The sequence below is a fragment of the Heloderma suspectum genome, chromosome 3, assembly GCF_057233095.1.
Source record: "Heloderma suspectum isolate Gila_16-S chromosome 3, 16-S_ref, whole genome shotgun sequence".
In the NCBI taxonomy this organism is placed as follows: domain Eukaryota; kingdom Metazoa; phylum Chordata; class Lepidosauria; order Squamata; family Helodermatidae; genus Heloderma; species Heloderma suspectum.
The window spans coordinates 222,490,641-222,625,581 of record NC_139460.1 but is presented as its reverse complement, the minus strand read 5'-3'; the positions used below and the strand labels follow the sequence as shown (position 1 = coordinate 222,625,581).

The window sequence follows — 134,941 nt, the reverse complement described above, 5'->3', positions numbered from 1 at the left end:
TTGTACTGGGAGCGTTCCCTTCTCTCGCTCCTTTTGACAAAGTGCCCCATGATATCCTGATGAGCAAACTAGCTCAAAGTGGGCTAGATGAAACAACGATCCGGTGGATCCACCGTTGGCTACAGAATCGGACTCAAAGAGTGCTCATCAATGGGACTTTCTCAAGCTGGGGAGAGGTAACGAGTGGGGTACCGCAGGGCTCAGTCCTGGGCCCAGTGCTCTTCAACTTTTTTATGAATGACTTGGAGGAGGAGGTGCAGGGAATGCTGATCAAATTTGCAGATGACACAAAACTGGGCGGGATAGCTAATACCCTGGAAGACAGAAACAAAATTCAAAGAGATCTGGATAGACTGGAGCGCTGGGCAGAAAACAACAGAATGACATTTAATAGGAATAAATGCCAAGTTCTGCACCTAGGAAAAAGAAACCAGATGCACAGTTACAAGACTGGAGCGCTGGGCAGAAAACAACAGAATGACATTTAATAGGAATAAATGCCAAGTTCTGCACCTAGGAAAAAGAAACCAGATGCACAGTTACAAGATGGGGCGGGGAGGAAGCGCATGTAAAGAGAATCAATGGTGATCCTGCATTTAAAACGGAAGCAGAAAGCCCTGTTTTAAAGGAGGGATTTTAGGCTGGTGTAGAGATGCCCTAAGAGGAGAAGCAAAATGGACAGAAGGGCCTCACTACCAAAAGGAACCAAGAACTTGCTGAGCAGCTGGCATTCAGAGCCATGGGTTGACCCTGTTGCCAGACTGGAATCCACCAAGATCCACTACAGTTGCAAAGTGGTTGGAGTTCTGTGTAGGGATGGGAGAGAAATCCATTCAATTCAAATTAGAAACTCAGTTATCCTTTAAAATTCACACTTCTCCAAGTTTTGCAATGGAATTCTCTAGATAGAGAGATAGAGATAGATAGATAGATAGATAGATAGATAGATAGATAGATAGATAGATATATTAGGGAAAACAACTTTTTAAACTACATTGTAGAAATTGCTTGCAACAAATGTGTATATTAGGCAAAATGCATATAAAAATGGATTAAATGTGCATAAAATGCTTATCACTTTTCATGCAAACTTCTTAAAAATCAAAATTTGGGATGAACCAAATTTAAGATCGGAGAATTTCCCAAAACTGAAGACAAACTGAATTTGAATTTGGAAAAAAAATGAGAAACTGAGAAAAACCAAAATAGGCAGATTCTTCCATCCCTTGTTCTGTGTATATGTCTGTGAGACAGGGAACATTTATATCTTGAGATCTATGCTAAATGAGACAATATACTAATGTATTGCTGTGTGCAAATGAGAAAAGGCAATCTATTAATTTACTCACCCCCAGTGTGCGGAGAAGAAAATATGTATGGTTGTCTGTATGAATGCACACAAAACAAAAGGCTTCTAGGCATGCTGTTACTTGTGTTAGGGTGTTTGTAGTGTCAATATGTCCTACTTCAACTAAGCTCAGCTCTCTCTTATGCAAACACAAAGTTAATTGCAACAGAAGTCAAAGCAAGCCAATAGTCAAGCACAGTTTACTGGGCAAACATGGATTTTCCAGAGAGAAGTCAGAGACATAGCCAGGATTTAAGCACAGGATATCAATAAAGTATAATCAGAGTTCCAAAAAGCAGCATCAGGTAGAAGTCCAAAGGTCAAGAACACAGAGGTTGAAACATAAGTCTGGGCACAAGATACAGGAGCAGCAGTAACACTGAGCATGCAGGCTTGTGTTATCAGAGCCTCCTGAGCTCCACCCAAGGCTCAACTGCAGTACATTACAAACCTTGATCCTGAGAAGGTCCCTTCTCTTGAGGAGTGCTTTTTTGGAGTTGGGTGCTTCTTCTTACAGAAGCCCTACTGATTTGCCTCTTAAGGCAATGATGCTCTCAGGGACTAGGTGGTCATTCAGTCTCTGACTATGAAGCAGAATCCTCTCCTCCGCTGGAATGGACACATGGTCCTTTCCCTCGAGGCCCCAGGTCTCCTGACAGGAGTCATTCCATGGTGTCATCTGAGAGCTCTAACTCCTCAGAGGAGGAAGATTCCTCTAGGATGGCCTGACACAACAACTGTACAGTTCAAAAAGTATTTCAGATGTTGCTTTTTAATCTGTATCTACAGTTGGCTTCAACTACAAGATTACATCAAAGCTTTGGACTTCTATCCTGACAACTTGTAAATATCTTCTGTTCATTTTACCCTTGTGAGATTTGTGTTGCTGGTTGGGGGGATTAAGAAGGAGAACAAAAGACTCTACTGAGTTATATGAGAATCCCCTTTAGTCAGCTATGTGTGTGAGTGCATGGATCATGAACCCCTTGTTCCTTGTAACACTGGTTGTAAAATTTTTCCTACCAAGTAATTACTGAGCCCCTGGGTGTTATCCTGTACATTAAATTATGTAGCAACTTTGATGTAGCAACTGTAGCAACTTTGATAGGACTGCTTTCATGAAGCCACACTATTCTATGGAAATATTAATGAAAATTCACTAGGTGATAACTTTTCTACCTAAAACAAGTTCAGGTGAATGACAAGTGTAGTCTTCAAGTCGCCAGTCGGTGATGTTAGAATGTCTCAAAGTCAAGATTTTCTCTGAGACTGGTGGCTACCCATGATCCATGCCTGTGGCAAAACAAGCAGACAATTGTTTTAGTGTGTAAGTACTGAAATCACACTAAGGCTGCAATCCTATATCCACTTACTTGGGAGTAAGACCCATTTAACTCAGTGAGTATCACTTCTGAGTAGACATATATAGGATTGTGCTGTATTTTTACCTTTCTTAGAAATAATAATAATAATAATAATAAATAGTTGTTACTATTTCCTGTATTAAGAAAAGCAATAGTTATTACTATGGCCATAGTAACCTACAGCAACTCACCTGAATGGTTTTATAAATTACTCCCATATTGTGCAATGTTTGACTTAGTGCAGAACAGTGAACATTTGAGAAGTCTAACAAGTATTTCTTTGGGGAATATTTTAATATATTTTCAACCTTAACCTCTTATTTGCAGTGCTGGATAAAATTAAATGGATTTATACAAAAGTTTTCCGTCGAAAATTGCATATTAATATGAGAAAAGAAATTAGTGACCCATTATTGTGAGGCTTCTACCCATTTCAAAAAACCAGACATCAACATCATCATCTTAATTGTTTCAGAGCAGAATTGTAACACTGCAACAAAGTTACTAATTGCAGTGCTGTTTTTCAGATAATCAATACGTTGCTGTTTATTGTGATGCCCCTTTTGGTCCTGGGGCTGTCAGATTCAGAACGATCCTCAAGGAAAAAAAGAGAGGTGAATCCTGAAACATTCATGAATATTGTGAGTTCAATACCTATTTCAGTTATGGGGGGGTGTTATTTATTTATTTAAAAATTAATAAACAAAATAGCTTTGTAAAATATCTTCCTTTGATACAGAAAGTTCCAAACCAACTAAGGCTGCAATCTTGGACATAAGGGACAGAGAACCTCTGTTGCATGGGCCTAACGTATATGGTCCACTGAAGTTCCCCATCTAGCCCACGAAGCCTTGGATTCCTCAAAGGGGTGGGCCTTGGCCCTCCAGAGCAGCTACAGACTCCATTCTCTCTCCCCCTCCCCAAATTATCATTTGGATCAGCCTGAATTTGGCAGGTGGGGGCTGCATGTTGCCCGCCCCAGTAGAAACAATCAAATAAACAAAACTGAATTACATTAAGCACAAAATAACTTTTCATGGTGTAGTACTTCAAGGGGAGTTTGAAATACAAAAGAAACCTGTCATGCCTTACTAAATACGTAACTAGCTTAAAACACATATTCTTATTAAAGTGTCCAGAGCATGAATAAGAGACAATCTGGGAAAAGTTCTTACCAGTCTGTCAGAGGCTCCTTGGTGTACAACGTGTGTTCCAGATAATCAAAGAGCAGAAACATTAATAGCCACCATGCCTACAAGGACAGAAAGAGGCCTGACATTTATTTCACCATAAGATCTTCCCAGTCTCTTTCTCCAATCACTAGGACTGTTGGTTCACTATCTAGGTTCAGAAGCATAACTCTTGATATGAGTAAATAGTTATTACAGCCTCCACCATCTTCCTTTATTGTAACAAAGATATTAGCATACATATGGACGATGCTGATTTCCCGCATTCCACCCTTCCTCCGAGGAATTCACAGTGACCGACATGGTGTGTGCATGTCATTTTTCCTCATAACGAACTGTTACTGAGAGAGTCCGTGAATGTCTAAAGGCCACCAAGTGAGTTTCAGGCCTGAGCAAAGATCTGAACCCCAATTTCATCAATACAAACCTAGCAGTTTACTGATTAAGGGAGCAATCCTATGGCCACTAGACACTGTCTAGAGGGCCATAGGATATGCTCATTTGTGGGAACCAACCTCAGAGCACGGGCTTCGAGGTCGGTTCACAGAAATTTGACCTCTCCCCTTGTCGGCGCTGCCTCAGAGGCAGCGCGGAGAAGCCCCATCCTCCACACTCAGAAGACGACTGCGGAGTGACTGAAAAGGGGCATTCTGGGGGGTGTTCCAGAGCAGGGAGAGTGGAGTTGCATGTACAACACATCCAATGTATCGTACGGCCGCTTCCTCTCCCGGCCACCACCACCCCGCCCCCGCTGCTAGACAGCTGAAAATGGCTGTCTAGAGAAAAATAGCAAGGCAGGAGAGGCACGGAGGGAACGATCCCCCCCATGCCTCTCCTGCCTTGCTTTGGATAGGCGGTCGCCTCTGAGTTCGGAGGCGGCTGCCTATCTTGATAGGATTGCGCCCTAAATCATCGTGGCTTACTTTTCAAAGTAAAGACCATAGCACAAAATACAAAATACACAAAATACACAAAATACAAAGGTTGTTTAGTCCGATGGAACGGGAACTCACACAGTTATTCCCATTTCTGTACTGAGGGCCAAACTGCATCTTACATTAAGCACACACCTTTAAAAGTGTGCTTACAACTCTCACTTTTTCTCTACCCAATGCACCCATGGGGGCCTCTTATCTAGCTTAAGACCACAAAATGGGTTTAGATCAGGGTGGCCACAACTTAAATAGTTGTGTAGAAGAGGGGATTTCAGCAGATGTAGTTTCTTAGGCAACTCACCTCAGTATTCTTGCCATGAAAACTAAATGGATCAGTACAACCAGAGATATGTCGGTATACCGTCGGAAGATGGGACTCCCAGGTCGGAAGATGGTCAAAATGCTACTGGGGAGGAAAAGAGGATAAGTTCAACTAGCCCCAGATGTGATGACACAGCTAGCTCATAGCCGAAAGGACGTCTAGCAGTCGATGGTGCTGGTGGTGAACGACGAATCCGATGTTCTAAAGATCAATACACCATAGGAACCTGGAATGTAAGATCTATGAGCCAGGGCAAATTGGATGTGGTTATTGGGGAGATGTCAAGATTAAATATAGACATTTTGGGTGTCAGTGAACTGAAATGGACTGGAATGGGCCACTTCACATCAAATGACCACCAGATCTACTACTGTGGACAAGAGGACCACAGAAGAAATGGAGTAGCCTTCATAATTAATAATAAAGTGGCTAAAGCAGTGCTTGGATACAATCCAAAAAATGACAGAATGATCTCAATTCAAATTCAGGGTAAGCCATTTAACATCACAGTGATCCAAAATACGCCCCAACCACAGATGCTGAAGAAGCAGAAGTAGATCAGTTCTACGAGGTTCTGCAGCACCTACTGGATAGTACACCAAGATGTTATTTTCATTACAGGAGACTGGAATGCTAAGGTGGGTAGTCAAAGGCCTGGGAGAACAAAATGAAGCAGGACATAGGCTGATAGAATTTTGCCAAGACAACTCACTGTGCATAACAAACACTCTCTTCCAACAACCTAAGAGACGACTTTATACATGGACTTCACCAGATGGTCGACACCGAAATCAGATTGACTACATCTTTGTAGCCAAAGGTGGTGGACATCTATGCAGTTGGTAAAAACAAGACCTGGAGCTGATTGTAGTTCAGATCACGAACTTCTTATTGCACAATTTAGAATCAGACTAAAGAGAATAGGGAAGACCCACAGATCAGTTAGATATGACCTCACTAATATTCCTCATGAATATGCAGTGGAGGTGAAGAATAGATTTCAGGGACTAGATTTAGTAGATAGGGTCCTGGAAGAACTATGGACAGAAGTTCGCAACATTGTTCAGGAGGCGGCAACAAAAAACATCCCAAAGAAAAAGAAAACCAAGAAAGCAAGATGGCTGTCTGCTGAGTCACTGGAAGCAGCCCAAGAAAGAAGAAAAGCAAAAGGCAACAGTGATAGGGGGAGATGTGCCCAATTAAATGCAAAATTCCAGAGGTTAGCCAGGAGAGATAAGGAATTATTTTTAAACAAGCAATGCACAGAAGCAGAAGAAGATAACAGAATAGGAAGGACAAGAGACCTCTTCCAGAAAATTAGAAACATCGGAGGTAAATTCCAGGCAAAAATGGGTATGATCCAAAACAAAGATGGCAAGGACCTAACAGAAGCAGAAGAGATCAAGAAAAGGTGGCAAGAATATACGGAAGATCTGTATAGGAAGGATAATAATATCGGGGATAGATTTGATGGTGTGGTCAGTGAGCTAGAGCCAGACATCCTGAAGAGTGAGGTTGAATGGGCCTTAAGAAGCATTGCTAATAACAAGGCAGCAGGAGATGACGGTATCCCAGCTGAACTGTTTAAAATCTTGCAAGATGATGCTGTCAAGGTGATGCATGCCATATGCCAGCAAATTTGGAAAACACAACAATGGCCAACAGATTGGAGAAAATCAACCTATATCCCCATACCAAAAAAGGGAAACACCAAAGAATGTTCAAACTATCGAACAGTGGCACTTATTCCACATGCCAGTAAGGTAATGCTCAAGATCTTGCAAGGTAGACCCCAGCAATTCTTGGAACGAGAATTGCCAGATGTACAAGCTGGGTTTCGAAAAGGCAGAGGAACTAGAGACCAAATTGCCAATATCCACTGGATAATGGAGAAAGCCAGGAAGTTTCAGAAAAACATCGATTTCTGTTTTATTGAGTATTCTAAAGCCTTTGACTGTGTGGATCATCACAAATTGTGGCAAGTTCTTGGTGGGATGGGGATACCAAGTCATCTTGTCTGCCTCCTGAGGAATCTGTATAATGACCAAGTAGCAATGGTAAGAACAGACCACGGAACAACGGACTGGTTTACGATTGGGAAAGGAGTATGGCAGGGTTGTATACTCTCACCCTACCTATTCAACCTGTACACAGAACACATCATGCGACATGCTGGGCTTGATGAAGCCAAGGCTGGAGTTAAAATCGCTGGAAGAAACATTAACAATCTCCGATATGCAGATGATACCACTTTGATGGCTGAAAGTGAGAAGGAGCTGAGGAACGAAGGTGAAAGAAGAAAGTGCAAAAGCTGGGTTGCAGTTAAACCTCAAAAAAAAACCAAGATTATGGCAACCAGCTTGATGGATAACTGGCAAATAGAGGGAGAAAACGTGGAGGCAGTGACAGACTTTGTCTTTCTAGGCGCAAAGATTACTGCAGACACTGACTGCAGCCAGGAAATTAGAAGATGTTTACTTCTTGGGAGGACAGCAATGACAAATCTTGATAAAATAGTTAACAGCAGAGACATCACACTGACAACAAAGGTCCGCATAGTGAAAGCAATGGTATTCCCCGTAGTAACCTATAGCTGCGAGAGCTGGACCATAGGGAAGGCTGAGCGAAGGAAGATAGATGCTTTTGAACTGTGGTGCTGGAGGAAAATTCTGAGTGCCTTGGACTGCAAGAAGATCAAACCAGTCCATACTCCAGGAAATAAAGCCAGACTGCTCCTTGAGGGAAGGATATTAAAGGCAAAACTGAAGTACTTTGGCCACATCATGAGAAGACAGGATACCCTGGAGAAGATGCTGATGCTAGGGAAAGTGGAAGGCAAAAGGAAGAGGGGCCGACCAAGGGCAAGGTGGATGGATGATATTCTGGAGGTGACGGACTCGACCTTGGGGGATCTGGGGGTGGCGACGGCCGACAGGAAGCTCTGGCGTGGTTCATGAAGTCACGAAGAGTCGGAAGAGACTGACCGAATAAACAACAACAAGTTTCTTAGGAAATGGACTGAAAGATATGTGTTGCATTATTGGTGTTGTGGTGTAGGAGAATTATTGCTATTGTTTTTGTTTTGCTCTCTGTTTTGTCGGTTTTGTAGTGAGAGGTTCAAGGAGGAGATGGTGATGGGGGTGCTGGTGATAATGAAGAAGGTGATACAGCAATAAAAGGAAAAAGCTAGTTAATATATTCAAGTATATTAAGAAGAAGAGCTACAGTCAGAAGACACTGTCCTTCATGAGAATGTCTAATTGTCTCTAGGCCAAACACAATTCAAATATTCAGTTGCTGAGATTATGCAGTTTTCCACACGACTATATCATCTCAGTATTTACATGGACAGTAACCTGTTTGAAATTATCACAGGTGAGAAACAACCCCCATGACAAAATCTATTATTTTGTTTATTTAAAACGTTCGTATCCCATCCTATATTATTAAGATCTCATTACGTTCTGTATTACTGCAGAAAGAAGACTATTATCCTATTTCAGGGGGTTAGTTTTAATGTTTACTGAAATAGTATATTGCATGGGAAGACTATGCCATTTCAGTGACTGAGCAGAGAAATTGGTCTGGAGGATATAAAATATGCCAGCTAGAAAACAAAACAAATTCCAGTGTCTCTTTTATCTGCTCAAAATGAAAACCAGCAAGATCATGAGGGAAAAGAAAACTGATGTGACAGGGCAGTCTCTAACAGCAGTGACAACTTAAAGTAAGGAGGAAAGCCTTAAGAAAGCCTATATAGTTCCAGCCCAGCCTATCTTAAGGAGCGCCTCCAGCAACACCAGATAGGCCGCTTAACAAGATCAGCCTCGGACGGCCTTCTCTCTGTCCCATCAGCCAGGACAGCTAGACTGGTGGGGATAAGGGAGAGGGCCTTCTCTGTGGTGGCCCCCACTCTGTGGAACTCCCTCCCTCCCATGCCCCCTCTTTAATGAGCTTCCGCCGCACATTAAAAAAATGGTTGTTCAAGCAGGCATTTGGGATGGGTTAGGGTATTTTAGAAAATGTTTTTACTGTAGAATTTTATTGTTTTAAACTGTTTTATGATATACTTTGTACATTGCCCAGAGTGGCTTGGTAACCAGCCAGATGGGTGATTAATAAATTTAATACATAAATACATAAATAAATAAAATAGTTTCCTGTAATTTCTTGTTCAAAATCTGAACTCATCTTCAGAACCACTTTTTGTTCCATGTAATATTGGTTAAGTGTTTTCCATTGTATTTGATGCTGACCTTTCTCACTTTTAGTTTTGATTAGGCAAATTTGCCCAATGAATCTTCAGTAATTGCCAATAATTTCTCATTGCCAAAATTACCTTGTAAAAACTACTTTATGCTAACCTACAGACAATCACATTTTACATTTCACAGACCATTTCCACCAACCCAGTTGCACAAATCTGGATCCAACCAATAAAATCAAGAAAACAAGAAGTGTAGCCAACAAAATGAGAGATTCCACAATATAAAGGCAGCAAAATGTCCATAATTAGGGAACAAAACCATATTCTCAGCTCTCAGAAAAGGCATGATGGAAAAAAATTGTTTTCACAGTTGTCCAAGAGAAGGATGGAAGGAGGCAAGTCATGAGAGACAGACGTCCAGAGCCCAGATGTCACTGCTCATCTCACTTTTGAAATATGCAATGCACAAAATGCCAGATGATTAATTAAGGTGCTCAGCATACTGGAAGTTGGAGAGCTCAAAACTTTAACAAGGTGTTTCAAAGTGGACACAAAACAACACATTCTGATTAGCTCAGAGTACTAATCACTTTTACTGTGTACTTTTTGGTTTTAATTTTTGTGAACCGCCCAGAGAGCTTTGGCTGTTGGGTGATATAGAAATTAATTAATTAAACAACTATTTTAATTGCAAAGTCAATTTCAGGGTATACAGTCAGGGCCAGAAATACTGGAACAAGGATAACTGTTTTGGCAGTTGGCCTCTGTACGCCACCACATTGAAGTTGAAAGGAAACACATCCAGATGGGAGCAAAGTCAGGACTTTCAGCTGTAATTCAAGGGGTTTGACAAAAGTGGGGCACTAACCATTCAGGAAGGATAGCCAGTGGCATACACACACACCCATCATTGGTGGCTGATAAGTAATGGAACAAACCAACATCATTTCAAACTTAAGGGTCGCCTTTAATACCTGGATGAAAATCCTTTGCAGTCAATGACTGCCTGAAGTCTGGAACCCATGGACATGACCAAATGCTGAGTTTCCTCCCTTGAGATGCTTTGCCGGGCCTTTACTGCAGCTGCCTTCAGCTGCTGCTTGTTTGTGGGACTTTCTGCCTTCAGTCTTGTCTTCAGTAAGTGAAAAGCATGCTCTATTGGGTGGAGATCAGGTGACTGACTTGGCCATTGCAGAACATCCCGCTTCTTTGCCTGCAGAAACTCTTGGGTAGCTTTTGGTGTATGTTTTGGGTCATTATCCATCTGCAATATGAAGTGGCGTCCTATCAGTTTGGCAGCATTCGGCTGAATCTGAGCAGGAAGTATAGCCCTACACACTTCAGAATTCATCCTGCTGCTTTGATCAGCAGTCAGGTCATCAATAAACACCAGTGACCCGGTTCCATTGGCAGCCATACATGCCCATGCCAGAACACTGCCTCCACCATGTTTGACAGATGATGTGGTATGCTTTGGATCATGAGCTGTTCCTTTCCTTCTCCATACTTTTCTCTTCCCATCATTCTGGTACATACAAGTTAATCTTGGTTTCATCAGTCCAAAGAATCTTATTCCAAAACTGTGCAGGCTTTTTTAGGTGTTTGCTGGCAAAGGCTAATCTGGCCTTTCGGTTCTTGAGTGTTACCAGTGGTTTGCACCTTGTTGTGAAGCCTCTGTATTTACATTCATAAAGCCAGCTCTTGACTGTAGATGTTGACAATGACATGCCTACCTCCTCAAGAGTGCTCCTGACCTGGCCAGATGTTATGAAAGGGTTCCTCTTCACCATGAGCAGAATTCTGCGGTCATCCACTTTAGCTGTCTTCTGTGGTCTTCCAGGCCTTTTGCTGTTGCTGAGCTTGCCAGTTAATTCCTTCTTTTTCAGGATGTACCAAACTGTTGTATTGGCCACTCCCACTGTTTTTGCTATCTCTCTGATGGGTTTATTTTGTTTCCTCAGCCTAATGATGGCCTCCTTCACTTGCATGGACACCTCTTTTGACGTCATGTTGGGGGTTCCAGGGAACAGCTACCAAATGCAAATGTAACACTTAGAACCACCTCCAGGCCTTTCATCTGCTTGATTGGTCATGGGGTAGCCAGGAAACAGGCCACACCTGGCCATGCAGCTGCTTGTCAGCCATTCGTTCCATTACATATGAGCTCCCAATGATGGGTGTGTGTGTATGCCACTGGCTGTACTTCCTGAATGGTTAGTGCCCCACTTTTGTCAAACCCCTTGAATTACAGCTGAAAGTCCTGACTTCGCTCCCATCTGGGTGTGTTTCCTTTCAACTTCAGTGTGGTGGTGTACGGAGGCCAACTGCCAAAATAGTTATCCTTGTTCCAATATCTCTGGCCCTGACTGTATGTTTCATACAAGAATGAAAATATAGGTCAGGAATGGGAAACTTTGGTCCTCCAGATGTTGCTGGACTATGATTCCCATCATCCCAGAATCTTGGCCATGCTGTCTGGGCCTGATGGGAAATGGACTTCCAATGACAGCTGAAAGCAATACGTTTCCCACGCCTGATATAGGTCTTAGGTTGAAGCAATCCAAGGAAAACAGTAATGAAATTGTTTGAAGGAGTTTGGGGTTAAGGCTGCACATCAACTTTGTCACCACCACCACCCCACAAGAAAAAGGCCTAGGGTGGCGGCGGAGAAGATTATTAGATGATGTGTGAAGAGTGCTATGGAGGAAGAAACAGACTTGTGGAGGTGACAGATAGTTGGCTCCTCCCATTGGCTAATTCTTTGGACCCCAAAAGGGCTGTCTCATGAGTAAGGCAAGGGAGACAGGAAATAGTAATGGCTGGAAAGCCAAATGCAGTGGATGTGGCTGTTTAGCAGAAAGAGGCTTTGTAGTTCTCTCTGGTTTTATGGAGACAATACACAAATCCCACAAAGCAAGCCCCCAAGCTCCGAGACATGCCGGAAGTAATTCCTTCATCCCCAGCCTCCATGTGGTTCCTGCACTCGTGTAGAATGAAGACATACATGCAGCCCAGAGTAAATATTTCATTATGTATACTTCATATGATTTATTTATTTATTCATGTATTTCATTTCTATACAACCCAATAGCCGAAGCTCTCTGGGCAGTTCACAAAAAACTAATACCACAAAGCACGGCATAAAACAAGATGAAATATGAAGGCTTAAAACCATAAAAGCTATTTATGACAATTGACTTGGGTCCCCACATTTCTTTTACCTCTGGGAATTCTGTTCATGCTCAAGTAATAGCCATCCTCTGTAAGGACTTGGTGTTCTTCAGAAGGATATCCCCAGTACCGGATTATCTCTCTCTGCAAAGATACAAAGACAAACGTTAGACCAGGAATGTGGAACCTTGGAACCAGAGCGCAAATCCAGCCTTCCTGGGCTCCAATATGTCCTTCTGTGGTTCCCCATAGGGCCAAGCCTCCTTCCCCTGGCTCCACCCCTTCCCCCCAACCACTGATCACTGGTGGTTTCCCAGCTTTTGTGCAGATTTTTTCCCATTCTAAAAAGTTGAAATGCCTCTCCTAAGGCTTAGTTACTCACAGTAAGACAATATGCTGTTATTTTTTGAATTTTGAACCTACCCCCTTTGCCTTCAGCCCTGTCCACTACTGGAATGCAGCCCCCAAGAGCTTCTCTGAAATTTAATTTGGCTCTTGGGCTGAAAGAGAACATTAGAACCTAAGAAGAGCCCTGTTGGATCAGACCAAGGGTCCATCTCGTCCAGCATTCTGTCCACACAGTGGCCAGCCAGCTATCGTCCAGGAATCCACAAGCAGGACATGAATACAATAGCACCCTCCCACCCATGTTCCCCAGCAAGTGGTGTACATAGGCTCACTGCCTCTAGTACTGGAGGTACCACATAGCTATCAAGACTAGTAGCCATTGATAGCCCTTTCCTCCAGGAATTTGTCTAACCCCCTTTTAAAGCCATCCAAATTGGTGGCCATCACTGTGCCTTGTGGTAGTGAATTCCATAGTTTAACTATGTGCTGTGTGAAGAAGTATGTCCTTTCATCTGTCCTGAATCTCCCACCAATCAGCTTCATGGGATGACCCCGGGTTCCAGTATTATGAGAGAGGGAGAAAAATGTCTCCCTACTCCACACCATGCATAATTTTGTAGACCTCTGTCAGAGATTCCTGACTCCTGCATTTGACCCTTTTTTCCAGCAGACTTTAAAGTCACTTGCTAGAAGCTGAAAGGCTGCCCTCAAAGGCCAAGTTCTCAGCATTAAGATAGGAGGATAAATCCTGATATAACATGTTTAGTCCAATATAGCTTTGCATAAGATGTAATTTTTATATTGGCAATTGAAACTCTTTGTATTCAGGCATTTAAATATTTGGGGAAGCAGGCAGGAGGTGCCTTTAAAGTATATGAGCAGGACAAAGACAGCACAAAAAAGATCAAAGCAAAGGGAGAGTCATAACCAAAACGATGCATCCTTTTCCCCTCAGAGTGTTTTTTAATGATTCTAGATTTTAAATAGATTTTAAAGGCTATGGGGATGATCCTATCATTTCCTGGACCAATCCCTTCACATCCTGTAGAGCACCCAAGCCAGAGTTGTGCACCCCATGCTATAAGATCACTTTAAACTGTTTCATATGAAGAACAATGGACACTGAGTACAACCTATGGAAGCTATGCCAGCAATGTAGCATAATAACTGGGTTTATTTTGCTCTGTATTCACATAGACCTCAGTCTGGCGTCCATCTTGGAACTCAGCTTGACTTCTGGACCATGGTTGGTCACTCAATGGCGGTGACATCTTACACTGAAACACAGCAAGTTTCACCTCAAATGTTCATAATGTAATGTTTTGAGGATAAAATGGAGAGGAGGACCATGTAAGCTGCCTTGGCATTGTTTTAGGAGGCAACTTCATGCAACATAGTTTGCACACAAGGATATATAAAGAGCAGTTGGCTCCAAGGAAGAGTGATTATTCTCAATTACATTGGTTTCTTCCTACTGAGGCTTAGTCATAATACTTAGCTAATTAGAAACATTGAGGTCTTCCCCTTTCACACCTCATGTAATCTCTCACATGAGCTGCTGCATACACAAAAAAGCAATTAAATAAATGAGAGAAAATTTACTTGGAAAGTATTCCAGCCCAGACTAGTTTTTCTTGATGCTGCTGAACAGATTGAATGCTAATCCTCTTGAAGAAGTGTATGTTGTTGGTGGTGGTACATGAGTATCCCACCCTTTTTCCTCTTGCAAGGAACACAAGGCAGCTTACATGGCCCTCCTCGTCTCCATTTTATCCTCACAACATCCCTGTGAAGTAGATTAAGCTGAGAGTCAATGACTGGCCCAAAGTCACCCAGTGAGTTTCATGGCTGAGTGAGGATTAGAACCCAGAACTCCTGAGTCCCAGTCCAGCACTCTAAGCACTACATCACACTGGTTCTCTATTGCTGTTCAGTCGTTAAGTCATGTCTGACTCTTCGTGACCCCATGGACCATAGCACGCCAGGCCTTCCTGTCCTCCGCTCTCTCCCGGAGTGTGCTCAAGTTCATATTCATTGCATCAGATATGCTATCTAGAAGTTTTCAAAACTGTTGTGAAGGAGAATTGTCTGAAGCAATTCAAAATACTCTCTCTCTCTCTCTCTCTCTCTCTCTCTTTCAGCCTATTAAAAATCACTTTGAGAAATTAGGGTTGGACTTGATGGCCTTGTAGGCCCCTTCCAACCCTACTATTCTCTGAAGGCACATTTCTTAACATATCCTCACATGTACAGTCCCAGATCCTACAAATATGAAGGATCATCAAGGGCAGCATTACAAACAATTAAATACACATTATTGGCTGTACTTTTTAGCAATTTTTATGTCATGGTGCATTCAGAAAAAGAGGGAAAGCCTTGAAACAGAAAGGAAGAAAGCCATTGGAAGGATTCAGCAATTGCACTGAAACGTTATTATTTGTGAACCAATTGCCATAGTTCTACTCCGGAAAAACATTCAGTTATGGCAATAAATCCCCAAGCAATTATGAATTCTTAATAAGTATAACACAGAGCTGATTTCTACACTCACTCGAATAAGACATTGCAATAGCAGCATGAACTTCCCCTCCACTATGCGATGGGCCAGTTCACACTGAATTTCTGACAGTTTGTTATTTCTTTGCTCCTAAAAAGGGGAACTGGGCTATTGCTCAGTCTGGTGTAAAATCACATGGAAAGCTATCCCCATGGTAGAGGAGAAAGACTCACATTGCCACCCTTCAACAAATGTATGAACCAGGGCTAAGTCACCCAAACTTCTGTAGTGCACTGCTCCTGTGTGCACACATTATTTATCAGTATGGCCAACTGAACAGAGTGGATAAACATGGATATCATTTCTCTGTAAGAGCTCAACTTAACGATATTCATGAATTGTTCAGGATTTGTTCCCATGTTGTTTTTGATTTCTTCTGGCCTCACAGTTCCTTATACAACCACCATGATAAGCAAAAGCCACATCCTGGAGCTCCTGCAAAGCAACTGAATATTTTAGACATGGCAAATAGACCTACTACATTTCCGAAATATGTGCTTGGGCTTGGGTTCAAAACAGCAATGACACCTGTTCGTATTGAATGCAGTATCAAAGCAGCAAAGGAGGTTGGGGTTGGCTAACCATAAAAGAGCTAAAGAAGAATGAAAATAAGGTGTGTGATATATGTCTGGTCTCTCACAAACAGACTAGTACCGTCTTACCTGGGAGGATTTGTACAAGGAGATTGTATATACTGTATAGCCTAGAAATCTGCTGCTCTTTTCTGTGAAGTCAGAAATTCGACTGGACAGGCCCAAGCTTTGGAGAGGACCAAGAGTAGTTCTTTGGATCCAGGGCCAGATTAAGACATGCTGAGGCACTAAGCCGTGTCAAGGCCTCATACCACAAAAAATAAAGAGAAAAGTATGTATTATATTATAATAGAAAGGCAAGCCATTATATTTGCATATATACACAGGCAAAGATGCAATTCAAAAATTCACCATTTTTATTAATGACTTGGATGAGGAGGTGCAGGGAATGCTGATCAAATCTGCAGATGACACAAAACTGGGTGGGATAGCTAATACTTTGGAAGACAGAAACAAAATTCAAAGTGATCTGGATAGACTGGAGCGCTGGGCAGAAAATAAAAGAATGAAATTTAATAGGGATAAATGCCAAGTTCTGCACCTAGGAAAAAGAAACCAGATGCACACTTACAAGATGGGGGATATGTGGCTCAACAACACTACAAGCGAGAAAGATCTTGGAATTGTTGTAGATCAGAAGCTGAATATGAGCCAACAATGTGATGACAAATGCTATTTTGGGCTGCATTAATAGAAGCATAGCTTCCACATCCTGGGAAATGCTATTTTGGGTTGCATTAATAGAAGCATAGCTTCCAAATCCCAGGAAGTACTAGCTCCCCTCTACTCAGCACTGGTTAGGCCTCATCTGGAGTACTGTGTCCAGTTCTGGGCACCACACTTTAAGAAGGATGCAGACAAACTGGAGAGGGTTCAGAGGAGGGCAACAAAGATGATCAGGGGACTGAAAACAAAGCCCTATGAGGAGAGACTGAAAGAACTGGGCATGTTTAGCCTTGAGAAGAGAAGACTGAGGGGAGATATGATAGCACTCTTCAAGTACTTAAAAGGTTGCCACAGAGAGGAAGGCCAGGATCTCTTCTCAATCATCACAGAGTGCAGGATACAGAATAATGGGCTCAAGTTACAGGAAGCCAGATTCCGGCTGAACATCAGGAGAAACTTCCTGACAGAGCAATATGACAATGGAACGAATTACCTAGCGAAGTGGTGGGCTCTCCCACACTGGAGGCATTCAAGATGAGGCTGGACAGCAATCTGTCGGGGATGCTCTGACTTGGATTCCTGCATTGAGCAGGGGGTTGAACTCGATGGTCTTGTAGGCCCCTTCCAACCCTACTATTCTATGATTCTATGAGAAATAACTAAATAAAAGATACTTCTTGCAAAAAAAGTTTATTTGCATTATCAACTACCTTATGATTTCTTAATTACCATATATGAAACTGAAGACTGCATGTTTATAGAAAGACAAGAGCGATTGAAGAGATTAGAATTTAGTTAATGGAAGTAGCAATGTAGCTTGTAATTAAAAATTAATACTGGTATTCTAAATAAAATGAAAACAAACTTGTAGCAATCACAGCTCCCATTGTCTTCTCTGAGGTCTGAGGGGAGGTTGGGCAATCTGTGGATGATGCAAGTAATCCAACAATTTTAGAAGGGAAGTTGACGGGATTGGGTGTGGATTGGGATGGAGAGGTCAGCGTTCAGAATTTGGGTGGCGGCTTTTATATGAAATGTTGTTTAAGCCAAAGTAATTTCAATTATAATAAATCTTCGTTATCTCCAAAGTATTTAGAGGCCCCTCATAATATGAAGCCCTAAGCCATGGCTTACTTGGCTTGTTCCTAAATCTGGCACTGTTTGCATCACTTATTCACCACTTCTAACGAATAAAGCAGGTAGGCTTTAACATAAAAAATGTGGCGGGTTCAGCTTTTCCTAGATTCCTAGATGGGAGGCTCTTCAGTGACAGTAGGGGGCAGCAGCCTCCCATGAGCCGGAGCGTCCCTCGAGCCAGAACCCCACAGAACCAAGTCCCACTCTGCGCTCTTCAGGCAGGGGAAGGCTAGCAATGGCTACATGTCATGAGGGCTACATGCTTCCTCCAGTAACAGTATGCCTATGCATACCAGTTGCTGCAGAACACGAGCTTGAGGGTGCTGCCATTGCAACAATTACCTCAGGAGAGTATGAGGAGGCACAGCTTGGCAACTTTCCCTAGCTTCACTGGCATTGCTGGATACAGCTTCTGTGCTGTAAGGATTCCCCCTGCCAATGGTGTTTCAGTTGCTGCTCTTTAGGGCCTTGGCCACTCTTGGGAGAACTTGGCTCAGTAGCCAGTGAGCATGACTTCTTCTGTGAGTGCCTGTGAGTCTGTGGCAGCACAGCAGAGAAGGTTGTTCATGGTATTATTATCTTTTACTTTAAAAAAATATTTTTTATTATTATTATTACATTTGGGGGTTGTAATATCCCTTGCTCTTGGGGGGGGTTTTCCCCCAGTTTCTACATGTGTAAACAATGTTATAATTATTTTTATTTGTTTCTTTTACCTGGGACTCAGGCAGTCTCATGAAATAAGGATGGCAGCTGGAGCCCTGAGCTTGCCTTTGCAATCCTTCTCAACTGCCAGGTTAAAGAAAGTAAAGTGTCCTGAGTGCTGCTGCTGCATGGTAAGCTTAAGGGAATGACCATGGGGGGGGGGGGGATCATGACAATTGTGGCGTTGGGGAGCCTAAGAGTGATTGAAGAAAGTAGTGCATGAGTCTGTGTGTGTGTGTGCGTGTGTTTGGGGACCACTTTGGGCATGGGGTGTGTTTTCAGCCTGGGGTATATAGTTTAGGGAGGTTGTAACCTAGTTCATGAGACTTTTGGAGGTGGCAAGTTTGTGTGTTTGGAACATGGGGTGTGGTGGCAGGCCTGGCCTTAGGAGTGGGTGAGTTGGGCAGTCACCCAGGGTGTCGAGCTGGGGGGGGGGGTGCCAAGCTGAGCTGGGGGGGCTCCAAGCTGAGCTCAGTGGCTGTGTTTTTTTTAAGTACCATCTGCAGTACACTAGGGTGGCAAAAAGCAAGTGTCTGTAATCTTTCTTTCAAGGTTCTACAGGCTGTTTGGGTCCTGACTACAAAATGATCTTCCTTCAGTTAGATTTAAAGTATGTTTCTTTTTTCAATTTCCGCTTTGATGTCATTTGTGCTAGGTAAAAATCAGTGGAACACAGCTTTACCTTGAGGCAACATTACCGAGCACTTGGAACTTCAAATACTGTAAACACAGTAAGCACTATATAAATAATAATACAATAAAGCTGTAAGAGGTCAGCTACATACCTTTTTATTTATAACTTTTAAAGATAAAAAATAATGGATATTCTAAAATAAAGAATGCTTACCAAAAGATAGGAACTGCTACAAAACAGAAAATATTGTAAGTAAAACCTGTGATCGTTCTGCTGTGTTGCATAGTGCGCTGCCGCTGCTCAGAATGTGGCTTCTCGAACTTTGGCTTGTGCAGGTTGTAGCACAGTGGCTGAGAGATCACGGTTTTGAGCAATGTCAGTCTTGATGGACATCACACCTGCACCAGGCCCCATAAACCCTCAGGGTGGCCCTGCAAAACTGACTATGGGGCGGGGAGCACCAAAGTAGGGGTGCACAAAAGTCACTTACCTGGTCTCGCAGCTTGCTTCGCGGTGGGTGGGAGGCGCTTCGCTGCTCCCCCCGAAGTTCAGGCCGGGGGGGAGGCTTCCCTCCTCGCCCGGCTGAAATTCAGGCCGGGGGGTAGGCTTCCCGCCTCGCCCAGCCGAAATTCAGGCCGGGGAGGAGGCGCCTTGCCTCGCCCGGCCACAAAATAAAAAGTTTTTTTAAAAAAACGCCCCCGTGATAGGCTACATGATGATTTACGTAGCCTATCACGGCTAGATCTGCAAAGTCAGCCGTGATAGGCTACGTAAATCGTCACGTAGCCTATCACGGGTGACTTAAAAAAAAAAAAAGCGCGTACGCAAATGGCGGCCCCCATAGGGAGCCGCCATTCGCGTTCCTTATTTTCGCCGTAGTCTACGTAATCTTTACGTAGACTACAGCGACCAAATAAGGAACGCGATTGGCGGCTCCCTATGGGGGCCGCCATTTGCGTACGCGCTTTTTTTTTTTTTTAAGTCACCCGTGATAGGCTACGTTACGATTTACGTAGCCTATCACGGCTGACTTTGCAAATCTAGCTGTGATAGGCTACGTTAATCGTCACGTAGCCTATCACAGGGACGTTTTTTGTTTTTTTTTTACTTTTATTGGAATGGCGGCAGCCGGTCAAAAGACCGGCTGCCGCCTCTGCCCCTGTCGAAGACCTGCCGAACCGCCGCCGGGACCCGCCACTGGGAGGGACATTCGTGAAAGGTAAGTCCCATCCCGGGGGGGGCAGGGGCTGAGGGGCGGAGAATTTCTCCCCGAAACTACTTCAGGGGGCCGAATATGTTGGCACTCGGCCCCACGAAGTTTCAGGGAGAAATTCTCCCCCATCCCTACACCAAAGGCACTCCTTGCTGAGGGCACTATTTATCCTAGAGCTGGCCCTGTGTGGTGGTGTCTCATCAGTCTGGTGTCTGATCGCCAGACCTCAGACAGCTAATGCCACAGTCAGTCTTAGTAGACATTATTGCACTAGAAGGACCAATGATCTGACTCAGTCCAGGAAAGCTTCCTTATTTTCCAACATTGCTATCATTGGTTTAAAACAAGCTACAACAAATGTGGATCAAAATAACCTGGGTTCAGATGCAGCCTAATTCATAAACTGTACATTAGATTGGGGGGGGTGCAATTTAACCTTAGACAAGTCTGCTGTTCAGGGTCCCAGCAAGCCAGCTATGCCTTTTGCAGGATAATTCCCCCTTCCCCACCTCAGTTCTCCCAGTTACGTTTTAAATCCGATAACATTTCTTTCTATAAATCCCTGACAAAATATTATTTTTAACATATTAAATGTGTTGCTTCTTTATTAAAGTCATGCAGGAACTAAAACATTTATCCTGAATGGTATATATTTGAGAACTGAAGGAAGGGAAATATTTTTCAAAGAGTACATTTAAGATATAAATGTCCATATCCCCAAATTAATAGTTTGGGACAATACTAAATTTATCAATAAATTTAATCTTTATGTTCACCTTCGTCAGCATTCAGAAAACCTTGGGCTTTCAAAATTAATTGTATAGAAAATGTGACTTCTCTTTTATGAAAATAAGATACCAAAAGTTAAATGAGAAAAGCAGGTAAGGGGGAAAAAAAACTACATCACAATGGTTATAACAATACAGTTTTGTTTTGTTTTTTAAGCTAATAAAATCCTCCAACTAAATTTGCTTAGCGGCACCATGTCCAATAACTGCTTGAATATGGACACTCCAGTCATTCTGGATTTTTAAAGAAGGCTTGGAGTTGGATTTCATTAGGGTAACATTTTGATTAATACAACATAAGGCAAAACTCACGTAAATGATCCTTTAATTTCTTCCACTCTTCTCCTTTCAGACACCTCACACTATATTCTTCAACTGATACAAACAAGTTACCAGGTGACAGGTTTTGGCATGCCTAGTATTACCTATGAATACAAGCTGAGATCTGAAAACTTCCTTTGTAAATTCCAGATACCCTCCAGCAATATCCATTTACTAGGTGCAGTGCCAGATTTTTCATAAATGTACACCTTGCTGGTATATACTCAGCTGTACTTAATAGTGAGACTAGAGTGGCCTTGTGCCCTACTTTACAGAGGACAGTCCTCTGTTTGCAGGTTTCCTGTATTTGAAGGGCTGTACAGTATAAGTCCACTTTAAAGATAAGGAACTATAAGAAGGGAGAGCAAGAGGGGCCTTGACATTCTCCATCGATAGTCAGCAGACTGGACAGCAGCATCTGCTAAAGGAGTTGTACTGGTTACCAGTTCTTTTCCAGGCCAAATTCAAGGTGTTGGTTTTGACCTTTAAAACCCTATATGGTTTCTGCCCAGCCTATCTTACGGAGTGCCTCCAGCAGCACCAGACAGGCCGCTCAACAAGATCAGCCTCGGATGGCCTTCTCTCTGTTCCATCAGCCAGGACAGCTAGGCTGGTGAGGACGAGGGAGAGGGCCTTCTCTGTGGTGGCCCCCATTCTGTGGAACTCCCTCCCTAGGGAACTCCACCATGCCCCCTCTTTAATGAGCGTCCGCCATGCATTAAAAACGTGGTTGTTCAGGTAGGCATTTAGGGTGGGTTAGGGTATTTTTAGAAATACGATGTTTCAATGTGGAATTTTATTGTTTTAAACTGTTGTATTATTATACATCGCCCAGAGTGGCCTGGTGACTGGCCAGATGGGCGATTAAGAAATCTAATAAATAAATAAATAAATCTGTGATCTGGCACACCCATAACCTGATTACAGGCCCAATCTACACATAGCAGTTTTAGCGTTATCATGCTGCAAAGATGGTTCATTGTTGTTCAGTCGTTAAGTCGTGTCCGACTCTTTGTGAACCCATGTACCATAGCACGCCAGGCCTTCCTGTCCTCCACTCTCTCCTGGAGTGTGCTCAAGTTCATATTCATTGCATCGGTGATGCTATCTAGCCATCTCATCCTCTGCTGTCCCCTTCTCCTTTTGCCTTCAATCTTTCCCAGCATCAGGGTCTTTTCCAGAGTTTTCTCTTCGCATTAGGTGGCCAAAATATTTGAGCTTCAGCTTCAGTATCTGTCCTTCCAATGAGCACTCACGGTTGATTTCCGTTAGGATTTACTGATTTGTAGGGATGTACGAAAGTCACTTACCTTTTAACGAAATTGATTCGTGGTGGAGGGGAGGCACTCTGTCCCTCCCCCCAAAATTCTGGCCGGGGGAGAGGCGCTCTGTCCCTCCCCCCTGAAATCCTGGCCGGGGGGGAGGCGCTCTGTCCCTCCCCCCCCTGAATCCTGGCCGGCTGGGTCCGCAAATGGCAGCGGCCGTAGCCACCGCCGTTTGCGTCCCTGCAGTCAGCCGTGATAGGCTACGTAAATGTTTACGTAGCCTATCACGGCTGATTTAAAAGAAAAAAAAATGTGTATGCAAATGGTGGCGCCCATGGGCGCCGCCATTTGCATTCCTTATTTTGACACGTCTTAGTCTACGTAAACATTTACATAGACTAAGACGGCGAAAATAAGGGGAACGCAAATAGCGTAGATGCTACGCTATTTGCGTTCCCCTTATTTTCGCCGTAGTCTACATAAATGTTTACGTAGACTAAGACATGCCAAAATAAGGAATGCAAATGGTGGCGCCCATGGGTGCCGCCATTTGCATACGCACGTTTTTTTGTTGTTGTTTTTACTCAGCCGTGATAGGCTATGTAAACATTTATGTAGCCTATCACGGTGTTTTTTAAAATTTAGCCATGATAGGCTACGTAAATCTTTACGTAGCCTATCACGTGTTTTTGTTTGTTTGTTTTTTAAACTTGGAAATGGGGGCGGCGGCAGCTGGTCGGAAGACCAGCCACTGCAGCCGCAGCTGCCACCGCCAATCCGCCGCCGGAGCCGCCGCCGCCAGGAAGATTCGCTGAAGGTAAGTCCCGTCCCGGGGGGGCAGGGGGGGCAGACTGTTTTGCCACCGTTTTCGGGGGGCCAAATGTGCTGGTATTCGGCCTCCCTGAGATTTGTGGTGAAATTCTCTGACATCCAAGGCTGAAATTCTGAAAGAATTTAACCTGAATACTCTAAAAGGTACATTTGGCTTGGCTGGTGTGGATATACAGACATTTTTCAAGTCAGCAAAGAGAATGAGCTCTGGAGCACCGGGACCATCTCTACGCATCCAATAATTCTCAGGGGAAACTTGAAAACCATCTAGAAGCTTTTAATTGTGTCGATGTGGCCTACAGTTGCTTGAATAGCACAATTAACTTTGCTATATACATTGGCTTGCAGCCGAAGAATCACAAGCAATGTTACATAAGAACATAAGAAGAACCATGCTGGATCAGACCAAGGGTCCATCTAGCCCAGCATTCTGTTCACACAGTGGCCAACCAGCTGCCCATGGGAGACCCACAGGCAGGACACAACTGCATCAGCACCCTCCCACCCACGTTCCCCAGCAAATGATGAACATAGGCATACTGTCTCTGATACTGGAGATAGCATGTAGCCATCAGGACTAGCAGCCATTGATAATTTAATCCTCCAAGAATTTGTCTAACCCCTTTTAAAGCCATCCAAATTGGTGGCCATCACTACATCTTGTAGAAGTGAATCCCATAGTTGAACTATGTGCTGTATGAAGAAGTATTTCCTTTTCTCTGTCCTGAATCTCCCATCAGTCAGCTTCATGGGATGACCCCGGGTTCCAGTATTATGAGAGAGGGAGAAAAATGTCTCCCTGTCCACTTTCTCCACACTGCATAATTTTGTACACCTCTGTCATCTTTCCCCTCACTATGGATGTACAAAATTCACTTACCTTTTCGAAGGGTGACATTCGCGGTGGTGGGGAGGCGCTCCGTCCCTCCCCCTGAAATTCTGTCTGGCCGGCTCCACTCTAAGGCAATTCCGTGGAGCCACCGGCTGGGGCCGCCCACAGCCAGAAATCCAGCTGCTGGGCAGCCTGCAGGGACGCAAATGGTGGCAGCCGTAGCCACCGCCATTTGCATCCCTGTGTTTTGCCATGATAGGCTACGTAAATATTTACGTAGCCTATCACGGCAAAAAAAAAAAAAAAACAGCGAACGCAAATGGCGGCGGCTACGACGCGTTCCCTTTTTTTTGGCTGTGATAGGCTACGTAAATATTTACATAGCCTATTACGGCAAAAGAGATGGGCGCAAATGGTGGCTACTACGCCATTTGTGCCCCTCTCTTTTGCCATAATATCACAAAACCACAGCCAAAAAAAAAAGGGACTGCAAATGGCGGCCGCCATAGCCACCGCCATTTGCGCTCCCTTTTTTTTGCTGTGATAGGCTACGTAAATACTTACGCAGCCTATCACGGCTTCCGCAGGAATGCAAATGGCATCCCTGCATTAGCCGTGATAGGCTACGTAAGTATTTATGTAGCCTATCTCGGCTATAATGAAGAAGCGAATGGTGGCCGTGGACATGGCCACCATTCGCAAAGCAGCGTGAACGGCAGCAGGTAGGTGTCCCGTTTTGCGCACCTTTTGCGGGGTGGGGGGCTTCGTTCCACCATGGATTTCGGGGGGCCGAATGCACTGGCATTTGGCCTAACCGAGATCCATGGCGGAATTCTCTGACATCCCTATCCCTCACTCAGCTTTTTTCTAAGCTAAACAGTCCCAGATGTTGTAACTTTTCCTTATACAGGAGTTGCTCCAGCCCCTTGATTGTTTTAGTTGTTGTTTTCTGCAATTGTTCCAACTCCACAATATCATTTTTTAGGTGTGGTGACCAGAACTGTGCACAGTATTCCAAGTGTGATTTCACCATAGATTTGTATAAGGCCAGTACGATATTGACAATTTTATTTTTGATTCCTTTCTGAATTATGCCTTACATGAATTTGCCTTTTTTACACCGGCTTGACATTTTCATCGAGCTGTCCACCACAACCCCAAGATCTCTTTCTTGGTCTTTCACCACCAGCTCGCACAACATTGCTTCCCTGCCTCCTCCTCCCTACTGCAGCCACTAAGAATTGGGGACCCATCTAGAATATTGTAGGATATCGTGCAAGAGGACCTGCTGGAAATGCATAACCTCCCACTTTGCAACTGGAAATCCCTTTCCACTTGCTCTAGATGCCTTTGGATCTAAACCATTGTTACCAAGCTTGCTCAACAGATATCCAGTCTGACAAACTACCTCTGTTAAGTGTTTGAGGGTCAGATTAGAGTTCCTGTTAGCACACCACCTATCTTGCTCCCTAACAAACTCCCTAGCTGAGCTGAAGCCACCATGCTGGGGTAGCTCAGGCCTTTGTAACAACCCAATGTATTCAGTAGCTCATAATGCTAGATTTGTGGTGGTGGTTGTTCTGGAAGCATTGGAGATAATCTATGGGAGGCTTTAAGAATCCATAGGAATCTATGGGAGCCTTTAGTGTCATGAACATATTGACATGGTGAACTTTTTAAATAATATAATAAATAGATAAATTAATTGGGTAGTGGGGCGAGCGACAGCCAGAAGGTCTAAAATAACCAACAAATTCCAGAATGTGCCTCTTGTCTCAGTCAGTCCCTATTTATCGAACAAGTCCAAGGAACATGGAAGATTGCTTGCATCATAGAGTGTTACAGAAACTGCCAATTTCCAAGTTTCCCCATAGCTATTCAGAGCAGAAATAGAATTCATGTGTTCAGACTTTAAACTAAATTTTGAAAATCACAGATTAGGAAAGAAGCATGTTTATCTTTGAAGACATTACCTGACCAAAGTGTAAAGCATTTTTTACAGATGTGAAGTCTGGGAAATCCTGGTACACATCTATTTGGCTCTGAAAAGAACATTTGGAGGGGGGAAAAGACATTATTATGCCAGATATGATGAAGAAGGGCCAACAAGTTCAAAAACAAGACATGTGTTTTTGTGCATTTATCTAAGACATCCTTCATAGCTAGAGCTGTTGTCAGAAGAACCACTAAATAAGAGAACCATAAATGATAGACCAGCTGACAATAGACCCAAGTCCCAATAGTTCCAGGTAGAGCCACAGATGTGTATGTTCATAGGTGTGTGTCCATGAGGAACCATGTGCACAAAGAGGTGCTAGATGTACTTCTACTAGGTCTTGAAAGACTGCATCAAGGACAGGAAATGTCCCCCACCCCTGCTGCAGGGCGTGTGCTGACAGGAAGCATGGGCTGCTATAACTTTCACTATGCAGTGGGGCTTCTCCTCACACAGCCAAATAGAATGAGGCTCCCAGCCAGGGCCAGCCTAAGTTCTTTTGCTACCTATACTAGGGGAGGCACTGTAGCTCAGTGGCAAAGCACCGCTTTCCATGCTGAAGACCCCAGGTTCAATCCCAGACATCTCCAGGTAGGGCTAGGAAGGAATCCTACCTGAAACCCTGACCCAGAATCAGGAGAGCCGCTGCCAATCAGTGTCAACAATACTGGGCTAGATGGACCAAGGATCTGACTCAGTATAAGGCAACTCCTCTCTTCCTATGTACCTGAGGCAAAGGACCAGATGACGTCTTCCCCGTTGTACTTGTGCCAATTGAGCAGCGACTGAAAAGGACATTTATGCAAATCTCCCCAAATTTGCATGAATCTCCCCAAATGTGTGCAAATCTCCTCCACCGACTAAAGCGGGGCCGATTCAGTCTACCAAGAAGATTCATGCAAATTAGAACATTTCCACAAATCAAGCTGGGAACTGGAAATGAGACAAACTTGAACATATGTTTGACAATTTACAAATATTTTCAGCAGACAGGTGCTCGCGCTCATGTTCGGAGCTTCAGATGGAGTATGCTCTCATGTTTTGTGAGCAAAAACAAAATTCTCATACATCCCTATTGCACTATTATTTACTTATTTATTTTATTGTTTACATTTTCATTTGCAATATTTCTATACCACATCAAAAGATTTTGGAGCAGTGAACAACAAAGATGAATGAATAAAACAAACATATTGAAACAACTTACTAAACTGCAGCTGGTCACTCAAGCAAGCCTCTCGAAAAAACCATGTCTTCAGGAAACCAACACAACGCTGGTGGCTGCCTGACCTCCAAAGGCAGGGAGTTCCACAGGAAGGGGGCCACCACACTGTAGGCTCTTTTCCTGGTGGACTCCAGCCAGGCCATGGGTCCACATGAAACCACCAGGGACATGCCCTCTGATTACCTCAGTGACCAGGCAGGTTGGTAAAGAAGAGGGCGCTCTCTCAGGTATCCTGGTCCCAAGTTGTTTAGGGCTTTGTACACTAGTAGTAATACCTTAAACCTGGCTCAGTAGTGAATAGGCAGCCAGTGCAGTTTCATCAGCAGAGGAGTTACATGCTGAAAAGGGGCAGCTCCTGGCAACAGTTGAGCTGCTACTTGGAGTGCACGAAAGCCACTTACCTGGTCTCGCAGCTTTTCGCGGTGGGGGGGAGGCGCTTCGCTGCTCTCCCCCCGAACTTCAGGCCGGGGAGGGAGGCTTCCTGCCTCGCCCGGCCAAAATTCAGGCAGGGGAGGAGGCGCCTCGCCTCGCCCGGCTGCGAAATAAAAAGTTAAAAAAAAAAAAAAACGCCCCCGTGATAGGCTACATTAATCGTCACGTAGCCTATCATGGCTAGATCTGCAAAGTCAGCCGTGATAGGCTACGTAAATCATCACGTAGCCTATCACGGGTGACTTTAAAAAAAAAAGCGCGTACGCAAATGGCGGCCCCCATAGGGAGCCGCCATTCGCGTTCCTTATTTGGTCACTGTAGTCTACGTAAATCTTTACGTAGACTACAGCGAAAATAAGGGCAACTCAAATAGCGTTGCCCTTATTTTTGCCGTAGTCTACGTAATCTTTTTACGTAGATAAAAGCCCCGCCCCCGCCGAAACGCCGCCGAAACGCCGCCGGGACCCGCTGCCAAGAGGGACAATCGCCGAAGGTAAGTCCCATCCCGGGGGGGAGGCGGGGGGCCGGTGGAGAATTTCCCCAACACTTTCGGGGGGCCGAATGCGTCGGCACTTGGCCTCCTGAAGATTCGTGGAGAAATTCTCCGCCAACCCTAGCTCTCACGTGTATACTTAATAAGCACAGTTCTTTTGTGCCAAATATAATCTGTAAAAAAAATCAAAGAAAACACATACGTTTCTATCTTTGTTCTCTTATTATACTCCTATATCTCTAATCACTGTCACATACCAAAAACAGGCTGTGTAGGCCTCACTTCAAACAAGACACGCAATATTGTGGGATAGGAGTACGACGTCGACGAGCTCAGGTATTTCATGATAGAAATCAGCCTTCTCTGGATAAGTATTATTACTGAATAACATAATCTACATAGGTAAATCACCTTCAAGTCTGATCCCATAATTTCTGTGCCCTATCCAGCAACAAGAGGTTATGGCTGTGTAAGTAAAAAATGTTGAGTCATTGCATTTGTTTGTTTCACTATTAAAATGTCGTTTGTTCGATTGGAGATATCAAGGGAACGTTTTGTGCAAAGATGGGCATGATAAAGGACAAAGAAGGCAGGGACCTAACAGAAGCAGATGAGATTAAGAAAAGGTGGAAAGAATACACAGAAGAACTATACAGGGAAGATCTTAATGTTCCTGATAGCCATGATAGCGCAGTCACTGAACTTGAGCCGGACATCCTAGAGAGTGAAGTCAAGTGGGCCTTAGGAAGCATTACTAACAACAAAGCTAGCGGAGATGACAGTATTCCAGCTGAGCTATTTAAAATCCAAAAAGATGATGCTGTTAAAGTGCTGCACTCAATATGCCAACAAATTTGGAACACTCAGCAGTGGCCACAAGACTGGAAAAGGTCAGTTTACATTCCAATTCCAAAGAAGGACAATGCCAAAGAGTGTTCAAACTACCGCACAATTGCACTCATTTCACATGCCAGCAAGGTTATGCTCAAAATCCTACAAGCTAGGCTTCAGCAGTATGTGAACCGAGAACTACTGGAAGTACAAGCTGGGTTTCGAAGAGGCAGAGGAACTAGAGATCAAATCGCCAACGTTCGCTGGATCATGGAAGAAGCAAGAGAATACCAGAAAAATGTCTCTTTCTGCTTCATTGACTACGCTAAAGCCTTGGATTGTGTGGATCACAACAAACTGTGGCAAATTCTTAAAGAGCTGGGAATACCAGACCACCTTACCTGTCTCCTGAGAAACCTGTATGAGGGTCAAGAAGCAACGGTAAGAACCAGACATGGAACAACTGATTGGTTCAAAATTGGGAAAGGAGTACGACAAGGCTGTATATTGTTGCCCTGCTTATTTAATTCATATGCAGAGTACATCATGAGAAACGCCAGGTTGGATGAATCACAGGTCGGAATTAAGATTGCCAGGAGAATTATCAACAACCTCAGATACGCAGACGATACCACCCTAATGGCAGAAAGCGAAGAGGATCTAAACAGCCTCTTGTTGAGGGTGAAAGTGGAGAGTGCAAAAGCTGGTTTGAAGAAAACTCAACATTAAAAAAACCAAGATCATGGCATCTGGCCCCATCACTTCCTGGCATATAGAAGGGGAAGAAATGGAAGCAGTTACAGATTTTACTTTCTTGGGCTCCAAGATCACCGCAGACGGTGACTGTAGCCATGAAATTAAAAGACACTTGCTCCTTGGGAGGAAAGCTATAGCACACCTACACAGCACAGTAAGAAGCAGAGACATCACCTTGCCAACAACGGTTCATATAATTAAAGCTATGGTTTTCCCAGTAGCAACGTATGGCTGTGAGAGCTGGACTATAAGGAAGGCTGAACGCTGAAGAATTGATGCTTTCGAACTGTGGTGCTGGAGAAGACTCTTACGAGTCCCCTGGACTGCAAGGAGGTCAAATCAGTCCATCCTAAAGGAAATCAACCAAAATCAACCCAATGACTGCTCATTGGAAGGACAGATACTGAAGCTGAAGCTCAAATATTTTGGCCACCTAATACGAAGAGAAAACTCCCTGGAAAAGACTTTGATGCTGGGAAATATTGAAGGCAAAAGGAGAAGGGGACAGCAGAGGAAGAGATGGCTAGATAGCATCACCGATGCAATGAATATGGACTTGAGCACACTCCGGGAGAGAGCACAGGACAGGAAGGCCTGGCGTGCTATGGTTCATGGGGTCACGAAGAGTTGGACACGACTGAACGACTGAACAACAACAACAACATTCCATACATTCATTTTTGTTTTTTATTATTTGCCATTGCTGTCAATGGGAGACCTAGTTGCTGTTCTCCTGCTTTTTGTAACTTCTATGTTTTCCATCTAATTGATATTAATATTTTAGGCATTCTACTATCACCCATCCCTGAAGGATCACACCTGCCAAATTTCAGATAGGCAGAACAAAGTCTTCCCATTTTACACCTATCCATTTCACTGCTTTTTCCCTTTGTGCCTCCCTGTAACTTTCCTGTGACCTGTACAGGCTGTTTCAAGTGTTGTAATTTTTATCCCAAAAGAAAACAATGAAAAAGGAATCAAACATGAACGAATTTTCATATTAAATGAACGAGCAACAAACTGATGTTCCGTTCATTCAGATTTCAGTAAAATGAAGGGGCCCATTCATATAATTTCTCATCAGGTATGAAAATGAATGCACACCCCTAATATTTCTCTGTGTGCAAGACTGCCGCTCTCACCTAGAAATTCACTCGCTGCCATTACTGACTGTCAGAATAACAATCTTACTTGTAGCTGTATCACTACTACTAAGAAACCAGCTACAGAGAGATTGATCCTAGCATCACTGGGTGATCATCCCAGGGACTGTAGGATGACTCAGAAAACCCCTTGCGACCCCAACCCTTCGCAGCCCACGCAGAGAGACCTGCAGCAGCTGCCCTTCTGAGGTGGGAAAATTGACCTTGGAGAGGGGGAAAAGGGACTGTTTTGGTTGGGAGGGAGAGGAGAAGAGCGGAGAGGCCAGGATATGACTTATTCTGAGCCTTTTACAGCCTCCTTTCCTCCCCCTCCAAAGTGCCTTTGCTAGATGGGCTGAAAGGCCCATCTTGCAAAAATAAAGGAGGACAGAGAACAGGGAGGCCAAGATCACCTCTGCCGCTCCTCCCACCCTGCCGGCTTCAGTCCAGCAGGGCCCAGGAATCTCAGGGGCTTCCAAGCAGGGAGGGCACAGCCCACAGGACTGCGCCTGACATTACTTTCTCAGAGAACAATCCAGTTCCCCTGATGTAGATTGCAGGAGGGGGTTAGGAACTGGCGGAGATGCCTCTCCATCAGCTTCCTCTGGCAGGATGGAAGGCCACCAGTGGTGGGAGGCTGCACCTCAGTGGGGACCCCTGCTATGCCTGGAGATCTTTGTAGGCAGACAGCTACCACCCACAGTTCCCTGGAGGTCATTCCAGGGACAAGGCATTCCAGAGACAGGAGCAAGAGCAGGGGCAGAGCTGGCTTTGGATTCACTGGATCCCAAACGATTCCATTTCCCCTGGGAGGGGCCTAGTCCCAGTCCCTCAACTATGCTACCTTGTTGGTGCATAAGAAAATTCCCTCCCATTGTAATCAATGGGAGGGGGGAAATTTAAAACCCCACTTTGTGGGGGGGGGGTGTAACCCACATACACTTTCTGTTCAGGGGGGTTTCTCCATGACAATGGAAGAAGAAGCAAATGGAGTATTACCCGGATTTTTCAAGGGATCGGCTTTGGTGTGCTTTGGTCCATGCAGGGCTCTACAAGTGAGCACACTGCACCAGTATAAGTCGCTTCACAGAACATATTTCTGGATGGGGTGGGGATGGTGGTTGGAGTGAATGTCATCAGACTGGCAGGGGCTGCTCAACCAATATAAGAGGCGCCCCCCACATCCAGGCTCTCCCCCACTTTCCCCTTTGATAAAATCACTCTCTTTCCCTCACCCCATTACTTCCTTAAAGCAACAATCATTACAAGAACAGAGGGTTCTCACTGTCCTGAACCTGCCGAAGCACAAACAATGTCTTTCTCCTCCCCCCCCACCACCATTCCTTCCTTCCTTAAAGCAACAAAGAACACAGCATTCTCCCTGCTGTGTTGCAATCATTTGAATCTTCAAAGCTTCAAAGCTTTGACATTAAGGCCCCTAAATGCATTATTTCAATTAATGGGAACCTCAGTAACTTCAGGACTGCACATTTTGGAAACAAGCCTCATTGACCACAATGGCTGTTACTTCTGAGCAGACTCACTTATGTTTGTGCTGGGAAAGGCAGGGACAAAGGGAAACAAAGGGATGGGAAACCAGCACCTTTTCTAACCTGATGCTGTGCAGGATCGGATGATCGAAGGTGGAAGTAGTTACTTCCGAATGGCAGTAAACCAAACAATGGAGCATCACAGCTTCGAGAAAGCACTTTACAACCTTTAGGAACTTCGTGCTTTAAAATGTGCTATTTCAGTTGGGGGCGGGGGGGGCAGATCTCTGTAAATTCTGATGTGCACATTCAGGGGACAAGCCTCACTGACCACAATGGGAGTTACTTCTGAGTAGACACTACTTGATTTGTGCTGGGAAACACAGTGGTAGGAGACAAGAAACACCCCTTGACCAGGGTCACAATGAAAGGCCCACCCCCGGGCAGGGCTAGCATACCCAAGATAAGTGCAGGGCATACCACAACTATACCATGGAGAACCCAACTTAAGGAAAAGAATCGGACTTTAAGCGGTCTCAGGAAATCTGGTTTTTCCCTGATAAGCTCCAGGGTGGGTGCTGGATGGCCACGACGTCACGTATTCCTAACAACCTCCAAACGCAGCCAGCTCAGAGTAAATCACACAGGGAGACACCCCCCTGGTCAGCATGAACTGGCAGGGCTGTGTGAGTGAGGTGTCGGTTCCCCTATACCCACTTGGGATTGCTCTATTAGAGAGGACATCTTTCCCTACTAAGAACTTAAAGAAACCTTTATTAATATGAAATGACATTAAGCTAAGAGGATTTGCAAACTGGATCTCTGCACAGTGTTGTTGTTGTTTTTTACTCAAGTAACTATGCATTTACTACATAGTCATAGCACGGATATTTTCCATTGTTAACATAATAGATGTACATAAAATGCATCTCTTTTTTGTTATTTTCTTTATGCCCTCAAATATCAAGCAATTGAGGCCAACATTTATTTTAAATTAAAAAGAATATCATCACATTCAACTGTACTTCCAGTTGACGCTGTTGTACCCTGTTCCTAACTTCCCACCTATTGCGGGGAAACAATAATGGCCCTGCCAGCCCAACAGAGCTTCAAGAGCTCAAGTAATTTTCCTTGCAGACCCCCAGATTTAAACCCCTTCCCCAAAATAGCTGAATTTGCCTCTCACCTTCACATTCTCCATTGAAGTCCATGAAATTCAGACAGCCAGTTTGGTTCAGCCCTAATTTGTATTAGTAGATTGCTACATCCATTCCCTCAATATTAGATGTGCATCATTTAGGGCGCAATCCTATGGCCACTTGTCAGCGGCTAGACTTCAAGGTTGGTTCCCTGAGAACTGACCTCCAACCCTTCCCGCGCTGCCTCATAGGCATCGCAGATCGCCCCCGCACTCTGCACTCATAAGAAGAGTGTGGAGCAGCAAAAACGGGGCGTTCCTGGGGGCAGGGCAGGGCAGGCAGATGTGCCTTTCCAACGCTTCCTATGCGTCATCCAGCATCCGCCCCCTGCCCCACTTCGACTTCTCATGGCTAGATAGCCAAAATCAGCTGTCTAGCCACAAATGCAGGGCGGCTGAAGCACAGAGGGGAAGATCCCCCTCCGTGCTGCTCCTGCCCTGCAGTGAATAGGCGGTCACCTCCAAGTTCGGAGGCAGCTACCTATCCCAATAGGATTGCGCCCTTATTCACCCATGGCTGAAATATTTTATTCCCAAGGTATGTATGGTTCCTGCAGTCCTTTGTGATCTTATAAATTGTTGCCCCACTTTTTAAAAATCCCTGGTACACTTATAGATTTCTTGGTAGCAATTACACTTCCTTCTTCCATATTTAATTATACTTGTCACGTGATGTTTAGAACTGAGTAACTTTGCACAATATAATCAAGAAAACCCAGCAAATCCCTTATTCCAGAAGGAAGTGGACAGGATGAAAGCTGAAGCTGTGCTGACTGATCGGAGAAGCTTTTCTACTATTCAGGAAAACCAGAGATGAAGAACCAAAAACCATAATCCCACACGTGACAAAATAACCTAGATAAGAAAAACCACAAAACCACTCCAAAAACTATGGCCACAATCTAATAAAGAGTTAACTATAGTTAAGCATGCTTCATTATATGTTAGGCTGTGGCTAGTGTTGGCTTAGTTTTCCTTTTAATTTGAAATGTCATATTCTTATGTTTTTATATTATATACTGCATCGAGTATTTTATAGAGAAACTACCAGTATTCCATTTATTATATATGTATGTCTTTATTAAATTTATATCCCACTTTTCTGGCAAAAAAGGTACTCGAGGCAGATAATAATAAAATATGGATAAAAACAGAATTTTGATGAAAACATAATCTTTCACCCTTGCAAATTAATAAATACATTACAAAACACATGATACAGCCAGAGTTAAGCACTTCTAAGTTGCACTGATTTAAATGAAAGATATTAAGGCAATCCAATACAAACTTACCAGAGAGTAATTCCCATTGTATTCAGTGGCGCTTACTGCTGAGTAGACATACATAGGATTGTGCTGTTAAAGCACATGCTTCTCTCTCCCATTGGAATCAATAGGCTTTAAAAAGTTTAGCATTGGCTGAATCATGCCCAACAGGTGTGTGTATTAGGTCACAGCAGCTCTGAGGAAAGCCATTTTTTATCAGGGTTGCAATATGGAGGAAAAGGTTAACCCCCTGCCTCCCATTGTCCTGTTTTTCCAGGCGGGGGGCGGCATGACAGCTATTAAGGCACATTAATTGCTTTCATGCAGTTATCACATTTAGTTTGACCCTAGTCCAATAGAGTGGAATTCCCCAACCTGATGCCCTCCTTAGGTTTTGGACTACAACTCCCATCATCCCTGTAGTTAAACATAGTGGCCAGGGCTGATCGGAGTTGTAGTCCCAAACTCCAGGAGGACATCAGATTAAGGAAGGCTGACACAGAGTAATAAACAATGAAATGTTTACCTTTAACAGCATATCTGGAAGAAATTACAGCCGGATTAGCGGGCCCTTGCTGTTGTGAAATGTCATGTATATCCAGGAATAAAAACAAAGAATACCTTGGTTTTTGCTGCCACCTCTGGCAGCATAGAAAAAAGGCAATGAAACCTGAAAAAGTAGTATGTATTTATTTACAACAGTCATGACAAAAAAGATAAGAAGAAACAACTCACCATTCAGAAAGGCAAAAGTACAGAACTTTGATTTGTTCAGTTGTGTGTGCCATGGGAGCACAACCTTTCGGCCTCTGGGGGCCAGACCCTGGGATACGGACCTGCACATACATATGCATGCACGCACGCACACGTGCATACACACAAGTGATTTTTATTTTATTTTTTTACCAATTTGGACATTTGCCCATCAACCATGCAAAGCACAGGTCTACTCAAATGTAAACCCCAGTGCAACAGCTTTCAGGCATGTGAAGCATAGCTTAATTCTATACATGTCTACTCAGAAGTGACAAATGGTTTCTTTGCTGCATCACGAACTGGACACAAAGATCACGTGCAGATGTGCATCCAGGTTTGCATCACATTGAGATCTGCTTCTAGATATGATGCATCCAATGTGATGCTTCTAGATATGATGCATCCAATGCATCTATCTACACAGTGCTGATGAAGATGCACATCACCTCTGATGCACACAAATATAATTTTATTGGGACATTAAACTTATTTACTTATTCATCGTCCCAGTGAAGGCAAAAATAGCTAAATAAAGATGCCACTAACACTTCTATTTCCAAACTCAGATATGAAATAGAAAACACAAAGCTTATAACTGGTTCCATGAGTGCCAATCCTGTAAAGAAGTTATTGAGAACACTCAGGGTAGCACTGCCCATTAGATGCCAACGTGCATGCCAGCCACACCCCTGGCTGATGCATGATTAGTGTCAATCCATAGGGGGTTGCATGTACATCTGCACTGGTCCCTCCATGGCAATAGGAACACTCGATCAAGCATAGTTTCCATTCCCTAGAGGGAGCCCTTTGCACACACATCTATACTTGCATTTGCCCTTTTCATATGTTGCACAGGGGGCAAGGTCAGCACACACATGGGCATCTAGGGGGTGGGGCTAGCCCGTGGGCATTTGAATAAAGCTGCTCTCATACAAAGAGAGAATGCACAGATATGTGCACGTGCACAATTGCACAAGCACACATACGTCATTGTCGTTCAGTCGTTAAGTCGTGTCCAACTCTTCGTGACCCCATGGACCAGAGCACGCCAGGCCTTCCTGTCCTGCGCTCTCTCCCGGAGTGTGCTCAAGTCCATATTCATTGCATCGGTGATGCTATCTAGCCATCTCATCCTCTGCTGTCCCCTTCTCCTTTTGCCTTCAATCTTTCCCAGCATCAGGATCTTTTCCAGAGAGTTTTCTCTTCGCATTAGGTGGCCAAAATATTTGAGCTTCAGCTTCAGGATCTGTCCTTCCAATGAGCACTCAGGGTTGATTTCCTTTAGGATGGACTGATCTAGCACTAATCCAAGCTTCCAAGATCAGATGAGATCAGGCACATCTCATCTGATGTGATCAGATCAGAGACTTCAGATCAGAGACTGAAAGAACTGGGCATGTTTAGCCTTGAGAAGAGAAGACTGAGGGGAGATAGGATAGCGCTCTTCAAGTGCTTGAAAGGTTGTCACAGAGAGGAAGGCCAGGATCTCTTCTCGATCATCCCAGAGTTCAAGACACAGAATAATGTGCTCAAGTGATAGGAAGCCAGATTCCTGCTGAACATCAGGGAAAACTTCCTGACTGTTAGAGCAATACGACAATGGAACCAATTACCCAGGGAGGTGGTGGGCCCTCCCACACTGGAGGCATTCAAGACGAGGCTGGACAGCCATCTGTCAGGGATGCTCTGACTTGGATTCCTGCATTGGGCAGGGGGTTGGACTCGATGGCCTTGCAGGCTCCTTCCAACCCTACTTTTCTATGATTCTATGATTCTATCCTCTTAACCAAACAAGGGTGCCTGGGTATTGCCAGTCTCTCTTGGTCTACAAAGGATTCTCTATGAAGAGGCTTAGAATATCGATGAATACTAGGGATGGGCGGATTTACAGCCATTTACAGCTGCATTTAGGTTAAAGTAAGGACTTTACGGCCGCAAGTGGCATCCACTATGCCATTTGTGGCTGTATTCATTCCTCAGCGATATGGTAATGGCGGCTGCCAGTGTGCAGCTCCGCGGAATCACCAAGGAGAGGACTGGCTCCTGAGGATTCTGGAGGGAGGCAGAGGTAAGTTACCAGTTGTTTTCTGGGCCAAATTTAAGGTGTTGGTTTCGACCTTTAAAACCCTTTATGGTTCTGGCCCAGCCTATCTCAAGGAGCGCCTCCAGCAGCACCAGACAGGCCGCTTAACAAGATCAGCCTCGGATGGCTTTCTCTCTGTTCCATCAGCCAGGACAGCTAGACTGGTGAGGATGAGGAAGAGGGCCTTCTCTGTGGTGGCCCCCACTCTGTGGAACTCCCTCCCTAGGGAATTCCACCATGCCCCCTCTTTAATGAACTTGTGCCACGCATTAAACATGTGGTTGTTCAGGCAGGCTTTTGGGGTGGGTTAGGGTATTTTTAGAAATATGAAGTTTTGATGTAAAATTTTATTGTTTTAAAACTGTTTGTATTGATGTACATCTCCCAGAGTGGCTGGGTGACTGGCCAGATGGGTGATTGAGTGAGTGAGTGAGTGAGTGAATGAATGACTAAATAAATAAATAAATAAATAAATAAATAGTCATCCGTTCCACCACAGACTCCGGAGGCCGGATTCTTTTGAATCCAGCCTCATTTGGGTCCGCGGCGGAATTCTCCATTCATCCCTAATGAATACCAAACTCAAGCTACTAAAACAGGTGTGACTTTTCAAAAATGGAACACCACATGATACAAAAAAGCAGGGGTAATAAGAGGCACGCCCACCCAAAAAAGGATGCTGTGGGGCAGCCCACTGGGAAGAAAAAATAAAGAGGAAAACTCTAGGAGATTTGTTAGCTGATAGGAAGAAGATGGTGCTAGGTTGGTAGGACTGGACAGAGGATGGCCACGAAGAAGAACATTGCCAAAGTAATAAACACAGGTGATGATAATGATGGTGATGAGAGTATGAATTAGGTGAAGACTAAACTCTAAAGGCTTGTCAAGAATAAAGCCCAGGGCAGGCCTTGAACTGTCGACCTGAGGAACAGCAGTGTCAGGGTGGACACTGAGCCCATAGAATCCCAGAGTAGTTCTGATGCTGAGGAAGAGCAGTCGCTCCTTCGGGAGAGGAGCGCGCTCCTTTTTTCCCAGGACCAACAGCTGACGGAGATTCCTCCCACCCACATTCCTAGTTTAGAAAGCAGTCCAGTGAGTGACTCAGCACAGATAGCAGACTGGGGGGGATGCGTGGCGCAGACGCAGAGAGCGGCGCCAAATGGTTGGCGCTCAAAGAACGGTTGCGCCCAGAGGATCCAAGGGAAAAGGTGAGGGATTCTCCCTAGTCCTTATATTCAGGGGTCTGCCTGTAATTGCCCTTCAAACGGGGACCAACTGTTCTAACTTAGGGCATAGGGATGCTGCTGCTCAGATCTAGTTGCTACCTGTAGAGCTGTTAAGTTGTAAAAGAAGAATAACGCTTTGAAAAGAATCCCTTTGTCTGTGTCTGGACTTGGCTACTGGATTAGACTGAGAGTCCTCCAAGGAGCCCTTGACAAGCAGGTGGGGGTTATTCTGAGCACCACCACCTGGCTCTGATAAAAGGAGAGAACTAGAGGGATGCCATCCGTATAGTCAACGAAGCTTCCCTGCATACAATAGGCCAGAATAGGTCAGCAAACAGTCCCTATCACATATAAAAGTTTCAGAGGCAGGCCTGGTTTGAATAACAGAGATCTGTTGTAGCTGGCTGCAACTTGTCTTCTTCTGGCTTCCTCTCAGCCTCTGACTCATACAAGCTTGAGCCAGGTCTGAGAGCATTATGAAGAGAGCTTCATTTTCCAACAACTTAAATATCCTCGCAACTCAAACCCAACTTTGCAGTTTTTGTTCACTTTAACTGAGCACTAAAAAAATAACATTGTTTTTCAAACACACATAAATACCTCATTTAGATTTTTCTGATTGAATCTGCTGATAAGTAAAAGAACTTGTTTGCAGATCGCATCTACCAGTTGACAGCTGCATTTTTGAGCCAGAAAGGCTTTCAGATGTGGACCCAGGAGGCAGAATTCTTTTGTTCCAAATGTAAGGTGCAAAACCCAGGCATTCTTTACACTGTGACTTTTTCAAATGCTTAACTGAGCAGTAGGTACATTCTTGCAGCTGACTTTATTTAATGATTCTAGGTTTTAAAATATTATGGCTTGAGAGGAATTAATGTTTTTACTACAGATGGTTCTGAAATTCTTCTAGTGATTCATTCTAATTATCAAGAAATATGTATATGTCTTGGGAGATGGGATTGTTCAGTTCACAAAGCTACTCAGGTTCTCCATCCTGACAACATCAAGAAAACAACTTTCCTTCTCCCACAATGTTACCCATGTTTTCCAAGCTGTTTTAGCTAGACTGGGCTCTCAGTCCATAAAACCTGATGTCACTAGTTTATTAGTCATAATATTAAATAAACACTGGGGAAAATAATCTGATTGTGCACTTACCTTCACCAGTGCAACTGGCAAACGTCCCGGTAGCAGAATGGAACTTACACCATAATGCAATGTATATGCAGGTCCTAAGGCAAAAAATACCTTAATCTTTTCAGCCAGTTGAGGGATTATAGAAAATGCAATAAAAGCTAGGGAAAAACAGAGAAAATCCATTGGGGCTCAGTAATAAATGAGATATTTTCTGACTTTTTAGAGAAATGTCTTGATTAGTCACAGTGAATTACAAACCACATATAGGTAGTTATCAGTCACTAGTTATCTGGAAAAAAGAAGAGGAAAACCAAGGGCTTTTCTATATAAGGCTTTAAACCCACCACTTTACCAAGGCTTCTGCTTCTGGATTCTTTGTGGGATTAAGATCGGCTCCTTTACATGTGCTTTTTTTTCTGGGGGGTTTCTTTCTCTGCCTTTCTATATTACACAAGCACTAGGTGGTGCTGTGGTATAGGAGAATTGTGCAAATACACCAGGGTTTCATGCCGCCATGCACAGAAATACCAGACGTTCCTTGTCAGTAAAAAAAATACTATAATGGTTGCAAAAAGGCCCTGGAGGATGACAACATTGTGTAAAGCACCCACCAACTACCGTAAGTGAGGAATCACAAGTGCACAATAAATGCATCATGTAGAAAGGCTCCAAGTAAAAACAAATATGAAGCAGATAAACCAACAAAGTTTATGGCTAAAGAATTTCTCAGCAAATCATTTTGAGGTATAAGTAATTGCACATGGGGAAATCCATACCATCAGCTGTGCATTGTTCAACAACTGAATGCTATGCAGCCAGGAGTAATTTCATGCCACACCAATCCTGATCTGGGGGGACAACATACTTGGCTAACCTTTTTCTCTCTATTTCTACTTCCTTTGGCCTATGGCTATTGATTTTGCAGACATCTTCAAGATCAGACAAAAGCCTTCTGCATAGCGAATGCCAAGCTTTATTATGTATTTATTTAATTTATTATTAATGTTTGTATATTGCCTCATCCACTAAAAAGCCATTAAGGTGGTGTACAGCAATTTAAAACAATAAAACCTTTTTAAAAAGTTAAAACAAGAACATGTTTTAAAGTTTTAAAAAGCATTAAGGGGCAATCCTATGCCTGCTTAAATGGAAATAAGTCATACAACACCCAGCATCCCCCAGACAGCAGGAAGGTTCATAGCAAGTCAGACAGTCCTTCAGATATTCTTTATTCTCAACATACCTATAGTGGATCCCTGGGCATGGCCAACATAATAAATTTTATCCTGTCCAGTTTTCTGCAGAATAAAGTCTGCCATGGCAGAAAGGTCAAAGATGCCCATTTCATGAAAACTGGAAATCAAAACACACAGTGTGGGTTCTGAAATGAATTTATAATCTTGTTCATGTGCATTGGCTGTTTCCCTAGAGAGCATTAGTAAGTATGTTTAGCTAGCAGGAGAGAAATGTAGCAATCTTCAAATCCATAACATTTGCCCAAAGGAAGGTGGGGGGAGCTATTTCACAGGACAGCTAGTTTCAGGATACAAGAAAACAGATTTATGCTGCAATCATAAAGCACTAGGAAGAAGGAACAATCATAGAAACATCAGGTAGGAAAGGTTTTCCTGGGCTATAAAACCTAGACTGCACACAAGGGAGTAGAAGTGAGATGATTGCATGTTTCAGTGCTTCCCAGTTGAAAGAAATAAAGAAAATCCTTGCATACGCATAAGAGAATAGGAATGTTGAATGCTCCTTCCTGAGACATTACTGTTCTAGCTACAGCCATTTTTAATGGAAGCACATTCAAACATGAAACTCAACCATCCACCCACCTGCACACTACAGTGGAGAGAAAGTTTGCCACTTTGGTTCTGCTGCAAAAAGTGACCCCTTGAGTTTAGAGTATGTTTCTATGTAGCAGCCATATCGGGGGTCAGACTAAGGGGCTTCTGGCTCTTTGGAAATGATTCCAGCCTTAAGAATCTCTTTTTCCTTCACTCCGTGGTCTCTCTGACTCTGGGTTCTGCAACATCTATGTAAATATGCTTCATGGCTCCCTTCCTCTTCCTGCTAAAATCAATGGCAAAACATCCATTGAATAAAATGCAGCCAGATTTGAACCTTAGAATGGATGCTGGAAAAAGCTTCCAACAAAGAGCTTCCATACTGAAATAGACAAGGAAATTTTTTGCCTATGTAACAGCCTTCTCCAACCTCGCACCTTCCAAATATGTTGGACTACAGCTCCCAGCATGGCCAGTGGTTAAACACACAGTCCAAACACAGTTGGTTGGGGAAGATTGTTCTATAGAACTTGTCCAAACTCCTCCTATACAGATGTTCCAGAAGACACAGATCATCATCAGAAGAGATGATAGCAAAAGAGGGACCAAACGTAATATGGTAACCACAAAAGGGAAACAAAATCAAAACCATTGAATATTTACAATGTTTATACTTACTTGCCACTTGAATTATAGTAACTTTCTTTCCAGCTTCCAAGTATATTTCAATGAGAGTCAGGTCAGGCAAGGGAGAACATGCTTTGAACTAGGGCTATGCACGGCCCCCTCCCCCCGCTTCACTTCCGATGCTGATTTGGAGCTCCCAAATAAGCTCCGCTTTGCTTTGGGCCAATTAGGACACCATTCACTTCAACTCAGATCCAAATCCAAAGTGAGATTTGGATATCCGAATCACTTGTTTTTGGAATTTTCACATTGACTTGTATTGGAAAACACAAACAGCCATAACTTTTTCAGTTTCCATGATAAATATATGGCATTTGGGGACCTGGCAGCCCCCATTGAAGGGATCCCACCTGCTAAATTTCAGACAGTTTGGCCCAATAGCTTTTGTGTTAGGCACAGATGAAATTTGATTTTCTCAAGGAAAACTCTCAAAGCAAAGAGCTGCTGTAACTTTTCATTGGTTCCACAGAGGTGCATGAAGTTTGAGGACCTCTCTGCCCCCATGGAGGGGATCTCAACTGCCAAATTTCAGACAGCTTGGACCAGATGTCTTTGTGCCAGGTAGGGGTGCACGAAAGTCACTTACCTGGTCTCGCAGCTTTTCGCAGTGGGGGGGAAGCGCTTCGCTGCTCTCCCCGCGAAGTTCAGGCCAGGCGGGAGGCTTCCCACCTCACCCGGCTGAAATTCAGGCCGGGGGGGAGGCTTCCCGCCTCGCCCGGCCGAAATTCAGGCCGGGGAGGAGGCGCCTCGCCCGGCCGCGAAATAAAAAGTTTTAAAAAAACGCCCCCGTGATAGGCTACGTGATGAATAACGTAGCCTATCACGGCTAGATCTGCAAAGTCAGCCGTGATAGGCTACGTAAATCGTCACGTAGCCTATCACGGGTGACTTTAAAAAAAAAAATAAAAAAGCGCGTACGCAAATGGCAGCCCCCATAGGGAGCCGCCATTCGCGTTCCTTAGCGTTGCCCTTATTTTTGCTGTAGTCTACGTAATCTTTACGTAGACTACAGCGACCAAATAAGGAACGTGAATGGCGGCTCCCTATGGGGGCTGCCATTATCCGTACGTGCTTTTTTTTTTTTTTTTAAAGTCATCCGTGATAGGCTATGTGACGATTTACGTAGCCTATCACGGCTGACTTTGCAAATCTAGCCATGATAGGCTACGTTAATCGTCACGTAGCCTATCACGGGGGTGTTTTTTTTTTCTTTTATTGGAATGGCGGCAGCGGCAGCCAGTCGAAAGATCGGCCTCCGCTCCCGCCCCTAATGAAGACCCGACGAACCGCCGGCCGGACCCGCCACCGGGAGGGACATTCGGGAAAGGTAAGTCCCGTCCTGGGGGGGGTGCGGGGGGTGGGGGGGTGGAGAATTTCTCCCCGAAACTTCTTCGGGGGGCCGAACACGTTGGCGCTCGGCCCCCCGAAGTTTCGGGGAGAAATTCTCCGCCATCCCTAGTGCCAGGCACAGGTGAAACGTGCTGTTCTCAGAAACTCAAACCAAACGCAGAAGGGATAATAATCAGAGATGTTACGTAGGTGCTGAAAAGGAGGAGGTCACTATCCCTAATTTTTGATGTAGGTAGGGATGTCAGAGAATTCTGCCACGGATCTCGGTGAGGCCAAATGCCAGTGCATTCGGCCCCCCGAAATCCATGGCGGAACAAAGCCCCCCCCACCCCACGAAAGGCGCGCGAAATGGAACACCTACCTGCTACCATTCGCGCTGCGTTGTGAACGGTGGCTGCATCTGCAGCCGCCATTTGCTTCTTCACTATAGCTGTGATAGGCTACATACATACTTACGTAGCCTATCATGGCTAATGCAGGGATGCCATTTGCAAATATATCATGGCAAAAAAAAGGGACCGCAAATGGCGGTGGCTATGGTGACCGCCATTTGCCTTCCCCTTTTTTTTTTTGGCCATGATAGCCTATGTAAGTATTTACGTAGGCTATTATGGCAAAAGAGAGGGGTGCAAATGGCGTAGTGGCAAAAAAAAAAAAAGGAAATGCAAATGGCGCCGTTTGCCACATTTGCATTCGCTGGGGAGGGGATTGGGGTTTTTTTTTACGTGATAGGCTACGTAAATATTTACGTAGCCTATCATGGCAAAATACAGGGACACAAATGGCAGCTGCTATGGCCGCCACCATTTGCATCCCTGCAGGCTGCCCAGTGGCCAGATGTCTGGCTGCGGGTGGCCCCAGCTGGCGGCCCTGTGGAATCGCCTTGGAGTGGAGCCAGTCGGAGAGAATTTCGGGGGGAGGAACGGAGCGCCTTCCCCACACCACAAATGTCATCCTTTGAAAAGGTAAGTGACTTTCATACATCCCTAGATGTAGGTTTCTTTGACATACAAATACCCCTCTTCCCTAGTACTACTTTCCTATTCAGCTTCACAGTGGATGACCTCAGGCTCTCTTTGGCTGAATGGAATACACATTATCTGGTCATAATGTCCATCAGCGGGATCCCCTCTTAAAAACATAAGAAAAGCCATGCTGGATCAGAACAAAGGTCCATCTAGTCCAGCATTCTGTTCACACAGTGGCCAACCAGCTATCAACCATGACCCCAAAAGCAGGGCATGAACACAACAGCACCCTCTCACCCATGTTCCCCAGCAACTGGTGTACATAGGCTCACTACTTCTGGTACTGGAGGTACCACATAGCCATCAAGACTAGCAGCCATTGATATCCTTTTCCTCCAGAAATTTGTCTAACCCTCTTTTAAAGTCATCCAAATTGATGACCATCACTATACGCTGTGGTAGCAAATTCCATAGTTTAATTATGCGCTGTGTGAAGAAGTACTTCCTTTTATCTGTCCTGAATCTCCCACCGATCAGCTTCATGGGATGATCCCAGGTTCTAGTATTTTGAGAGAGGGAGAAAAATGTCTCCCTATCCACATTCTCCACAACCTGCATAATTTTGTAGACCTCTATCATGTCTTCCCTTACCCTCCTTTTTTCTAAGCTAAACAATCGCAGCTGTTGTAACCTCTCATAGAGGAGATGCTCCAGCCCTGTGAACATTTTCGTTGCCCTTTTCTGCACTAAGTTCAGACAAAGCCTTCTCCAGTAACACCACCAGAATGAGCAAATGCAGCCATTTTTCTCCAGGTTTATTCAGTATTCCCCCCCCACACACACACACACACACACACCTCCGCCACTGTCACTGTTTGGAGACTGCTGGGTTACATTCAGCCCTAATTTGGCAACTAGAGTTGCCATTCACCAAAGCTCCCATTCCTCCCTCCTCCTCCTCCTCTACCATTCCCCCCTCCCTCCTCCTCCTCTATCCTTCCCTAATCTTTCTCAAGTTGATACATTTTGGTTCCAGGCTGTCTGGGCTGCTCAAATCCATCAGAAGAGCTATGAATCGCTGAGGTGGAACAAGGCACCTCGTTGACAAGCCACTTTGCTTCAGGGCATCTCAGTGCTGTTCTGATCCACCTCGTATCATGCCAAGTCACCTCTGAAGCAGCTCACTTCACCTCATTATTCAGGCTTTGGTTTGAAGTGGTGCACAGCCCTACTTTGAATTGCAAAAGAATAAAACTACAATAGCTTCTTGAGTGCCAAAATTTAATCATTTCTGACGAAATGAACTTACCTGAAACCCCAGAATTCCTCTTGTTCAATTGAAAGCTGTTGGTGTCTTCTAGACCAGGAGTTTCATCTGTTGTTTCCAATCCACACATCATATCCAGTAGGGATGTACAAAACAACTTACCTGTTTCGTTTCGTACATCCACAGTGGGGGGGGGAGGCACTCCATCCCTCCCCCCAAAATCCTCGAAAGCCAGCTCCGCTCCACGGCAACTCCGCAGAGCCACCAGCCAGGGCAGCCCACAGTGACATCCGGCTGCTGCTGGGCTGCGCAGGGACACAAATGGCGGCCGCCATAGCTGCCTCCATTTGCGTTCCCTTTTTTTTTTTGCGTAAATATTTACATAACCTATCACCGCCTCCACAGGGACACAAATGGCGTCCCTGCATTAGCCGTGACTTACGTAGTACTTACGTAGCCTATCATGGCTAAAATGGTGAAGCGAATGGCGGCCGCAGATGCGGCCGCCATTCACAGAGCAGCGCGAATGACAGCAGGTGAGTGCTCCGTTTCACGTGCCTTTCATGGGGGGGGGCTTCGTTCCACCACGGGTTTGGGGGGGCTGAATGCACTGGCATTCAGCCTCACCGAGATCCACGGCGGAATTCTCTGCCATCCCTAATATCCAGGATCTGCTAGCATGAATCCCAGGCTCTGATGAGGTGGATTTGCTACCCAGACCATGCCCTCCATAACTAAAGTATGCATTAGCAACACAGCTGACTTTGAGCCAGAAAAATGAGAAACTTCTGAAGTTAAATCCTCTATAATGCAATACCTAAAATTAAAAATGCCAAGACATTGTGCAGTGACTAAGTTGTTTGGTGACTAGGATGTTTGGTTTTGATAGCTCCCTTCACTTGTTAGTTATGTGAAGCGTTTCCATGTGAGTAATGGGAAGCAGAGTTGCACCACGGGTCCCACTCCCAGCATCTCACCTGTCTTCTCAGCTTTACCCATGACCTCTGCACACTGAAGGCCCCTATGCTATTTCTGATTGGAGATAACATAGGGACTCCAGATCAGGGGGTGGGGCTTGGGGAGAGACAGGAACTTAGGGGAGAAGATTGGGTGAGGGATCCATGGAGGGTGTGCAACCCTCTGCAGGCCAGATTGGGCAGATCCAGCATGTGCAAATATGAAGCCCAGGCTCTGATGAGGTGGGTTTGCTATCCAAGCACTGTCTTCTGTGTCCAAACTGTGAATTAGCAATACTGCAGACTTTGAGCCTGAAAAATAAAGGGCTTCAAAAGTTAAAACCTTTATAATGTGATACATATAATTAAAACTACCAAAACGTTGTGTGGTGAGTGACAAGGATGTTGGGTTTTTATAGCTCCCTGCATGTATTAATTGCTTGGAGCGGTTCCACATGACTAAAGGGAACTCCCACCCATCGTTCCAGTCCTGCCTCTGTCCCAGGGGCAGCATCAAGGGTAGCATGGATGGGCACCTGCCAAGGGCACACACCCTAGCAGGAGCCCACTGGCAAGAGCCCCTGGAGTTGCGCCTCCTCTTCGCCGTTGTCCACCTGCCTCTCACTCTGGCCTAGACAATGGTGGTGGTGAGAAGGAGAAGCAGTAGATACCACTGCCTGCTTGCTCCCCGGCTCTCTGCCTGTCAGATAAGCAAGTGGTAGCAATGATGAATAAAGGATGAGGAGCAACAGCAGCTGGTGACAATGGCGGTGAGAAGGCAGACTCCATGAGGGAGGGGGCCCATTGAGGGTGTCTTGCTCAAGGACCCTCAAAAACCCAGAGCCAGCACTGCCCCAACCTCCACATATTGAGCAAAGGTGTGACGAGTGAACTTGTTGGGAATATTGCAACCTCATCTGCAAGTTGCAGGAAGGGGGGCAGTGATGCAGTTAGTTAATTCATGGGAATGTGGGCCACATCTAGCCTTAGGATCTCTGTAGCCTACAGTGTGGTTTCCTGTGGTTTCTTCCTTTATTCTCCTCCCGCCCTCCAACTTCCACCACTGCTGGGAGCACTTGTGTTTGCTGTCTTGCTCCTGCCGGTATAATGGAACACAAAATGGACTGAACAAATTCTTTTGAAAGTCTATGCTGGGACTTCCGGTTGGAACCGAGTCGCTCTGGTAGCATCCCACGGGCAGCTCTGTGGGAGCTTTCTTAAACAGCTTTTTAAAAGGTTGAAAAACCTTTTAATTCCCCCCTGGAATTAAAAGGGGGGGCAAGGTGGCATCTGGACAACATCTTGGAGAAAAGTACCCCCCTTGAGATAGTGGGGGGGGGGCTGGATTCCAGGATTATCTCTCCAGAGCTTTACCAACGCAAAAAGCTGTACTGAGAGTCCTATTCCATAGGACAAAACAGGGCTGATGTGTTCCATAATAATATATGCTTTAAGAAATATCAAAACTTCTGAGGGTTGATTTAAAAAATGTTAACAATATTTGAGAACATCTGAGGACCTGCAAGATCTGTTTGAGAGAAACATGAATGCGCCAAGGAGAAGAAAGGAGCCAGCATCAACTCCCCCCACACCCCCTGTGTCAAAAGCTTCGACAACAGAAGATATAGGGGAATTATTTACTTTGATAAAGACTTTATCTTCACAATTTATGGAGCAAGCCAAAAAGTTGGATTTAATCCAAAATTCCATCACCACCTTGCAAGGAGCTGTGGATTTAATTAATGCGTCATGGCAAAAAATGGAGACGAAAATTAACGAGCTAGAAGACCAAGTGGCAGGAAATGAAACTACAACACAACTTTGTTTTAAAAATGCCTCTGATAGAATTTCTGAACTGGAAGCCTTCACGAGGAGATTCAATGTACATATTATTGGGATTAAAAATCTGTCTAATTATGTAAAATTGCCTATTTTCATGGATAATCTTTTGCATGAGATACTCCCTATCCCATCTGATTATTTACTTGATATTCAGCAGGCATTTCGTGTGCCAATTTGCCAAATGCTAAAGGGACTGATTACACGATCATAGTCCAATTTGCAAAAGTCTCTACAAAGAATTATATCCTGCGTTTGGCAAGAGAGGGTGGAAGCCTTTCCTGGAAACAAGATAATGTTATGTTATTTCCAGACTACATCAAAGAGGTGGCAAATAAAAGAAGGCAATTTATCAAAGCAAAAAATATGGCAAAACAAATTAACTTTTAATATCCTGCTACACTTTGTATGGTGTCTGAAGATCAGATGAAGAAGTTTCTAAATCATGAAATGGCAGAGGCATGGCTGAACGTAAAAATGCGTGAAATTGCTGTTACAACCCCATGAACTGGAATCTTTAAACAAGCTTTGTTAACTGTTCGTGTTTAGTCTACATGATTCAGGTTAGCTCAGAAGATAAATGATTATACATATATTCGTTTATTCTCTTTCATCTTTTGTTTTTTCTTGCTTTTCTTTATATTTTCTATTTCAAAATAGATAATACATCTAGTATAAAATCTATTACTGATTGCTGAAGGTTTATATTAAGTTTTATTATTATATAACTATATATATATATATATAATAGGCTTCTGGAAATGAATTGTAGACCTGTTTCTTTGATATAAGATTGATGATATGATATTGAAATGTAAGGTTGCTTATTAAACTGTAAGACTGATAAGGTTATAGATATAGTTTTTAAAATAGAATGGCATCAGAGGCCGGGGGGTATTGGAGTTTAAATATAATTCTTTAAAGGGGAGGGAGAGGGGGAGGGAAGGGGAAATAATCTTTTTTCTAGGGATGTACGAATGTTCCGCCATGGATCTCGGGGAGGCCGAATGCCAGCGCATTCAGCCCCCCGACATCAGTGGCGGAACGGCCTGCCACCCCCCTTGACGAGACTTACCTTGGCTGGATCTTCCTGGCAGCAGCAGCTCCAGTGGTGGCTCCGGTGGCGGTTCAGCAGCGGCAGCGGCCAGTCTTCCAACCGGCTGCCGCCGCCACCATTTCCAGTTAAAAAAAAAAAAAAAACGTGATAGGCTACGTAAAGATTTACGTAGGCTTTCACAGCTAGGTTTTTTTTAAAAAAGTGATAGGCTACATAAATGTTTATGTAGCCTATCACGGCTGACAAAAAAAAAACGCGGGTATGCAAATGGCGGCAGCCATGGCCGCTGCCATTTGCGTTCCTTATTTTGGCACGTCTTAGTCTCCGTAAACATTTAAGTAGACTAAGACGGCGAAAATAAGGGGAACGCAAATAGCGTAGATGCTACGCTATTTGTGTTCCCCTTATTTTCGCTGTCTTAGTCTACGTAAATGTTTATGTAGACTAAGACGTGCCAAAATAAGGAACGCAAATGGCGGCGGCCATGGCCACCCCCATTTGCGTACACGCATTTTTGTTTTTGTTTTTAAGTCAGCCGCGATAGGCTATGTAAACATTTACATAGCCTATCACGGCTGACTGCAGGGACGCAAACGGCAGGGCTACAGATGCTGCCATTTGCGTCCCTGCTAGCCAGAGGCCGGATGTCCGGCTGGCTGGCGGAGCCAACCGGCGGCTCCCCAGAATCGCTGCGGAGCACAGCTGGCCGGCCAGGATTCCGGGGGGGGGGAATGGAGTGCCTCCCCCCCATCCAGGATTCAGGGGGGAGGGATGGAGCGCCTCCCACCCCACCATCAGCATAATCCGCGAAAGGTAAGTGATTTTCGTACATCCCTACTTTTTTCTTCACTTCCTTTCATCCTCCCTTTTCCTTTTTTTTTTCTTTTTCCTTCTCTTTTTGTTATTGTGGTGTCCTCATCAGAATATTGTACTGTTGGGAAATTGCAGTATTGATCAGGTTGTTGGTAATTTTGGTATTGTTTATTTCATTTATAAAGATAAAATAAATAAAAATATATTTAAAAAAAGAAAGTCTATGCTGTACCTGAATTGTATATGCAAGAATATTTGTGAGTGAAATTGTTTTCTTTCCTTCACTGAAGAAAAGTGTGGTCTCCTTTTATTGTCCTAAGATCGCCTTGTGTGCATGTGGGACTGGTCAATGCTCATTCTGTTTTGCCTTTTCTTTTTTCCCCTGCTACTTGCTTCCCTCTCGCTCTCACTCTCTCAACAGGACACATTATTAATAAATAATTCCATCAGAACTGGCCATCCTCGTGGCATCTCCTCCACATGATTGAGAAGCCTGTGCCATTTCACAAGGAAGAGCTTCCACAAGTACTGCCAGCTCCCCCTTCAGACCTTCGCTCAATCTGCGGAGGGCAGGGGGAGGAGTCTGGATAATGGGGGCAATGTCAGTACTGGGGCCAGCAGTGTGGCCTCACTTCCCTTTACTATGTGGATCCTCTTCTCGCAATTTCCACGTGAAGGCCGCTGATGTCTCCCTGGATGATTTGCTGCAAGTGGGCTGCATTGGGAGGTCATTTGGGGCATGCAACATCGTGGCCATCCCTCAGCCACCCCAGAGCTTTTTGTGGGGAAAAAACAGATTTCCTGACTGCTGAAAGTCCGATTCTTTTCCTTAAGCCAGGTTCTGTCCGGTATAGTTGCTGTGTGCCCCAACCTCCACATTTACTTTGGGTATGCTAGTCCTGTCCAGGGGTGTGCCTTTCGGCATGAACCTGGTCAAGGGGTGGCTCCTGTCCCTGTGTTTCCCAGCACGAACCTATGTGTGTCTACTCAGAAGTAACTCAAAATAGTGCATTTGGGAGCCTTAAAGCTATGTTGAAGCTGTGTGTCTTTGATGTTTGCTTCATTGTTTTTTGGAAGTAATCAACACACAGTTTTGATCCTTCACAGCATCTGGAGCTTCAGGGGGAAGGAGAACAGGGGTTAGAAGGGAGGCTGTTTAGAGTCACACTACTTCAAGTATTCATACGGTTAAAGGCAGCAACTCCCCTAAAGGCTATGAAGCACTATGTCAAAGCTGCATGTCTTCGATGTTTGCTTCATTGTTTGTTGGAAGTAATTAATGTGCAGCTTCGATCCTTCACAGCATCGAGTGTTTCAGGGGGAAGGAAAAAAGGAGGTCAAGTCTGGATGTGGGGGAGCCTCTCTGATTGGTTGAGCAGTCCCTGCCAGTCTGATGACATTCAGTTTCATTCCCCCTTCCCACCCAAAAGTATGTTCCTGTGAAGCAACTTATAATGGTATGGTGCACTCGTTTGTGGGGCCCTGTGTGGACCAAAGCCAATGCCCTGAAAAATCCGGGTCATCCACACTTATCCTTCCCTTCTCATGGAGATCTCCCCCCACAGGTTGGAGAAGGGTGCCCTAGGTATAAAATGGTCAGAACTCACCAGGGCTTATTTCAACAAACAGGAGCAAAGACCAAGAGACAGAAAGGAAGGACAGAGAAAAGGAAGTAATATTCAAGAGAGCAGAGAGCTCAGTTAAACAGGAACTGTGGATCTAGTGCCAAGGTGAACCCAAGGCGGAAACAGTCAAGTAGGTAAATCTGTTCTATCTACTGCTTTGTGCTCTGACCAATGTTTTTTTTTAAAGGCATAGAACTCCATTTCCTATCCTGCTTAATGCCCCACTTTTCTTCAAACATACCAGAATCAATGCTCATGCCTATTATTTCTATTTAAGTTATAGTGATTTTTCTACATTTTTGTCTATAAATATAAATGAACAAATGCAAATTCTATGCAAATCTGTGACCTCCTTTGTCCTCTTATTTTGGGCGATGTGTTTTCTCTCTTTTCACATTGTGAAGGTGACCACACTACAGTATGTCTGATTGGGCCCTGGGTTATGAAGCTAATTACACATGCGTCCCTAGTTCCACCAATGTATTTAATTATGAGGCTGGGGTCAAATGAGGTGTATAAAACACAATGGTGTTTATATCCATTGTATGACAATTGACTTGGGTCCCCACATTTCTATTACCTCCTGGAATTCTGTTCAGGCTCAGGTAATAGCCATCCTCCATAAGGACTTCATGTTCTTCAGAAGGATATCCCCAGTACCGGATTATCCCACTCTGCAAAAGATGCAAAGACAAACATCAGACTCAGGGCCATTTTTTTCCAGCAGATGTTTAAAGGCAGCTGCTGGAAGCTGAAGACTTGACCCTAAAGGCTCATTTCTCAGCATTTCAGCAAGATGAATACAACATGCATACGTTATGGAAAATATCATACAAAAAGGCATGTATTACAGAAAATTACATACGAATATGTCTAGACAGTTTTGAGCAGACTTTAAAAAAATATCTATCTTGGTGCCAGCACCAAGACCTTGGCTGTTCTGCATTCCAGTCGAACTGCTTTTAACAGTGGATACATGACTGAACAACAACAACAACACGAGGAGGACATCTGAGGAATGTCTTAGCATATGGGAAGGGTTGTATGGGTAGAGACAGTTCTTCAGATAACCTGGCCCCAAGCCAATTAAAGCTTTAAAAGTTAAGACCAGAACTTTAAATTGCTTTTGAAGTTACTGGCTGGGGCATGCTGAGAATTGTTGGCTTTTTTTCTGCCTAAACATGCATAGGATTGCTCTCAAAGGCAGCAATCTTGGTAGTAAGCTACTTACTTCTGAGTAGACATGTATAGGACTGTGCTGTAAAGCTGCTATGGTGCTTAAATTTCTTTGTCCAAGAGCTCAACTTACAATATTCATAAATTTTTCAGGATTCATTTACGTTTTACTTTTTGCTTCTTCTGGATTCACAATTCCTTGCAGAGCCATCATGATATCCAGTATCCACATCCTGGAGTACCTACAAAACAATTGAATAGTTTTGACAAGGAAAAGAAATGTCTCCTTTTTTTTGCCTTTTTCTTTTTTACTGAAATATGTGCATGAGTTCATGCCTGGACACTTTTCCAATCTGGCACCCTCAAAAGCACCACATAGAACAGGGGTGCAGAATCCGCAGTTCATGGAGCTAATTTGGCCTACGGAGCTCCTCAATCTGGCCCACAGAGCTTCTGGCTGGAGCATGGGAGTGGTAGGATTTGTTTCTGTCTAACCACCCATAGGATTGTCCCCTTATTTAATTTAATTTAATCATAAAGCCCATTCCAAAATCTTTATACACCAGTCATCAATTGTTGGAAAGTTAACTCTTCCACCTACAGCTAATTCTCTTATTGGTGTAGTCATTTCCACATCGTCAGTTGTAGAAAAGTGCTTGAACAGGAAGTTGCAGGACAACTCCAGACTCTCTTGAATGAAACTGATTATCTAGATCCATTCAAATTGGGCTTCAGGCCTGGTTTTGATTTTGAAATGGAAACTGCCTTGGTCACCCTGTGGGATGACCTTTGGCGAGACAGGGATGGGGAGAGTGTGACCTTGTTAATTCTCTTGGACCTCTCAGTGGCTTTCAATACCATTGGCCATGGTATCCTTCTGGATAGGCTGTCTGGGCTGGGAGTAGGAGGTACTGAGCTGCAGTGGTTCCGCTCCTACTTGGATGGCCGATTCCAGGAGGTGTTCCTGGTGTAGCAGCCATATCGGGGGTCAGACTAAGTAGCCTCATGCAGTCTCATGCTTCATGTTCTTGCTGAGCTCTTGCTCTCTGAAATATATGTTTGTAAGCTGACGAGACGTAGGAATCTCTTAACTTGTCACCAAGGCTAAGGTCATAGTGATATGTATATCATGTTCTCTGCTGTTCTCTGCTTATCATGGCTACCCTATAACCCATTTCTTGTATTATAAACAATGGTGCTAAGAGAGGAAATGCTGAATACTGCAAGCCCACACCGAAAGGGGCGGGGGAGATTTTGCATATGTGTCATAATGTCTATAAAAACAATTTGCTGATGTAAGTCGGGGCTTTTGGCTCTTTGGAAGTGATTCCAGCCATAAAGCCCGTGCGTTAAATAAAGAAAAACTCTTTTTCCTTCACTCCGTGGTCTCTCTGACTCTGGGTTCTTCAACACTGGGAGATTATTGCCCTTGACAGTTATGCAAGAGGATTCCACAGGACTCTATTCTATCACCCATGCTGTTCAATATCTACATGAAACCATAAGGGAAGGTTATTTGGAGGTGTGAGCTGAGGTGTCATCAATATGCGGATGACACCCAGCTCTATCTCTCCTTTTTATCAAACCCAGGTGAGGCTGTGGATGTTCTGAACCAGTGTCTGGGTGCAATGATGGACTACAGGATGGCCAATAAACTGAGACTCAGTCCAGACAAGATGGGGGTACTGTTAGTGGGAAGCTCGTCTGCCCAGCTAAATGATGTTCCATCTGTTCTGGGGAGGGCTGCATTCCTCTTAAAGGGTCAGGTTTGTAGTTTGGGGAGCTGACACCCAGCTCTACCTCTCCTTTTCATTTGATACAGGTGAGGCAAGTACTTGTGGGTGGTTTGTCTGTCCAGTTAAGTGGCATTCAACCTGTTCTAGAAGGGGTTGCACTTCCCCTAAAGGAGCAGGTTCATAGTTTGAGGTTGCTCTTAGATCCAACATGTAGAGGCACAGGTGGACTTGGTGGCATGGATGGAGCACCTTTTATCATCTTAGGCTGATATACCAAGTACTTGGCCGGACAGAGGTAGCCTTGCTACAGTTATCCATGCTCTGATAACCTCTCATCTGGATTATTGCAATGCATTATATGTGTCCAGAAAATGGTCCAGAAACTTCAGCTAGTCCAAAACATGGCAGAAAGACCATTAATGGGGACTGGTCAATGTGATCATATCATGCCAGTGCTTTTCCAGCTGTACTGGCTGCCGGTCCATTTCCAGGCCTGATTCAAAGTGCTGGTATTCAAAGCCCTAAATGGCTTGGGGCCAAGTTATCTGAAGGATCACCTCCTCCCATATGTGCCTGCCTGGACCCTAAGGTCATCTTCATCTATCATTCTCTGGGAGCCCCTGCCAAAGAAAGTGAGGCAGGTAGCTACTAAAGAAGAGGGCCTTTTCTGCTGTGGCACCTACGTTGTGCTCTTTCCAGCACCAGGTAAAGACCTTTTTATTTTCCCAGGCATTTTAGTCTTTTAGCTCTGTCATTTTAAATCTGTTATTGTACTTTAAATCTCTGCTGGGTTTTATTTTGGTTTGTGTTTTATATTGTAGTTTTAAGCTTTTACATTTTATATTTTATTTTAGGATGCATTTTGTGGTTTTAAATGTTGTGATCTGCTCAGAGAGTATAAAATATACTGCCCAATAAATATTTATTTATTATAAATAAATATTTATTAAATAAATAAATAAATAAAATCAGTTGGGTATATATCCTTAATATATCCAAATAAAAATACCAATGGGTCTAAGGAGAGCTTAACACCTATCATTTTTGTAATTTCATCCCTTACCATCCTCCCAAATTTTACTGTTTGGGGGCAGGACCAAAAAACATGAAATAAATTTGCTTCCATGGAAAGGGATCTTTAACCAACCTAAAGTATTTATTTATATATATTCCAACATACATGCCACTTTTCACAATAAAAATTCTTCCAAGGCAGCCATAATAACAGCACAAAAAATTAACATATTTAAAAAACAAACAAGTTCACACAATTCCCACTGAGGACAGGCACCACAAGTAATGTTCTTTTCTTTCCCCCTGTGAAGGTTTGAGACCTACAGAGGCAAGGGGGGGAAAGGTCAGACTTAGAGGCCTGGAGTTTTTGTTGGGAGGTGGTATCCCTCAGAGTAGTAATTTCATTTCCCCAGTGAAGTTCCACTTTCATTACTCCAGTTATGTTTCATTTCTTCAGGTTTGTTTGAAGCAGTACTTTCAGTTTTGAGGGAGGAGGGTATAAAAAAGAGAGTGAGATAGCCAGTAAGAGCAGAGTCAGGAGACTAGAGCCTGAAGAGGGAGCAGGAAGCAACAGCCTAGAGGAGTCTAAGTACAGCTGGGTAAAGGAACTTGCTTTTGCAACTTTTATTTTCTCTTAATGCCTTTTGTATCACTCAGCTCTGCTGTCAAAGTTCCCCTGTTGCCTCCTGAATACTCCAATAGCCAAAATCAACACTCAGACAAAAGGACTGCTTTCCAAGGCTTTAATTCCATTTATCCTAATGAGGCATACAGATGCTAATTGCTTGAGACTCAGAGAAACTACAAAGGAACCAGCCATCTAGGGGTTCAAAGGGTTAGTACGTCAGTTCATCTCCGTTTGGGAAAAGGGCGGCAATTCTCTGGACTTAAGGGTTGGGAGGGGAAGATCTCCCCCTTTCCCGTGAGGCTTCTGGGTGCAAGCTGTTGATGTCGAGCATCAAAGCTCGGCCCCTGAGATCTCTCGCTTGCGCCTGCATCTGCGCTTTGCATCTAAAAGTTCAGGTTATCCCTCCCTTTCCACGCCTGTTTTGCTGTCACTCCCAGGGATGTGAGAAGGGGGGGCTCCCCCTCCAGCTGTGCCTCTGAAGTGTGAGAGAGTTCTTCCCCCATGAGTTGCCTCTCTTCCTAAGAATCAGATCTGCTTTGGGACTCTATGGGCTCAGATACAACCCTGACATCTGTTGTGTAAATACCTTTAGTTGTGATTTGCTTGCCTTAATTTACCAGTAAACTGTTGTGGTTAAACCCTGTGTCTAGAGTGTCAGTCACCCCATGCCTACATCCTAAACCCCACTTTATTGGAAAAGGGAAAGTAAAAGAAGGCAGGTGGGACACTTAAGGAGACAAGAGATCCTTAAGGTGTTGCTCAGGGGGCCAAGTCATAAGGGGAACCCTGACACCCCCCAATCAGGCTAATATCAGCCTCAGGTGGATTATTTAGATCAAGAAAAATGCCATGGGAGAGAGGGTTAAATATTCCCTCTGCCAGCACAGCTTCTCCTGTCAAATCAGCAGCTGCTACTGCACCTCTAAAATAAAGTGAAAAATGTCAGGAGATCTGATCACAGATCTACCACATCATGTCTGTTTTGGACCAAAGAAACAGGAACATGCTTACGAATTTGTGCAGAACCATAACTTTACAAAGAGGTGAGGAGATATGCATTGTGGCAATACCAACCCTAAACTAATATTCTTACGAAAAACTAAAGTAAAAGTGTATGTTCTTCTTTTCCTTAGAAAGCAATTTTCTTGCAGGACCTTATTACTTACTTTTTATTTGATTTAGACTCCATCTTTCTACCAAAACATGTGTTTACATGTTTTTCTTGAGAAATAGGGATGTTGGAGAATTCCGCCACGGACTCCAGAGTCCATGGCGGAATGCACTACCCCACCCCATCCCCCGAAATCCCCCCCGGAATGGACCTACCTGGCAGCGGCAGCAGCTCCAGGTCATCTTCCCTGCCAAGCCGTGATAGGCTACATAAGTATCTACATAACCTATCACGGCAAAAGACAGGGATACAAATGGCGGCCGCTTCACCATTTGCATCCCCGTCGTTTTCCGTGATAGGCTACGTAGATACTTATGTAGCCTATCACAGCTTGACAGGGATGCAAATGGCGGCCAGTGTAGCAGCCGCCATTTGCAGCTGCAGCCCGGCAGCAGCCAGAAGTCCAGCTGCGGCTGGGGAGGATTCCGGGGGGGAGGGACGGATCGCCTCCCCCACACACACCACAGACTGCTGGCCGGAACAGGGTGTTTCACACACCCCTATTGAGAAAGTTCTCTGGTTGTTCCCATAATTCTTTTTTAAGCCTGAGGTAAAACTGAGAAAGGCTCTGACTTAAGTTTAAAATAAAATAACACTTTTTTTACACACTTTCTCTCTCTCTCTTTTTACAAATCCATGATCTGTTTAATTCTGTTTTGTAAAAAGGAGACATCACAAGCTAGCATGATAAGAGGTTTGCCTTTCTAAGAGATGTAAAATCTCCAGAAATTTTGAGGCGGGGGGGGGGGGTGTTTTTCCAGGACATAAGAGTTGGAAAAAAACTGAAATTTTAGGAAAAATTGAAAAATAAGCAATACTTATTTTTTTAGTGCTCCTTACAGATCTGAAGTCACTTTGTTGCTTTAAGACAGCCTTCCTCAACATGGTGTCCTCTAGATACTTTGGTCAGGAATGCTGGGCACTGTAGTCCAAAACATCCAGAGGGCACCAGATTGGGTAGGTCTGACTTAGGAACATAATGCAGCTTTTCTGTTCCTAAAGTTATTGTATGTATAGCTTAGTTTACTCATAACATTATGATTATATATTAAAACTTTTAAAAGTAAACTCACCAAATTTGTAATTATTGTCTGAATATCTTAGAACTACATTAAATGACTGCTACAGCATCTAACCAGAACAAGCCCAGAAACACAGGACTCTGTAGAACAACCCAAATTGTCAAGAATGCACATTTACTGTCAAGAATGCACAGTAATGACTCTAGTAGCTGGGAACCGAGCATAAATGTCTATCAGTAAAATATAGTTTAGATCAGTAATTTTATGAAACAAATAACTATGCTGGAAATCTTACAGAGAGTATTAAAAAAACATTTTTCCCCATGGCTGCATTATTTCCAGACAATTTAAGTCTCCGATATGTCTATAAAAGTATTCTTTTTGCATAGTTTTTAGAAATCATTTTCATGAGAGTAAAGGCTGGGTAACAATATATAGATAATTTGTATTAAATTCTAAAAGAAAATATTTCATAATCCAAAGCTGTTCAATTTTTCCAGCTTCCCCCGCAAAACCCCAAAATGATCCTAAAAAAAAAAAAAAAACCAGACAAAATGCATTTTTTTCCTACTTTGGGTTTTTTTTCCCCCTAGGCCTTCACATCTTTAGCCTTGCTTTTAGGCAAGTTAATAAAATCCCACCAACTAAATTCCTTTAGTAGTGCCATAACCAATAATGGTTTGAATATAGATAGTCTGATCATTCTGGATTTTAAAAGAAGCCTCGAAGTTGGGTTCCATTAGTATAACATTTGAATTCATACAATATAAGGCAGAACTCACATAAATGACCCTTTGATTTCTTCAGTTTTTCTCATTTCAGACACCTTGTGCAATGATATTCATCTACAGATTCAATCCAGTTAACAGAAGGCAAGTTTTGATGTGCCTTGTTCGGAAGGTGTTGGTAAAAAAATTGCATGACTGACAAATGAAAAATGAAATCCAAATATATCCTCCATAAATGCCACATGCCCTTTGGCTCCAGTTGCATGCTGGGTGTGGTTCCTGATTTTACTATTTGCCAGTGTCAACTCAGTGAAATTTAATAGAGGGACTTGCATGTCAGGTGTATCTGGTTTATCCAGCATACTATTTTTTGACATGCAACCCAATCCTATCCAAGTTTCCATAGAAATAATTCCCACAGAATTCAATAGGGTTTTCTCCCAAGTAAGTAAGCAAAGGATTGCACCCTTAGAGTGCACCCACAAACATCTGGTGCACGCCACACCACAACCCTACTGGGACTTCTGATTAGGGTCAGTTGCTGGTAAGTGAGTACTTCTTTAATAACTCACTACTTCTGTCATGCTTTTGCTGTGAATTGCCCAGACAGCTTCAGCTCTTGGACATATAGAAATGTAATAATTTTTTTAAAAAATGCTTCTTACAATATCTTGACAGATGTTGGGTGTCAGTGGAACAACTGACAACCTGTAAGATTATTACTAGAGATGATGGCCCAGTCTTACTTCTGACTATGCTGGAAAGTTTCCCAGCCTGCTGTTTCTCATGAATTTATTCATGTTTCCCATGAATGAACAATGGAGAATTCCAAGCTGCTAGATTAAGCACAGGGTCTGCAAATTACATCCATTCTTAGTAGTCAAAACGAATTACCAAATTTAATAAAATATTATGAAGCTTTTCAGATAGCTTAAGTTGTGAAACTTATGAAGTTGGATAAGCCTCCTGATTGGGTTCAGATAGAAGGATCTGGAGGCACTAACTTCTCTGCTTCTTATCTATATTTACCTAAACTCCCAAGAAATAAAGGGATAATACATAATCTTTTTTAGGGATGTACGAAAATCACTTACCTTTCGTGGATTATGCTGATGGGGGAGGAGGCGTTCCGTCCCTCCCCCCGGAATCCTGGCCGGGGGGGAGGTGCTCCATTTCTCCCCCCCCCCCGGAATCCCCAGATTTCCGGCCACGGAGGGCTCTGGGTAAAAAAAAAACCAAAAACACCATGTACGCAAACGGCGGCGGCTACGGCTGCCACCATTTGCGTTCCTTATTTTTGCCCTCTTAATCTACGTAAATATTTATGTAGACTATGACGGCGAAAATAAAGGGGAATGCAAATAGCGTAGCGGGCGCGATTTGCGTCCCTTTTTGATTCCCTGTTTTAGCCTACGTAAATATTTATGTAGGCTAAAACAGGGAATCAAAAAGGGACGCAAATAGCGCCCGCTACGCTATTTGCGTTCCCCTTTTTTTCGCCGTCATAGTCTACGTAAATATTTACGTAGACTAAGATGGACAAAAATAAGGAACGCAAATGGCTGCAGCCGTAGCCACCGCCATTTGCGTACGCGGTTTTGTGTTTTTTTTTACCCAGAGCCCTCCGTGGCCGGAAATCACGTCGTGTTTTTTTTTTTAACCTAGTCAGGATAGGCTACGTAAATCTTTACATAGCCTATCACATCTTTTTTTTTTTTTTACAAGAGTGGAAATGGCGGTGGCGGCAGCTGGTCAAAAGACCAGCCGCTGCAGCCGCCGCCGCCAGAGCCACCGCCAGAGCTGCCGCCGCCCGGAAGATCCACCCCAGGTGAGTCCCGTCCTGGGGTGGATCCAAGGGGGGGCAGGGGGGGCAGGGCATTCTGCCACGGATTTCAGGGGGCTGAATGCACTGGCATTCGGCCTCCCCGAGATCCATGGCGGAATTCTCTGCCATCCCTAATCTTTTTACTAGTGAATTGGTTCAAATAGGGCATAAATATATGAACTTCTTCCCATGTCCCCATTATGCCCCATTTTGGAACATCCCAATTTAAATTTTTGAGATAAATATGTGCAATATAAATCATGGAACGAAATTGGGATTTATAGACTAAGTGCACAATCTTATGCAGATAGGTGGCCGCCTCCGAACTCAGAGGCAATCACCTATCCAATGCAGGGCAGGAGAAGAACAGAGGGGATTGTTCCCTCCACGCTTCTCCTGCCCTGCATTGTTGGCTAGACAGCTGCTTTCAGCTGTCTAGCCACAGGATGGTGGAGTGGGGGAGGAGGCTGCCAGACGACACATTAGATGTGTCATACAGACATTTCCGCCCTCCCCACGCCGGAACACCCTCTGGGAACGCCCCATTTTGGCTGCTCCATGCCCCTCTTGCAAGCGTGGAGCACGGGGCTGTTCCGCACTGCCTCCAAGGCAGCATGGAAGTGGGGGGAGGTTGGTTCTTCGGGAACCAACCTTGGAACACGGGCTTCAAGGTCGGTTCCCAGAAAACCAGATATCCTATGGCTGTCTAGCCACTGACTAGCGGCCATAGGATTCCCTCCAAGACTTATTTATAAGAGGAAAACCATTTCAATATGACAATTAAAAGATAAAACCTCCCAAATAAAAACTAGCTGGTTTCAATTATTGCAGATTAATAAATTTGCAATTTATCTGTATATGTCAGGTTTTATAAGACCACCTACCACATTTGAAAACTATTGTACTAAAGAATTTAGTAGAAAAAGGGGATTCATCTCAGTCATCTATAAGGCTATTATTGAGGAGGAATATATGGTAAATATATGGGCACTAAGATGACTTGGGAAGCAAACTTAAATATTAGCATATCAGAAGAGCCATGGGCAAGAACAATATACTCACAACCCTATAAGTTTCAGCCATGTCTAAAGAAATGGTATTGAAAACAGTCCATAGATGGCACTTCTGCCCCAAAAAGTTGCATAAAATCAGTAGTGGGTTATCGGATATGTGTTGGAGAAACTGTGGCTTAAGGGGATCACTTGAACATACGCGGATTTTTTGTCCGAAGGTTAGACTGTTTTGGCATGAAGTAATAGACTGGTTGAGTAATGTAACAAAACAAATGATAATTCCAAATGAAACTTTATTACTGTTTTCATTCTTTACTGGGGAGAATGAGGGACTGCGATATAATTAATTGTTGGTATTGCTTGCAGGAGCTGTGAGAACCGAGACTGCTAAAACTTGGGGAAATGCTCAAGGTCTCTAATTCCAGAGCTACCTTGATAGAATATGGTCTGTTGCGCTGGCAGAGAAATTAACCAGCCATTTTCATGTAGCTAGGGGAGAAATTAAAAAAGACAATGTTGTACCTATTTGGCACCCATTCTTAATGCTTTTCTGGGATCTGAATGTTGAAGATGGAGCCCAAACTAATCTGTTGGACTTTTGGTGTAGTACATTCTAATTTCATATAGAAACAGACCAACTCATAAGAGATAAAATAATTTAATTATATTATCTACTGGTATACTGACAATTTATATGTGTGACTGCATTTGATATATTGTTATAAGTATTTTCAGTTTGGTGGGGGGGTTGCTATTGTCTGAAAATCTAAAGAAACCGAGAAACGTTAAAACATTTTTTAAAAGAATATAGTAAAAGTGTCTCTGTCTGAGCACATGCATAGTGCAGCTCCCAACAGGGAGCTTTTCTTTTCTTATGGAGCTAAAGCAGGGAAGTGGATGTGTAGGAAGGAGGAGGGTAGGGGGTTTGGAGGCAGGTTGCTGGTGGAGAGGGAGGAATTCTTTTCCAGATCAGATTAAAATCTGAGCCAGGGAACAACTCTCAGAGCTGGTCATGCACCATGGATTCAAGCAAGCATTACATCGATTGAGATTTGCATTCTTGAGCCAGGTATAATGAAACTTGGAAACATCGCTAGTAATTATCCAAACCAATCTGAGAATTTTTGCAGATACACATCAAAGAAATGCCAGAGCCAGCCCTCCAAAGACCAACTGAGCTATGCCTAAATTCTTGCTGCCTCTAACCATAATGAATGAAGACGAACAGGTTTTCCTCTGTCAAAGGTGCTGGAATATGGGGGCAGGGGTTAATAATTGCACAACCATTCATTATGCTCTAACCATAATGAAAACCCATTTGTCTTCATTAGATATGTGAGACCTGGTTTAAACATGATGCTGAACAGGCATAAAAACTTCCCTATGCACCATCCCACATGCCTTTACCTGTGCTTGCAGGATCAGCATGCATGGATCGGTGCCCTGTACTGGTGCTGCACTGGCAGCACCACAAATAGCCACGGAGGGCCCAGTTTAATGGAGACAGCAGTTACATGGAATGCCGCATAGTTAAATTCTTCTTGCCTGCCCTGTGTCATGTTTAGACTGACTCCACTCTGCAAGTAATGTTGCAGTTTAAAACCCCACATAGAATTTCCACTATATTTTAAAGGATATTTGAGGGGACGCAAATATGCATGTTTCAGACATTCCATCCAATACAGTCAGGGTTATTCTGGGACAACCAGCCATGCACACAAAGCCATGAGCCAGTGGCCGGGTTCAGATGATCATGGGGGGAGAAGAAGCCACCGTGGCTTCTTCCCTCATGGGCTGTGCGCATGACCACCATTTGCAAATTACCCGTAACGTTCTGTGGGTTGCTGCATTGTCTGAACACGATGTGGTGCTAGGGAAGGCGGGGGGAGCAGAGGGAGTCCGGGAGGCTGCCTCTTGGCCTCCTCTCGGGGAGCGAGCGAGAGAGGGAGTGAGAGAGGGAGCCTGAGGGAGCTCTGCAGCCCCCCCCCCCACTTCTCCTCCTCAGCTCCTGGCTTCTCCACCCGTCCCTGCCCACCCCTGCTCCGTGCCTGGCACTGCCTTCATCTCCTGCAACACTGGCCACCTGTTCAGGGCTGCTGCTGGCCACGGCAGCAGCGGGAGGGGGGCGTTGCTGCCACCATGATTTACTTATGGGCCAGGGCAGGTGGCTGGTTTGTGCAAGTTTTTAGGATTTATCACACAATCCTATGCATATTTACTCATATGTCAGTCCCACTATGTTCAGTTGCCAATTGGGCTTTCTCCCGGGAAAGTGTGAGGAGAACTGCAGCCTTTGCTGCCTTTCCAAGATCATGTAAATTTAATTTGAAATAAACACTCATTGGATTGCACTGTTAACTCTTGAACATTAATTTCTACAGTAAGCAGAACTGCCAAATGCATCCTGCTCTATCAGCTACACTTTTTGGCACAAGGTTGGCATGTATCTGGGCAAACAAACCCTGGTGGAGGGAAGGGAAACAGAAAAAAATCATTTGGGGAGAGGAGAAAGAAGGTGTGTGTGTGTGTGTGTGTGTGTGTTTCAGTCCAGCTGGGTGTGTGGACATTTCTGTTAGGGGAGGGGGGAGATATAATGAAGGAGCTTAGGGAAGGCTAGTGGGTAATGCTGGGCTGCTAAGGGAGTGTGCAAAGGGGTGTTTAAATGAGAAGGGATCTTGTCCATGAGGACTGAGTTGAGAGGGTGACGCTTCCATAGAGTATCTTATTTTGAAAACCTAAAATGTTTGTGGTTGAGGGAGGGAGAGAGAGAGGGAGTGAAAGAGATTTTAACACCCCTGCATTTTTTCTCTGACGTCCAATTGAAATGTCACTGCCTTACTCTCAGCTGCACTGTTTTTGGATCCCAGTTGAAGGCTATATATCTCACAAGGTTGTACAATCTTAGGAGGGGGCGTGGCTGTGGGGGACGTGGCTGTGACTCTCACGAAGGGATCCTGCACTTCTGGATTTGCCACTGCACTGAATTTGGCCAGCACAAAGCTCAGGCTTTCATTAGGACTGTTGGTGATCCACTTGAAGCTTCTCCAGATAGGCTTTGGATCTGAAAGGGAAAAATGCACTGATAAGGCCAAGTACCTGACTGGGATGGCTAAATTTGAGGCATTAAGTATCATAATCATATACTGTACTGTTCCAAGACGTGTGGTTATAGCAGGGCAACCTTTCCCTCTAAAACAGCATGGAAGCAGGACTGCGTTCTAGTTCCATTAATTTTGTGTTTCATTCATTTGCATTGCTTTTGTTTCATTATTCATTTGTTACTTCATTTATTTTTGTTATTCTCATTTCATTATTCTCATTCAATTTTGTTTCCCTTTGATTTCGTTGAGAAACCTAGCCAGTCTTCTGGTGCCTGTAATTTTGGTGTTTTCCATCCAAAAGGTTATGACATTTCCTGGCCTTCTAATCAAAGCATTGGACCTGGCAAATTCCAGAGAAAGGATTCACCTTGTAGGGGCAATTATAATCTTCCCATTGCTTTCAACTGCATTTCTACTGCTTGTAACTTCAGTATTTTACCTCTTATTAGTATGAAATTTTCTTATTGGTATGAAATTATAGTACCCTCCAAATGATACTATATGCCAAATTTCAGATGGTTAGAAAAAAGAGCGCCCATTTTATAAATCATATTGTATCTGTCATTCCCCCTTCATTGTCCACTGTGCCACTGTGACCTTTCTGTAAACTGTACAGGCTGTTCCAGCCTATGTCTTCAGTGCAAAGTAATAAATAAATGAAACAAATGAGAAAAACATGGAATATTCATTCATTTCTCAATCCCATTTGTTTTATTATAAAATGAATGAAACAAATGGGGCTCATTCATTTATAAAATGAACACACACCCTTACTGACATAACAATGATGCTATATTAAAGGTACATTTGTTTGCTGCTATAATAAAATGTAGTTTCTCTACTGCTGTAGTCAAGAAGCAAGTGTACAAGTGCACTTGGTATGCAGACAAGACCAGGCAGTATTATGATGCCCAGCATATGTAATCTACAGAAATATAACACATAAACTGAATCACTGAAAGGTATCGATCAGCCTTCTCCAACGTAGTGTCTTCCAGATGTGTTGGACTACGGCTCCCAGAATCCCCCCAGCCAGCATCCCCCAGCATAGCTGGCTAGAGGATGCTGGGAGTTGTAGTCCAGCACATCTGAAGGACACCAAGTTAGGGAAGGCCGGTATACATAAACTCTTAACTCCTTGCATTCTCTTCTTTCTCGTGTAGAATGTGGTAGATACTAACGATATATCCATGTTGCTTAATGGCACTATATTCTTCACAAGGATATCCATGATGGTTGAAGCTTGAAGCTTGCTCTGCAAAGGAAAAATATACCAGGTTTTAAATAAAAAGCTAAACAAATTTGGAAAGCTCATATTCATATCTTTTCATTAATATCTGACCCTACATGACTGGAAACATATGATTCAAAACAAATTCTTTAACATTATATAGCCACTGGTGCTTCTCCAAACTTTTTAGGAGCAGTGGAGCAGGCTCTATTGGGCTTAAAGCTGGGGTGGATACTCGGGCTGTGCACCACTTCGGCCTGAGGCCTGAGTTGATGTGGGCCGCTTCGGGCCCCTTCCGAGGCGAAGTGGAGGGGGCACAAAGCGACCTAAAGTGGGTCGGAGGCTCTCTGAAGTGCTTTTGTGCACTTTGGAGCTTTAGCACCCCGGCCCAGCTGCGCCCAGGCCCAGCCTTCATCTCCTTACCTGAGCAATCACTGCTGCCACCATCATTTTATTTATTTATTTTATTATTGCATTTATATCCCGCCTTTTTTCCTCTTGTTTCCTCTTGTTGCAGGGTGACTCCCTGCAGCAAGAGCCGGCGTATGTCCGGGGCTTAGGAGCTGGTGGCAGCGGTGGCAGAGGTGGTGGTGGAGGTGGAGGAGGTGACAGCGGCAGCAGAAGAGGAGGCAGCAGAGGAGGAGGAGGAGGCCCAGGTAAGGAGCTGGGGGGTTGCATGGGGGTGTCGGGGGGGCAAAGCAAGATTCGGCCATCCAAATCCCACTTTGGGTTAGGGGCTGAGGCAGGTCAGGCCCCCCCAAATCAGTCCAAGCTGAATCGGGCCCACCTCAGAAGCCACAGAGCAGCTTCTGAATGAGATCGGGGGGTCCATGCACAGCCCTAGTAGTACCACCAAATCCTCCAACTCAGCTGCCATCGCTTGTCCTGTTCCCTTTGAGAGCTTGGAGCATCTGTGGATAGTTCGAGTCACACTTGGTGGCCCTACTTAGGCTCTGTGTTTGTTTTGTAGCTTCATCCACCCCTAAGGGTTCCAACCTGCATCCATTCAGAGGTTTAGGAGGGGAAACAGAATGTTTAAAAGAAGGCACATTTAAAAGAAGCATCTTTGTCCCCTCATTAAATCTGATGGAGTCTGTCTTCACCCCTTGCCTTGGAGAGCCTTGGGTGGTTTCAGTAAAGCTACACTGCTGGGCAGTTCCATCAGTTACTAACAAACCTATACGCAATCTTCAAATCAGGAAAGACATGCATTAGAAAGAAGAAAAGGATGTGTTGGTTCCCATCTTCTAAGGGCCAAACTGGATGCGATGACACCAGAGAACCCACCTAATTTAAAGAGCAAAGGGGGCGCAGGGGTGAAGGGAGCTCTTCCCACAACTTACCACCCTACCAACGCCCTTCCCAAGCACTTTTCTCTCAGCCAGGTGCATTTCCAGGTGTTAAAGTGGAAAGGAGAAGTGCTGGGGAGTGGGGAGAGGCTTCAGGAAGCTAGGCTGCAGGGAGGGGGGAAAAGAGTCCCTTTAGAGCAAAAGAGTACTATTTTTCCCTATTCACGCATTCCTCCTCTTACTCAGTTAAGAACTCAGAGTTAAGGCTGATGAGGAGGAAAAATATTCTACCATGTAAAGTGTGATTTGGGGTGGGTGCACATTTTAAAAAGTGCATATATATATATATATATATATATATATATATATACACACACACACACACACATGTATATGCATTTTTTGAACATGGTTACAAGTATGCATATATTTGGCTTTTCAGGGTTTTTTTTAGCTGTTTTACATCATTTTAAACGTTTTAAATCCTTTTAAATGTTTGCATGTTTTAATCCCTCTTGTAAGATGCCTTGAGTCCCTCCCTTTTTTGGAGAAATGTGTCTAATAAATGTAATTATTATTGGATAGTAATCATAATAATACTTGTAGACATTAAATAATAGTTGTAGGCACTAAATGAGGGAGGAAAAAACTAAATAATATGCAGTACATAGAAGATAGATGCCCAAAGGTGGTACATTTTTGTGAAGCAACATGGTACAAGCACTTAAATTTATGTTACGTTATGGGGCGCTGTGGTGCTCCTGCCTATTTGCCAGTGAGAATATCTTTTCAATAAGGCCTTTCCCACAGCAGGCAACACCTTCTACCCTAGACAGTAAAGGTGCCACCAGGACCTTTACCTCAGGTCCAACAGTTGATTTTGTGAGACATGAGGACACACTGCCTTTCAGTCTGACCTATATTATTCCGTCTATTACTTTACCCTTTTGTAGCCACGAGCCATAGGCATAGAATCTTATAAAACATAGAAATATTTATTATTTACAGCATTAATATGTTAAATAGTAAATAATTAATTTTAAAAGCATATATGTATGTACATATATAGAAGTATATATGTGTGTGTGTGTATATATATGTATATGTGTATGTGTGTGTGTGTGTATATGTATATATATATATATATATACACACACACACACACACACACACACACATATCTCCTCTCCCACACATGCGCACTTAATTACCACTTTAATCCTATACACACAAATTCCAGTCACTATCTCCTCACTGTCTATCTCTTCACAAGCCCTATCCAAACTTTTCCCTTTCTGTTCCCTGTCTAAACTACGCAAGCACAGCTCCCTGTTTATATATCACCACCATTTCACATACACACCCACTCAGTCAGCCAATCATCTCACATATGCAAATATGTCATACCTCCTGTCACTCATACCACTCTCACTCTAGATCTACTTACCAGAAAATACAGAGTCATAACATTAATATACATATATAAACTCAGATTCATAACATATATACATGTGACATCACAGGTACCATTAGACCCAATTGCTATCTTATTAGGATATGTGAAAGACATAGCATTAAGTTAACATCAGGAGTTAGCTTGGAATTTATTTGCCCCAGCCAAACTATAATAGCCACCAAATGGAGAAAAGCTGGTTACTGAATGTATGGCAAAGAGCAGAAATAATAAAATTAGCAGAATATGTATGAATAAAAGATGGAAAGAAGAAATGCATTTTTCAGTATTTGGAAAGCCTTTTTTAGAGTCTATGAGTCAGAAATATAATTTGGAAATTGGTAAATATAAAATGAATTAAAGAATTGTGAGTTTTAGATCAGATGTAGGGTAAAAAATAGGACTAATTTTATCTATTGATAGTAATTATAGAGTATTTATAATATTATAGGCACTTCCATATAGGCACCCTGCACCACCACCCAGCCAAACCATTCAATCCTATATATGTCTACTCAGAAGTAAATCCATTGAGTTCAATGGGCTCACTCCAAGGTAAGTAGGTATAGGGTTGCTTCCTAAATGAAAAAGAGGTTCAGGGAAGATAGCAATTTTGAAAAGCAGTGATACCTGAAACAGAGGTGCAGACCATCCACAACTGGAGGTAAAGTGGAATGAGAAATCATAGAGGAAACATTTCAATTATTTTATTAATTAATAATTAATGTTATTGTTGTACATCCCAGTACTAAATATATATTTTTAAACATACCATTGATTTCAAGGGGCTTTCCTTTCATTTATAGTGCAGTCATATACAGTATGTGTCTATTCAGAATTAAGTCCCACTGAGTATACTGGAACATACTCCCAAGTAAATAGGTATAGGATTTCAGCCTTGGTATATTATGAGACCATTACTTCTGGGGCCCATTTATTAATTTGACAATGGGTTTGAACACATAACCCTGGCTTTGATTATATATCAGATGTTGACATGGTGTAAGGTCCAGGCTGCAAGTCGCTTGGTTGCCAACTGAATAATATCTGCAGTTCAGTTCTTCCGTTAAGCAAGCCCATGAAATTCAATCAACATTCAAATCCTATGGTTTACCAGAGAGAGAGAGAGAGAGAGAGAGAGAAAGTTAAGGCTACACAATTTTCAGCTAAGCATCAAAAAGCAGGGAATTTGTGAACTAAGGCTCATAAGGATTATCACCACATCCTCCTTAAGCAAGCAGAAAGTGCCAGTGAAATTTTCAACCTCCCAAAGCAGGCAGACCACATGGCCAGGATGGAGAAGAAGATATGCAGAAGTGACTGTGGGGTTGTGGAACACTGATGTCGAACAACCTAGCGCCCCTCACTTCTCTCATTTTTTTAGAGCAGCCTTCCCCAACCTGGTGCTGTGCAGATGTCTTGGACTGCAACTCCCATCATGGTCACACTGGCTGGCAATGATGGGAGCTGCAGTCTCACACCTTTGGAGGGCACAAGGTTGTGGAGGGCTGCACTTGTTGCTGCAATATCTATAGGTGACAGACACTCCACCACTCAATATGTGGAAGCACTGGCCACTTTACTCTTTGTATATATTGGAATATTTATCCATTTTGTAAAATGTTACCAGACTTACAAACATTACCAAAATTTTATTTTATAATATGTAATATTATACATATTATATTACACATATAATATAATATGTATAATATAAATCCCAGAGAGAGAGAGCATCAGTACTTTATTTTGACCTGAAAGTATTTTGCTAAAGTTTAAAACACATAACAAAAAGAAAACGGATGCCTAGCCACTATCAGAGAAGGTGGAATGAGGGACTGCTGACACGGAGGTCCTCAAACCTCAGAGTCCTTGCTAAATCTAGTCTACTTCTGGGCAAATTCTCATCAAGGCTGTCTGCAGCTTGTAGAGCACGGAGGCCTTCTCATTGTCCCAATCCATGTGCTGCACACACAATATAGGCATTGAGTACGAAGGAGGCCTGAGGGTGGCGCAAGCAGGGCCAGGCTGGATTAAGGCCTTGGATAGCTCCAAGCATACAACTTGCCACAACGTGGTCTAGAGCGTAAATGGAGCTCTTTAGCTCTCTTGGACCAGACTGTCCCTACCAGGCTCTACCACCTTATTAGAAAAGTGGAAACTTTTAAAGGGGTACGCCACTGGTCTGGTGCCTAGCACTCCATTGCCTCTCAGGGAGCTCCCACCTTGTGCATTGCCTGCAGTGGTCAGCAGTCACTGGTAGGGATGTCAGAGAATTTCTCCACGAATCTCGGGGAGGCCGAATGCCAGCGCATTCAGCCCCCCGAAATTGGTGGAGAAACGGTCTGCCACCGTCCCCCCCCCCCGACGGGACTTACCTTGCTCGAATGTCCCTGGCAGCGGCGGCTCCGGCAGCGGCTCGGCAGCGGTTCCGCGGCGGCAGCTCCGGTGGCCGGTCTTCTGACCGGCTGCCGCCGCCGCCATTTCCAAGTAAAACAAACAAACAAACGTGATAGGCTACGTAAAGATTTACGTAGCTTATCACGGCTAGATTTAAAAAAAACACCATGATAAGCTACGTAAATCTTTACGTAGCCTATCACGGCTGACTTTGGGGGGGGAAAAAAAGCACGTACGCAAATGGCGGCGCCCATGGGTGCCACCAATTTCGTTCCTTATTTTGGCACGTGTAGTCTATGTAAACATTTAACGTTCACCTTATTTTCGCCATAGTCTACGTAAATGTTTATGTAGACTACACATGCCAAAATAAGGAACGCAAATGGCGGCACCCATGGGTGCCGCCATTTGCGTACGCGCTTTTTTTTTTTTTCCAAAGTCAGCCGTGAAAAAAACATTTACGTAGCCTATCATGGCTGACTGCAGGCCAGGGATGCAAATGGCGGCGGCTACATCCGCCGCCATTTGCGTCCCGGCAGGAGAGGAGGTTTCGCAGCCGGAGGGATGGAGCGCCTCCCCCCCGGCCAGAATTTTGGGGGGGAGGGACGGGGTGCCTTCCCCCCACCCAGAATTTCAGGGGGAGGGACGGAGCACCTCCCCACCACCACGAAGCAAGCTGCGGGATCAGATAAGGGACTTTCGTCCATCCCTAGTCACTGGCACGAGTGAGGGCCCTGGTTAGGGATGTCAGAGAATTCCTCCACAGATCTCGGTGAGGCCGAATGCCAGTGCATTCGGCCCCCCAAACTCCATGGCGGAATGGCCTGCCACCCCCCTGCCACCCCCGGATCCCTCCCGGACAAGACTTACCTGGGGCAGATGTTTCGGGCGGCGGCGACTCCGGTTGTGGCGGCGGCTGCAGAGGCTGGTCTTCCGACCGGCTGCCGCCATCGCCATTTGCAGTCTTGTTGTGGGGGGGTTGTTGTTGTTTTTTTACAAGACATGATAGGCTACATAAAGATTTACATAGCCTATCATGGCCGCCATTTGCGTTCCTTATTTTTAGCCATCTTATTTACGTAAATATTTACGTAAGCTAAAACGGTGAATCAAAAAGGGATGCAAATAGCGCCCGCTATGCTATTTGCGTTCCTCTTTATTTTCGCCATCATAGTCTACATAAATATTTACGTAGACTAAGACAGCCAAAAATGAGGAATGCAAATGGCGGCGGCCGTAGCCGCTGCCATTTGCGTACGCATTTTTTTGTTTTTTACCCAGAGCCCTCCGCAGCTGGAAATCTGGCTGCGGATGGCTCTGGCCTGGGCCTGGCTGGCTGCTCCACGGAGCTGCTGCGGAACACAGCCAGGTATAAAAGTGGCCTGTTCCTCAGCAGAAATCTGGCTTGGGATGGCTGTTTGTGGGGGTCCCAATTTGGAGAACTCAGGCTGAAAGGGCTCTCCAGGCTCAGTATCAACAGCTGTATCAGGGTTCAGCACCTCCGCAGCTAGCAACACTGGTCTTCCTGATTCAGAAGGTTCCTCACCCACGCTGCATCAGAGTCCTGACTACCGCTCAGGGCCAGGGCCATGAGAAGAACTTATAAGCACGCTCACACCATTGTGACATTTTAACTGGTCATAATAAATGTAGTACTGTACTGTGGCGTTTGGATTTTTTCCCCTAATGGGTCAACATGTCTACCTGTGATTTGGGGGCTTTGGGGAGGATATGTTAAGTGGAACGATGTCTCTGTGGCTGCTGCCACACTGCTCCAGACACCATCGACATCTTGTATCCACTCAGTTAAAGGAGATGGCAAGTATCTGTACCATGCTGGTGCCATTAGGGTGAGCACTTCCAGCGTGATATGTAGTGATGTGATGATGCAGCCCAGTCAAGAGTTAAATATCAAGCAGTGCTGGAGAAACCATGGAGATGACAGCAACTTTGTCACTCTAGGTAAGGTGTGAATAAAGTAATGTATGCATCTAAGCCAACTGGAGTGATAAAGCCATTTGGGCGGCTTGGAGCCTGATTTTACTGAGTATTCATTCATACAATACTTTTAGCAATTAGAAACTTTATTTGTGAAGAAACCCACAAAGCAGGAAAAACAGTGGATGAGCTCCATATTCTAATTGACGCACCATTAAGGATTCTCCTTTAACATCGTAATGATGTTATAATACAGTTTATCAGGTGCATCAAGACCAAACATAAAATCCACATGATTCCACTCAGAAATAAACTCTGAGTAAATGAGATTCTTTAGCTTGGGGATTAAGGCGTCAACATCAGCAGGGCTAGAAAGCCAATCTTCTCCACCACTCCAGACTGCAATTGGTACATTCATGTCCATTATATTGTATTCAGGAGGCTGCACCTTTAAAACATGGAAAAAAGAAAATGAGTCCAAATGCAATAGAAAAAGACTACTAGTAAAATTGTCATTTTATACTCAAGGGTGGACAACTTGTGTCCTTCTAGAATCCAGATGTTGCTTGACTTCAACTCCCATCAGATCTAGCCAGCATAGCCAATGGTGAGAGATGATGGGAGTTGCAATCTGGAGGGACACAAGTTGCCCACCCGTGTTTTATATGTAGGGGAAGAAAAGAAAGTCAGTAGAATTTTTGATTAGTTAGACTTTTTGACTAGTTATTCCATAGGTGAGGCAGATGAGAACTTGGGTTATTGGGCAATTTAAAAGTGCAATCAATCAATCAATCAATCAATGTTAGTGATGTATTAACAGTCACTTAAAGCAAAATCCTATCACTCTACCATGATAAGTGAACCGTAGCATTTTAGTCCCGGGTGACTTCAGTGTCCATGCTGAGTCAGCCTTAACAGGACCAGCTCAGGACTTCATGGCTTCTATGACAGCCATGGAGCTGTGTCAGTTTATCACAGCTCCAACATATAGGACAGGGCACACTTTCAATCTGGCCTTTGTCTGAGGGCATGGTGGGGTTGAAAATGACCCCATTGTCATGGTCAAACACCTCACCAGTGAAGTTTGGTCTCATGGTATCAGTCTCTCTCTGCAGAGGTGGGGGACCCATTAAAATGATCCGCCCCAGGAGATTTATGAAATCTGAGGGATTTCTGAATGCTCTAGGGTATCGCAGGTCCTTCCTGTTTTGAAGTGGTTCAGCTCAAATTGAGGAAGCTTGTGAAAGGTACCTGTTGGTTAGTGCCTATGACATCACTAATGTACTTTCCACATCAAGTCATGGAACAATGTTGCAGCTATTTTTGAGCATTTTTAATTAAATAAACGGTGAACACAGACATATATCTGCTGCTTCACGTATCTTTTTTTTAAAAAAAGATGTACAACCCACGTTTAGCCTTTGGGGTAAGGGGAAGACTACAGCTGCCAAGATCTTAAGGCTTCGTTACTGGCAGTAACAGCTTTAAGCTAAGATATGCTGGTATTGGGGCCCACTTCTTTTACCTCACCCCTTTTGACCTTGGCCCCACCACCACTGTAATGCAGTCCCTGAGAGCTTCTCCAAAACAGAATTTGGCCCTTGGGCTGGAAGGGGTTACGCACCCCTGATCTATCATTGCATAAAAGAGGAACTACTGTTACATAAACTCATGTAATGGCCTCCTTTGGGCTGAAAGGGCTCCTGAAGTTTGAATGGAGGAAATTTATGAAAAGAAACATGCAAAGTTACCAGGAGATAAAGGCTGAACACTTGAAAAAGCAGGTGTGCGTATGTACAAAGCTGACTGTGGAACGAGAACAACAAGATATGGTTCATTAGCTGAGTTTGGGGAAAACACTGGGCAGAGAAACTTCCAAGCCCCAAACCTGAGGCAATTGTCATATAATTCAGGGATGTTACCAACAAGTGAAGTGACAGTCCAGGCTTCAGAGCGAAAGGTGATGTCCTTTAACATTAAAAAAAGGATTTTCTGGGAAAAATAGGATACATAGTCATATAATCATAGAATAGTAGGGTTGGAAGGGGCCTACAAGGCCATCGACTCCAACCCCCTGCTCAGTGCAGGAATCTAAGCCAAAACATCCCTGACAGATGGCTGTCCAGCTTCATCTTCAATGCCTACAGTGTGGGATGGCCCAACACCTCCCTAGGGAATTGGTTCCATTGTCGTATTGCTCTAACAGTCAGGACGTTTTTCCTGATGTTCAGCCGGAATCTGGCTTCCTGTTAACTTGAGCCCATTATTCCGTGTCCTGCACTCTGGGATGATCAAGAAGAGATCCTGGCCTTCCTCTCTGTGACAACCTTTCAAGTACTTGAACAGCGCTATCATATCTCCCCTCAGTCTTCTCTTCTCAAGGCTAAACATGCCCAGTTCTTTCAGTCTCTCTTCATACGGCTTTGTTTCCAGTCCTGTTTCCATCCTCATTGCCCTGCTCTGAACCCTCTCCAGTTTGTCTGTATCCTTCTTAATGTATGGCACCCAGAACTGGACACAGTACTCCAGATGGTGCCTAACCAGTGCTGAGTAAAGGGGAACTAGTACTTCTGGGATTTGGAAGCTATAGTTCTATTAATGCAGCCCAAAATAGCATTTGCCTTTTTTGCAGCCACATCACATTGCTGGCTCATATTCAGCTTGTGATCTTCAACAATTCCAAGATCCTTCTCGCTTGTAGTGTTGTTGAGCTATGTATTCCCCATCTTGTAACTGTGCATCTGGTTTCTTTTTCCTAACTGCAGAATTTGGCAATTATCCCTGTTAAATGTCATTCTGTTGTTTTCTGCCCAGCACTCCAGTCTATCAAGATCACTTTGAATTTTCTTTCTGTCTTCCAGCGTATTAGCTACCCCACCCAATTTTGTGTCATTTACAAATCAAAAACTTGTGGGAAAGAGTATCTAAGATGCATCAAAGTCAGCAGAACACTAGGAAAGACATGGACATCAAAGAATCAGCTAGCATGCTGACACACCTCCTCCTTCTGAGTATACGACCTGATTCCATTGCTCCAGCATTGGTAAATACTTGAGCAAATGTGACAAGTGTGAATGAATTGAATCTACCTGCATTTTATCTAAATAAAGATGTTCGAAAAATTGCATTCAGGTTTTGGGTCAGTCTGTATCTCACCCCAGGATCCCAACAATTTCTAACAGTGCTATACTGTGTTGAGATAAAATAAAAGAGCTCCTGGGAAATGCTTTACCTGATTGTAATGAGCTAGGTTTTCTACCAGTCCATAATCAAAAGCTTTCAGTTTACCACTGTTGACAGCCTGCAAATACAAAATAATCTCAAATGCATGTATGAATGTCTTGCTAGGAGTACAGATCCTAGGGGAAAAAAATATGGAGGTAGATCGCAAGTATTTCTCATTTCATACCAGACTATGTTCCCTCTGCTTTATACAGGTAAAGGGTGTAACCTGTGTAGGCCATAGATTTGTCTCTATAGAGGCGAATAATGCTGTTTGGGATTACTCAGCAGACAAAAAACCCCTTCATGTGTGAAGAGGGCTCCACTGCTGACATCCAGAGCTTGTCCACATCAATGGAAAATCTCTCTGCCTTACCGGGGCTTTCTACTTCTGGATTCTTTGCAGGATTACGATCGGCTCCATTACATGGGTGGACATGGGCAACCACATGGTTTGAACTGAAACCTGCCATTTCAGCACTTTTCCTATGTTTTCCTTTAGACAGCACCATCGAGTGGCTGACAGATAGTGCTATGGCAGCATTACACAGTACAAATTTTGCACTTTTTTAAACCTGAAAAAGCACGGGAAGAGGTCTGGCTGTTGACGCCATCATGTAATGGACCTACAAGCTTCCCTGAGTGGCCAACCACAGGTGTGCAATAAATTGTTGGTGTAGGGAAGCCCCCAGACACTATTGGCGTTCCTAATCCCATGCAGGTCTATGTGCAATATAGGGCCCCCTCTTGAAAAAGTTCACACTCAACACAGGGTAGGGATGTATGGATTCCCCACCATCCGTTCTGGTGGGGAATCCATCTGGGGGGTGGGAGGTGATCCATTCCTCCCCCTCCCCCCGGAATCCTCCAGAGGGGCTCCACTCCACTAAGATTCTGCAGAGCCACCCAGCTTGAGGGCCGTTTACCTGGACGGCCAGAGCCATTCTCCTCCGCGCTGATCGCATTAAAAAAAAAAACATGGTGATCGGCAGGATGTGCCCATAGACTTATATGCAAATAGAGCCGTGAATCTTGCATATAAGTCTAAGTGTCCATAGGCTTATAGGCAAGATTCACGGCTCTATTTTGCATATAAGTCTATGGGCACATCCTGCCGATCACCATTAAAAAAAAAAAAGCGATTGGTGCAGAGGATTCTGCGTCCCACCCAGAATCCTCATGGAGCGGAGGTAAGTGGGGCCGATCCACCATGGATTCCGGAGGCCAGATTCCAAAGAATCCGGCCTCATTTGAATCCGCGGCGGATTTCTCTAACATCCCTAACACAGGGACATCAGGGGCAAGGAAGCCATGTGGCCTTGGCAGAAGGGCCAGAGTTCGGTGCTTCTGCCCCCTTATACTCATAGAGCCCTTCTCATGTTGAATGTATGAAAGGGGCTAGATAGGGAATGCATGAAAGGGGAAGTGGTTTGAACACACACTTACAGCACTCCAAGACATTTGTTTTTAGGACAGAGAAGAGAGAAGGTGCACCCATACCAGTTTCCAATGTCTATCTGTCTATATCTTTTGTTGCATGGTTTCCATTTTAATTGCTGTGGAAAAGCTGGTTTTTCAACAGGTTGGAGGTTGAGAACACTCAGGGGACTGGCTCTAGCCAGTTCTTTTATGGAAAGAGTGTGTGTGTGCTTGTGTGTGTGTGTATGGGGGGGGGGGGCAAGTAACTAGCATAGCTGACATTCCATGAGACTGGCCTAGTAAATAAGTGGTTTTCATGGAGTTACGACAACCAGCTGCCTCTGGGTTTACTCTATATTGGTTGTCAGAGTTGTCAGAGTGTTTTTCTACAAACGACAAGTGATTCATTTCTAGTTGATCCAGCAGCTACTGAAAACATCAGAAGTGACTGAAGTTACCTTTGGGGGTATAGACTGTTGTTTTTTGTGGCCATTAATTAAAATGTTTAGGACCTGTTCAAATGTTAAGGTTTTCGCATTGGTACTGCCAAAGAGCACAGTACCGTGCTCTACACTGAAGCTGTAACCATTTAAACAACTTGCCAATGAGCATGATCAATCCCAAATCCATGTAGGTGGTTTAGAGATGTTAACCAGATGCACTGGGAGTCTTAGGCTGCAATCATAATCATACTAGTAGGAAGTAAGCCTCATTAATTCAGTAGGAGTTACTTATGAAAAAGGTGCAGGTAATAAGAACTTACTTCTGAGTAACCACGCTTACACTTGCACTGTTAATGTAGAACCAACTGTAGATGAAATATTTAGTTTAGATCATGCATCGAGTGGGGGTAGAAAATTGTAGAAAAAAGAGTATTAGTATATTGGTTAAAAATGGGGCAAAGGGTGTCAAGAGGAAGTGGTGGTTTAAAAACAAAAAAGGCCTTTCCTTTCAAAGGAATTAAATTGAAAGGTTCTGCTTTTGTTTTGTCTGTCTTGATATTCTCTTTAAATTGCAATAGACTGATTAGGGCTGGTTTCAAGTTTAAGGGTGGTGGGCTTAGCAAGTGTCCTTTGTGGACTTCCTCCTACATTGGTGGGGCCATGGCTTACCTGGTGGCAGTGGCAACAAGCTGCCATTTTAAATTTCCCACAGTGCCCCAGAACACCCAACATAGACTTGCTCCCAAGCATTGTGGGAAATTTAAAATGGCTCCTTGTAGTTGCCCACTGAACTGGCATGGGAAGCTCAGCTGCTGGGACCCTGACAACTGCCCAAGTGTGCCTGGTGCTGATGTCAAGCCTGAGGATAAACATATAACAGCCCAATCACCCACAGTAGGCTGATGCCAGAGCAAAATGCTCTGACCAACTTATATGCTCTCTGTTTGAACCCGGTCCTTCTTGTTTCTTTTGCTCTATGCAAATACAAGGGTAACAAATCTATGCAGGATCCAGCTGAGATATCATTATGAGAAGTGGGATTGTTGGTGGATGAAGGTTTTTAAGAACAGATCTCAAAAGTTATGCTGATAGGCTAATATCTATGACGGATAGATGATATCTCTACAGCAACGTAGAACAGATGTAACCTATCTTGACGGGTGTTTCGTGAAGTGTGAAAGAGCCTACAATCAACAAATGAACACCAACTCTTAGTTGTTAAGAAAAGTCTTCTACATCACCTATAGTTGTTTGAAACATAATGTGTTATGCCTTATAGTTTCATTTTGTTTCAGGGTGTTTACCTGCTTCCAATGGATCATATTCTGTACAGATGTTCCAGCTGGGGCATGAGAGGAATACACATCTACTCGGCTCTGAAATGATAAAATGGTTTCTTCCAGTTATTATAATTTATTAATTACATTTATATTCCACCTTTTTTGCTCCATTAAGGAACCCAAGGTGGCTTACACGGTCTTCCTCCTCTCCATTTAATCTTCACACCAACCCCGTGAGGTAGGTTAGGCTGAGAGTCAGTGACTGGCCCAAAGTCACCCAGTGAGCTTCATAACCGATTGGGGATTAGAACCCGGATCTCCCGAGTTCCAGGCCAACATTCTAACAACTACACCACGCTGGCTCTCTAGTTGCTTTCTTCCTCTACAACCAAAGGCCAAACTACATATTACAGTAATTAAGTAGCATGTCGCTGAACAGTCTTTATTTTTACTCTAGAGTAGGTGCACACAGCCCCAGTCTGGGTTGGGACCACCGCACACTGGGGGGAGAGGATTAAAACTCCATCCCCCCTAGCCATTTGCTTCACAAAATACACATCGGGTTAAAAAAACACGGGGGGGGGGTATCCATTCAATTCCAAGGAGGCTTTTCTTCTTTTTAATCCCTTTGCAAGGCGGGGGGGATGTCTGGAAGCAAATGGCTGGGGAGTGGGGGTTTAATTCTCTCTTGTGCAGTAGTCCTTATCCAAATCAGGGCCGCAAACACTCTCAAGTAAGAAAGGAAGAGAGAAGTCAGTGACATGCTATGTAATTAACCTAACATGTAGTTTGACCCCAAGCCAAGTATTATAAAGGTTAAAACATTTTATTCAGAATAACAGTATCTATAGAATTGGCTAGATGTCCTTTCAGTAGTCTATAGAACCATGGCCTGAAGGTGGCTTGATCCTTGCATATGATCTGAGGGTTGGGGGCGGGGGTGCCTCCATTGTTTGGACAAAACTTTGGTGAACATGTCCCTGTTTTTTGAGTTGTGCACTGTCTACTAAGGGCCAAAGAGAGACTTTTCATTTTTACTCTAGAGCAGGTGCAGTGGTCCCAGTCTGGATCAAGATCCTAGCATGGGGATTGGGGGGCTTTAACCCTTGTCCTCCCACCAATGGGCCAATCTGGATTGGGGGCCCTGCACCTGCAATTTCTATTGCAAAATCATGATCCATTTGCTACCAGCTATGTCTTAAAGTCCCCTTCATGGATCACTGCCTTGTTGTGGCGAAGGGGCATGCGTAACTCAGTGAAGCCATAAGCTATGCCGTGCAGGGCCACCCAAGACGGACAGGTCATGGCAGAGGGTTCTGACAAAATGTGGTCCACTGGAGAAGGAAATGGCAACCCACTCCAGTATTCTTGCCAAGAAAACCCCATGGAACGTATCACAAGGCTAAAAGAGATGACACCGGAAGATGAGCCCCTCAGGTCGGAAGGTGTCCAATATGCTACTGGGGAAGAGCAGAGGGTATTTCCAAGTAGCGCCAGAAAGAGTGAAGCGGCTGGGCCAAACCCGAAAGGACACTCAGCTGTGGATGTGTCTGGCGGTGAAAAGAAAATCCGATGCTGTAAAGAACAATATTGTTTAGGAACCTGGAATGTCAGATCAATGAATCAAGGTAAGCTGGAGGTGGTCAAACATGAGATGGCAAGATTGAACATCGACATCTTGGGAGTCAGCGAACTCAAATGGACAGGCATGGGCGAATTTAATTCAGGTGACCATCATATCTACTATTGTGGGCAAGAATCCCTTAGAAGAAATGGAGTAGCACTCATAGTCAACAAAAGGGTGGGAAAAGCAGTACTGGGGTACAATCTTAAAAATGATAGAATGATCTCAGTACGAATCCAAGGCAAACCATTCAACATCACAGTAATTCAAGTCTATGCCCCAACCACTGAGGCCGAAGAAGCTGAGGTTGATCGGTTCTATGAAGACCTACAACACCTTCTAGAACTAACACCAAAAAAAGATGTCCTCTTCATCATAGGGGATTGGAATGCTAAAGTAGGAAGTCAAGAAATCACCGGGATAACAGGCAGGCATGGCCTTGGTGTACAAAATGAAGCAGGACAAAAGCTAATAGAGTTTTGCCAAGAGAACATGCTGATCATAGCAAACACTCTTTTCCAACAGCACAAGAGGCGACTCTACACATGGACGTCACCAGATGGTCAATATCGAAATCAGATTGATTATGTCCTTTGCAGCCAAAGATGGAGAAGCTCCATACAGTCAGTAAAAACAAGACCTGGAGCTGACTGTGGCTCAGATCATGAGCTGCTTCTTGCAAAATTTCGGCTTAAATTGAAGAACGTCGGGAAAACCACTAAACCGTTCAGGTATGACCTCAGTCATATCCCTTCTGAATATACAGTGGAGGTGAGGAATAGATTTCAGGGATTAGACCTGATAGACAGAGTGCCTGAGGAACTATGGACGGAGGTCCGTAACATTGTTCAGGAGGCAGCAACGAAATCCGTCCCAAAGAAAAAGAAATGCAAGAAAGCCAAGTGGCTGTCTGATGAGGCTTTACAAGTAGCTGAGGAAAGAAGGGAAGCGAAAAGCAAGGGAGAAAGGGGAAGATATACCCAACTGAATGCAGAGTTCCAGAGAATAGCAAGGAGAGACAAGAAGGCCTTCTTAAATGAACAATGCAAAGAAATCGAAGAAAACAACAGAATGGGAAAGACTAGAGATCTCTTCAAGAAAATTGGAGATCTCAAGGGAACGTTTTGTGCAAAGACGGGCATGATAAAGGACAAAGAAGGAAGGGACCTAACAGAAGCAGATGAGATTAAGAAGAGGTGGCAAGAATACACAGAAGAACTATACAGGAAAGATCTGAATGTCCCTGATAGCCATGATAGTGCGGTCACTGAACTTGAGCCAGACATCCTAGAGAGTGAAGTCAAGTGGGCCTTAGGAAGCATTAGTAACAACAAAGCTAGCGGAGATGACAGTATTCCAGCCGAGCTATTTAAAATCCTAAAAGATGATGCTGTTAAAGTGCTGCATTCAATATGCCAACAAATCTGGAACACTCAACAGTGGCCACAAGACTGGAAAAGGTCAGTTTACATTCCAATTCCAAAGAAGGGCAACGCCAAAGAGTGTTCAAACTACCGCACCATTGCGCTCATTTCACATGCCAGCAAGGTGATGCTCAAAATCCTACAAGCTAGGCTTCAGCAGTATGAGAACCGAGAACTACCGGAAGTACAAGCTGGGTTTAGAAGAGGCAGAGGAACTAGAGATCAAATCGCCAACATTCGCTGCATCATGGAGAAAGCAAGAGAATTCCAGAAAAATGTCTCTTTCTGCTTCGTTGACTACGCTAAAGCCTTTGATTGTGTGGATCACAACAAACTGTGGCAAATTCTGAAAGTGATGGGAGTACCAGACCACCTTACCTGTCTCCTGAGAAACCTGTACGAGGGTCAAGAAGCAACAGTAAGAACCAGAGATGGAACAACCGATTGGTTCAAAATTGGGAAAGGAGTACGACAAGGCTGCATATTGTCACCCTGCTTATTTAACTTATATGCAGAGTACATCATGGGAAATGCCGGGTTGGATGAATCAGAGGTCGGAATTAAGATTGCCGGGAGAATTATCAACAACCTCCGATATGCAGACGATACCACCCTAATGGCAGAAAGCGAAGAGGATCTAAAGAGCCTCTTGTTGAGGGTGAAAGAGGAGAGTGCAAAAGCTGGTTTGAAACTCAACATTAAAAAAACTAAGATCATGTCATCTGGCCCTATCACTTCCTGGCATATAGAAGGGGAAGAAATGGAAGCAGTGACAGATTTTACTTTCTTGGGCTCCAAGATCACCGCAGACGGTGACTGTAGCCATGAAATTAAAAGACGCTTTCTCCTTGGGAGGAAAGCTATGGCAAACCTAGACAGCATAGTAAGAAGCAGAGACATCACCTTGCCGACAAAGGTCCGTCTAATCAAAGCTATGGTTTTCCCAGTAGTAATGTATGGCTGTGAGAGCTGGACTATAAGGAAGGCTGAGTGCCGAAGAATTGATGCTTTCGAACTGTGGTGCTGGAGAAGACTCTTACGAGTCCCCGGACTGCAAGGAGGTCAAATCAGTCCATCCTAAAGGAAATCAACCCTGACTGCTCATTGGAAGGACAGATAATGAAGCTGAAGCTCCAATATTTTGGCCACCTAATGCGAAGAGAAAGCTCCCTGGAAAAGACCCTGATGCTGGGAAAGACTGAAGGCAAAAGGAGAAGGGGACGGCAGAGGATGAGATGGCTAGATAGCATCACGGATGCAATGAATATGAACTTGAGCACGCTCCGGGAGAGAGCGCAGGACAGGACGGCCTGGCGTGCTATGGTCCATGGGGTCACGAAGAGTCGGACACGACTGAACAACAACAACAACAATGTCTTAAAGTAATGCTGTTTTGGCCCTCTGTCATATGTTCAGGAAGTTTTATTAGCACTAGTCTATGCTTGAGTGTTTGCTTTTTCTCATCTACTCCCTGTACATTTTTAGGCCATGCTGGCCATCTCAAAAAATTATACTGGAAAAATATAAGCTGGAAAAGATTCAGAAAAGGACAGTCAAAATGATCAGAGCTGGAAAAATAAGCTGGAAAAGATTCAGAAAAGGACAATCAAAATGATCAGAGCTGGAGCACTTTCTCTACAGGGAAAGGTGACAACACTTCGAGCTTTTTAGTTTAGAGAAAAGGTGACTAAAGAAGGGACATGACAGAGACCACCCATCTCTATCATGCATGGTGTGAGGAAGTGCAGAATGAGGGAAGCTTTCCTTCCTCTCCCGTAATACTGGAACTCAGGCTCATCCACTGAAATTCACTAGCAGGAGATCCAGGAAAGAAAGAAAAATAATTGCACAATGCATAATTAAATGTATGGAATTCATTGGCAATTGCTGGTGGTGACAGTCACTGGCTTTGATAGCTTTCAAGGGAGATTAGATGGAGGAGATGTCAATGGCTATCAGGAACCTCCAACTTCAGAGGCAGTATGCCACTGGATGCCAGTTGCAAGGGAGAAACAACAGGTGAGTTGTCCATGCCCTGGCTGTGGACTTCCCAGAGGTATCTGATTGGCCACTGTAGGAAACAGGATGCTGGATTGCTTTGGTGCAATGTTCTTCTGTGTGGCTTATATGGAAAAAAAACTGTATAAGGAAGGATTTCACTGAAGCTATTCAAGTAATTCAAGAAGAGCAAATAGATGGAGCAGATCATTTATTTATTATGGGTTGGATCCAGGATCTCTCTTTTGCCAGGAGAGGGGCCTTCCGTAAGAGGAAGGGTTCTTCTTGTAGAAGGTCCCCCTGCCTTAATTTTGGAGATCTCCCTCCCCACCACACACCACAGCTCACACCATTCAGCAGGAACTCCTGATTCTCTTTGTAGCTTTTTCAGGGAAGTGGAGGAACTGGAGTGTGAAGGATGGGGTGGAGAAGTCCATTTCCATCAGCACAGCTGACCGAACTAAAATCTGGATCCAATCCTGTAGTTACATCTTATTTCTTTAAAAAGTAGAATAGCATGTGGAAAGATTGTACCCACCATATTTAAGTTGTTCTCATTAAATCCACACAATATGAACAGGAGGTTGCTACAAATAGGTGCCAATGCATTTCGGCTGCAAAACTGAGCAGCAACCAAAGAACCAAAATGTGTTTTTGGCAAAAACTCTTTAACTCCAAAGATGATCTGAAAAATTTCAGAGAGTTATGTATTATCTATACAAAATCACCATTATTCCAAATTTTGCAGATGGGTTTTTTTCTTTAAAATTTACAAATTACAAGCAATTACGTAAGTTATGCAGTGCATAGTGCCCAGCAAAGGTCTCCAGTTTAAGTACCATTACAATGAAATAGAATTTGGGACCATGGGAGAACTTAGTTAGTTAGACTGTACAACATTTACCTCTTCATGCATTTTATCTGATCAACAATCCAGTCCTACCCAGAGCTTTAGTTAAACTGGCAATTTGCCCAGGAAAGTAGGGCTGCCTTTACACTAAAGAAACACCCTCCAGTCCTCCCATTCTGGATCCTTTCTGGATTTACAGCAGGCTCCCAGACAGTGACCACATGATTGCTGAGAGGGGAAGCTTTTAATTTTCAAAGTTCCCTAGAACTCAATGAAACAGCACCATCTAGTGGCTGTTTCAATTGTATAACATTTCAAGTTAAAAAGATGGTTCATTAATTCCAGATCTTTTTGAGAAGAAATAACCAGGAAATGCCTCTGGATGTGCCCCGGAGGTTAACGACGTCATGGAAAGGACCCGCAAACTTCCATGAGTCTGCAATCTCAATAGCAGGATAAAAACTCCGAGTGAAGGAGCCCTAGACAAAATTGTCCACTAGGAGTGGAGGCTGGTGGCTCCAATTTCGGTGGGGCTATGATTCCATTCCATGTTTCAATCAGAACCAGGCAGAACGCTAAAGGAGCTCTCCACGGTGCTGAACCTATTTTGGTAATAGGGTTCAGCAGCACCTTGGATAGCTCCTTTGGAGTTCTGGGACTGAAACCCAGAATGGATTCATAGCCCCATGGAAATCGGAGCCACCAGCCCCCACTCCTAGTGGACAATTTTGCAATAGTGCACATGTATTCTCACAGCCATTAGGCTGCAGCAGCCGCAGAAGACTGCAGCATCCCAGTGAGAGCAGCTCTCAGCATCTCTATTCTGCTTCCACAACGATCAGGCTCTGAATCTCCCAACTTTGTATAGTGAAAGGCAATGCAACCCCAGGCACATACCTTGATTTGTGCATCAGGAAGTAACGAAAGTTTTGTTAGAGGGGATCTGGCATGTTTAACTGTAGCAACGGGAGCTAAGGCGATGTATAGTTTGATTTTTGCAGCCAGTTCAGGATTGGTAGAAAAAGCAATAAAGGCTGAGGGAGAGAAAAAGAGGAGACAAATAGGTTTTGACTTGAAGTGAATTTTGAAAATATCATATTTCAGTATATTTGCATTACGATATTAATATAAATCAATAATTGTTCAAGGAGGGGAATCTATTCCCGACGGCTAGCTCCAGTTTGCAACCTGGTAGCCATGGGTCCTATTTTACAGAGGACAGTACTCGGATTTGAAGGTTTGTCAGAGGATGGAGCTCTATTTGAAGACATCCTCTGTTTGAGGGATGTCCAGCCCAAGGCAAGCTTAAAGGTAAAAAACACACGAAGGAGGAAGAGCGGGGGCTTTGAAACTGCCCATCAAGAGTTAGCACCTGGACAGCAAATTGAGCAGGGACACAGGTTGCCTAGTCAGAGTCTGCCCCACTATGGTAAGATGTAGAGTATTTCTGTTTAAATTATAGAAATTATTTCTATGTTATTTCCATGCACCCATACAAATTAGCATATGCACATTTTAGACAAATCCGTGTCTTGCTTGTCCACTTTATTGGCGACACGGAAGCAGCCACCCTAAAAGTGGTTTCTGTATTCTGGACTAACCGGAGCATCCAGGCACTTTTCAAAGACAGCCCCGCCTCAAGCGCACTGCAGTAGGCCCAAGGTAATGCAATTAAGGCAGGCAAATCATTACGGCCAGAGTTGCAGTCTCCAGAAGTGGACAGAGCTGGAGCACCAGCTTAAGCTGAGCAAGGTACATCTGGCCACAGCAGCCACCTGACCATCTAGGGAAAAGGCCAAGTTCACAAACCCAATCTATGAAGAAACCAGTTTAGTAAAATTCTTGCCTAGAACCTCATGTCCCATTGTAATTTGGATGTGCAGAGTGACTGGAAGCACAAATCTTTAATACAGGCTAGCTTACTCAGAAGTAAGTTTTATTAGGTTGTATCCAGCATCCCATTTAGAGTAGACCCTTTGAAATGGATGGGATGTAACTTAGACTAACATTGGATACAACTCATTGAGTTCCATGGGACTTACTTTTATGTAAGCATGTACAGGATTGTATCCTTAAACACAGAAGCACCAGTTTGTCAAGCTGCAAGCCTCTGAACTTACCAATGGTGGTTCCTTGTGAGTAGCCAATATAATACACTTGTTGCTGGTCAGTTTTCTGCAGAATAAAATCTATACATGCTGGAAGGTCATATTTAGCCATGTGATCATAGCTGCAAAAAAAAATAATAATAATGAGGATACTAAAGCATATGGCCAGCCTGTGGCCCCCAGATATAACGCAACATTCCTTGCTGGAATAATGTAGGGATGTGTGAAACCACCATGCTGCTGCTTCTTTTTTTACCATACTCCTTTATTTTATTTATTTTTATTTATTTCTATACCGCCCAATAGCCGAAGCTCTCTGATTCACAAAAAGTAAAACCACGAAGGACAGCATAAAACAATATGAAGTATGAAAGCTTAAAACCACAATATAACAGTACAACCAGAATAAAACCTTGCAGCAATGCAGAGATTTAAAATACAGATTTAAGACCTTTACAGCCGCAAATGGTGGAGTTGATGTCGTTTGCGGCCTCAGTCAATCAGCCCAGCCAGCGATACAGCAATGGCGGCCATATCGCTGTCACTTCGGAGCCGGCTGGCGGGGAGGATCCAGCCGGCGAGGATTCCTCCAGGAGGCAGAGGTAATCTTCCGATCCTCAATGGACTCTGGAGGCTGGATTCTTTTGAATCCAGCCTCACTGGGGGCAATGGAGGATTTCTCCCCCATCCCTAGTTGATGGTATCGAAAGCTGCTGAGAGGTCCAGGAGAATCAACAGGGTCGCACTCCCATTGTCCTTCTCCCTGCAAAGGTCATCCATCCCACAGGACAACCAAGGCAGTTTCCATTCCAAAACCAAAATGGATCTAGATAATCTATTTAATTCAATAGTGCTTGGAGTTGTCCTGCAACCATACGCTTAAACACTTTGCCCAGGAAGGCCTATAGTTGTTAACGTCCTCTGGATCTAGGTTAGGCTTTTTCAGAAGTGGCCTGATTACCACCTCTTTTAAAGACGCCAATACCTAGGGGTGCACAAAAGTCACTTATCTGGTCTCGCAGCTTTTCGCGGTGGGGGGGAGGCGCTTCGCTGCTCTCCCCGTGAAGTTCAGGCCGGGGGGGAGGCTTCCCGCCTCGCCCGGCCGCGAACTAAAAAGATTAAAAAAAAACCGCCCCCATGATAGGCTACGTGACGATTAACATAGCCTATCATGGCTAGATCTGCAAAGTCAACCGTGATAGGCTACGTAAATTGTCACGTAGCCTATCACGGGTGACTTTAAAAAAAAAAAAAAGCGCGTACGGCTAATGGCGGCCCCCATAGGGAGCCGCCATTCCCGTTCCTTATTTGGTCGCTGTAGTCTACGTAAATCTTTACGTAGACTACGGCGAAAATAAGGGCAACGCAAATAGCGACACAATAAGGAACGTGAATGGTGGCTCCCTATGGGGGCCGCCATTAGCCGTACGTGCTTTTTTTTTTTTTTTTTTAAGTCACCCGTGATAAGCTACGTGACGATTTACGTAGCCTATCACGGCTGACTTTGCAAATCTAGCCATGATAGGCTACGTTAATCGTCATGCAGCCTATCACGGGGGCTTTTTGTTTTTTTTTTAGTTTTATTGGAATGGCGGCGGCGGCAGCCGGTCGAAAGATCGGCTGCCGCCCCCGCCCCTGACGAAGACCCAACGAACTGCCGCCGGGACCCGCCACCGGGAGGGACATTCGGGAAACGTAAGTCCCGTCCCAGGGGGGGGGCGGGGGAGCGGAGAATTTCTCCCCGAAACTTGTTCGGGGGGCCAAACACGTTGGCGCTTGGCCCCCCAAGTTTCGGGGAGAAATTCTCCGCCAACCCTACCAATACCACACCCTCTCTCAAGGAGGAATTTACAACCTCCTGGACCCAGCCAGACTTCCCCTCTTTGTTTGACGTAATTAGCCATGAAGGGCAAGAGTTGAACACACAAGTGGTCAACCGGTCTAGGCCAAGCACCTTGTCCGCATCCTCGGGCCTCAATAACTGAAACTCATCCAATAAAACTGGACCAGACAGTGCTCTGGACACCTCTCCAACGGAACTGCATTAATCACAGTATCCAATTCATGACAAATCTGTGCAACTTATCTTCAAAGTGCCATGCAAACCCATCACAGCATGCTACTGAGGGTTCCACAGTTCCTCTCCTTGGCCCAGAATGTAACAGGACATGAACCACCCAGAAAAGCTCCGCTGGACAATCCTGAGAAGATGCAATGCCGGTAGAAAAGAACTGTGTCTCCACCACAGAGCAGGCTCGATAATTGGGATGGTGCAGGGGCCCGATTCCACCCAGGAATCTGGTGGAACCCCCCTGCCCACACCCCCAAGCCTCTGCCCCTACTCAACCCCTGCCCGCACTCGGGGAGCAGCCCACACTCACCCCAGCGGCCTCATCGAGCGCCGCAGTCACCATTTTTTGAAAAATAAAATGGCGATTGCAAAAATGTCATATTTGCGTAGGTGCGTAAATGCACATTTTGCAAAAATTCACATTTCAGACTGCGCAAATATGCGCATTTTTGCAACAGCCATTTTATTTTTCAAAAAATGGTGACTGCGGAGCTTGATGAGGCAGCTGGGGTGAGTGCAGGCTGCTCACCAAGTGCGGGAGGGGCTCAAGCGAGTCCAGGGACCGGCGAGCAGGGGCTGGGCAGGCACCCGGAGAATCTGGACGGGGGTGGGTTTGCACATCCCTACTTGATAATGAGCTCTAGCCTGTATTCGGTCGGGATGTACGAAAGTCACTTACCTTGAACAAAATTTGATTCGCAGTGGGGGGGAGGTGCTCCGTCCCTCCCCCCAAAATTCTGGCTGGGGGGGATGCACTCCGTCCCTCCACCCCCAAATCCTGGCCGGCCGGGCTGCAAATGGCGGCGGCCATAGCCGCCGCCGTTTGCGTCCCTGCAGTCAGCCATGATAGGCTATGTAAAAGTTTATGTAGCCTATCACGGCTGAGTAAAAAAAAAAAACCGTGCGTACGCAAATGGCGGCGCCCATGGGCACCGCCATTTGCATTCCTTATTTTGGCACGTCTAGTCTACGTAAACAGTTACGTAGACTACGGCGAAAGTAAGGGGAACGCAAATAGCGTAGACGCTACACTGTTTGCGTTCCCCTTATTTTCGCCATAGTCTACATAAATGTTTACGTAGACTACACGTGCCAAAATAAGGAACGCAAATTTGCATACGTGCGGTTTTTTTGTTTTTTGTTTTACTCAGCCATGATAGGCTACGTAAACATTTACGTAGCCTATCACGGTATTTTTTTAAAATCTAGCCGTGATAGGGTACGTAAATCTTTACATAGCCTATCACGTTTTTTTGGTTTGTTGTTTTTTTTACTGGAAATGGCGGCAGCAGCCAGTCAGAAGACTGGCCACCGCAGCCGCCGCAGCTGCCGAACCGCCGCCGGAGCCACCGCCACCAGGAGGATTCACCCAAGGTAAGTCTCATCCCGGGGGGGTGGGGGGGCAGACCGTTTTGCCACCAATTTCGGGGGGCCGAATGCGCTGGCATTCGGCCTCCCTGAGATTCATGGCAAAATTCTCTGACATCCCTAGTATTCGGTCAGACTCAGCACAAGTTTTCCTCCACCTGCGTTCTAGCCGTTTCCCCTCTTGCTTCATTGCCCTCAGCTCGGGTGTATACCAAGGAGCTGACTGGGCTCTGCTCAGAGGGAGAGGGCACAATCATGTCAACCGCCCGAGTCATTTCTGCATTCCACAGAGCGACCTGGGCTTGGACAGGAGCACCAGCCATACCAGCAGGAAAATCCCCCAGAGCCCTCTGGAATCCATCGGAATCCATTAGCCTCTGGGGGCAGACCATTTTAATAGGTCCCCCACCCTTGCAGAGGGGGAAGGCTGCCAGGAGTCTAAACCTCATCAGGAAGTGATCCATTCATGAGACAGGTCGGATCCTTTTTGTGGAAAGACTATGCACATGCACACCCACACCCCATTACTTGTGAATAGAGCAGATTTATGGACAAAATATATGTAGTTCGGTCCTTACTTCTCTACTTTCTATCTCACCCATTCAGGGCTCAAACTACAATGACAGCAGCAGCCCTGTTTATCAGCAGGACTGTCTCCAGGTATTCTGGCACCCTAGGCAAGGCACAAGTTTGGCAGCCTCCCCTCTTGCTTTGCCCATAGATTCATCAGTTTCTCTGCTGCTGGCTGCTAAATTATCTGGCACCAATACACTGTAGGTGAATTAAGCCCTCTGCCTCACCTGCTTATGTAGATAATACTAGCCTACCATGCAGGGCTGTTGTAAGGATTACAGAGATACTGTCTATGAAGCACTCTGAACATTTGAATTGCGCTAAATAAATGTGAAAGATCATGGGTTTTACAGAAAAGCACCACAACCTGGCCTCCACCTCAAGCTATACCAAACTACACACTTTGGTAACCCTGGTTATATTTTCAAAATAAAGTATAAAATGGGCATCTACATAGGTTGAAAACTTGGTGGTGGTGATCATGGCATTCCTTGTGTAATACCGAATTATACTTATGTGGGACTGAAGGAAAGACACTCTAAACACGCTTAGAGGCACTCATATTAAAGAAGAGACTTTCAATTCATGCATGCCAATAAAAAAAGGTTTTAGTTTAGACAGCAACATCTGAAGATTATCTCTTTCACACAGTGTGAGAGATGGAGGGAGCAATTCTATTGCCCCTAGACAGAGTCTGGGGGGGTCATAGGACAATTCAAATTTCTGGATCTGAGGTTGGAGACAGCACTCCAACTGCGTATCCAGGAATCCATGCTCCCCACCCTCTACCCCTCGCAGCTGGTATGGAGAGAACCACACTCCTCTCCAAGGTTGCAAAGGCGAGCATGGAGAGGGAGTAAAGGAGGTGTGCCAGTGGGAAAAGGGGAGCGGACGTGCCCTGCCTGTGGCTTACCTCTCTGGGGTCTCTCTCCTAATACTGCCACCCCAGCCACAGCTGGGCTCCAAAACCAAAGGGGGGCTGGCTGGAAGAAAAGCACCTAGGGGAGGAGACTACGGGGTAGGAAGCAGCAGGCAGGGAAAGGGTTTAGCTCCCCTTGCCCATGTGCCACTTTTGCTCTAAAAATCAGACCGCTCATCTCTGGTTCATACAGGACTAGGGTAGAACCAGGCAACCAGATCTGTCATTATCACATGTAGTTGGGGTCTCTTTCAAATATATACTGTTTACTTTCGGGGATCAATGAGCAGGGAAAGGAGAGTGCCGCTACAATGAGCCCAAAACACGACGACAAACGTCTGTCGAAACAGGGCCTTTCCTAGGGATGTCAGAGAATTCCGTCACGGATCTCGGTGAGGCCGAATGCCAGTGCATTCGGCCCCCCGAAATCCATAGCGAAACGAAACCCCCCCCACCCCCCCACCCCACGAAAGGTGCACGAAACGGAGCACTTACCAGCTGCCGTCCGCACTGACTTGCGAATGGTGTCTGCGGCTGCGGCTGCCATTCACTTCCTCATTATAGCCATGATAGGCTACGTAAATAATTAAGTAGCCTATCACGGCTAATACAGGGACGCCATTTGCGTCCCTGCGGAGGCCGTGATAGAATACGTAAGTATTTACGTAGCCTATCATGGCCAAAAAAAAAACAAACCAGCGGACGCAAATGGTGGCGGCTACGGTGGCCGCCATTTGCGTTCCCTTTTTTTGCTGTTTTAGCCTATGTAAATATTTATGTAGGCTATTAGAGCGGGGGGGGGAAGGGAACGCAAATGGCAGCCACTACGCCATTTGTGTTCCTTTTTTTTTTGCCGTAATAGTCTACGTAAATATTTACGTAGGCTAAAACAGCAAAAAAAAAGGGAACGCAAATGGCAGCCGCCGTAGCTGCCACCATTTGCGTCTGCTGTTATGTTTTGTTTTTTGCGTCCGCTGTTTTTAAAAAATATTTATGTAGCCTATAATGGCAAAAGACAGGGACGCAAATGGCGGCGGCTACGGCAGCTGCCATTTGCATCCCTGCAGACTGCCCAGTGGCTGGATGTCCAGCTGTGGGCGGCCCCAGCTGGTGGCTCCGCCGAATCTCCGCAGAGCGGAGCCGGCCAGAGAGAATTTCGGGGGGAGGGACGGAACACCTCCCCCGCACCATGAATGTCACCCTTCAAAAAGGTAAGTGACTTTCATACATCCCTAGCCTTTCCTGCGTCCCTGGGACGGCTTTTCCGGACTGCAGCAACCCCAGGGCTCAGCGGGAGAATGCTCTCAGCAGTGGTGCAGTAGAGCCAAGGCTCACAGGAATGCAGTGGTGACACTTTTTTCTTAGCAGGGTTGCTGACATTATCTTCCCCCCACCCCCACCCCATACAAACTTCCCTGTTCCCCCTGAGTTTAGCCGCAGTCCTCTCAGAAGCTGTGGGATGGGGGATGAATTTCCCCAGCAATAATATATTGCTCCCTGTCGTAATGCAAAGGATTCTGGGATGGCTTGGTCTTGAATGGGCAAGTAAAAGCCATTAGCTTCACAAAAGTCCTGCTCCTGGTGGAGATGAAAACTGCTAGAAGTGGTTTGTTGACATGAATCAACACAGCCGCCTGGCTTCTTGGACTCTCCTTGGGGGCGTGGCTATGGGGACTGTCATGATGAGTGCCTGCACTTTAGCGTTTACCATTACACCGCAGGTTCTCAGAACTACTGGCTGCACACGCGTACTGTACTCAATCACGGCACACAGCCAGAATGGGATAAGAGGACTTAACATTATTCAGCACAGCTGATGCTGAGACCATCAAGGTGCCCTGCAACAGCGGGACTGCCTCTGAAGGGTGCTCAAAAACCGCTGCTGATGCAGAATGCTCCTATCAGCCTGCATACATTACATGTGCATTGCAAAAACCTCAACAGGCTACCTGAATGCCCAGAACTCCCGTGATGTGGGCGAGAGAGAGAGATGTTTTCTGGACCAGTTGTTTCCCCGGCTGTTTCCTAGCCAAACATCAAAGCCAGCATCAGCTAGCATGAAAGCCAGGCTGTTATGAGGAAGATTTTGGTACCAGTTAGCAGCATCGACAAGCAAGCCATGCTGCAAAAATACGACTGGCTTTGGACCTGGAAAAGAAAAACATACAGAGATTTCACATATCAAGTTCAGGTCTTTTATTTGTTCATGCATGTCACTAATGATGCTGCATATATTTCAAGGAGGTTTCCTGACTTCCCACTATTATCCCCAAAGTTGTTGTATTTATGAGTGAGTTATGTGCTATGCACATATTCAGATGTGCTCTTAATAACAAACACTTTTAAACAATTATTGTTGCTATTTTAACATTCCAAAGAGGGCCTTTAAAAAGATGCCAACTAGACAGGGGTATTGCTGGGCCCACAGAGTCCCAGCCACTGATCTATTTCTCAGGGCCCCAGGCCTGTTCGTGCCAATGGATCATTTTCCTCAGCTTAGGACACAATCCTATGCATGTTTAGACAGAAAAAATCCTACAACTCCCAGCTCTCCCCAGCCAGCTATGCTTAACTGACATACAAGTAGGGATGTATGAAACACTTACCCGGTTTCGTCCAGGGACATCTGCGGTGGGGGGAGGTGCTCCGTCCCTCCCCCCGAAATTCTCCCCGGCCAGCTCTGCTCCGTGGCAACTCCATGGAGCCACCGGCCGGGGACGCCCGCAGCCAGACATCCAGCCGCTGGGCTGCGCAGGGACGCAAATGGCGGCCACTGTAGCCGCCGCCATTTGTGCCCCTGTCTTTTGCCGTGATAGGCTACGTAAATATCATGGCAAAAAAACAGGAATGCAAATGGCGGCGGCTACGCATCTGCAGCCCCCATTCACTTCTTCATTATTGCCGTGATAGGCTACATAAATATTTACGTAGCCTATCACAGCCTCCGCAGGGACACAAATGGCGTCCCTGCGTTAGCCGTGATATTTACCTATTTACATAGCCTATCACGGCAATAATGAAGAAGCATCTGCGGCCGCCATTCACAAAGCAGCGCGAATGGCACCAGGTAAGTGCTCCATTTCGCAAGCCTTTCGCGGGGTGGTGGGGCAGGGCGCTTCGTTCCGCCACGGATTTCTGGGGGCCGAATGCACTGGCATTCGGCCTCACTGAGATCCGTGGTGGAATCCTCCAAGTCCCTACATTCAAGGGGAAATTTTCAAGGGGGATTGCAGCTGGGAAGGGAATTGTCAACCTTAACATGCTGCACTATTTCTCCAAAATTCCCCATGCATGACAATTAAACTTATAAAAAATCTTTCTATTGGTGCCAATGGGAGGTTTTTTCTAAGCTTAATTCCCATGTTGCGGGGGAGGATTTACAGGGGGATCGCAGTTGGGGAAGGGAGGGTTAACCTTCCCCTCCCTATGTGCTGTGACCCCATCTCCACCTCTCCACATAGCAATTATGCTTAGAAGAGACAACATGAGAAACTACAGGAACAGAAAAAAAGAGCCATCTTTCCACCCCCTCCCTGCCTCTGCCACCTCTTCTCCTTTCTAGACTCCCTCTGTCTCCTCCATGCTGTCAAGTCCTAGCTCCATCCTTCCCCTTATTCTGTTCCTCACCCTCAAACCTGCTTGCTCCTTCCTTCCAACCTTCCCCTCTACTTTCCTTCCTAATTCCCTAAACCTCCCGTGCCCCTCTCTCCCACCCACCCAGCCAGCCAGCCAGCATTTTGAATTGTTCACCACTTTGTTTAATTCTGAGCTTAATTTATGCCAGTAATGATGATTGATGAATAAGGTAATTCATTGAAGGGGAATTCATTAAACTTTGGAGCAAGATCTTGGTGGACATTGAGAAATTAATTGGGAGTAAGCCCCTGATTTGCCTTGACTTGCTTTGCGATTAGGACTCCTTGTCAAATTTTTGAAACTCCATTTTGGTACAAAAAAATGACGTGTGTGTGCACACGCACATGCATGTGTGGGGGGGGGCTCATGAAAAAAAAAATCCACCAGCCAATCTTTTTTCTGCATTTTTCCACCACACACACACCATTGCAAATTAATTTTAATTGAAGAGGAATTACTGAATTGGGATGATTAGGGGAGAGTGCAAATTAATGGAATGATTTATTTTATGTGAGGTGATTTGGATGAGAAATCAATTTGCTGGCTTTGCTTCTGTGGAATTCAAACGAATCCTAGTATTGCTAAATTTGCATATACAAATTGGCATATGCAAATTTTATGCAGATTTGCACCCTACGGGCCTGGGGCCTGAAGCATTTCAGTGCCTAGTGAAGCCTCTGCAACTAGATTTTCATTCTGAGGCTTCTAGCTGAACAACAAAAATAACATTATCTCTTGAAAAGCATATTCATTCTTAATTGCCACAAGGTTGTAAAGGAAATCAGGGTGATGAGAACTTAGAATACAAACTCATACTTGTAGTCATATCGTTTACTCTGCCATGTGGAATCCTGAATATGGTAAGGATATAGCCGTCCTTTGTCACAATATCATGCTCCTGAAAAGGGTAGTTCCAGTACTGGATGAGCTCTTTCTACAGAAGAAGAAAAAAACAATCAGTTCAAAAGGTTTTAAAAGCCTGTGCTAGAGCAAGTATTCTGGAGCATACTCTCTTACACAGTTCAGAGGCACTGGAGTATCAGTGAAATCCAGACCGAGCCATGTGAATGTGGCCCCCTTTCTCTTGTTCATGCATATCTCTCTTCTTCTCCCCCTTCCAATCCCTTCTTCCCCTCCCATTTCTGGTGGTCTGGAACAAAACATTACCCAAAATGTCTTTGGCAATAAGTGAGGAGGGTGGGACAACAACAACAACAAAGTCCATACTATGTGCGTGAGAGGAGGTTATGTGCCTCACCTTGCTTATATATTCCTCCATTTGTAAGAGTCTTTCCCACTCCCATCTCCCCAAATGACTCTTTTTATGGGTGTTTTCCTTCTTTTGTTTACCTAAAGATTTCCAGGCAGGGTGCTGGGAGGCGGCACAATCGGGCAAGTGCTGTGGCCCCAGAGGGGCCCTCAGTGGCTGATGTCGGCATCATTTTCTTGTAATTTAGAAGAAAGCGGTGGACAAGAGTCTTGGAGTATAGTTAGGCCAAAGCATTGACTTATTTTACAGGCACTATTAAATCATGCTGGGGAGAGGGTGGGGAGAAAGAGAGATAAGTCCAGCTGATGGACTTCTCCCCATGCCATTTTTCACTCCTCAGGCCGTCGGTTCAAACCTGAGCCATCTGCCATGGTGAAGCCCTATATCTGAGCTTATATTTTGTCTCAGGATAGTTCTCAGTTCCAGCAGTTGTCCAAAATCTGCTGGAAGGATTTCACTAGGGATGTATGAGAATTTTGTTTTTGCCCCATTCAAAGCTCCGAATGCAAGCAGGAGCACACGTCCGCCAAAACTATTCACAAATTGTTAAACACATCTTCACATTCGTCTCCTTCATGATTCCCAATTCGATTGACACACATTTCCTTAGTAGACTGAATCAGCCCCACTTATGGAGGAAATTTGTGCAAATTAGAAAATCTGTGCACATTTGGGGAGATGTGCGTAAATCTCCCAAGCATCATTTTATGTACAAACACCTAAGGTGATATGCCACAGAAGGCAAAAAACATGGCCATCTTTCATCAATCTTGACAGCATGAAAAAAAGACCTTCCTGGACTCCAGTCAGATGACTATCCAATGCCTGGGGTTGCCCAGATCCCAGAGAGTATGTGGGTTGCATTGCTTGGCTGACTGAAGCCGAGGCGCATGGGACGAAGCCTTATATAGGCCTTGCCAACGTCTTGTATCTCACATCTCAAGAGATAGAGGAAATGTGGTGTACTGCTAGATTTTGTTCCTTTTCTTCTCACAATGGCTGGGACAACACAGCCACCATAAGGCTTTCTTCCTCAGAAAATGAGAAGGACCCCAAGCACCACGCAGTGCTGCTAACACGTCCAGGCCTCACAAAGGACCCTAGATGGTGATGCCAACTCTTGCCCTGTAACCACCCCCATCCTGCAGTATGACAATTTGGGAGAATTGTTTAAAGAAAAAGATAGAGATGGCTGCAACAGCTGCCAGATTCCCCCACCCCAGCCCACCTCTCTCTCCCTCCCTCTCCCTCTCTCACACACACAGGGCCCTGCCCCTGACAATTTGCCTCTGCACTGCTATGTGTCCTGGATGCTACCTCCCAAACACCCCCCGTTAGCCTCCCCAACAAGCTTACCAGGCAGGAGTGGGGCAGAGGCAAAGGTCAGCAGTGCCAATGTGCCCAGCCCACTTTTTCCTTTGAAGGGCCAGGCACATGTTGGGATGGGCAACAAGAGCGGGCTTTCCCTGTTGCTTGTCTCTTCAAACAATACCCCTGCTACCCCATAAATTCACTGGGGAGGGCTTTCAAGGTGGCTCAGATGACACGTTTCCTAGGGATCCTTCACCCCTGGCCTGTTGATTCCCACTGAAAATTGCTCCTCGGCTGTTTTTACTAACATAATTTAGGGAGGCCAGCTGTCCTCTTTTGCAGAAAACAGTCCTCTGCTTGAAGGGCTGCCCTGTCCAAGTCCATTTTGAAGATGAAAAACCATCAGGACGGTGGTCCAGCAACTGTGAGCACCTGGGTAGCAGACTGAACAGGCAGGCACACAGGGCATCTGGCGACAGTCTTCCACACTATGGTGAGACTTACTGAGAATAGAATTTAACTTCTATTTAAATTTTAGCAATCATTTCTAAATTTGCATCTATCCATACACATTAGCATATGCCAATCTTATGAAAATCACTGTCTTTTTTTTTTTCCCCCCCTTTTTGGTGATTCATAAGCAGCCACCCTACCAACACTGCAATAATAAAAGCAGCTTAGCGGGTGATTTTCAGTGATAAAAGGGCATGAAGGGAAAGGGCTGAGAAGCCCCTATTCCTCCACATTGGTCTCTCCTCCAAATTGCACCCTCAGCGGCTGCATTATATATATTTTTTTAAAAACTGTCTCTACAAAGAATCACCAAACTACCAAGTCAAGTGTAGTTCTGCCTCCGGGGTGTCGGAGAAATCCACTACAGATTCAAATGAGTTCAGATTTTTATGAATCCAGCCAGCAGATCCTGCTGTGGACTGGCTTTTTCTGAGTTGTGCTGATTCTGATTCTCCTACGTCCTTTAAAAAATCTGATTCTGTCAATTAGTACACAATGGAATAAAAGATGCCTGGCAGTCCATAAAATTCAGACAGAATGGTTATAACAGAATCCATACATCCCTAGTTCTGCCTTGAGTGGGGATAGAAAACGGGTTGGTAGCTAGAGAGGACTGCAGGACATTTCATGAGCCAATTCATGGGCCACTACTCTTCATCATCTCACTGTAAACATTTAACAAATAACAACTCCCTGGTAGAACCTTCCTGTTCTGTGTTCCATTCTTCTTCCTTGGGGATGTTCTCATTTTTTACATTACTTACAGCATTCAGAGTGGCTTCAGGATCAACAGCTCCACCCAGAATTTCTCCTTGAATTAACACAGAGCCATAAAGCTGGCACATGAGAACGGGAGCCAACCACATCTTCGCTTTGCCTATAAAGAATCCTTATTAGCACACGAGTTTGATTCTCCAAACAACTTCATATATTTTCATTATATTCATATTCTTTGCAAGTATTTCTAAAATAATCAGCCTGGCAAAATTAAGCAGATCTTTCACTGGGTCATCATGCTTCAGTTAAATCAGGAGCAAAGGACATCACATTCAACAAAAGTGAATTGACTTTATCCTGAACATAAATCAACGCTCATTAGATAAGCATGGGGTAGGGAAATGCAAATCGGGGCTCCTCACTCGCTTCGCCCAGAGGCGTCTCACACAAACCTCACACACACACACCACTGTCCCGCAAATTCCCCGAGTGTAAGTTGCCACTTACCCTAAAGTCTCAGTACTCTACCCGCAGCTGCGTCCAGCTGCCTCATGGATCCACTGTCGGTACCTTAAAAGAGTGCTCTCGGTCTCCCCTACAATGGCGTTGGTCCCCGAGCGTCTCCCCGCCGCCAGGGAGGGGAAGGCAGTCTAAGTTAACCGCCTGTGGCCACTTCCCCCACTGCGGCCCCTCGGCTCGACGCACGAGAACGCGCCCCAGAAGGCACGATCTGAGTCACGGCACCAAATTGTTAGAAAAAGTTCTTGCTTCGGGTCAAATGAGAGGCCAGGCAGGCGACAGTGGAACCAACAAAGTTTTATTGATCACTTTGCAAAACGGGTGCAGAGCAGTCTGGACCCAGAACATGGCATGCCCAATCTTTTTATACCCCCCCCCAACAGCTCAATAATTCTCCATCAGTTCTTGTCTCTGCGCATGCTCTCAGTATAAACTGACCCATTGTTCTTTGTCTTTTCGCCTGCTCTCAGTATAAACTGACCTATTGTTCTTTGTTTCTTTGCCTGCTTTGTTTAAGCTGACTCATCTGTCACGTGTCATGCCTATGTGTCCGAGCCACTAGCTACACTAGCTACTGATGACCTCCCCTTTTTATCTAACAGTAGTGACACTGTGATTGGCTATTCGGCTATTAAAAGTTGCAAACCGGTTGAGACATTGTCTAGGTGCAGTCTGAGCAGGTTCTGTTTTTCTCATCCAGAATTATTGGTGAATGTTTTAACGATGATATATGTGACATTTCTAAAGGGTCCCAGAACACCTTGACGCAAACGTTAGCTCATAGGTCACAGCAGTTCATCACAGAACTGTTACGCACACTGTTATATGGCCCCCAATGATGTTCCTTCCCACACAGGATATTTGGAAAATGTGGTTCTCTTAAAAAAGGTTTTCTATAAATAAGGGAATGAAGAAATCGGTCCATCTAGGTGAGCTGTTTCGAAATCACACATCCTAGTGAGCCTTCAGTAGAGGGAGGGAAGAACAAGGGGCTTCCCCTTCTAGCTTGTGAATGACTGGCATTATGACTTGGCCACATGGCAGTCAGCTGGCTGGCATGGTCAGACATCTCTCCAGGCCCAGGCATCAGTGCGGAAGCCACTGCCTAGCTGAGTCCCCAAAACTGACTGCCGCACAAGGCTTGGAATTGCATGTTTCACCCTTGTGCTAAGCAACTCTCTTTTTTTTTTAGAAAAAGAACCAAGGTTCACCCAGAGCAGCCAGCAGGTGGCACTGCTGAGCAAACCCTGCTGAGCTTGTCAAATACTGCTGCCTGTAACACCCAATCCTCTCTTAGGCCTTTTAACCCTTGGGCTGGCAAGGGTTAAACGGCCATCACCACCGAGGCCTCCGAGAGAGGGCAGTTTCAGATCAAAGAAGAGTTCTGTGGGGCAAGGAGTGCCTTTGGTGCCCCCCACGCACCTCCCACAGTCAGCTCGGTAGGGCCACTCGGGATTTGTGGGGCCTGGTGCAGATCTGATTTCAAGAATGACATTGCTCAAAAACCTGGATCCTCAGCCACTGTGCTACAATCTGCACAAGCCGAAGTTCGAAAAGCCACATTCTGAGCAGTGCCAGTGCACTATGCAACACAGCAGAACGATCACAGATTTGATTTATAATGTTTTTGTAGCAGTTCCCATCTTTCGGTAAGCATTCTTTATTTTAGAGTATCCATTATGTTTATCTTTAAAAATAATGAAGAAAAGTTATATAAATAAAAAAGGTATGCAACTGACCCCTTACAGCTTCAATTTCTTATTATTTATATAGTACTTGGAGTGTCTGCCGTATTTGAAGTGCTAAGCGCTTGGTAACATTGCCTCAAAGGAAAGCTGTGTTTCACTGATTTTTACGCAGTGCAAATGACATCAAAGTGGAAACTGAAAAAGAAGCATACTTTGAAGCTAATTGAAGGAAGATCCTTTTTGTAATTGGTACCCAAACAACCTGTAGAACCCTGGGAAAAAAAGTTACTGTTATGTATCCCGAGGGGGCAGGGGTACTGTGGGTTAGTTATGGTTGTTGAACCTCGGCAGCTCCTGTAGAGCTGAGAGTAGCAACAGGGGGTGGAGCGTCTGCTAAGTTCTCACTTCTGTGTGTGCTGAATAAAGAACAGTTGTGTTTGAGGTCTGCTGATTCTTGCAGTCATTCGTACCACCTATACAACAGTTACAGACACTTGCTTTTCGCCACCCTACCTCACTGTAGACAGTACATTCAAAAAACACAGCCACTGAGCTCAGCTTGGTGGTCCCCTCAGCTCAACATCCCAGGTGACCACCCCTTAGGCCAGCCCTAGTGTGGGGATTAGCATGGTACAATGGAGAGAACAGAGCAGGGGTGTCAGGATTTTTCTTGAGCCTTGCAATTTAGATTTACGGTATGGGGAGTTTAAAGGGTAAGAGATGGTGCTTATAGGAGGATTAATGCTAATGTATAACAGGGCAAGTAGGGGAGCAAGATTTATTGTATTAGAAGCTTGCTAGATGCCATATATAAATTGATAAGGTTGGAAGGTTATCAAAACATCTCTTATCAACTGTCTCTTCCTTATAAGGAAACTGGATTAAAAGTAAGAGGTCATAGATAAGAACATGTTGTGGTTTGGGGTTCACCTGTCTGGAGATAGAGGGAAGAAAAAAGGAGCTGTTGGCCACATAAAAGAAGAACTTTGACCTGTTTTGTAGTCAACACCTTATGTCAAGGACAGAAGTGATTTTGAGGACAAAAGGATGGATTTTCTGGGAATAGGATGACCTGTAATGTGACATAGACCAAGTAAATGTAAAGATTTCAGAATATGTATTAGAAAGGAGGTTACCAATTCGGGAGGGTATTGAAGTTGATACATGAAGGAGATCTGGATCTATCTTCTTTTACCCTGAACCAAGACATTACTCTGAGCCTAACACTTAGGCCTCAGTGACTCCTTGGTCATGCCTGGAGAAGGAGAAAGTCCCTTTACCCTTCCCAGTAAAGTATAGGTGTGAGTGGAAGGCATACAGCTGCAGGATGTGTGAGTATGCTTTGTTGCTGAGTGGAAGGTTTGTGTGTTTGTTAAACTTTATCTTTCTTTAATAAATGCATTTAGCTCATGACTTTGTTCTAGTCCTTATTTGTAGAGTTTAAGTAAATGTGAGCAAATGTGAACACTCTTGAGTCCCCGAAGGAACTTCACCAACTTCAGCTTCAACATCAGGGCCAAGCTGAGGCTGTTTAAAGTAAGCATGCCTGGGTATCCATCCAATACCAGGGACCCTGAAATGTTAGCCTCCAGTTTTTCCCTTACAGATTAATGATCTTTCTACAGGAGGTTCCTTTAGTGGGAGTTGAGATGTGGAATGTTTAAGGATGAAGGTTGCTTGTGCTGCTTTTTTAATATCTCTAGAGAATTTTAAGGACTATTTGGGTTTTGAAGGAATTGGGCCATTAGGCTTAGAAATTGAACCGTTGGGTTTTGAAGAATTAGGCCACTGGGCTAAGCAGTTGAACCACTGGGTTTTGAGGAACTGGGCCATTGGACTTTGAGGGATTTTTAGACCACGGTTTTGTTACTGGATTCTTTGAGTCTTGAGGAGGGTAGTGAAAGAGTAGCCCGAGGAAGAAACAGCTCCCACCTTAGTTGTTGTTGTTCAGTCGTTGGGTTTTGAAGAATTCTGACTCTTCGTGACCCCATGGACCATAGCACGCCAGGCCTTCCTGTCCTGCGCTCTCTCCCGGAGTATGTTCAAGTCCATATTCATTGCATCGGTGATGCTATCTAGCCATCTCATCCTCTGCCGTCCCCTTCTCCTTTGGCCTTCAGTCTTTCCCAGCATCAGGGTCTTTTCCAGAGAGTTTTCTCTTCGCATTAGGTGGCCAAAATATTTGAGCTTCAGCTTCAGTATCTGTCCTTCCAATGAGCACTCAGGGTTGATTTCCCACCATAGAGCCCGCCTTAAAAGCTACTGGCTAGGGTTTGTGGCCAGAAGCTATGGCCGCAAGTGACTGTGGCCTTGATAGTCTGGTAACCAGGGTATGTGCTGTAGTACAAATGGCTAAAAGGAAGAGGAAAGTTAAAAGGGAACTTTGTCTGATAGCAGGGGAAAGAGATAGATCCCATTTAGAGGAATAACAGGCTTGTGGCAGAAGATGGAAGGAAAAGACTCTGAGTGGTGTTGGGGGGGGGTGAGCCAACAGCTTTGGGGGCAGTTTCCCATAGGCTAATTGCTATTTTGACCCTTTGCTACTAAGACAAAGAGAAAGGGTGAAAAGGGAAAAGAACATTTCCCAGGACACCTAATAAAATAGATTTGCTCTTAAAAGATAAAACTATGGAGGGAGCAAAATTGGCGGAGAAAAGTGACCCAAACATAGCAACCTACTTAAAAAGTAAGGAAGGAGACCCATGGGGCAAAGGGCCTTTTAATGCTGAGAATCCTCTTTTCTTGTTTGAAGAGCAATTTGAAGTATATAGAAAATCAAAATTCAAACCCAGTGAAGATAAAATTAAGATAGCTTGTCTCTGGGGTTTGTACAAATGCACATACTATTTGTCGTGCATGATAGGAACCCTAAGAGAAAAAATAACATGAAGAGTTAAAAAGCCAAAATAAATATCTTATAGAAATAAATGAGCAACTAAAAATACAAAATAAAATGGTCAGCGCACATCTGCAGTTGCTCCTAAAATTTTGATGCAGACTAAGAGTCAGAAAAGGACAAAACTAATTGACCACTCTTAATGCAATAAAGAAATCCAGGCACCGAGAGAAAAAATCAAGTTGGAAAACCACAGCAATGGCCACGGTAGATCTGAGTGATGCTAGAAGGTTTCAGTCTCAAACCGATGCTAAAGAAACAAGGGCACTGATCTGGAAACAATTAAAACATTTAGTTGCTGACCAATTGGATGGATGGACAACCAACTACAGTGTTGATACAAGAACTGATAGATAAATTGTAGCTGACTGGGACAACAATTAGAACTATCAGTTAGCAATGAATCTCACAGAACAGCAATGATAAGAAACTGAAATTTTAACTGAATTATAATAAGAATTAAACGTATTTTGTAAGCTTTGGTATAGTTCTCTTTTGTCTGTGTGCATGTGTGCTTAACCTATATTTTTCAGATACTGGTGTGAAATGACAGATGACAGAAAGATCCGGAGAGAGTGTTGGTATCTTGATTGAGAAAAGTTTGGTAGAAATACTCTGTACAAATAGGAAGCATAAACAGTGATGACTGAAAGTCTCTGACTTATAAGGAAAAGATACAAGTGTTCCAAACATCAAGAATTATATTAGTTACAAGTAAATAAAGATGTCCAGAGCAAAACTTCTGAAGATGTAACAGAGTCCATGGTCAAGATGTGACTCCATCACAGTCATGTGCTAATAACCTCTGACCTTAGAATTTGGACCCTCCATTTTATTATTTGTCAGAAGATCCAGAACTGTTATTAACATATGCAATGTATAATAATGTTTTCCATTGTGGGTAAAAATTGTATTATACAAAACAGACCTTCCACCATATATTCTAAGCTGGCAATAGGATGCTTAATTGGTGATTTTAATGTGATTAGTTTGTTTTGCTTGATTGGAATGAACAGTCTTCTGGATGGTTTATGTTTCTTTAATCTGTTCATTCTGATTAAAGATTGGAGGGATGAAGAAACCCAGAAAAGACTGATAAGCCCAAATGAATAGCAGATGAAAAAAAGCTCACAAAAAGCTTAGAGATGACCTGAAAACACAAAAGGACACATATAGGAAGTGGAAAGAAGGCCAAGTAACAAAGGAAGAGTACAGGCAGGTAGCACAGGATTGCAGGGATGGCGTCAGGAAGACTAAAGCTGAGAACGAGCTGAGGTTAGCGAGGGATGCTAAAAACAACAAAAAGGCTTTCTTTGGCTACATGCATAGTAAAAGACAGATGAAAGTAATGATGGTTCAGCTATTAAATAAGGATGGCAAAATGATAACATGACAAAGAAAAGGCAGAGGTGCTCAATTCCCAGAGTGGGAGGTGGCAGTATTGCAACCAAAACTCTCCCCACGACCTGAGTTCGATCCCAGTGGAAGCTGGCTAGGGATGTACGAAATGTACTTACCTTTCCACAGATTATGTTTATGGTGGGGGAGAGGCGTTCCTCCCCCTTGGAAGGATGTGCCGGCTGTGCTCCGCGGCGGCTCTGCAGAGCAGCCGGCCAGGCCCAGGCCAGAGCTGTCCGCAGCCGGATTTCCGGCCGCAGAGGGCTCTGGGTAAAAAAACCAAACAAACTGCTATTTAACAAACTATTACGGCAAAAATAAAGGGGAACGCAAATAGCGCCCGCTACGCTATTTGCGTTCCCCTTTATTTTCGCCGTAATAGTCTACGTAAATATTTACGTAGACTAAGATGGCCAAAAATTAGGAACACAAATGGCAGCGGCCGTAGCCACCGCCATTTGCATACGCAGTTTTTTTTTTAACCCAGCCGTGATAGGCTATGTAAATCTTTACGTAGCCTATCACGTCTCTGTAAAAAAAAAAAAAGCAATTTCCAGACTGCAAATGGCGGCGGCAGCAGCCAGTCGGAAGACCAGCCGCCGCCGCCGCCGCCGCCGCCGCCACAGCCGCCGCTGCAGCCGCCGCCGCCCGGAACATCCACCCCAGGTAAGTCTCGTCCCGGGGGGGATCCGCAGGGGGGCGGGGGGGCAGGCCGTTCCGCCACAGATTTTGGGGGGCCAAATGCACTGGCATTCGGCCTCACCGAGATTCGTGGCGGAATTCTCTGACATCCCCACTGGGTCCCAGGTTGCCGGCTCAGGTCAACTCAGCCCTCCATACTTCCGAGGTCGGTAAAATGAGTACCCAGCTTGCTGGGGGAAAGGTAGTCATGACTGGGAAAGGCAATGGCAAACCACCCTGCTACAGTCTGCCATGAAAACGTCAGCGCAAGCGGCGTCCCTCTAGGGGTCAGTAATGACCTGGTGCTTGCACAGGAGGAACCTTTCCTTTCCTTTTGTCCTAAAAAAAGGGTCTATGACCCCCCCCCCCGGCAAAGGCAAAGTACAGGCTGAAGGGGCAGGATTGCAGCTTGATATCGATAAGCATATGGTCAAGGAACACCTAATTACTTTGAATGAGTTCAAATTTCCAGGGCCAGATGAACTGCACCCTAGAGTAATAAAGGAACTGGCAGAAGAACTCTCAGAACCGCTGTCTATTCTCTTTGAGAAATCATGGAGGACGGGTGAAGTGCCAGATGACTGGAGGAGAGCTAATGTTGTCCCTATCTTCAAAAAGGGTAAAAAGGAGGAACCTGGGGACTACAGACCAGTCAGTCTGACATCAATTCCTGGGAAAATTCTGGAGCAGATGATAAAGCAATCCATCTGTAAGCACCTTCAAAACAATGCAATGATTACTCGAAGCCAACATGGATTTTTCAAGAACAAATCCTGCCAGATGAATCTGATCTCGTTTTTTGATCAAGTAACCTCCCTTGTGTACCATGGGAATGCTGTAGATATAATATACCTCGACTTCAGCAAAGCTTTCAACAAAGTGCTCCATGATATCCTGATGAGCAAACTAGCTCAAAGTGGGCTAGATGAAACAATGATCCGGTGGATCCACAGTTGGCTACAGAATCGGACTCAAAGACTGCTCATCAATGGGACCTTCTCAAACTGAGGAATGGTGACGAGTGGGGTACCACAGGGCTCAGTCCTGGGCCCAGTGCTCTTCAACATTTTTATGAATGACTTGAAGAGGAGGTGCAGGGAATGCTGATCAGATTTGCAGATGACACAAAATTGGACGGGATAGCTAATACGCTGGAAGACAGAAACAAAATTCAAAGTGATCTGGATAGACTGGAGTGCTGGGCAGAAAACAGCCAAATGACATTTAATAGGGATAAATGTCAAGTTCTGCACCTAGGAAAAAGAAAGCAAATGCACAGTTACAAGATGGGGGATACGTGGCTCAACAACACTACAAGTGAGAAGGATCTTGGAACTGTTGTCGATCACAAGCTGAATATGAGCCAACAATGTGATGTGGCTGCAAAAAAGGCAAATGCTCTTTTGGGCTGCATTAATAGAAGCATAGCTTCCAAATCCCGGGAAGTACTAGTTCCCCTCTACTCAGCACTGGTTAGGCCTCATCTGGAGTACTGTGTCCAGTTCTGGGCACCACACTTTAAGAACGATGCAGACAAACCGGAGAGTGTTCAGAGGAGAGCAACAAAGATGATCAGGGGACTGGAAACAAAGCCCTATGAGGAGAGACTGAAAGAACAGGGCATGTTTAGCCTTGAGAAGAGAAGACTGAGGGGAGATAGGATAGCACTCTTCAAGTACTTGAAAGGTTGTCACAGAGAGGAAGGCCAGGATCTCTTCTTGATCATCCTAGAGTGCAGGACACAGAATAATGGGCTCAAGTTACAGGAAGCCAGATTCCGGCTGAACATCAGGAAAAACTTCCTGACTGTTAGAGCAATACGACAATGGAACCAATTCCCTAGGGAGGTGGTGAGCTCTCCCACACTGGAGGCCTTCAAGACGACGCTGGACAGCCATCTGTCAGGGATGCTCTGATGTGGATTCCTGCATTGAGCAGGGGGTTGAACTCGATGGCCTTGTAGGCCCCTTCCAACCCTACTATTCTATGATTCTATGATTGAGTCCATATGTATTGCCATGTTCCTGCTGTTTCCCTTGAATCTACATGATACTGTGATACCCTTAAGGTGAGCCAGCAGTACGCAGACAGAAATCCTTTAACACACAGCACATATTAACACAATTATTAACCCTGGAAACAAGCTGAAATGTTAGTTTCCAGGTGGGACAGTCAGTGGAGGTCCCTTCTGCGAGCTCTGCTGACCTCCTCCATTCTGGAAATGAGCATTTCAGCTCCTTTCCAGTTGCTTTAGGAAGCACTAGCTTCCCGTTGCATCAGCAGTGGGTCCCACTGGCGCACAGGCAGTGTTGGATACTGCCCAGAGATTATATGTATAGCACAGCAGAGGGAAGCTTGGTAAGATATTCAGGTAGCTAGGGATGGGCGAACTCCCCCTCGTCATGTTCACAGGCAGCTCACTAGACTCCTGGTGGCTGCCCGACCCTGGCGGGCACACGGGACAAGCCGCGAGACGGTCCGTGGGTGCCTGGGAAGAGCTTGTAAACTTTTTACTTCTGAGCTGCCATTTTGTGCAAAAATTGTGGGTTTAAATTTACAGAAATCACCATTTGCACAAAATGGCAGCTGTAAATAGAGCCATTTGTGCAAAATTGGAGGCATCAATGGTCTAGTTAGTGCTGTAGCGGTAAATTTTGTAGTACAGGAGCTCATCGTGACAGCCCCCCATAGCCATGCCTTCAAGGGTAGTCCAAAAATGCACTGAGCCATGTGGAATTCAATCAAAGGAAAGGAAAGACTTCCTCTATGCCAGCCCTATGCAACCTGGTGCCCTCCAGATGTTTTGGACTCCCACAATTAACCATTCAACTCTAATTACACACACATAATTTTTAAGGCATCAAACAGCAGAAGGATTCAGATAATTACTTAAACCAAATATCTGTTAGAGTGATCCTGGTACAGATCACTGTTTCCTCAACGCTAAAAGCGAGGAAACAGCTCTCAGAAAACACCCCCATCCTAGGGGTGTACAAAACCCCGCTTACCTGGCTCTGCCGGGTTCCGCAGGTGGGGGGAGGCGATCCATTCCTCCCCCCAGGATCCTCGACAGGGGGGGAGATGATCCATTCCTCCTCCCCGGAATCCTGCCCGGCTGGCTCCGCTCAGCGGCCAGGCTGCAGAGCTGCCGGCCGGGCCAACCCGCAGCAGGGCCTCCAGCTGCTGCCGGGCTGGTGCGGACGCAAATGGCATCCTGTGTAAGGGACGCCATTTGCATGCCTACGCTGGCCCGTGATAGGCTACATAAATATTTACATAGCCTATCATGGCAGAAAAAAAAGGGAACACAAATGGCGGCCGCTGTAGCTGCCGCCATTTGCATTCCCTTAGTTTTGCTGTGATAGGCTATGTAAATACTTATGTAGCCTATCACGGCTTCCGCAGGGACGCAAATGACATCCCTGCATTAGCCGTGGTAGGCTACGTAAGTATTTACGTCGCCTATCACGGCTATATGGATGAAGCGAATGGCGGATGCAGACGCTATCGGCTATGCAGCACGGACGGCAGCAGGTAGTTGCTCTGTTCCGGGCCCATTTCATGGGGGGGCGGGGGGGCTTCATTCCACCACGGATTTCAAGGGGCCAAATGCACAAGCATTTGGCCTCAGCGAGATCCATGCCTACCCCATCCCAATCTCAGTGGGTACGGAATGCTGGACAAACTCGAGACGGATTATGAGCTCGGGTTTCTAAGAATCCAACCTGCAGAAGCCACTGCGGATTGCCCTCCTCAGGCTATGCAGAGTCCATGGACTTCTGGATCTTTTGTACTTTCCCGAAATTTGAACAAATTTATTCGTAGAAAAATACAGAAGTTTCTGCTGAGACTGGTAAATATACACAGGGGAAAGTTGAATGGAATGGGGAACAATACGCTAAATGTTATGTACTAAGGTAAATTATGTAAATTTTTATGAACCCGGTTACGAAATTGTTTGTGTATTTTTCCACACAATGAAAAAAATCAAATCCGTCTGTGAACGATCGACAGAACAAAAGGTGTCTGACAATCCGTGAAACACAGATGGAGTGGCTTTTACACAATCCATACATCCTTAGTTTAAGCCTCCCCATCTCTGAGTGCTGAGGGCAGGGGCCGCATGTGCATGCATGCATGTGAACAGTCACCACCACCCAGAATTACATGCCACTCTCAGGGCTCAAAATGTTGCCCACCTCTGTTATACGGAGTCATTTTCATATGCCTTGTTTGGCCTAAACATACTCATCCTATTAACTGGGTCCCAGGGCATGGTCTGAAGGCACATGAAGCAGCCACCTTGCTGAAGCTGAGTAGGTCTGGGTCTGGTCAGTGCTTGGAAGGGAGACCACTTGGAAACCACATGTAGCCACCTTGAGTTCCATGATGGAAGAAAGGTGGGATATAAATATAAAAAACAAAGAAACTGTACAATAAACCAATTTCTGTGAATGAGAAATTGTCAGGTCCAGGACATCAGCAGTTGGTGCCCTCGACTAGAACACCAGGGCCAGGGGTGATGGAGGTGGGCAGAGAACCAAGATTCCTCTGGCAAGGGTCACACATTCACAAGGCGTGGGAGGGCTAGAGGCAAGAACAGGGTCCAGAGCAGGCAGAGTTCAGGTACAATCAAGCCTGTGACAGGGCCACAGGCAAAAGCAGTGCCCACAGCAGGCTAAGATCAATTACTGGAAAGGTGCTGCGGGGCTAGAGGCAAAGGCGTCATCAGGAACAGGCAAGGGTCAAGCATCAGCAAGGTGTAACAAGATCAGGGCAAGAGGCAAAAACACAATGCTTCCCCCATGAAGACTTGTGTTGCTGGGGCAAAGATTGGAGGAAAGAGGAAGCCCTTTATAGGGCTTCCCGAGGCTCCCAGCTGGTCTGTGTTAGAGGACTCGGGAGCACCTGCAGGCCCATTGCTTAATCCTGCAACGACTGCCGCATAGACCAGGCTGCCTTCTGTATCTGGCCACCACATGGCTCTGCAGAGCTTCCCAGGTCGGGCAGATCCAACGGTCAGGACTGTCCTGTTTTCTAGACAGAAGAACCTCCGTTGGCAGAGTTCAAACACAGACACACTACACTGGGCACGATTTAAGAAAGGTTTGACGACACTTTATTTGTTTTAAGTTGTAGTTTGCACTCTTGTGGGTGGAACTCCTGAGAGAGCAAGCTGTTTCAGAAAGGCGCAAGTGAAAATCAAATGTGTTGTGTAAATTTTTGCAGGCACAGAGTTGGATGCAAGCAGGCAATGGCGAGATACATTTCTGAGCTACGAATGACAGTCCATTATTGTTGGTTGGGATCATGTATGATTACTAGTGAGATATGAATAACTTGTGTTTCCCTCTTTCACTTTTGGTATAGGTAAAAGAGGGCATTAACAGGACATTATTTCTTTTTAGGGGACAGATGTAAAACAATAATCACAGCGATAACCATGGTTTTGAGCATAGCTGGCCAAGGTCTTGGTAGGAGACACTAATGGGATCAGCTTCTTCTAGTCAAGGATTGCTTAAACTGGCCATGCAGCCTGCTGTGGTGATAAAAGGAATCCAAATGTTAGTTCTTTGTCTCACACTAGTTATATGTTGCTGGATCAAGAGGCAGACACAAAAATTACAAAAAGCCCGTGGTTAGCCCTAAGTGTGCAACCCACCTTGTAGTAGATGATAAGGATGGAAGGAAAATTTGTTCAGTCCAAATTTTTATACAAATGTGCCCAATTTGCACCTCCCAAAACTATATGAGAACCAGAATGCACCTGCGCACTGAAATCCCCACTTTCCAGAATTTTGCAACACAACTTGCAACTCCAAAAATTCATATATTAAGGAAAAGAACACACAAACATGTGTATATTAGGGGAAACTACCAACACAGATGCATTATATTGGGAATAAACACTTGTAAAAAGTGTGCACATGAGGAAAAGTGAATACAAAATTGGGATATTGGGAGAAATGCACACGAAAATATAGATGAATTTTCATTCAGACCATTTTTTGCCAAATTCACAGACTGATGCACAAATGGGCTGAAATGAACATATCATTGGGAGAATGAGAAACTACGTGAAACCAAAATGGATAGATTCAGTCCCATCCCTAGCAATGATGACAAATGACCATTTTTCTCAGAGAGTTGTCAAGAAGCTGACTGCAATGGAAGAACTCCAAAACCCTGGACCTAGAGCAAGTCCCCAAGATCTAGGAACATGGCTAAAGATCTGAATGAAAAGGCCACTTCAGGGGGATTCTGGGAATGGGAAATTTCTAACAGGTGTGGTAAGATGGCCTACGTACTGGACTGAAGGTAAGAGAATGGAGCAAGAATAAATTTGCTAATTTGTGGTTTAAACTAGTCAAGATCGCCTCTTGGGGCCCATTAGCATGAAACACCTTACAAATACAAAACTAAGAGCAACTTGGTTTGGCCAATGCACAAAATAACGGCTATGTTTGGTGCAACATATACAGAAAGGAAGAAGGTATGCCAAGTGTCATGTCTGAAGCGACAAGGATGGTTGGACCTGTTCAAACTTCTTGCTCAAGCCACTTGTGAAAGCCATCATGAGGGAAAGCTGCTACTGATATTTGTACATACACATACATAGATTGGATTATATGGGATTTTTTGCCTGTAAGTACTAAGGCTGGGCCTTATCATTTGGCGCAGCTTTCCCCTACCCCCACCACACCGTTGAGTGAGGAGTTGGGTGATGGGTGCAAAATGCTCCATGAAGTTTGGGGTGTGGCTGTTTGAATGGGCAGGAGAAAACATTCTGGGGTAGGGGTACTTAGAGTTACATGAGGTGGTCTAGGTGTGTTCTTTTCCCCCTATTATTTTTTTCACAATTTAAAAAAGCCAAGCCACAGAAATGTGAAAATATACCCACAAATGCCCCTGGCTTTTTGGACAGACTGCCTTTTAGTGTGCTACAGAGTGCTTTACCAATTAAAAAAAACAGAGAAGGAGAATGTTGCTTTACCTAAAAAAAAAAAAAAAAGGACCAAAGACAGAGTTCTCTGATTTTATGCAGAAGGCCTTTTACCTCTGACAGGAAATACTTTTGAAAAAAAGAAAGGACAGAATGGCTCTGAGAATGTGTAGAGTTCTCTTTTGAGGCAATATCTGGGGTTTTTTAAGACTGCATCTAATTCAGGGGGGCTCACATGCAATCCCCATTACTCCCCCAATTTTAAAAATGGTGCCCAAAAGGAGTACTAAAAGGGTTAAATTTAGCTTGGAGGAGTGCAGGGGTGAAAGAGGCCCCCAGACTTCCCTTTTGTCAATCTGCTCTGAGGTGAATCCAGTTCTGAACATATGCTTCCTTACCCATCCACACCACACCACCAAATAAGACTTCTAGCTTTAGAAAACTTCTAATGAATTGTATTACTGTTAGGGATGGCGGCGAATTCCGCCACAGACTCCAGTGAGGCCAGATTCTTTAGAATTCTTTAGAATCCAGCCCCCCAGAGTCCGTGGCGGAACGGAGCAATCCCCCCTGCCACCCAGCGAAGTCCCTGTGGACCGGATCCTACCTGCCTCTGGCAGTCCAGATCCGGCCGCTGTTGGCCACTGCTCCGGTGTGCGGCCATGAATGGTGTCCTGCGTAGGGGACGCCATTTGTGTCGCTGCTTTAGCCATGATAGGCTACGTAAATATTTACACAGTCTATCACGGCTAAAGCAGGGACGCAAATGGCGTCCACTACGCTAAAACAGGGACGCCATTTGCATCTGCAGCAGCCCGGCTGTGGATCGGCCTGGCCGGCGGCTCCGCGGACACACTGTGGAGCGCAGCTGGCCAGGGAGGATTCCGGGGGGGAGGAACGGATCGCCTCCCCCCCCCACGGACCCCAGTGGTGCAAGGTAAGTGGGGTTTCGTGCACCCCTAATTACTGTTCAACTCATCTTATAGTTAGACTTGCAGAGAGTGGGAGATCAACAGCACAATTTAACCATATCTCATGGCCTTTTAAATCTAAAGCAAGTTGTACCAATCTGGGAAAACTAGGCACAGAGAAAGAGACATGTCTTATAGTAAAAGTTGTTATGGCACCACTGACAAGGCGGCAGACTTTTCTAGGCCATCACCATGGGATGGTGGAGCCCTACAAGGTGTCCAGGAGTGGGCAGGAATCCCCACTCTATTTGACTAATACTGCACGGTCCATAAACCCAATAAAAAAGATGAAGTGCCCGCATCAGTGGGGATCATTATTTAGCAGCCATAGAAGGGTGGGACCAGTGACAAACCAAGAAAGCTCAGCAGTGTCAGGCAGAAAAAGAATTGTCTTCTTCAAGGGAAGAGGCAGTGGAGTTGCAGATACAACTCTCCATTTTAGGGGAAATAATAGATCAACAGAGAGGGAAAATAAGATAACTAAAAGGCCAATTGATACAAACTAATGGGTGGCTCGAGAAAGAACAAAGAGCATCTAGACAGATACTGGGGCTGCAAGAATTGGTCAGACAACAACAGGGTGGCCCAAAGAGGAGCTACAGAGAAAATTACAGTTAGCTCAACTACAGGTAGTGTGCATCACAGTAGAAAGGGGATCCATGTGATGGAGTTCATCTTGGTTGCTGTGATGATGGCTGTGAAAACGACCCCTGCTGCAACCCGGGGCGTGTTTCCACGCTATCGGCTTCACTTTGTTTGCAACTTTGTTGCAATGTTTCCCCAATTGCATCTTCTCCTTTTCCAGTTTCCACAGTCCTTAAAGTCCTGGCTTATCATTGCTATAGCCTGGGGCTCTGTGGTGTTTCCACTGAGCTCTACTAGGGATGGGGGAGAATTTCTCCCCGAAACTTCGGGGGGCCAAGTGCCAACGTGTTCGGTCCCCCAAAGTAGTTTCGGGGAGAAATTCTCCGCACCCCCCCCCGCACCCCGCACACACACCCCGGGACGGGACTTACCTTTCCCGAATGTCCCTCCCGGCGGCGGGTCCTGGCGGCGGTTCGTCAGGTCTTCGACAGGGGCAGAGGCGGCAGCCGGTCTTTCGACCGGCTGCCGCCGCCGCCATTCCAATAAAAGTAAAAAAAAAAAAACGCCCCCGTGATAGGCTACGTGACGATTAACGTAGCCTATCACGGCTAGATTTGCAAAGTCAGCCGTGATAGGCTACGTAAATCGTCACGTAGCCTATCACGGATGACTTAAAAAAAAAAAAGTGCGTACGGCTAATGGCGGCCCCCATAGGGAGCCGCCATTCACGTTCCTTATTTGGTCGCTGTAGTCTACGTAAAGATTTACGTAGACTACAGTGACCAAATAAGGAACGGGAATGGCGGCTCCCTATGGGGGCCGCCATTTGCGTACACGCTTTTTTTTTTTTTTAAGTCACCCATGATAGGCTATGTGACGATTAACGTAGCCTATCACGGCTGACTTTGCAGATCTAGCCATGATAGGCTACGTTAATCATCACGTAGCCTATCACGGGGGCGTTTTGTTTGTTTTTTAACTTTTTATTTCGCGGCCGGGCGAGGCGAGGCACCTCCTCCCCAGCCTGAATTTCAGCTGGGCGAGGCGGGAAGCCTCCCCCCCCGGCCTGAATTTCAGCCGGGTGAGGTGGGAAGCCTCCCCCCCCCGGCCTGAACTTCGGGGGGAGCAGCGAAGCACCCCCCCCACCGCGAAGCAAGCTGCGAGACCAGGTAAGTGGCTTTCGTGCACCCCTAGCTCTAATCAAATTATTTTCTTGATGGCTGGATGGAGTCTGAGAGGAGTCTGGGTTGGGTCTGATTACCTCATCAGTGTTCCCACCTCCTCAGCCATGTTTCCAGGACAACAGAAGGAGAAGCTAATGGAGGAGTATGGGATTTTTTAAAAGGAATCAGTGTTGCTGTGAAGAGAGAGGTTTCCCCCCTCTCCCCCCCACTTTCTCCTTTCCCCTGAAAGTTCAGATTCACCTGCATTTCAGGCCTCATTGAGTACAATGGGAGTTACTTCTGAGTAGGCACACATGTGCTTGTGCTAGGAAAGTGGGTGGGGATGACACAAAGAGTGTAACCAGCCCCCATTTTAACCCAGAGGACCTCACTGACCACAATGGGAGTTACTTCTGACATGACAGTAATGGGTTTTGTTGTGTGAAAGAGAGTGAAACCAGCCCCCATTTGTAAAAGAGCTTCGAGATCGCACTTAATTGCATTTAAGGAATTGGGCTTAAAAGTGTGCCATTTCAATTGAAGGGGAATCTCTGCAAGTTCTGATGTGGGCATTCAAAGGCAAGCCTCAGTCAGCACAATGGGAGCAATTCATCGGAGCCTTGCTTGGTCGCTTAAAGGAATTGGGCTTTAATGTGTGCCATTTCAACTGAGGGGGAATCATAGCCTCATCCACCTCAGTGGGAGTTACTTTTGAGGAGACACAAATGGGGTTGTTGTAGGAAAAAGAGTGAAACCAGCCCCCAGGATCTCTACATGGAAGCTGTGAATGAGTTACATCCTAAGGCGATGGACTGAAGCCTTGAGATCGCGCTTAATCGCATTTAAGGAATTGGGCTTTGATATGTGCCCTGTCAACTGAGGGGCTTCTCTGTCATTTCTGTGGTCATTGAGAGGGCAAGCGTCATTCAGCACAATGTGAAAAAACACCCCTTGACTGGGGTCACGGGCTGTGTTCTAGTGCTTATTTTCAATGATGTTTTAAAAGTTGGTCCCTCGGCATCCTGCTCCAAAACAGCGATGAAACTTCTGGAAAACAGGGAGGGAAAGGGCTGGGTCACTGAGGTCAGAGCGACACACCCACAAAGGCCGGGCTACACGCTCCATGGGCAGGACTATGATACCGGACCCAGTGCTATTGTGGAAACAGGTCAGTAATGGAGCCGTGGTAAGCTGGAAAAGTCAGACAAAAAGCAGTCTCAGAAGAAGCGGTTGTTCAGTGATAAAATACGAGGCTAGTGCTGAATGGCCATGACATCATGGAAACACAGAGACCTCACTGTGCAGCCAGGTTGGAGTAAATTGCTGGTGGAAACACAGCCCCATCGTGGCTGTCGAAATCACCGCCACCAGCACTCCTGTTCCACCCCCACCAGCCGCCACACCTCATGGGAGTCAAACTACAAGGATGGCCATTATTTCCCCAGCAGAGGCAAGCCTCCTGGCCAATTGATCATATCAGCCCACTAGTCATTCAAAATCCCCTCCCATGGGCCACAAAGTGTGCAATCCTATGGCTGCTAGTCAGCAGCTAGACGGCCATAGGATATGTCAGTTTCTGGGAACCAACCTTGGAACCCATGCTCTGAGGTTGATTCCCTGACAACCCCTGCTCCATGCTTGGATGACGAGCAAGAAGTGGCAAAAATGGGGTGTTTCTGGGGGTGTTCCAGGGCAGGGAAGGTGGAAATGCCAGTAGGACACATCGAGCATGTCGTCCAGCAGCCACTTCCCCTGCTCCGCCTTCCTGCACCTAGACAGTCACAATCAGCTGTCTAGCCGCAAATGCAGGGCAGGGGAAGCATGGTGGGAATGATCCCCTCCACGCTTCTCCTGCCCTGCATTGGATAGGTGGTCGCCTCTGAGTTCGGAGATAGCCGCCTATCCCAGTAGGATTGCTCCCTAAAGCACTAAAAACAGATACCCTACACAATTCAAATTTTGGGGAAATCAGGATGGTCCTCCCAGCCAGCTCCCCAGGCACAGAAGAACAAATTCACATGCAGTAGAAGAAGCCCACAAGGAAAAGACTGGTGCCCAAATGCTGGTTGCCCACAGAGCTGGTGTAACTGATTTCAAAATCATTCTAATAATTATTACTAAACCGGGCTCTTCACATGCCAGGAGACAGGCAACCATACCCTGAGGAATGAGAGTAGGGTAAAGACGGGGGGATTATAAACACCATCAGGCTCTGGGCATGGCCCTTTGTAGACTAAAAGTAGCACCGAAAGTTGAGGGGATACAAAGAGCAGTTGGCCACAGAAACTCTTAAGAGATCTGTCTTAAGACAGGTGTTGCTCTCCATTCAAGCGGTGAAGAGTCTGTGGGGTCCTGTGGAATTGGCAGATTGGATGGCCCTCATAGATAAGGTTAAGAGTGTAAAAACCATGTTTGGACTGAGTAACAAAGAGGGGGGAGGAAAACGAAAAGGTAGCAGCAGTAGAGAGAGTCACCAAATCCACTCAGGCAGGAAAGAGAATATGTGAAATAGCAAAAGAGAGAGGAGTATATAGGGGACAAGGTGAGTTTAGAAAAAGTAAAGAGCAGAATAAGGTTAGGGAAAACTGAGGGTCTCCCTGAAGAACCAAGGAGAGAGAATATGGTGGAATGGGACAGTAAGTCCACCTAGACAGAAGGGGTGCCTGTAATAGTCCAAATGCCACTCACTCCCCTAAAACACATCTTGGCAAAGAAAAGATGCCCAATGTAAGCAACACCAGAACGGCACAATGGGTGTAGCTCCTCACCCAATGTGGAATTACCAGAGATTGTAAACATGGGTGAGTTGCTTCAGCTGCCTTTTTAAAACAAAGAGCTACACACAGTTGTGAACAAAGGAAGGTAGAGCTAGAAGATAGAGATCCACTGCTAGACCTCACAGAATGCTATGAAGTATAGGTCACAGACAAGGGAGAGTTACCACAAGAGAGGGAACACATAACTAGGTATGCAGCGGCATCTTCAGCTGGCATGGAGCTCATAGGCTTCTTATCAGAACACACATGAGCCCAAGAGGCTGAGCTCCAAGCAGTAATGAAAGTGTTAGAATTTGAAGAAGAAAGGACCTACCCATGTCCTATTAAAATTGTAGTAGGCAGTAAGTACATGTATAAGAACATTAAAGGCACAGTCTTCTGCATGTTTAGACAGAAAAAGTCCTACAACTCCCAGCATGCTCCAGCCTGCCATACGGGCTGGGGTATGGTGGGAGTTGTAGGACTATTTTTTGTCTAAGAACATAAAAAAATAAAAAGAGCCATACTGGATCAGATCAAGGGTCCATCTAGTCCAGCATTCTGTTCACACAGTGGCCAACCAGCTGTCGACCAGGAAACCACAAGTAGGACACGAGTGCGACAGCACCCTCCCACCCATGTTCCCCAGCAACTGGTGTACCTAGGCTCACTGCCTCTGGTACTGGAGGTAGCACATAGCCATCAAGACTAGCAGCCAATGATAACCTTTTCCTCCAGAAATTTGTCTAACCCCTTTTTAAAGCCATTCAAATTGGTGGCCATCACTACATCCTGTGGTAGCAAATTCCATAATTTAACTACATGCTGTGTGAAGAAGTATTTCGTTTTATCTGTCCTGAATCTCCCACCAATCAGCTTCATGGGATGACCCTGGGTTCTAGTATTTTGAGAGAGGGAGAAAAATGTCTCCCTTTCCACATGCTCCACACGGGGCATAATTTTGAACACCTCTATCATGTCCCCCCTTACCCTCCTTTTTTCCAAGCTAAACAATCCCAGCTGTTGTAACCTTCCCTCATAGGAGAGTTGCTCCAGCCGCTTGATCATTTTAATTTCCCTTTTCTGCACTTTTTCCAGCTCTACAATATCTTTTTTTAGGTGTGGTGACCAGAACTGTACACAGTATTCCCAGTGTGGTCGCACCAGAGATTTGAATAAGAGCAGTATGATATTGACAGTATTATTCTCAGTTCCTTTCCTAATTATGCCTAACATGGAGCTTGCCTTTTTTATAGCATTCACCCACTGGGTTGACATCTTCATCAAGCTGTCCACTACAACCCCGAGATCTCTTTCCTGGTCATTCACTGCTAGCTCAGATCCCATCAGGCTATACTTGAAATTGGGATTTTTTTGCCCCAACGTGCATCACTTTACACTTGCCCACATTGAACCACATTTGCCATTTAGATGCCTATTCTCCCAGTTTGGAGAAATCCTTTTGGAGCTCTTCACAATCCCTTTTTGTTTTAACCACCCTAAATAATTTGGTGTCATCCGCAAACTTGGCCACTTCACTGCTCACTCCTAATTCCAGATCATTTATGAACAGGCTGAAAAGCATTGGTCCTAATACAGATCCCTGTGGGACCCCACTATTTGCTTCCCTTCATTGGGAGAATTTACCATTTATTCCTACTCTCTGCTTTCTGTTCTTTAACCAGTTACTACTGATCCATAGAGGACCAGTCCTCTTATCCCATGACTGCTACATTTGTTCAGGAGTCTTTGGTGAGGGACTTTGTCAAAAGCCTTTTGGAATTCCAAGTAAACAACATCTACCAGATCACCCCTGTCTACATGTTTATTGACACTCTCAAAGAACTTTAAAAGGTTAGTGAGACAGGACTTACCTTTGGGGAAGCCATGTTAATTCTTTTTCAGCAGGGCTTGTCCTTCTATATGCTTACTAAATTTATCTTTAATAATGCTTTCAACCAGCTTACCTGGAACACACGTTAAGCTAACTGGCCTGTAATTTCTCAGATCCCACTTGGATCCCTTTTTGAAAATTGGTGTTACATTGGCCATCTTCCAGTCCTCTGCTATAGAGGCTGAAATTAGGGACATGTTGCATATTTTGATTAGAAGATCAGCAATTTCATATTTGAGTTCTTTGAGGACTCTAGGATGGATACCATCTGGGCCTGGTGATTTATTTGCTTTCAATTTATCATTAAGGTTGAGAACTTCATCTTTTGTCACCACTATTTGCCTCAGTTCCTCAGACTCCCTTCCTGAAAACACCAGTTCAGGCACAGCTATCAGTCCTATATCTTCTGCAGTGAAGACGGATGAAAATAATTAATTCAGCTTCTCTGCAATCTCCTTGCCCTCCTTCAGTACTCCCTTAACTCCATTGTCATCCAGTGGTCCAACTGCCTCCCTAGCTGGTTTTCTGTTTCTGATATATTTAAAGAATTCTTTATTGTTGGCCTTGATATATGCTCTTCAAAATATTTTTTTGCATCTCCTATTGTCTGCTAGCATCACCTTTGCGCAAGCTTGTGCTTCCTTTTGTTTTCCTCACTTGGGCAAGGCTTCCATTTTCTGAAGGAAGCTCTCTTTTCTCTAATAGCTCCCTTAATACTGCTTGTTAACCATGCTGGTGACCTCTTGGTCTTGGTGCTACCTTTTCTAACCTGTGGTATACATTTTAGATGGGCTTCTATTACTGTCGTTTTGAGTAATCGCCAAGCATTTTGAAGGGATTTAACTAGGGATGTACGAAAATCACTTACCTTTTGGGGATTATGCTGACGGTGTGGGGGGAGGCGTTCTGTCCCTCCCCCCGGAATCCTCGCTGGGGGGGGAGGCGCTCCATTCCTCCCCCCCCCCCGGAATCCTGGCCGGCCGGCTGTGCTCCGCAGCAATTTTGAGGAGCTGCCGGCCGGCTCCGACAGCCGCTGGACATTCAGCCGCTGGCTAGCAGGGACGCAAATGGCGGCGGCCGTAGCCGCCGCCATTTGCGTCCCTGCAGTCAGCCGTGATAGGCTACGTAAATGTTTACGTAGCCTATCATGGCTGATTAAAAAAAAAAACGCGCGTACGCAAATGGCGGCATCCATGGGCGCTGCCATTTGCGTTCCTTATTTTGGCACGTCTTAGTCTACGTAAACATTTACGTAGACTAAGACGGCGAAAATACGGCAAACGCAAATAGCGTAGCGTCTACGCTATTTGCGTTCCCCTTATTTTCGCCGTCTTAGTCTACGTAAATGTTTATGTAGACTAAGACGTGCCAAAATAAGGAACACAAATGGCGGCACCCATGGGTGCCGCCATTTGTGTACGTGCGTTTTTTTGTTTTTGTTTTTAATCAGCCGTGATAGGCTACGTAAACATTTACGTAGCCTATCACGGTGCTTTTTAAAAATTTAGCCGTAATAGGTTATGTATCACTAGGGGTGCACGAAAGTCCCTTACCTTTTCGAAGCTTTTCGCGGTGGGGGGGAGGCGCTTCGCTGCTCCTCCCGCGAAGTTCAGGCCGGGGGGGAGGCTTCCCACCTCGCCCCGGCCGAAATTCAGGCCGGGGGGGGAGGCTTCCTGCCTCGCCCGGCCGAAATTCAGGCCGGGGAGGAGACGCCTCGCCTCGCCCGGCCACGAACTAAAAAGTAAAAAAAAAAAAAAACGCCCCCGTGATAGGCTACGTGACGATTAAAGTAGCCTATCACGGCTAGATCTGCAAAGTCAGTCGTGATAGGCTACATAAATCGTCACGTAGCCTATCATGGGTGACTTAAAAAAAAAAAAAAGCGCGTATGCAAATGGCGGCCCCCATAGGGAGCCGCCATTCCCGTTCCTTATTTGGTCACTGTAGTATACGTAAATCTTTACGTAGACTACGGCGAAAATAAGGGCAACGCAAATAGCGTTGCCCTTATTTTCGCCGTAGTCTGCGTAAAGATTTACGTAGACTACAGTGACCAAATAAGGAACGGGAATGGCGGCTCCCTATGGGGGCCACCATTATCCGTATGCGCTTTTTTTTTTAAAGTCACCCATGATAGGCTACGTGACGATTTACGTAGCCTATCACAGCTGACTTTGCAAATCTAGCCATGATAGGCTGCGTTAATCGTCACGTAGCTTATCACAGGGGCGTTTGTTGTTGTTTTTCTTTTATTGGAATGGCGGCGGCGGCAGCCAGTCAAAAGACCGGCTGCCGCTCCCGCCCCGGACGAAGACCCGCCGAACCGCCGGCCGGACCCACCGCCGGGAGGGACATTCGCCAAAGGTAAGTCCCGTCCTGGGGGGGCGGAGAATTTCTCCCCGAAACTTGTTCGGGGGGCCGAACACGTTGGTGCTCGGCCCCCCGAAGTTTCGGGGAGAAATTCTCCGCCAACCCTACATATCACTTTTTTTGTTTTTGTTTTAACTTGGAAATGGTGGTGGTGGCAGCCAGTCAGAAGACCAGCCACCACAGCCGCCGCCGCTGAACCGCCGCCGCAGCAGCCGCCGCCAGAGCCGCCGCTGCCAGGAAGATCCGCCCCAGGTAAGTCCCATCCTGGGGGGGTAGCGAGCCGTTCCACCACCGATTTTGGGGGGCTGAATGCGCTGGCATTCAGCTTCCCCGAGATCCATGGCGGAACTTTCGTACATCCCTAGATTTAACCCTCCTGACTCCCCCTTTTAACTTCCTTTTCACCAGTTCCCTCATTTTAGAGAAGTTTCCTCTTTTGAAGTCAAATGTGACTGTGTTGGACTTCCTGGGAAATTTTCCACTTAAATATACAGTCAGGGCCAGAAATATTGGAACAAAGATAACTGATTTGGCAGTTGCTCTCTGTACACCACCACATTGAAGTTAAAAGGAAACACACCCAGATGGGAGCAAAGTCAGGACTTTCAGCTGTAATTCAAAGGGTTTGACAAAAGTGGGGCACTAACCATTCAGGAAGGACAGCCAATGGCATACACACGCCCCCATCGTTGGTGGCTCATAAGTAATGGAACAAGCCAACATCATTTCAAACTTAAGGGTCGCCTTTAATACCTGGATGACAATCCTTTGCAGTCAATGACTGCCTGAAGTCTGGAACCCATGGACATGACCAAATGCTGAGTTTCCTCCCTCAAGATGCTTTGCCAGGCCTTTACTGCAGCTGCCTTCAGCTGCTGCTTGTTTGTGGGTCTTTCTGCCTTCAGTCTTGCCTTCAGTAAGTGGAAAGCATGCTCTATTGGGTTGAGATCAGGTGACTGACTTGGCCATTGAAGAACACCCCATGGGGCATGTAGCCCAGCCTTTGTGGGTGTGTCACTCTGAACTCAGTGACCCAACCCTTTCCCTCCCTGTTTTCTGGAAGTTTCATCGCTGTTTTGGAGCAGGATGCTGAGGGTCTAAGTTAACCGCCTGTGGCCACTTCCCCCACCACGGCCCCTCGGCTCGACGCACGAGAATGCTCCCCAGAAGCCACGATCCGAGTCATGGCACCAAATTGCTAGAAAAAGTTCTTGCTTCTGGTCAAATGAGAGGCCAGGCAAGCGACAGTGGAACCAACAAAGTTTTATTGATCGTTATTCGTTTTGCAAAATGGGTGCAGAGCAGTCTGGACCCAGAACATGGCGCGCCCAATCTTTTTATACCCCCCCCCAACAGCTCAATACTTCTCCATCAGTTCTTGTCTCTGCGCATGCTCTCAGTATAAACTGACCCATTGTTCTTTGTCTTTTCGCCTGCTCTCAGTATAAACTGACCTATTGTTCTTTGTTTCTTTGCCTGCTCTGTTTAAGCTGACTCATCTGTCACGTGTCATGCCTATGTGTCCGAGCCACTAGCTACACTAGCTACTGATGACCTCCCCTTTTTATCCTACAGTAGTGACACTGTGATTGGCTATTCGGCTATTAAAAGTTGCAAACCAGTTCAGACATTGTCTAGGTGCAGTCTGAGCAGGTTCTGTTTTTCTCATCCAGAATTATTGGTGAATGTTTTAACGATGATATATGTGACATTTCTAAAGGGTCCCAGAACACCTTGACGCAAACGTTAGCTCATAGGTCACAGCAGTTCATCACAGAACTGTTACGCACACTGTTATATGGCCCCCAATGATGTTCCTTCCCACACAGGATATTTGGAAAATGTGGTTCTCTTAAAAAAGGTTTTCTATAAATAAGGGAATGAAGAAATCAGTCCATCTAGGTGAGCTGTTTCGAAATCACACATCCTAGTGAGCCTTCAGTAGAGGGAGGGAAGAACAAGGGGCTTCCCCTTCTAGCTTGTGAATGACTGGCGTTATGACTTGGCCACATGGCAGTCAGCTGGCTGGCATGGTCAGACATCTCTCCAGGCCCAGGCATCAGTGCGGAAGCCACTGCCTAGCTGAGTCCCCAAAACTGACTGCCGCACAAGGCTTGGAACTGCATGTTTCACCCTTGTGCTAAGCAACTCTCTTTTTTTTTTTAGAAAAAGAACCAAGGTTCACCCTGAGAGTAGCAACAGGGGGTGGAGCGTCTGCTAAGTTCTCACTTCTGTGTGTGCTGAATAAAGAACAGTTGTGTTTGAGGTCTGCTGATTCTTGCAGTCATTCCCACCACCTATACAACAGTTACAGACACTTGCTTTACGCCACCCTACCTCACTGTAGACAGTACATTCAAAAAACACAGCCACTGAGCTCAGCTTGGTGGTCCCCTCAGCTCAACATCCCAGGTGACCACCCCTTAGGCCAGCCCTAGTGTGGGGATTAGCATGGTACAATGGAGAGAACAGAGCAGGGGTGTCAGGATTTTTCTTGAGCCTTGCAATTTAGATTTACGGTATGGGGAGTTTAAAGGGTAAGAGATGGTGCTTATAGGAGGATTAATGCTAATGTATAACAGGGCAAGTAGGGGAGCAAGATTTATTGTATTAGAAGCTTGCTAGATGCCATATATAAATTGATAAGGTTGGAAAGTTATCAAAACATCTCTTATCAACTGTCTCTTCCTTATAAGGAAACTGGGTAAAAAGTAAGAGGTCATAGATAAGAACATGTTGTGGTTTGGGATTCACCTGTCTGGAGATAGAGACTCAAAGACTGCTCATCAATGGGACCTTCTCAAACTGGGGAGAGGTGACGAGTGGGGTACCACAGGGCTCAGTCCTGGGCCCAGTGCTCTTCAACATTTTTATGAATGACTTGAGGAGGTACAGGGAATGCTGATCAAATTTGCAGATGACACAAAATTGGACGGGATAGCTAATACGCTGGAAGACAGAAACAAAATTCAAAGTGATCTGGATAGACTGGAGTGCTGGGCAGAAAACAGCCGAATGACATTTAATAGGGATAAATGCCAAGTTCTGCACCTAGGAAAAAGAAAGCAAATGCACACTTAGAAGATGGGGGATACGTGGCTCAACAACACTACAAGCGAGAAGGATCTTGGAACTGTTGTCGATCACAAGCTGAATATGAACCAACAATGTGATGTGGCTGCAAAAAAGGCAAATGCTCTTTTGGGCTGCATTAATAGAAGCATAGCTTCCAAATCCCGGGAAGTACTAGTTCCCCTCTACTCAGCACTGGTTAGGCCTCATCTGGAGTACTGTGTCCAGTTCTGGGCACCACACTTTAAGAACGATGCAGACGAACCGGAGAGGGTTCAGAGGAGGGCAACAAAGATGATCAGGGGACTGGAAACAAAGCCCTATGAGGAGAGGTTGAAAGAACAGGGCATGTTTAGCCTTGAGAAGAGAAGACTGAGGGGAGATAGGATAGCACTCTTCAAGTACTTGAAAGGTTGTCACAGAGAAGAAGGCCAGGATCTCTTCTTGATCATCCCAGAGTGCAGGACACGGAATAATGGGCTCAAGTTACAGGAAGCCAGATTCCGGCTGAACATCAGGAAAAACTTCCTGACTGTTAGAGCAATACAACAATGGAAACCATTACCTAGGGAGGTGGTGGGCTCTCCCACACTGGAGGCCTTCAAGATGACGCTGGACAGCCATCTGTCAGGGATGCTCTGATGTGGATTCCTGCATTGAGCAGGGGGTTGAACTCGATGGCCTTGTAGGCCCCTTCCAACCTTACTATACTTTTGATTCTATGATTGAGTCCATATGTATTGCCATGTTCCTGCTGTTTCCCTTGAATCTACATGATACTGTGATACCCTTAAGGTGAGCCAGCAGTACGCAGACAGAAATCCTTTAACACACAGCACATATTAACACAATTATTAACCCTGGAAACAAGCTGAAATGTTAGTTTCCAGGTGGGACAGCCAGTGGAGGTCCCTTCTGCGAGCTCTGCTGACCTCCTCCATTCTGGAAATGAGCATTTCAGCTCCTTTCCAGTTGCTTTAGGAAGCACTAGCTTCCCGTTGCATCAGCAGTGAGTGAAAATAAGCACTAGAACACAGCCCATGACCCCAGTCAAGGGGTGTTTTTTCACATTGTGCTGAATAACGCTTGCCCTCTCAATGACCACAGAAATGACAGTGAAGCCCCTCAGTTGACAGGGCACATATCAAAGCCCAATTCCTTAAATCTCATCTTAAAGCGCCATCTCATGGCTTCAGTCCATCGCCTTAGGATGTAACTCATTCACAGCTTCCATGTAGAGATCCTGGGGGCTGGTTTCACTCTTTTTCCCACAACAACCCCATTTGTTTCTTTGTCTTCAGAAACTCTTGGGTAGCTTTTGCTGTATGTTTTGGGTCATTGTCCATCTGCAATATGAAGTGGTGTCCTATCAGTTTGGCAGCATTCGGCTGACTCTGAGCAGAAAGTATAGCCCTATACACTTCAGAATTCATCCTGCTTTCATCAGCAGTCAGGTCATCAATAAACGCCAGTGACCCAGTTCCATTGGCAGCCATACATGCCCATGCCATAACACTGCCTCCACCATGTTTGACAGATGATGTGGTATGCTTTGGATCATGAGCTGTTCCTTTCCTTCTCCATACTTTTCTCTTCCCATCATTCTGGTACAAGTTAATCTGGGTTTCATCAGTCCAAAGAATCTTATTCCAGAACTGGGCAGGCTTTTTTAGGTGCTTGCCTAAAAAAGGCTAATCTGACCTTTTGGTTCTTGAGCATTACCAGTGGTTTGCACCTTGTTGTGAAGCCTCTGTATTTACATTCATAAAGCTGGCTCTTGACTGTAGATGTTGACAATGACATGCCTACCTCCTCAAGAGCGTTCGTGACCTGGCTAGATGTTGTGAAAGGGTTCCTCTTCACCATGAGCAGCATTCTGCGGTCATCCACTTTAGTTGTCTTCTGTGGTCTTCCAGGCCTTTTGCTGTTGCTGAGCTTGCCAGTTAATTCCTTCTTTTTCAGGATGTTCCAAACTGTTGTGTTGGCCACTCCCACTGTTTTTGCTATCTCTCTGATATGTTTATTTTGTTTCCTCAGCCTAATGATGGCCTCCCTCACTCGCATGGACACCTCTTTGGACCTCCTGTTGGGGGTTCCAGTGAACAGCTACCAAATGCAAATGTAACTCTCAGAACCACCTCCAGGCCTTTTATTGGCTTGATTGGTCATGGGGTGCCCAGGAAACAGGCCAAACCTGGCCATGCAGCTGCTTGTCAGCCATTCATTCCATTACTTATGAGCCACCAACGATGGGGGCGTGTGTATGCCACTGGCTGTACTTCCTGAATGGTTAGTGCCCCACTTTTGTCAAACCCTTGAATTACAGCTGGAGGTCCTGACTTCGCTCCCATCTGGGTGTGTTTCCTTTCAACTTCAATGTGGTGGTGTACAGAGGCCAATTGCCAAAACAGTTATCCTTGCTCCAGTATTTCTGGCCCTGACTGTATATTAAATCTGATAGCGCACTGGTCACTGTTTCCGATTGGTTCAACAACAGTTACATCTCATACTAGGTCCTGGATGACACCACTTGGGATTACATCCCAAGTCTAAACAGTCATTGAATTGTGCCCTAAATGGTATATGTATCACTGGGCAAAAAACAGGTGGTATACCGGAAATGGTAAACCCGTAAAACATGCTGAAAGTTAAAAATACATTCTGCAAAATAAGAAGACAAGAGAGATCAAAATTGCATGTTTTAAAGGCACAATCCTATTCAGATAGGCGGCAACCTCCAAACTCGGAGGAAACCACCTATCCAATGCAGGACAGGAGACGCACGGAGGTTCATTCCCTCTGCACTTCTCCTGCCCTGCATTTTCGGCTAGACAGCCGATTGTGGCTGTCTAGCTGCAGGAGGGCAGAGCAGGGGAGGAAGCTGCTGTACAACACATCGGATGTGTTGTACAGGCATTTCTGCCCTCCCTGCTCCAGAACGCTCCCAGACACACCCCTTCTTGGCCGCTCCACACTCTTCTTGTGAGCACGGAGGACGGGACTGTTCTGTGCTGCCTCTGAGGCAGTGTGGAAGTGGGGGGAGGTCGGTTCTCTGGGAACCAACCTTGGAACAAGGGCTCAGAGGTCGGTTCTTGGAAAACCTGATATCCTATGGCAGTCAAGCCACTGTCTAGCGGCCATAGGATTGCTCCCTAAAGCACACATGGAGAACGATGACCCCTTCTGTCTTTGCTGAATGCCAGGGCAGATAAACTAATAAAACAAGAACAAGAGCTGGCCTTGGTGGCTGGAATCGAGGGGAGAAGCCAAGAACGTCTAATCAAGGAAATTCACAATTTAGCTCAACAAAGAGTAGAAGAGACTTTGAAAAATTGTCCGTGCAGTGTTGGTCAAGTAGTGTGGCGATTCCTGACCTTCCTGAATCTACCATCCCATCATGATGGCCCCAAGCTTAGAGTCTGCCACTTTGTTAGTGGTGCCTTAACATCTTTTACTATGTCTCTTTATGCATGCCTAGTTTATTCGGATTGGTACCATTTGCTTTAGATTTAAGAAGCTGTGATATATTGTTAAATTGTGCTGTCTATCTCCCCTCTCCACAGTTCTCCACCAATTTAATGTTACCAAAATGTCCTCTTGTGCCAGGCTGCTCAGACCTGACATTTGGGACCTTACACAGGGGTAGATATAAACAGCACAACCACACAAAATTGCCTCTGTGCTAATATTCTTTTATTGTTACAATTACAGGTAAGTACGCAAAGCTGTAATCATTCATACATACCACTCACTGCAATGGGCAGCCAAATCCTAAACAGTGAGACTTGATTCCGGAAGTTGGGGACCCAGGTGTGCACACTACTCTGATGGCTGGGGTTCTCCAACATGTTGACTTCTTCCGTCCTTTATATCATTTTAACAGTACAACAGGGCACAGCAGAAAATGTCTTTGCAATCAGAAGTGCCCTCCTTTGATGCTGTGTCAGCTTTCCCAGGCTTTGCTCTTTCTGCTGTCTCTTATCACACACTCACAAACCGTTCAGGACACGTTGTTAATTATGCTTAGGCCTTGGACGTTGAACCCGTTTCCTCCTTAGCTCACAGCCTGCTGGAATCTACCATCTTTCATACCACACACACACACGTTTATTGCTCTACAGTCAGACCTTTAAGAGCTGAGCACTCAAAGCTCTCTGCTTGGATGGACAAAACTTGTCAGTTCCACTTTCGCCCACGCTGGAATTTCTCTGTTCTTTCCATTCCATTTCGAAAGAAATATACACATTTTGCTAAGTTCTAATTAAAGAACTAACAGAATAAAATTATCACGCTATTCTACAACCCTCAAATAATGTAAGTTAACTCTAAACCTGGAAATGGCCACTCTTGTCCTCAGTCAGTGGACAAGCACATTCAGTGAACATTACTGAGGGGGCACCTCTTCTGTCAAAATGTATATATATGTATGTATTATGTATTTATTTATTTTAAAAAATATATTTTTGGCCACCTTTCAGGGCAGAAGCCCTCCGAAGGCAGCTTACAGCAATCTGCTCTGAGGTGGATCCATCCACACCGTGCCACCAAATATGACTTCTAGCTTTAGAAAACTTCTGATAAATTGTTCTACTGTTCAATGCATCGTATAGTAAATATATTGCTCTTGACCATTTTGATGTAAATAAAAGCACACTTTTACACATTTGTAAAATCCTTAAATGTTAACCGGTAAATGATCCTTTGTGTAGAACATCCCGTTATTCTGTTCACAGGGAAGGGGATTGTTTTTACCAGTAGCATTCAAGAAGACTTGCAGTGATTGAACGATATGTCGCAGTGACTCAATATATATTGTGGTGATTCAACAATATATTGAAGTGACTCAATATGTAATTGCAGTGACTCAATGATATATTGCAGTGACCAATTAACAATTAATTGGCCTCTTAAATGCTCAGCAGGCTGCATTGCTCAGTGTACAATAGTCCCTGATTGCAGCCTTCCCCAACCTGGTGCCCTACAGATGTGTTGGACTACAACCCCCATCATTTCCAACCAGCACTGCCAAGCTATGTTGCCTGGGGAAAATGGGAGTTGTACTCCAATGCCTTATAGAGCAAAATTCCAGTTGGATCTAGTGCGGGAGGGGGGGAGTCATGGCTCTCCAGTTGTTTTGGTCTGAATCTCCCATCATCCATCTCCATTGGCTATGCTGGATAGTGCTGATGGGAGTTCTAGGCAAAATATCTGAAGGGCCACAGGTTGCCCACCCCTGGTTTTGTGGGTCTAGATGGAATTGCTCAGGAATATGGACGACCCACACTTCCTTGAGACTCACCTTTCTTGACTTTAATTCCTTGTTTCTTTAAATAAACAATAAAGCATTACGGATGACGATAAAAGCTGATTTGATAATGCCATAAAAGAAGTTAACAACAAAATGGGTGATCAGAATACAAGGAAGAAGGCCTCAATTTAACCAGGCTTGATGGTAGTGCTTTTTAAGATTCACAATGAACACTTGTTAATGGATTCATCAGTGCAAACCTTTGTTTGGCCAGCCACAGGAGAGATCAATTAAATAACCAACCACCTTAGTGTAGATGGAGATGACCAATGCTCCAACTGTGTGAATATCTGCAATCTCTAGAAGATGGATCCATGTGAAACTGGCTAACAGAAAGGTATCAAAGAGCCTTGTGGGCTCCAGCAATTTTTTTACTAGAAGAAAGAAGGGATAACCCTTTGTGAGATCGCCCATCCTTGTTCTGGTCCTTATACCTATCTTGATATTTACACATGTGCCGTTCACATGTGCAAAGAACGGCATAGGAATTACTTATTGGTAGGTACCTGGCAGCCAGGCAGTCTAGCTGGTTACAATCCATCACATAGGATTGTATCCAATTAACCCCTCCCACTGATGGAACAGTTTCTGCAAGCAGAATGCGATGGGAGTGATTCCCTTTCCCCCCTGCAGCCTCCCTTATGCCCTCTGCTGGACGGCTGGGAGACCCTCATGGCAGATTTTGTGGGGGCATGGGAAGCTGCAAGGGGGAGGAGAAAGTTCCACTGTACAAGTAGAAGTCCACTTGTGTGATGTTGGATTTCACCCTGTTAACTGTCAGGGTGGAAACTGAGCCCATAGAGCCCCAGAGCAGTTCTGACTCTGAGGAGGAACAGCAATCCGTGGGACAGGAGCTCGCTCATCTCTCACAAGCACAGCAGCTGGCAGAGATTCCTCCTGCCAGTATTCCTGGGAGAAAGAGTGACCCTGGCAGTGAGAGAGTGCTGGAAGGGGGCTTGCTGGACGCTCGGTGCAGACGCAGGGAGCAACGACAGATGGAGGGCGCCGAAAGGAGGCGCTCTGCTCGTTTGGCGCTCAGACAACGGTCGCATCCCAAGGACCCAAGGGAAAGAGGGAGGATGTCTCCATAGCCCATAAGTTCAGAGTCCTCCCGTGGTTCCCCTTCAAATGGGGATCAACTGCCTTACCTGGAGCTTAGGCTACTCTGCTCTCTTTCCCCAGTGCTGTTCCTTGCTTAGTCGCTAGTGATTAGTATATAAAAGAGTCATAAAGGAATAAAATCTCAGAAAGAATCCTCGTCATCTGAGTCCTGAGTTGCCTATTGGAGGGGACTGCAAGAGGCAGCTAGGGTGCTCCTGACATTAACTGCACTCAAGACTCCGGAAGTCAATGAACATGAGTGTGAGTAACTTCATGCAGAACTATGACCTCTGCAGTTTTTATTTATAGTAGCGGA

At 45.0% G+C, this 134,941-nt stretch overlaps 1 protein-coding gene across 3 annotated transcripts; it reads right to left on the bottom strand.

Moving 5' to 3' along the window:
- Window positions 1-74,598: 74,598 nt before the first annotated feature.
- LOC146350790 (lipase member K-like) lies at window positions 74,599-134,740 on the bottom strand. Of its 3 annotated transcripts, none has more exons than XM_084845752.1 (10): window positions 131,962-132,059; window positions 101,328-101,440; window positions 98,286-98,403; window positions 95,783-95,981; window positions 88,915-89,024; window positions 87,692-87,828; window positions 86,483-86,629; window positions 80,923-80,994; window positions 77,767-77,835; window positions 74,599-74,982 (listed from the first exon to the last, which is right to left on the bottom strand). In XM_084845752.1, the coding sequence occupies exons 2-10, from the start codon at window positions 101,427-101,429 to the stop codon at window positions 74,749-74,751; spliced, it is 1,188 nt and encodes a 395-aa protein (XP_084701878.1). In that variant the 5' UTR covers window positions 101,430-101,440; window positions 131,962-132,059; the 3' UTR covers window positions 74,599-74,748. The 3 variants fall into 3 exon arrangements, with proteins under 3 accessions (XP_084701878.1, XP_084701880.1, XP_084701879.1); XM_084845754.1 differs by lacking the exon at window positions 131,962-132,059 and adding an exon at window positions 134,673-134,740 and having other exon boundaries at window positions 74,610-74,982; XM_084845753.1 differs by lacking the exon at window positions 131,962-132,059 and adding an exon at window positions 101,788-102,365 and having other exon boundaries at window positions 74,610-74,982.
- Window positions 134,741-134,941: the final 201 nt, after the last annotated feature.

What these genes read in the sequence shown, in the direction of transcription:
- LOC146350790 (XM_084845754.1), bottom strand. Translation starts at nt 101,429, where the DNA reads ATGTGGTTGGCTCCCGTTCTCATGTGCCAGCTTTATGGCTCTGTGTTA. An exon ending in CTGAAGCCACTCTGAATGCT is followed by an intron (nt 98,404 to 101,327) that starts GTAAGTAATGTA and finishes CTTCTTCTGTAG; the next exon opens with AAAGAGCTCATCCAGTACTG. An exon ending in ACCTAGCTCATTACAATCAG is followed by an intron (nt 74,983 to 77,766) that starts GTAAAGCATTTC and finishes CATGTTTTAAAG; the next exon opens with GTGCAGCCTCCTGAATACAA.